This window comes from Meriones unguiculatus, chromosome 21, assembly GCF_030254825.1.
Source record: "Meriones unguiculatus strain TT.TT164.6M chromosome 21, Bangor_MerUng_6.1, whole genome shotgun sequence".
Classification (NCBI taxonomy): domain Eukaryota; kingdom Metazoa; phylum Chordata; class Mammalia; order Rodentia; family Muridae; genus Meriones; species Meriones unguiculatus.
In genome coordinates, this window is record NC_083368.1 from 42,634,503 (window position 1) to 42,778,681 (window position 144,179).

The window sequence follows — 144,179 nt, forward strand, 5'->3', positions numbered from 1 at the left end:
AATAGTATAATAGAAACCAAGCATAAGAGGAAAAAGCAGTTCATGAATAGTATGGAGATCAAGAGAAATGTCCACTCACTTGACAATAGGGAGATAATTGTGAGTTACTAGTATTGTCAGCGGGGTGCTATGTGTGGGACTCAGGGTATATTACATAGTGAAAGTCAAAAGGTTGAAGAAAACATGAGATTCTATATTGAGACAACATGTGTGTGTACACACTGTATTTACATACATTTATAATGACTACAATGGAGTGCTACGGAGTTCACTATTGAAGTCTCAAGAATGCTCATATCATAGTGAGAAGAAAATGAAAGTAGAGACACTAAAGATACACATTTGATTACAAAGTAGTAGTTAAGTGTTTTGAACCAAAGCTGAGTCTGGAGCACGATTTAGGTCTCAAATTGGCTTCAGAGCAGTTTATTAGATGCAACTTCTTTTGTTTTGTATGAGTACACTGCCTTAGTTTCATCATTTACTAACATAATATATATATATTTATATATATATATATATAAAGTTATTAAAAGTGTTTGGGAAGATGTAATTAAATCAGATAAATTCTTAGAGACAGAATAAACAATATCCATGGTCACTTATAAAGTTGTTTCATATAGAAAAAAAGAAAGGAACTGAAGGATTTAAGCTGGAAAGCTCAATGTCTTTCCACTTAGGTAGGAGAGAATAGCTATCGATGTATATAGATGTGCACAGTGAATTAGCATCTCAGCACTCTTTTCCTTAGCAATATTTAGTTGTATAAATCGGAAAATCACTGCAAGAACTTGAAGGAGCCTAGAAATTGTACACAATTGATCTGAAATGGCCCCCCTCTGAAATTTCACAGAATCATATAAATGAATCATTTGTTGTTCAGTGAAGTTTAGTATCTGTAGTTCAAGCTATAAAACAAGACCCCCTTAAAATATATATATATATCCTGTGTAGGATGTCACTAACTTCCAATATTGTATTCTGTATTCTGGGATAAGGAAATATTTCCAAATCAACCTGCCACCAAATATAAACTCTAAACCATAAGCATTTTGTGTAACTTCCACTTTTAATATACAAAGTATTCAGGAACTTTTAATTCACATTAAATGAAAAATTAATTTTTAACAAAATTTTTATTCAAAGTATTAGGAATACAATATTCAAAACATAGAAATAGGCTGTAGCAATGCTGCATAGATAGTGGTATACAAGTTCCCTGACTTCTTCCTAAATAAAACTTCAATTTTCAAGTCATCAGTAGAAAATGGTAAGTGTGTTACCTCTTCTCTCTGGGGATGGAAAAAATGGCTTCAATGGTAAGAAGTCACCACTTTCACAAACACTAATCTCCAATTTAATTATACCTCCCTCTTTCAAAGATGAAAATTTAGAATGTAAGAATTATTGGAAGGGAATAAGAAGTGAATTACCTCTTAAGGAGATATCCTGATCAGTGCCTACTTTACTCCAACAAAACACTGAATTAAAGTTTTAAAATTACAACCACACCATTATACTTACCCAAAATTACCAACATGAATACTTTTTTACATAATACAATACAGGTATACAACAAAAACAAAAAAAAAAAAAAAATGATCTGTTCCCCATCCTTTGACCTTCAGCAGAAAAGTTATTACAACAGGATCTGAAAAATAATCTTCCATGGCAGAGCACTAACTCCACAGAAATACTTAAAGAGAATGACTTGAGAAACTGCAAAATTTATTTTATAAGAGTGCTTTTTGAAAAGAATGGCAATTTACTTGAAAGGCATTTACAGCTGGAAATATTACTCATTAAGAAAACATAAAGTTACCCTGAGAAAGATTCTTAAAATTACCAGTACTTTCAAAGTCCCTCACTAACCATGAAAGAACACTTTGTAACATCTGAGCTCTTATTGTTACTTACATTAACAACCTTTTCATCTCCAAGGCAGTTGGAGCTTCACTACTGTACTGGTAAAGGTCATAGCCAAGACATTTGGGTGTGGTGGAAAGGGCATTTTACAGTCATTATGAGCACAGGTCTCTTCCTGCTCTACAAGTTTATACTTCTGCAAACAGTCTTGGGGTCAAACTTGTGATTCACAGATGAAAGAATCTTCTATTAAGTAAATTGGTAGTTTTCTTAAAACACATTTGTCTGGTCTACATTCTCTAATGTATGCCTAGAAAATAAGGCATTAAAAATTCTTCATTGGCCACTGCAGAGGATAAACAAGTGTTTTCTTTTCATTAGAGACAAATGGAAACATACTTGAAAGTGCACTGTTATTTTTAAGATCTTATACAGCTACATTCTGCATTTTATGACCCTCTGTATACTTTTGTATAAAAATCATGCATATTCCCAATATCTTACATATCCCATAATTACTTAAGAAAAGACAAAGTGAGAGCAGCTACAACAGTAGCAAGATACTTTCCACAAATAAAAATACAGTATACAAAAAATGGCAAGTTATTGATGAATGGTAACATGAACTCTCAATAATATCCTTCCTTGGTGTCCAAATTAAGATTTGACAAGTTTAAAGCCTTGTCCTGTGTCCAGCACTGTAGGAAGAAACCAACTCATTTTTAATCTTTTCAAGCATCTAAAGCAAGTTTTGCAGATCCAAAAAAGGTTCAGACCACATAGCCAGTTGGCCAAATGCACTAATGGGTATGTAATACGAGGGAAGTGTAACATCCAGTGCTTGGCCACATCACTTCCTGTTGGCAGGTGCAAAGTGTAGTCACTCCAGCGCTTGGACACACCGTATACGGCTTTCACTGTGCGTCCCTTCTCAGTCCAGCAGATGTTGTTGGTGGAGTTGCAGTTGTACTCTACCCAGTCTTTCGTGAAGTCACCCAGCTGTGGAGGATCAGCTTCTTCGATATCTACCGTCTTTGCCAGCTCAGCTCCCTGAACTGCAATATACTGGTCATTAATCTTTCTCACTTCTTTCACCCATGGGGTTGAATTCTCGCTGTCTAATATGATGATAAGCCGGGAGCAGAAGGAACCATTCTTTTCCCTCCACCATTCTAAAAGCGTATCAAGGCGAAGTATGTCTCCACCTGTGGACAAGAAACAATTCAGAGCACTGGTGATTTTTGAAGTTTGTTTCTTTAAACTTTTAGAATACTTAACAAAAAAATAACTTTTTAAAAAGTATCTTTTCAGAAGATACCTACAAAAACATACTGTTGGCACTATAAGTTATATAAAAGTACAGCATGATAACTGAAGAAAATTGATTTATATACATATATTCCTTGGTTTACAAAAGGATTTCAAATAGATATAAATTATTCTAAATTGAAAACACTGTAAGTTAAAATTGTATTCAATATACTTCACGTACTAAATGCAAACACCAAAGCCCAATGACAGTACATTCAAGCATTAGCTGTGTACCACTGTGACTCTGGCTGGCTAGTCTGAAGCTGGTGGAGACTCCCCAGCATCCCAACATTATCACAGTGCTGGTTTACATTAAAGTAAGCCTAAAATATGCTTTGCAGGGGCTGCATCTAGCTTTTGCACCACTGTAAAGTCATTAAGCTGAACCTCTGCAACTTGGAGACTGTAGGTAAATGTCTAGCAAACATTCTAAACTTGGGTAGCAAATGGTGGCTCATAATCCCAAATGCAAGTGTCACCTGGCATTTATGACCCACGACTTGATAATATATTTTTTACACAGGAAAAAAAAATCAAAAGGCTTTATGAAATGTTAAATGTATAGAAAATTCAATTTCCATAATTATTTCCACAAATAACATTTTAACAGAACAGAACCACACCTTTTCAGTTTTATTTCTGGTTTCTGTAATAGCTACTGAGCAATATATAGAAGTCTTAAAATAACTGGCTCTATAAAAAAAATAGTTTAGTAAACCCTATTCTACACCAAGAAATCAACCCTTCTTTGTCTTCATAAGCTAGCTCCTAGTGAGTGAGGGCAGGGGTCATTCCTCAGAAATCCTTACCACTTTTCCTAAGCCTGGAGAAGAGTTTATGGGTATATTCACATTTAAATCAGAGCTATGCCTGAAAGTCTGCAAGGAACACAGAAAAACTCCAGGTCCAAAGCTCTGAAGTAAACACATTTCTATGTGGCTCACTGTTTTTTCTTTCTTTCTTTCTTTCTTTCTTTCTTTCTTTCTTTCTTTCTTTCTTTCTTTCTATACAATATTAAAACATTGTTATTTATTTTTATGAATGAATTAAGTTTTTCAGTATTTACAAAAAACTTCATTAGTTTCTATGATCTCACCGACACAGAAAAAACCTTGAATATTTAATATACGATACAACCCTTGTACAAACTGGGAAAAAAAAGTTAAATTTAAACTAACTAATGTAGCTGTTAATTTCTAAACAATGCCAACTCGACATAGTAAACTGGCCCTCTATAGATATAGTCTGTTGTACTTCACTGAAAAAAACAAACTGTTTTTCTTTACCTTCATAAGTAGGCACCTACTAAATGGAAGCAACTTTCCCAAAAAATTGACAGCACAGCTTAATAATTCCAAGATTCAACATAACTTCTGGATTCTGTAGTCCCCTGAACAAAAAGTACAGAGGCATCCAGAATATTCCACTAAGAGAAAGGAGTGGATAAATGGAAAGAAAAAAAAAGAGAAAAAAAAAAAAACAACCAAAGAAAGAAAACAAAGGAAGGGAGGATGGGGAGGGAAGAAAGGAGAGGGGTAGGAAATAGAGACACCGGGAGGGAGGGAATGAGGGATCGGGACACGGCTGGGATACAGTTAATAAAATGTAACTGATAAAAAAAAAAAAAAAAAAAGAAAAAAACAGAACAAGTAAGTTCTGCTAAGTGCCTTGTGCTGGTCTTCTCAATCACTGGAAGGAAGTACTACTACACACACAGAGCAGATGGATATTATACTGCCAGCGCCTAAACTACAACTAGAGGCATTTCACTTTTTGCTCATTCTGCTCGAATACTCAAAGTATTTGTGTTTTCATATGAATTTTGTTAGGTCCAAAACAGGCCCCAAGGATGGCAGTGCTGCAGACAATGAATGTCCTGGATGACAGTCTGGGCTTATCTCAGGCTGGACTCTGACCCAGTAAACAGAACAATTGCTAGCAGACAAACAAAACTCAGCATTACTGGACACCTGTAAGAGGGGTTTCTGTTTGTCAGGAAAAGTCATTATTTCCCTTATCCTTTGCTCCACCCCACCCCCACCCCCAGCCAACTACCTCCAGTCAGGGCATCTAATTCCTGACTAACTCAAACAAGCCCTTAACAGACCAAAGTCCCCACGCTGGCTCCGAGGCTGTTGGGGCCCTCATGCCAGTTCAAGCCACTCAAACTCCCTGACTGTTCTGACCCACATGCACCATCCCACTGCTACCTGCTCCCCATAAAACTGTCAAGGTTCTTTCTGCCATTTGTTGTTCTCTTGGCATCCGCCAATAGCCCTAGCAGTTTAAATTCCTCAATAGACCCACAAAATGGTCTAGAGTTTGGTGGTTTCACTGAGTCCTCACAAATTTCAGGATTTAGATTTTTTTCTTATTCATAAAGACTTTTGTGAGTATTTTAATGGGAATTGCATTAATCTATAGACTGCTTTTGCAGTATGCCTATTGAACAATAATCTCTCAATCTATGAACATGGGAGAATTTTCCATCTTCTACTATTTTCTTCAATTGCTTTCTTAGTTGTTATAATTTTCACTATTGTGGTCTTTGTCAACCTTGGGTAGAATTATTCCTACACTTTTGTTTTGTTTTGTTTTTTCCTTTTTAGTCTACTGTGAATGATAATACTTTCCTGACTGAGCTCACTACTGACATTTTTGTATGTTGGTTTGTATCCTGCTACTAAGCTGTTTTTGTCAGTTCTATGAATCTTTCAGTCTTTGTAAGTATAGAATATGAAGGAAATGTATACTTCCCCCTTCAGTTTTGTGCCTGAGGCAACTGTCCTCGCCTCATCACCTTGGCTCTGTGCCAGTGACAGAAGGACACAATCATTTTAATTCTAGGAATTATCTCAAGAAAAGAACAGTAGAGGCAAGTTTACAAACATTCCTTACCACTGATGTTTGAAGTAATACAAAATCTAACACAGGGGAACAGAAACTATAGAATAATCAAGAGAATTTTATAATAAAACTTAAACAATATTATGAGGAAATGTTTATATTATGAGGACAGGGCATAACATTGAAGTTTATGTATAGAAATTACAGCAGTAGATACTAATGGGTATTTGGAAACCTATGGCCTTTCCCAATAGAAAAACACCTTTTTCTCCTTTACAAAATTTTTAGATGAAGTAACTCTAGAGGGCAAAAAATGCTTGTACACACATATAAGCACTGGAGAAGCGAGGAAAGGTACCCTCACAGGCATCCTTCAAAGGAAAAGATCTTTAACCCATCCTCCTCCTGGAACACTGGGAATGGATGGGTTCACAACCGGTGAACCTCTGCCGTCTGATGAGGCAAGCTCTACCAGCACCGTCTAAAATTGACGTTTTACTTATCCCACTACAACCTTGGCCTGTGCTTCTAGGCCGTAAAAGTCATCCCTGTGAGAGATGTCACTTGTACTTACAGCAGCCTCGTGACTTCTAGTTCTCTCAGGCCCTGGCATTGTGTGTACTCAGCCACGCTCCCCAACCCTTCTTTGAAACATTGTTTCTAAGTCAACAGAACCCATGGTATGGACAAACCATACGCACTTTGTAGCTTCACAGTAACATGACTTGAGCTTTGCTGTACTCCTGGGGCTGAGTTGTTATCTGAAAACCTCTTTCCCGACCTGTGCTATGCATAAATATGACTCTAGAAGTGTCTACAAGGGCGAGACTATAGAAGTTCTGGCCTAGCACAGAACCCAATTTCATTCTTGTCTTTTCACAGATCTTTTCCCTGACTGCTATAAGGCCTGCAGGGGCCCTCTACAGAGCAACTCATACTTTCACAATTAGAAAGAGCTTTCATATGCTAGAATTACTAGCAAAAATCCAACAAACTAATTTCAGAATACAGAAACACCCTCTTTGCTAAACTATGAAACTACTAAGAGTATTTTTTTTCTTATTTTTTTTTTTCTAATTTGCAACTCTGCTGGTAATAGAAGAAGTTTTACTTATCCCAGACCCTTTTCCCCTAAAACTTTGAGTCATGCTTCTAGGCCATAAAACTTGTCCTTGTGAGAGATGTCATTTATACTTTACAGCAGCCTAATTGACTTCTAGTTATCTCAGAAGCCAGGCTATTCACTCATTTATCCACTAATTTATTCAGCTTGTTATGAGAAGGTCGGCGCATATACCCTACACGATCATTGCTCTAACGCCCATGCACAGTGTATTAGAGGCGATACTTCAGTAAATGGTTTCCATGCACTACTAGTGTTCTTCTGCTTTTTCAAAAATGTCCAAAACGTTAACTCTTCATAATTTCCAGATCTATAAAACTATCTAGACATCAGACTACATAGACTACAGCAATGACACAAAGTCCACCCTGCACAGAGCCTAGCGTGACACTCACAACTCTTAACACTCTTCAGCATCTTCTATCCCGATTCTTTTTTAACATCAACAAGGCGCTCAGAGCAGCAGTGAAGCCTTGTGACTTACTTCTCTACCCTGTTTTGTAGTGTTCTACTTTCTTGTAGGTTCTGTGCTTTACTTGGCTTCGGGCCCAGATACAAAGCGCTTAACATTTATCTCAGTAACAGCCATTCAATGCGTTTCAAGTAATTGAGACAGCTTTTTAAAGGTGCTATGTATCCACCACGGAAAACTGCTTGATAAAGTATCTTATTCTTCTTTTATTTCTTTCTATCTCTCTGATAATTATCCTAATTGATTTTTACCCTCAAGCAAGGAGGCAAAATTATCAGGTTTAATATTAAAACTCCATGAATCTAAAAAGACTACACATTCTAAGTAGTGTATGTTAAAGTATAAAGGAACAGTGACACGTTGAGATTCTTGTTCCCAAAGAAATTCTGTTTTGGACTTGTTAATTTGTTAACCCAAGTAAAATGTAGTGCTAATGGTCATACTTCAAGGCTGCCAGAGATAGTTATTAATAAATTATTAGAGTTTAAAGTTCTTGGTCACTTGACTTGGAACAAATTAGAACACTTTACACAGAGCAGGGGTGTTCTATTTGATTTCAAGGCCAAATGAGTGTTAGAAGGCTTATGTCAAGCAGGCCAGGTAGCAACATCTGAAGAGCCTTTATGGCCCTGGGTCAACCTGACTATCTGCAAATAAGGCAGGTGCCACAGGCCACACCCCATGACAGTATGCATCTCTGAATTACAAGATAAGGCAAGACAGTGTCATACTATGTATGCTCTATGATACCCACCACTTTGTCCACTGAAATTGACTTTCCTACTTCACATAATAAACTCTAGAACAGCTGCATAACCACAAAATTTTCTGGATATCAAAGGAACTGCATAAGAGCTAATTTATTGGTAGTATATTTCAAAGACTATAAAGAGATTACTTTAGAATGTTACACCCAGAGAGTTATCAAAATTATAATTTTACTTCTAAATTAATTTTTCATAAATTGTTCCTAACTCTTCATAAAACTCAACAATAACAAATGTAGATGCTATCTACTATGGTATCTTTTTTTCTTCCATAAAATGAAAGGTAATATAAGTATTAGTAAGCTGAATATGTAGGATTTCTTTTTAAAGAAGGAGTTGAAATAAAGATTAAAATCTTTAAGAGGAAAATGTAACCTTTCTGAAAAACATTTATATTAAGTATAAATCCTTAACGGAAGTACACACAAAAAAGCTTATACCAAAAATTATTTTCTTAGCTAGTGGAATGTAAAGAGGCACACCTCTAGTGGCAGCTCACCTCAGGAGGCAAAGTCAGGAGGATCACCTGAGTTCACAGGTTCAAGACCTGAACAACACAGAAAGATCCCATTTCCTAACACTGACTGTCTTACAATACAATATTTAAAAATATAGGGATATGTGAATATCCAATAAAATTTGTTTTCAATATTTATTATAAATATTTCATTTACAAAAATCAGTTCCCTCCTTTCGTCTGAATTTTTATTCTGTAAAGAGTTTTTAATAGACTAGAGTTTTTCTATGGTGCTCTGAGTTAGAATATACCATTCTTTTCCTAAATTTAAAGTAGTCATGATGGCTCCTTTCTGGACTGTCATTCAAAAGCTATATGTAAAGGAAATTAATTTGTAAACTGCATTCAAGGAGTTTGTATTGAGTTCCTTCTGTATATCCTACTCTTGTTTAAAACGGGTGGTCCATGTGAACAAATTCTCTTAATCCGAGCATGCCACTTCTTTAGAATCATGGTGACTGCCAATGTTGGTAACATGAAACAGTACGGGGAAACAGTTGCTGGGCAGGACTGGGATTGATCACAGTGAGTTACATATTGCCTTCAGCTTTCATTTTGTCCTTTGAAATCTGTAAGGCAACAGTGGTGATCAGAAGACTTCTCAGTGAAGCCAAGCCTAATGTTGTTTACCAAGTACTAAGCATAGTAGCTGATACTTAAAATGTGTGACAGCAGAAGTTGGAGAAGACAGGGAACAGGACAGGAGCCTACCACAGACAGCCTCTGAAAGACTCTGTGATCGAGGTATCAAAGCAGAGGCTGAGACTCATAGCCAAACTTTGAGCAGAGTGCAGGGAATGAAGGAAGGGGGAAATAGAAAGACCTGGAAGGGACAGGAGCTCCAAAAGGAGACCAACAGAGCCAAAAAACCTGAGCCCTGCAGGGTTCATACGCCAATCAAGGACAATGCATGGAGAGTACCTAAAACCCCTGCTCAGATGTAGCTCATAGACTCAGTCTCCAAGTGGGTTCTCTAATAAGGGAAGCAGGAGCTTTCTCTGGCAACAACTCAGTGAGTGACAGGCTTTCTGATCACCTTCCCCTGCCAGGCAATTGATAAAGACAATGCAACCAGTCCTGATGAGACCTCATAGGCTAGGGTCAGAGAGAAGGGGAGGAGGACCTATCAGTGGACTAGGGGAGAGGCATAGGGGGAGAAGAGGGAGGAAGGGTGGGATTGGGAGGAGATGAGGGAGGGGGACACAGACAGGATACAAATTGAATAAATTGTAATAAATGATAATAATAAAAAATTTTTTAAATGTGTCCAATGTTTGCCTTTACTCCTAGAACAACCATTGCATTATTTAATATTGGGTTACAAAATAATACATTTTATAAAAAGCTGATTTTATTTATGATAAAACTCTGTTACAAGTCAGGCATGAAATCATGTGGGCTCAAGCTGGCTTAACCCCATCTGCTTTTTGAACTTGTTTCCTTTTGGAGTCCTCACACTGCAGCTCTATCTCTGCCTGGCATAGTTTCTCCAACCAGAGTGAGGGGATGATGACTTTCATGTAAGTAACAGGGCCTCTGACAGAAACAACTAGAAGTCAGGGTTTACTGGCCCATGGTTTGGAGGGTTCAGTGGGCATGTAGATGGGCACAACAGTGCTGAGCGGGCTCATACATGGCAGCAGAGAAGAACAGAAAAGTGTACCAGGGCTGGCTGGTTTCCTTTTCCCCCCTTTTCACTTCACTCAGCCCTCCAGACCATTGAACTGCAGCACCTGCATTCAGGAAAGTTCTCCCCAAGCCTAGGGATACTTCTCTCTGGAAATGCACAACCAGAGGTATGCTTTAACAGTCTCCTGTTTACTACTAAACCAAAACAGTTGGCAAAGAAGATCAATCATCACAACACTTATACTTTATGACTATTATTGTTTTGATCTCAATTTAAAACTAGGCTGGATATAACTAAATCTAAATGAACTATTTTCAATTGAAAAGAAAATTATCTTAATTTTTCATGATATATTCCATGAATTTTCCTAGCTAGGCATTACTTAAAGAATATGGTTCCCCTACCATGTTCCATATTCTCTTAGATTCTGGGCATGTAATAAGCTACAGAACAAAGCCTATAATTAATGAAATCTTTATTATACTCAGGAAGATGGGCAAATTTTGTAATAGAGTAAATCTCATGTTTCTGAAACTTCTCTTGGGGAAAAAAAAAAGTGTTTTCTTTTTCTGTACACAGGTAAACCAAACTCTTTTCCTCTCTAAAAAATATAAATGCATCAAAAAATATAAAATAATCCTGAAGAATTTTATAGCGTCCAATGAAACAGCACTCATCCCCTGTCCTCTCTCAGTTAATGGACGTGGAAAATGTACCTGAAACAGTGCTGCTGCAGCAGAGGAGCAGAGAGGGCTCTGACCTGTTCCAGCACGTGGCCTCACGCCTAAAGTCTGGGTGAGATTTTAATACTGCACTGCTGCAGCACGGCTGAAATCTGTACTTACAACATTTAGAGACTAAGAAGAACTAGTCAACAGTTCATCAGCGTCTGAGGGATACGACTATGTGGAATGATTCTGAAAACACTTTTTTTTTTATTATACCTGATGTGTTTTTATTATAGGTTGTAAAGTTTACAAAAGTGTAAGCCCGGTGTTCTCTTTTTCACCGAGTAGCCTGCATAGTACTTTCCAACTGTCTGAAAAATCATTCATATAGTTTATCACTCTTATTTTTTGTGACTGCCTTTAACACTAAGATGTATCTTTTTTTTTCTTTATTAACTACACTTTATTCACTTTGTATCCCCCCTGTGGTTCCCTTCCTCCTCCTGTCACAATCCCTCCCTTCCTCCCCCCTCTGCACACATGCTCCTCCCCAAGTCCACTGATAAGGGAGGTCTTCTTTTCCTTCCTTCTGATCCTAGTCAATTAGGTTCTCATCAGGAGTGGCTGCTTTGTCTTCTTCTGTGGCCTAGTAAGGCTGCTCCCCACTCAGGGAGAGGTGATCAAAGAGCAGGCCAATCAGTTAATGTCAGAGGCAGTCCCTGTTCCTATTACTATGGAACCCACTTGGATACTGAACTGCCATGGGCTACATCTGTGCAGGGGTCTTAGGTTATCTCCATGCATGGTCCTTGGTTGGAGTATCAGTCTCAGGGAAGACCCCTGTGCTCAAACTTTTTGGTTCTGTTGCTCTCCTTGTAGAGTTCCTGTCCTCTCCAGATCTTACTGTTTCCCACTTCCTGAAAACACTTTTAAAGGCAGACTGATTGTAAGTCTCAAATCAAACACGTTTTCCTCTCTAAATACTATAAAGGAAATAGTCGTAAATGCTTGTTACAGCTTACTAAAATAAAATAGGTATTCTTGAAATTAAAGGTAATCATATAACTTTGGTCATTTACTAAGCAGGGAGCTGAGAACTTTACTGTCTCTATGTGGATACATGTATTTCACAGCTGACAAAGGTGAACTTACCTGCTAGAGCCCACTCTCCTGAGCCATGGGTGTGCCCACTGTAATACAACACATAGGTATCGTGTCTAGGTCCGTCCACCGTCCGAAGTTCAAGGAAAGCTTTCAGTTTGGAATGCAGGGTATCAAAAGACAGTCCACTTGTGGAATAGTCACATCCATAGGTCTCAATCATATGATATGCAAAAAATCTTTGGATGGCATTGAGCATGGCAGTAGATCTCAAATTTAACTCCTGTACATGTTCTGGTGGAAGCAGTGTTGGCTGACCATCAGGACTGCAAAAAGAGAAAGAAAGAAAAAAAAAGTATTCTGGTTTTTATAAGGTATTATTTTGGGGCTAGAGAGATGGCTCAGTGTTAAGAGCACTCCTCTTCTGAAGGTCCTAAGTTCAATTCCCAACACCCACATGGCATCTCACAACTGTCCGATGCTATCTTCTGATGTACAGATGTACATGCTGACAAAGTACCCACATATATAAAATATATTAATAAATCTTAAAAAGGGATCTATATTACATTCTCATCTGTCATCTAAAATGATTTTCCAAGAACCATAATCAACTATGCTAACTAAATGGCAGGTTTCTCTTCCATAGCTCCTTTCATGTTAACAATTAAGTTTAGAAAAATCAAAACAGGGTTTATAAAACTTGTATTTCTTCTCATTAGTAGCTGGAACAATATTTCATGAAATTCAAAGCACTATTCTTTGCCTCCTATTCTTATTCCCTTACTGAATGCAAGATTGTATTGAATATTTCAAGAATAAAGGAAAGGACATTGTCTTCCTGAAAAAAACTAAATTCACACATAAAACATGGGAAGCAAGAGTGTGTAAAACTGTAAAAACAGGATCTTTGTAAGGTGCTCAAACTTTACTAACTTAAGATATAGTCTAAAACAAAAGACATTAAATATCAACAGGGTAACTTTAAAATAGTTATTAACACTTAGGTCCACATATTTAAAACTAACTGAAGACTTCGACCTGGCCCTGGAGCAAATGGTTCCCTGGGAAACATATAGAAATCAAGAGCTTTTAGTGCAGAGGGAGAAAAGCATCGCTGTTCTCCTCTCCACAGCAAAATTTCTATCAGAAATTTTGAAAAGCTAAATTTTACTTCATGTCCTATCAATCCCATCCCAGTAATGCTTCAGTTTTATTAAAATAAAAAATTCCACATATTTCTGACATTTAATGGTAACCAAAAAATTATCAGTCATATGAACTAAAATTATAATGGGGCAAAATTAATTGTGCATATTACTATTTCCACAAATTCCTGCCGGCTGAATTAGCATGTCCAATTTTATAAGACCCTTCCTAATCTTCTTCATTTCTCATGAGAATTTCCACTTCTACCAAACCTTCAAAACAGAACTATTACAAATTTACTTGGGGGTTCCTTTCAAATATTGGGAACCAAATTTAAAAAACAATTATTTCAAAATATCCTCCCAAAACCAAATGAACTATAACTCATTTATGGCAGAAACTATTCTTTCTATAGTATAGTTAGCTATTAAAAGGTTTAAAAGTTGTAATGTTTGTAGTTTCAAATTCCCCCTAAAAAATTATATGCAATGAAACTACAATAAAATTAATTTTTAATAAACTTCATTGCTAATCTTTCATGTTTGTGCAGAATTTTTCATAGTGTAGATTATTTCTACATCCTAAATCTTATAAGCTTTTCAGAATGCCCTTTTTTCAGAATGCTATTTCCAAGAAGGGTGATAGTACCATAATTATCTTAGATAAGGACCCTGAGATTCAGAGAGATTACAATTGGTTACAGAACAGAGGACTGGAATTGCAGGTTCTTAGGTCCAGCAGACATTGCATTATTGCATCGTTTCACAGGAACGTTCATGATACTTCCTTTAAGGATGGGCCTTTTCCTTCAAAAGGTCATCCAGATTTTCTGAGGCTTAGCTAAAATATAAGCTAAACTTATTTATCAAAATATTTATATTTAATCCTGAAAATTACAATATCACTTAAGAGTTAAGTTTTACACAAGGATGAAGTGCAAGGACACTATAAGTTGGAAATAAAGTTGTGAAAAATAAGCTATAATAATCATTTTAAGAGACGCTAACAATCAAGTAGCTTCTCTCAGGTCCAACAAAGCACACTACCTGCAGAAGTTGGTAGGGATCACAATAGCATATCCAACAGAGGTTCCTCCTAAACAGTTACCAAGTTCGTGGAAGAGCCCATGAGCCATGGACTCCAGTGGCAAAACAATAAGAAACATGCTCAAGAAGATTCCATTTGTGGGCTAAAAGAAATAACAAACAACAAGTTTATATGGTTTGTGGATATTTAGATACATGTGTATTGACTCACAGTTTTTACTTCTATGTTCAAGAATTGAAAAAAACAACTGCTAATCTAAAAACAATCATAAGTAAAAGCACACATTTGTAGACACGGATGAATTGGAGCAATGAACCTTAAACAGATTTCTAAGTTTTCTGGAAGCTGTAGCAAAACACAGCACATATTTTTTTTAAATTTTGTTGAAGAACCTTCCATCCAAACTGAAAACAAAAATGTGGAACACTGAATTTGTTATGTGGATGCTGGTAATCAGAAGTCTGGTTTTCATGGTAGCATAGTAACCATTTTTAATAGCTAAACCATACCTCTCCAGCCCCCAACAAAACTCAGAAGTTATTAAAGGAAAAGAATATAAATCTGAAGAACTACGTTTTTATCTAAATGTCTAATTATTACTTAGGAAATCTTGGTGGACACCTGTCAAAGTTCTAACAGAAGCATGAGAAATCGATTCTGTGACTGAGTACTCTCAAAAGAGACCAAACCACAAAAATCTTAAAGCCACAACCTTTATAAGAGTGAAAACACAAGTACAGAAATAAACTCAGGCAAATCTACTTACTAATGCTTCCTTAAAACAAACAAAAGAGGTTAGATTATGTAATTATATGGTCTTGTCAACTCCATAAGCATATGAAATTACAATGATCAACTATAAAGGCTGTGAGTGGAGGCTTCCTAGATTCAAACCAGCTACAAAGGCCAAGCTTTCTAATCTCGCAAAAACATTTCTGACCTACAAAGGAGAACAGTAATGATAGCTACCTCAAACAATTGTAAGGATTCAATACATGTATGCATTCACAGTACATACATTTATACATACACAGAATGGAGGTTAGCACACAGAGAACAATGTAGAAGTGGTAGGTCTGAATGGAATAGAATAGAATAGAATTTAGTAGTCTTGTTGATTGGTGGGTTTGTTTTTTGTATTTTTGAAACAGGGTCTCAAGATGTAGTTTTAGCTAGATCGTAATTTGTCATTTAGAAAGGCTAGCCTTGAACTCAGAGAGATTCTCCTGCCTCTGCCTCCTGAGTTTGATTAACAGCATGCACCAGCACACATGGCCCTCATTTAAAGGATGGAAAAGCAGGTGAAGAGGAAAAGACAGTTAGCAAAAATATTTCGGTCGGCTATGGACCATATGCACCAGTTTTGTGTACGAAAACAAGTTATCCATTCAGGGTCCCATAGACTGAAAATTTCCTACTGTCTAGTAGCACTGTTGCATTGCTCTGCCAGATGTGGATAAGCCCGCACTGTCAGTCATATAATTATGTACTGCACATAGCCAACAATAAACGACTGTTAGTGGTTCACATATGTACCACCTGTGCTTCCTACCTACTGCATAGTTTAATGCAAAGCAACAGCCCCACATTTTCTGTTTGCTGACTGCAAAAGGCCTGATGGAGTGACTGACAAACAACCTAAATTTGTGATAGCATACACTAGAATGCTCAGAAGTTACCTGTTAGGAACTGTACCCCACTCATCCTCCATGAAAAACAAAACAAAACACTATTCTGGACCGTTGCTTTCAGGGGACGGGGGTTAGAAGATCTACTCTTCTAAGTGGTTTCACTATGTTCCCCCAAAGCATGCTCTGTAAACTTAATTCTCAATACAACAATCTTAGAACATGGGGTCTAATTGGAAGTCATAAGGGCATAAAACTTACAAATGCTCTTCACAAATGAATTAATTATCATTATATAAGGATTCACTCAAAGCTGTGAATGCTTCTTAACAATTCCCATCAATCCATCCATCAATCCATCCATCTATCCCCACCCACCCACCTGCCTACCTATCAATCTATCAACTTCTATGTCCTCAACTTCCTCTATTAAAAATGGGCTTCCCAATTTTCTCACTGTGAAAAATCAATGTCATTTCTTTATAAATTACCTACTCTGTGTTTCTGTCACAGCAACACACAACACAGGGAACATCCTATTTTATAGTTACGGAAAAAGTGATAAAATTTTAGCTTCAAACTAATGTTCCCTTTATAACCTATACTAAATGGTTCTAAACTGGGCAAACAAATGAAATAAAACAAAAAATCTGAATACTATGCACTTCTAATTCAGCAGCATGTTGGAAAGCTTCCTGTTCCCCATGTCAAGTGAAGGACAGGCTGGCTCTCCCACCTTGCTAGGAGTGAAGTCATATTTCATTAACAGATTTCAGCTCTTCTTTGGATGTGAAGCTTATACTAACACTCTACCATACCCAGGAATTGTCCCTCTATCCTAAAGTGAAATTAACTGTTTTATGGCTTTTCTAGTTTGGGTGAAAAGGGCTTCTACAAAAAGCTGTATCAAATCCCCATGGAATCTTCAAATGGCAATGCTTAACAAGGAAAGACATGTGAGAGCTCAAGTGAAAGATTTCAGAGAGCATGTCTAAATATAGAAGGTGCCATGGGGTATGTTTCTAAGTGGGATGCAGTCTCCCTTTTAGCCTTCTGTGAATTATCAATTACCATAAATGCAACACTATCTATGCTAAGATACTGTGCCTTTCTAATAAACTTATTTAAGGGAAAAGTTTAAAAGACAGAAGCAAACGGCAGGCAGTGAACATAAAACAAACTTTGGGAAAATGCAGCTGTACTGGTGCATTTTAAAGTCAGAATGAGATTATGAACCACAACAGAAGCTAATGTGACCTTCCAACTCTTTAAGGAAAGTAACCTGGAATGAAACTCATTCTGACACGATTACAGTTGAAAACCTAACAAAAAGCAAACCTACTTAAATGAGTTTCGTGATGATTTCTTAGCTATAAGATAAAAATACTTCATAAAAGAAAAGTAACTGATGAGATAGTTATGCCATCTCTATTTTCATGTATCCTGACCAAAGCTGACAAACTGATCTACTTAAAAGTTTCTTTAACTTCTTGTTTTTCTTTGTTGTATTAGGTCTGTTACCACCCAAGCAGTGGAAAAGCTTTCCAGTAGAAATCATAAATTAATGAGACATAAGAAAAGCTTAACATTTCAATATTATTCTTACAGAAATGCCATGTCATGTCATATGTGTGTGTGCAAGAGAGAGAGAAAGAGAGAGGAGAGAGGGAGAGAGCGCTGGCAACAATATTTAGAAATGTTAAGTAAAAATAGTTCCAATTTAAAAATCTGCTAAAATCTAATTTAAATAATTCGGGATAGCTGAAAATGTATTTGGATTAGCAACGTCATTCTTTCCAAAATAGTTTTACTCCAACAAGACCTCAATTGTTTCCCTTTCACTGTATAATTTTCTGATTCTAAATCATTTGAAATCACTGGAACGTGTGTGGGCCCAGTGGGTGCTTTCCTAAGTTGGTTTCATATGAATGTTACATTTGATCTTCAGCAAAAGTCCAAAGACAGATCATACATAGAGGCTAAAGAGTGTGTGAGCTGGGGAGGAGGGTAGTCGCATTAATGCGGTTTAGAGACAGAGGTTTCATAGACAGATGAGTGTAGAAATGACGCACTTTCATACTTATTTACAGTTCACAGGACACTGAGCAGAGTAGAGGTTTTGAAATTTTTCTATAATCAATTAAGTAAAAATTAAGTTTAAGAGTCGAGTTTCCTGTGAGGCCCAATGCCAATATAACACTCAACAGATATCAAGGAGCAGCCAGCTGGGGAGGGTAAATACACCCAGGTGTCTTACGTCAGTTTGGGCCAATAAATCACCTAACAGGTGGATGGCTGACCAGGACTGCCACGCTATCTATCCCTTTAGGCTTTTAGCAAAGCATAATCTTTCTTTCTTTTTTTTTTTTTTTTTTTAAGCTAAGCATAGGCTTAGCTTCTTTCCCAAATCACTGAATTATAGACTTCAGAACTTTAACAAATTTCACGTGACTCAAATGCACAGATGTCAAGAGCAAGGCTTGGCAAGCTTTTTCTATAGTTAATATTTTACACTTTTGAGGCAGGTAATAGTTTTCACCGATACAACTAAACTATGCCACGTATCATGATAAAAACCAAGCGCTAACGAGTTCTAAAACCTATTCCTACATTTAGGAACAGGTCTTGAATATGTAAGTCCAAAAACAAACAAAAGACTGAGGGGCCAAGATGGGTCAGCAGTAAAGAGTGCTCACTGCCCTTGCAGAGAATCAGAGTATCAGAGTTCAGTTCACAGCACCTGCATCAGGTGGTACACATACCAGCTCCAGGCAACCTGGCACACCTCTGACCTCTGTGGCGCTTACACACACACACACACACACACACACACACACGATTTCTTAAATGAGAAAACACATTTTAATATCTTTCAATATTGACAGAATTAGACAGAACATCAAGGATACTGATACAAGAACAACATCTCTACCCAACCTGACCTGGCTGATATTTATACTCTGTCCAATAGCACTGCAATCTTTTTCAGATCATAACAAATCCTCACTAAAAGACTAAAATCATACAAATTTTGTCCCCCATGCATAAAGATAAGTCAAAAATCATCAACAACACAAAGACTGCTGTTGGAAAATCCACAAATATTAGGATTTCACACAATAAAAATATAAATAACCCACAAGTCAAAGAAATTACAAAGGAAATTAGAAAATGCCTTGAAAGACAGTATAACACCATACAAGACACAGACATATTGATCAATATTAAAAAATATCTCAGGTGTGAAATCTCACACATTTAATCATGGTAGACACAAGCAAAGGCAATTCAGTTGGGTGAATGTTGGTCTCTAGTCCTTTCAAGTAAAGGTGCTGAAGCAATTAGATACTTGTATACTAAACAAAATTAAGGTCCTTATACTATAAAAAGAAACTAAAATGGATCATAGATTTAAATGTAAAGGCTAAAGTGGAAAAGCTTCTGGAAGAAATACTGCAGGAAAAAAACTGATATCCTAGTGTTGAACAGATGCTTGTATAAAACACTAAATTCACAATCCATAAAAGTGGGAACTGATAAACTCCATTTTATAAAGTTAAAAGTGTTTCTTCAAAAAAAATATCAGTAACAAACTTAAAGAAAAGCCAGAGTAAAAGGAACATTTCTGTATCTTTTTTCTGATAAAATATTTTTATCTGATAAAAATAAAATCCCCAAATTCACAAATTTGGGAATTGTCTTAAAACATAAGACAAATAATCCAACTGAAAAGGGGGCAAAAAAAAAAAAAGTAAGTTATTGAACTGACACAGAGTTTCATTAGGGACCTATAAACTAAAAGCCAAATGGGACAGTACTTGAAGGTCAACTTTAAGAACACTACCATTGACGGTTACAAGCTGGAGATGGAGTCTAATACTGTCTCTGCTGGGAGAGTCCTTAGAAAGCTTTTGTGAACTGCCATCAGTCCATACCCTTTACTAGAAGACCACTGATGTATGCAAAACAGAAAAATCTAGTGACCAACCAAGTATTTGGTTAACAGAATATTGTGACCTGGAAAGGCACCCTACATAAATGAGGCTGACTTGGCAAAGAGAAAGCAGCTAAGACTGGGGAAGTGGCCAACCCAGAAAGGAGAGGAAGGGGGGAAGTTCTTGCTAGAGTCCTGACATCTAATTCTCTGAGTCCCTAGCTCAGGCTTGTAAGTAAAATGAGGAGGCTGCCCTGAGGTAGCAAAGATGTTCTCACCACTTGCTTGACTCCCACACAGGCTCCTCCAGGCAACCTACACTGCCTAGGAGCACCATGCCTAGGCAAGTCTTCATACACTCACTCTAAATCTCATGCTGCAGAACAAATTGGTACAAAGCAAAGAACTGCACCAAGTGCAGTTGCTCTCTATGCCCACCTTCCAGCCTGAGGCGCTCAAATGACACAGGTTGCCATACTACAAACAGTTATGATCAGACTTTTCCTGCCAGCCTCTTCCTCTCATTACCAAGACAACTAACTGTTTTTAATGGCAAAGCCATTCCGAGATCTTCAGCATTCAGCACCTCCAGCTGAATGTCAACACTACATAGTCAGTTAATACTCAGAAGAAAGGAAGCCTAGGTTCTTGAGTAATGTCGACATGATGCTGAAGAGATGGCTTAGTCAGCCAAGCGTTTGATATGAAACATGAGATTCTGGTTTGGAAGCCCAGAAGTCATGTAAAAAGCTACGTGTGGTGGCATAGGTCTATTTCCCAATTCTATGGAGATGCAACAGACAGGAGAATACCTGCAGACTGTGGGCCAGCTAGGACAGTCACGTTGGTGAGAGACTCTTCCTCAAGTTAAAAAACAAGAAAGGAAGAAAGGAAAACATAAAAGGAAAAGAACAAGCAAACTACAGAAAGCGACTGAGAAAGACAAGTACTTGCCAACCTCTGGCCTTCATACGCACGCACATAAACACACACACACACACACATATAAATCTACACAATAATAGACATGCATAAATCATACACAAACAATTTAAAAATTACTATAAACACAAACTTTTAACTGCACAGTTTGAATGTCCATAGCATATTTTTAAAAAAACGTTCTGGGCAGGAAATATACAATGAAAGCCATTTTTCTCACATCTATAATTCAGACTCTCTAATCTTTAATTTAGAAGCTGAATTAATTTAGATAGTATTACACATCTAATTTCTTTTCAAATAAAATCTCAAGAAAAAGGCTACACTATAAATGTGCTATACATAAGCCACAGAAGGTGGGTATGGGTTTAGACTCTCAAACATCTGTAAGGATAATCTTAGCTATGTCTTTAAGGTATAATCTAAGTATATCTTTCAGTGTAATCTCCACAAATTCTAAGTTTACCTCCTAATGCTAGGATCTTATCCAGTATCATTGGCATTAACATAAGAAAATAAACAAACAAAAACCATGATCTTACCTGCCAGGAGACTGCTCCCAGAATTGCTGTTGCAAGAAGACTAAAAAAAACTAACTGCTCTGAAATTAAACAGAAATGACGCATCCCTTTGGATGCCATGATTCTATCAAGGCTATTGTTATCTGCCCTGTGGTTGATATATACTTTATGGCAGTCGTTTAATTTGGTATGAAATCCCCAAAGAGTTAAAAGAAAAATAATATGGCAAATCATCCAGAAAATTCCAAAAATGGAAAACCCTGGTATCACGAAATACCAGAGATGAGTGTCTCTAAGTTTAAACGCTGAAAGAATGAAGAACGTAAGCTCAATCATTCCAGTGAAAACCACTGAAAGTCTCCTGCAAATTCTTCCACGGTACAGAAAAGGTTTCCACCTTTCAGTGACTGAAAGTCCACTAAAATAAATGTCAAGGAAAGGATCGGTTATCAGGCAAATAAAAAAACATGCAAAAGCAACTGGATTTTGGGGAGTTTCCAATGAAGAGAAAAATAACAATACTGAAAAGATGATTAGGTTTGGAATGGCTAGAAAGGACTTCATTCTCAGGTCTATAATGAGCATGGCCAAAGCTATGACAAGCAAAATAACACTTAGAGACTTCTCCACCAACATAGTTGTGCTGGCGATGGCAAACCCAACAAGTTCCAGAAACTCTACTGTGGTTAGCAAAGTGGGCCGATGTCGGACATAACCAGAAATCCTCTCCACCAAAGCACACAATATCCTTAATACTATAGATGTCAGAAGCAGGTACTTGGTTGATTCTTCTTTCACATCAGTTTTAAAGGATGAATTATCAAGGAAACATAGAAGGCCGAGCAGGAATCCAAACCAGAGATTGGAGAGACTTAAACTTGCTGCTTCCATTGAAAAGTAATAGTAGAGTATGCTGGCGATCCCGAGGACAAAGAGGCCGAGAATAAAAATCACCAAAATTAAAGAATTTGCTGTTTTTTCCCATCTTACATAAAGCCCTAAACATATAGCCACCAGTAAGTTGATTCTGGCTAAGTAGCCAAGGTAGCGCACTGAGGAATGCATGTTCACTTCTCTATTGACTTCTTCCAGCCTCGTCATTGCCAGATAGAGACAGTGACTAACGCAGTAACGCAGTGATTTACACATGTAATCTGGCAACGCAGGTGATCCCACACGTTACAAAAATGAACTTCTTTATGTCATTCAACAAAGCCAAGGTAGGTGATGGTAACTCCTATTCCAACATTTTCTCAGTTTTCTTTATAGTGATCTAAAGAGAAGAAAAAATATTTCACAGTTAATTTTATATAATATATTGTGCCATCTTCTTTATACTAAATAAGTAAGAGAAAAATAGAAGTTCTTCTGAAATCCAGTTCAAAGACTAACTGCATATATCTTGTTTTCGGGCTTACAAATTCTGCAGGTTACACAAAGAAAAATGTTCACAATTTCTATTCATATTGATAAAATTGCATCGCAAAGTATCAGTGGAGTCTTTCAGTGTTAATGCTAAACATGCCTAATCTATTCCCATCTGAATATTCAGTTTGGCTCAGATCACAAGCACTTGGCTTTGACACAATGAAATACCACTCAACTTTTAAGCAGAACGAAGGCCTTCATTATTACTTCTAGTACATAAAGATGGTAGCCACTGTTAATGCCCTAATCCCCTACATCTTTTTTACAAGACAGTTTTTAAATGCTATAAATTTTCAGCCTTTACATTGTTTAGCTAATAAACATAACTAGAAGTAAAATTTAACACTATTAAGGTTACTCAGTATTTAAAGTTGAGCCGTAATTCTTGTACTTTCACTCCTACCAAAATAAACTAGTTGGACCATAGCTTACTTTTCAAATATAAATACTATCTATTTAGTAGACCAATTGCTGAACTTCTTACTCAAAAACCCCAAACTGGAATACTTACCAGGCCTTGGCAAAGTAAAGAAGAACTCCAAGTCTACCTTTTCAAAAGTCACTACAGCAATTATTTGCTAGGACCTAAATAAGTATTTCAACCTTAAGTGATCCCATAGGTTTCACCTAAAATACCATAATGTATATACGATAACATATAATCCCACTATATATGTAGTGGGATCAATGAGATAGCTCAACTGTGAAACAGGACTATACAAGTCCAAACCCTGAGACTCATATGGTAGAAGGAGAGAACCAACTCTTATAATTTGTCCTCTGACCTCTACAAGCATGTCATGTCACGTGCACACACACACAGATAAAAAGGATTACTGATCCATCCACTAGGTAGTTCTTTCATCGTTTCCATGTACTGTAAGAACTGGTCTATTGCAATAGCTTATGGCTATACAATACTCAAAGACTCATATATTCAGAAAACAAATAAATACTTTGTGGTCTGGGGCTGGGTATCAGTGCTGAAGTGCTTCCCTAAAATGCACAAGGTATTAGGCTTGAACCACAGCAACAAACAGGTTCTCAGTTTACTTAAACTCTCCTAATGGAGGAACACTAAAAGACACACTTGACAAAACATGAGATAACGGAGAATTAATCCCTAACTAGTGTTTGGCTAGAGAAGAATGTTTCTAGAACAATCTTAGGATCATTAGCATATTTGAGGAGTTATTATTATTTCTACTTTCTTAGGTCAAAGCATATTTTCATTTCTAAATCTATTCATTGTATATTCAAACTAACTTTCCTCTACTATGTTTTTATGCAAGCATTTCTTACCGTGGAGAGCTAAAGCAAATGTCTGGGGTTTGTTTGTTTATAGTGGATTTTTTACGTAAGTATAAGAAGTTGGTAAAATCTAGACTACAAAGAGTTTTATAAAATATTACTCCTATGTGATATACTGCCCAGGAGGAAAGGGAAAGAGCCTCAAAATACTGACAGTATAACATAGGCTCAGAAGCATTGCTAGAGGGAGAAACAACTCACACGCTACGCTAAAAGGCACCCCTCCACATTCAGGGGATACCTGTGTTTCCTGGTCAGCACTCTCCCTACTCTGTCCAGTCAAACCACTCTTTATTTCTCAAAACTCTCGACACCCACCTCTTACTGCATTTGTACCAATGACTTTCCTACTGAGTCAACAAAAAGGAACTTACTTAAGTTTCCAATCGCACAAATCCACCTCTATCTGCATCTCTGAATGGCAGTCAAAAAGAGTCCCCTTGCCTGTATAAAGCTTTCCTGTTCCAGAATGCCATTCTCCTCTCCAAACTCCCACTTACGCTCTATTCATCACTACTCCAGCATTTGTAGGTCAGCTTTTTAAAAACTACCAAACAAAAGGATAAAGAAACAAACCAATCTTTGTTCTCCCCATCTCTCCTACCACATTCAATTTTCTTCCCTCTTGACGGCTAATGTTTGCTTAAATTCTCATATATTCACCTCAAAACACTGAACAGTGTGAGTCCCTCAGAGAAATCCTCTGCTAACTTCTGAACCGAACTACAGGTTCCTGAATATGATGGAACGCTTGCAGGATCCTGCACGTTTTCTTTAAGAGCATTCACGATGTTGAGTACCGCCTTCTGAAACCTTCCCTGCCCTTGCTTCCTGAAGTATAAGAATCCATATTTTCCTCCCAACTCAGTAGATTGTCTTCAAAGTTCTTCACTTGCAACCCATCCTTTGGACACTGAATCCCAACCCATCCTTTGGACACCTAATGCCCAACCTTAGAACAATCTTAATTTACTTCTGTGTCTTTATTATATAACTAAATAAAAGACCATACATCTGTATCGTGGAATATTATGCAGCCACATTCTTACCGGTCTTAAGTCTTTACCCACTCTGACTTTGTTTTAAAAATAGCCTGAAGTGTGTGTGTGTGTGTGTGTGTGTGTGTGTGTGTTGGGGGGGATGGTAGCCTGAACCAGAAATGAAAACAAATTTTAAAAATAGCTGCCTTCCCTAATGATTTGCTGGAAAGCTCCTAAGGTAAACAAAAACAGAGCACAAGGGGGTCAATCAGCAAATCACTGTTTGAGTCTAAAAAAAATCTCAGGCTGGAGATCTGACTCAGGAAACATGCTTAGTATTTGGGAGGACTTGGTTTGGCCACAGTAGTACTCCCGAACCATCAATCCTGTGTACTACTTTAACCTTCTGCCACACTTACTCACTCACTATTTAATCCTCACCAGTTCTTGATATTTCTTTTTTCTAAGCTTCTCTTTCACATTCCCTCACCTTCTTATCCCCGAAAACACCACCTAAATTTTGGTCACCATGATCTCATTCTTGAATGTCTTTTTATTTTCTTCTACTCCTGTCATTCTTATTAAAAGTGCTTTTAAGATCAAATGTTACCATGTTACTCTGCTATGCAAAATTCTCTAATGGCTTTCCACCCCACACAGCATTAGTCTACACTCTTCGAAGTGCCTTTACCATTGGATAAATTCCTGTACACTGCATAGGAATTACTGCCCTTGTACTGCTCTTCCTCTCACTCTTTATTCCAAGAACACTGGCATTTCCATTATGAACTACATAAATACCATGCCCTCTCTGGACACATGCCTTTTCCTCCTCCTAGTCCAATCTGCCCTTTATCTGTCAAACTCTATAGGTTCTTAGAGTTTGTTCTTAGAAGAATCACCTCTCACTCATCAGATGATCCTGACACTCCCACTGAAACAGAAAAATAAAACTACTCCTTTCTTCACCATTTGTTTAATGTCTGCATCCCTCACTAGGCCACAAGGTCTCTGGTGAGATCTTCTACATGCATGCATAGTATCTAGCCAAGTCTGCAACCAAAACAGCATTCAGTTTATTAAAAAATAATAATAATACAGAACTAATTTGGTAATGCAAATATAAAATACACAAATATATTTTATAATTAAAATAAAATAATTAAATAAAAACTTTTTAATAGGCCCACAGCTAGTAGCAGTAGTTAAGTGAGTTCCCAGTAATTTGGGGCTTACTTGCTTTTGGCTTTACCCTGGCTTTCACTTAATTCACCACATTTCTTGCAAAACGAAAAATGTATCTCTTTCATAACCTGTCAGGGGAAATCTATTTCTGTTCCATCTAGGGGGAAGTATCAAAACGTGGAAGAACAACACTGAGAACTCAGAGTTGGAGAATTACAGTCTTTTCTGAATCCCCGCTAATAAATCTTTCTTTCGGGCCGCCCCTTAACCACAAGAACGGCAACTCAAACTCGAAAATTCCTCCCTTTTTATGCAGCAATAATAACTTGTCTCCCATTAGGCCTCGTTCTGGCGAGGGATGGAGAGGTGGGGCCGGGACCCTGGCTGTTCGCCACCCCTGAGCTCCGGGACGTGACCCTTTGCGAGCCCTGGTGGAGGTGACCGCGGACACCAGGGGTCCCCGGCTGGCGTCGCTGCCCCCCCGGAGGCCGAAGGGGCGGGGCCTGGCCGGCCCGGCCAGGCCCTCGGCGGCTCTGCCCCAGCCCCTTACCTGACTCGGCAGTCGCCACCGACCCTCGCTCCGTACGTGGCGAAGCTCGCAAAGCAAAAGGGCATGGGTCTCCCGAGCCTCCTCGTCAGAACCTGGAGGTGGTGAGCCGTGGGGGCGAGAGCTCGAGACGGCCAGCACTTAGCACCGCCGGGCCTCGGTACAAACTTTCTCTTTTACCGACACGGCCGCCATGTTTCCGCCGCCGAGACTGGGCGCTACGGATCGCCGCGAGGGTCAAGCCGCGCCGCGCGCTTTCCTCCTTCCGTGGCCCGGCCTCCCAGCAGCCCTTTAAGCCCGGCGGGGAGCTTTAAGAAGGCAGGTGTGAGCTGTGCTGCAGCTCCACCCTCGGTCCTGTTTAACTCCCACCCGGGATTAGCTGCAAAAGCAGGGAACCTCGAAAGACCGCCGAGGATTAGGCTCCGAAAGCAGCGAGGTCACAGCTTAGGGGTGGACGGAAATTGGGCCAGCTAAGGTGGAATAATTACAAGCGAGTTGTAAAGACGTGTCGAAGGCGTTGCTGCTCTCTCATACAGATGATATAATATGTGGCTTTGCATATGCAAACAAGCCTTCAAAGCCCTTCTCTCCTTGCCCCAGCCTGCTTTTCTAATTAAGTCCGCCATTAACCCCATCCCGAACATCTTTATGCTGCGGCCCTAACTCCCCCTGGCCCAGAGTGACCTTCAAACTCCGGTGACAAGTTTCATTTGCATTCTGATGGTGCTTGTATTAACAGGGTCATACTGTTGGGAGCCTCATTTCACAGCTGCTGTGGAGCCCAATAGTCTTAGGGATTGGAATCTGTTTGCAATCTTGGTTTTTCCATCTATAAAATTGTAACAAAACCTTCCTCACAAGATTGTGACTCTACAGGGAAACAGTGTGTCCCTCCGTGCATAAAATGAATTTTAAGAATATTCAATACCTGTAAGAACACGCTGTTGCGGGGTATGAGGCTTTAGTTGGCATAAATACAAGAACCGGTGTAATTTCATTTTGAAATGGAGGGGTTTCCACTCAAAATAGAGCTTGTTGAAGTAGAAATTGAAAGATGAGCAAGGGGTAGGTATGCATGAGTGGATGGAGAATCACCAAGAGGGAACATTAGCGTTAAGGAGAGCAATGACTTAAGAGACATAACAGCATTCTTGCTAAGAGAGCAAGGGTGACTACCTATTACTTAGAAAATAGAGAAGAAAGAACGTTCTAGCTAAACTGAGTTCATAGCATTGTTGGTTAAAAACTAGATTTTATAAGGAATTACACAATTAGGCCTGAAAAGCAGGTCCTGAATAAAGTGTGACCAGGCAAAAGGCATGAAGACCCCTTTCCTTCCCGAAAAGGTTCTGCCTTCCTTCTGTTTCCTGCTGCTTGCAGCTCCCACAGAAGTCAAACCATTTCAAAGCCCTGGTCTTCTCATATGTAAACAAATACTGATACCATCTAGCCTATAAGGTTCCTCTATGGATTTAGGGAGAATGTATGTTTAAAAAATACCTTACAACCTTTAGACCACTTATCCTTTCAGATAAAGCTCAAAAGCTTTAAAACAGGGCATGTAAGTATTATCTAGGTGCTAGCTTGCCTGATGTTGCCTGGCTTGGAGCAAGCACTGCCAGGAGGAGGATGAGCAGGAGGAGGAGGAAGAAGTGGAAAAAGAGGAGGAGGAGATCCTTAAATAAATACAGGCAAATTGTGTACTTTTCACCTTCAGCTTAACCTCCCCCACATTCCCCATTTCTGCACTGCAGCCTGTTTTCATTTCCTCAAATGAAGGGCCACGTCCAATTTTGCTCAGCATTACATCAGCTTAGTTCCTGATACAGAGTTAGGATTTGTAGACTAGGCTGCCCTTGAACTTACAGAGTTCAAGGCACTGCCTCTTCACTGCTTATTGCTGGAATGCCACCACACTGTGTTTTTCCATGTCTTTTAATGATACAGTTGCCTTGGAGACCACTGAGGACATCAGGGCTCTGTGGATGCCAATTAAAGGAAAGCTATTTCCTTCTGGTCAAAAGAATGGAATCTGCATCTGGCCCTGATTGTAGACCTGCTTCAAAGGTTGGAACATTCCATATCACTGTCTCCTCCCTTGGGAGTCAGTGGAGCTGGGCTTGTCTATTATCTGGTCAAAAGACCATCCCTCAAGAGAGCTGCCTTGCTAAGGAGATGGGAGGAATAATTATCCTCTTAGTGTGTGCAGAGCCTCTGCCATGTGGTTTACTTGCTTTTCTGAGTTAAGAGTTTTTCTCTTTCTTCTTTTATTTTCAGATGCTGGCAAAAGCCTAGGCATATTTTCTTTGACATTCGGGATTGTTCTTTTTCTCTGAAGCTCTCCTCTTTTTGCCACATAGCTGTGTAGTGTCATGGGCCGCTTGCTGACCCCCATTCCAGAACGTGCCCCCCTAACTCAAATGGCATGGCTTTGTCTCATCTACTTCTCCATATCCTTCCTCCTAGGGGCTACCAAGATTTACAGCCTACCTGCACTGTTGTTGTTGTTTTTTTCTCTTACTCCAATAAAATTGCCCTTGAGCTTCTGAATTCACTTTTAAACCACTTTATTGACAAGAGAAAGAACGCAAAGAAGGAATCCCAATTTCCCTGCTAACAAATGGTACCGTGCATAAAGTGAATTCTACATGCAGTTCTGCAAATTTTCTGGTAACACTAATAAAGTTGAATTTCACCATTTTCATTTCATAAATGCAGGAGGTTTCGACAGTGATAGGTTGAACCAATCTCTCTGATTCAGATTTGGAGATAAAAGACTGGCTTAGATTCCCCGTAGACTTTAATTCTGCTTCCTAACCAGACTACCAAATCTGTAATTTTTGCCCTGCTTATCTCAAAGATACTGTATTCACTTCCAATTCAACATGGCTTTTGTGGACACTTGAAATGTTTTTCATTCATGCCACCAACTGAAACCTCTTTGGAGAAACTCCTATTGTAGGAGATTTCAGTGACTGAAGCTGAAATGACAAAATTCTGACCTTCAGCCTTCATGGCTTTCAGACTTGACCTGATAGGGGTGATGAGGGAATGAAGAAGGGACAGGCACATAGACACACTATAGAAAAGCTGGGATCAGTGGGGCATACACTCTGATGGAAATACCCAGCAGCCTGGAAACTGGGTCATTTATTATCTACCTCTGAACAAGGGGATAGATTTATTGTATACTTATATATTCTGGAGGAGTTCGGTTACCTAATCTAGGTAGGTGGTCTTTGTAAGTGCACAGTTTCAGAGTTATAGTCATCCAACAGTAAGAAAGCTGTGGGGGATGATTTTTGTATCCACTGGTTTTAGTTAAAGGTCAGCAGTTCTTAACCATCTGTTCTAGAACCAGAGCACTGCTTTGCCGTTCCTGTGAGCCACACTTGCTGAAGGCCTAGCCATTTTCATGGGTCTGAAGCACTGGGGGCCCTAGGCATGGCCATGGCCATTTTAACAGTACGCATTCACTCGGGACTTCATTGGTTCTCCACAGATTTGTTCATGTAATCACGAGTCCCACCAGAGAGAAGCTGATGACTTTAAAAAGCTTCAGCTACAGGAGTGGAGTGGATAGAGCTAAGTTCTTAGGACCATTGTGAGGACTATGGGCACGTTGCAGCATCTGGCGTTCATTATTAATGTTAAGATGTGAGATGTCCATGCTCGACAACTATAACCCTGCCACTCTCTTTCAGTCAGTTTTATAGGCTATTATATAGTCTGTGAAGAGCTTCACAGCCAGTTATAAACTTGCTGTAGTAATTATCCAATTGTAGTTTCTAGCTATGGATTTTCAGAGTTTGATCCACAGGAGTCCTTTGAGCTACCAAATATCCTCTACCAGATTTATTTTCTACTTAAGTGAACTATTTCTCCTTAAATAGCAATAGCTGTTTTGTGTTGCTCAGTACTGACTGTCTTTGACACAGACCTCCTCTTCTTCCTCAAAAATGACCCTCTGCCTTGTGACTTGACCTCATTCTTGATGTTAATCATCATTTCTTTACACTGTAGAATATTTTGTGTTTGAAGGTATATAAAGCTTTAGTCTGTACCATCCAGGGTGGATAATTTGCCTAGTTGGATGCACAAGAACTCTTTCTATGTTACTATGTAAATTCTGACTATAGGTATATTAATTAACACGATTTTTTTCCCTGTGCAAATGCCTAACTATAACATCACACAGGCAATTCTTCCATCTCAAAAATCAAACCACCCCCCTCAGAGCATTGGGGATCTATGAGGAAGAGGAGGTGGAAAGATTATAAGGTAGAAGTGAGGAATGACATCAAGGAAACAAGTGTCTTCCAGACACCGCGTTACTGATGTACTAGATCAGCCACATTCCAAGGTAAACCTCATGCCCAGTGGTAGGCCAAACTCAGTGTTATTTCATCTCCTCTCCCCTCCTCTCCTCTTTCCTTCCCCTTCCTCTTCTCTCCTTTCTTTTCCTTTTCTTCCTTTTTTATGTCTTATTGATCTTTTACCCATTTGCTTTGATTCTGAAGAGAAAGTATTTTATGGGGGGGAGTGTTCTTTGGTTTCCTTGTTTTGTTGAGAGGGGAGAGGAAAGAGGGAACCAACATGGGGTTGGATGTATAGGAGAAATCTAGGATGAGTTGGGAGAGGGAAAAAAGTGATTAGAATATATTGAATGAAAAAAGTTAATAACAAACTGAAAATAAACATTTATATAAAAAGTGAGTTGTGTTTCAAAAACATTTTTAAAAATCTTCTGCTAGTGGCGTGACACCATTCAGAATGATTCCTTGCATCTAGATAACGTTTTTAGTACTCACACAATGTCCTGTTTGAGCACTGTTTCGTGTCTCATTTCTGATGAATGTTTGTATAATAGCATTCTGTCTGAGGCTTGCTTTCATTATGTGCACCACAGAGTAGTGAGGGAGGTGACAGTGTCCACTGATTTTTTTATAGTTTTTTTTTTAAGTTAGCATAAAAAACATTGGGTTTCATATGGCTCTCTTTGTAATTGTTAATTGTCTCTCTAACCTCCCTTTGAAGATCACCTGTATTAACCTTATTGAAAGCTACTGCACAGACCAAATAATCATGAAAGACTAAATGAAATTTATTTTATAAAAGTGGGGGGGGGGCAGTGAGGTGCTTCAGGCAGTAAAGGTGTTTGTCTCTAAGCCTGGTGACCTGAGTTCCAGCCCAAAAACCACGTTACGGAAGGACAGGACTGAATCTGCAAATAGTCCTCTGACCTCCAAGCACATGCCAGCACCCAACTCCTGACATCTGGTACATCAACACCCAAACACCTGGACATAAGGTGGTCACCTGGGAATCACTTCACTGTCATGAGACTTCAAGCTATGGTTATTGATGCCAGTATAATGATCCTAACAGCTGGAACAGATGCTCTGACACATGCTTTTTTGCAGGCAAAGTCTCTGCACCCCATGCCAAGAAGTTCACCCACAGCAGTTAATTCAGACGAGCAACACCTGTTAAAAATAGAACCATGCTAATAGAAAAGCAAGAAAGGGCAGAGGCATCTGTGTTAGAGAAAGAATGGCTGTTTCCATCATATATTCCAATCCTGTGTGGCAGGGGGCCAGCAGAGTCCTAAATAATTTCTTCCCTACATTCTCTGTTATATTCCTTCCTTTTAATTCTTCAGTCTGGACCTGAGGCTAAAGTCCAGGTTCCCAAGGAACAGTAGCAACGTGGCATTTTGTTTGCAAAGTGCTTTCATCTATTTTATATAATCTTTATAAAAATCCAGTGCTATAAATAGCTTCAGCAGTTTGCAGATAAGATCCAAGATCCATGGAGACTACATGGCTTCAGGTCCTTATAATTAAGCATCATAGAGTAGGGGCTTAAACCTGTTTTATGGTTTCCATTTTGGGTTTCCACTGGGAATCAAGTTCATTAATGGTGACCATAGTAAATGGGAATAGGGCCATTGTGCTACTCTTGAAAACACCTTAGAACCATGTGGAGGAGTTTAAACTACATATCCATATCATGTCTACTCTCTGTAATAACTTGTAGGTATTAAGTGATTCTAGTAAGCAAAATCTCAGAACCTATAAATTTAAGGATTAAATTCAGGTGCATATTGTTCATATCACATGATATTTTTAACTCAGAATTTTACTTTTATCTCACTGTTCTCCATGTTTAAAAAGTCCATCTCCTAAGGCTTTATCTGTCTGTAAAATGAAAATACTAACAGTATTTACTCACAGGCTAGTGAGAATAAAAATGAAGTGCTATCAGGAGACAACTTCCTGAACAGAACACCAACAGCACAGGCTCTAAGAGCAACAATCAATAAATGGGACTTCATGAAACTGAAAAGCTTCTATAAAGCAAAGGACACTGTCGTCAGAACAAAATGACAGCCTACAAACTGGGAAAGGATCTTCATCAACCCTATATCTGACAGAGGGCTGATATCCAGAATATATAAAGAAATCAAGAAGTTAAACAGAAAAAAATCCAATTAAAAATGGGGTACAGAGCTAAACAGAGAATTCTCAATAGAGGAACATCGAATGTCAGAGAAACACTTAAAGAAATGCTCAACCTCATTAGCCATCAGGGAAATGCAAATTAAAATGACCCAAAGATTTCACCTTACACCCATTAGAATGGCTAAGATCAAAAACCCAAATGACAACACATGCTAGAGAGGTTGTGGAGAAAGGGGAACCTTCCTCCATTGCTGGTGGGAATGTAAACTTGTAAAACCGCTTTGGAATCAATCTGGCAGTTTCTCAGACAATTAGGAATACTGCTACCTCAAGATCCAGCTATACCACTCCTAGGCATATATCCAAAAGATGCTCAAGTACACAACAAGGACATTTGTTCAACCATGTTCATAGCAGCTTTATTTGTAATAGCCAGAACCTGGAAACAACCCAGATGTTCCTCAGTGGAGGAATGGATACAGAAATTGTGGTACATTTACACAATGGAATACTACTCAGCAATTAAAAACAAGGAAATCATGAAATTTGCAGGCAAATGGTTGGATCTAAAAAAAGATCATACTGAGTGAGGTATCTCAGAAAGAGAAAGACACACATGGTATATACTCACTTATAAGTGGATACTTGACATATAATATAGGATAAACCTACAAAAATCTGTATACCTAAAAAAGCTGAGCTAGAAGGAAGATCCTGGGTAAGATGATCAATCCTCACTCAGAAAGGCAAATGGGTCAGATATCAGAAGAGGGAGAAAACAAGAAACAGGACAGCAGCCTACCATGGAGGGTTCTAAAAGACTGCCCAGCATTGTATCAAAGCAGATACTGCCCAAACTTTAGGCAAAATGCAAGGACTCTTAGGAAAGAAGGAGGAGAGAGTTAGACCTGGAGAGGACAAGAGCTCCACAAGGAGAGCAACAAAACTAAAATATGTGGACACAGGGGTCTTGGCTGAGACTGATCCTCCAACCAAGGACCATTCATAGATATAACCTAGAACCCCTGCTCAGATGTAGCCCATGGTATCTCAGTATCAAAGTGGGTTCCCTAGTAATGGGAACAGGGACTGTCTCTGATATGAACTCAGTGGCTGGCTCTTTGACAGCTCCCTGATGGAGGAAGTGCCTTGCCAGGCCACAGAGGAGAACAATGCAGCCAGTTCTGTTGAGACCAGATTATCTAGGGTCATATGGACTTGGACTTGGAGAGGGGCATAGGGAAGGTAGCATTATGAAGGGAGGAGGAAGGGGCCTACAGCTGGGAAAGAAAGTGAACAAACTGTAATTAATATAAAAAAATAAAAGTTTAATTAAAAAAATGAAGTGCTATATGTACAGACCCTAGAACAGTCCCGGAAGTTCCCAAAAAGTTCATCACTTTTTGTTGTGTGGTTTAATGAAGCAAATGAAGTTAGACTTTATCAAGTAAGGCATGGACATTTGTTAAGAAAAAGTTATTTTGTGTGTCCATCTAAGTATTACACAGTGGGAGAGATAGGGAGGTGAGGGAGAAGAACAGGTGTTTTGAAAAATGGGCGGTTGTAGTTGTTCTTGGTTTGTTTGGTCTTTTGAGACAGGGTCTAATGTACATCAAGCTGGGCTCAAACTCTGTCTGCAGCTAAGGATGACATTGAACTTCTGATCCTGCTGCCTCTATCCTCAGTGCTAGGATTACAGGCAAGTGCCACTACACTGAGTTTATGCAGGAAGAAGGATCAAACCCAAGGCTTTTATGCATGCTAAGCAAACATTCTACCAATAGCTAACTCAGCCTCTCATTTTTGTTTTCAAAAGAGAACAACTGAGCAGTTTTATCTTCTATCAGTTTTCCCTTCTCATATTTGCAGACTGGCAACTTAATGCCCTTAACGGAGCAAAGGAAGAGGATATGACCTTAGATATTAACAATATCCTGGCTTGTAGGTTTTCTGCAGAGAAATATTGTTAGTTTAACAGTGATTCCCTTAGCTGTGTCTTACTACTTTTCCCCACTGCTGACTCTAAGGTTCTCTATGACTCTCATACATTTGATGCGTTGGCTGTAATACACTATGGTGAAGATTTCTTTTTCTGGTCAAAATGTTCATGTCTGGCCACTGCGTGTGGTTATCTATATCTTTCCAAGGATTAGGAAAGTTTTCTACCATTACTTTTATTGAAAAGACTTCTTTGCTCTTTTCTTACCCTTAGGGGTTCAAAAGGCAAATGCTTTCTCATTGGTGTCCGTAAAATTTTGAATGTTCTCTGACTCTTTCTTAGTCTCTCTCTGTGTCTGTTTCATTAGACTACTTCAAAAGAACTATTTCATTAAGTTCAGATATCCTTTGTTCTTGTAGTATGTTGTTTCAGATCTTAACTATATTTTATTTGACTTTTTAAATTCTTCATTTCTATGATTTTTATTGAGTTTTCCCCCCTAAAGTGTCACTCCATTCATTCATACCCTAATTTTATTTCTTTTAAGTGTATAGTGTTTTGCTTGCATGTATGTTATGGTTAATTTAATCTATGGTGTAGTAATTTTTATTATTAGCCCTATACTTATTATGGTGGTATATCTAACTCACTAGTACATTCAATAAAAGAGACAGACACATGATAGATTTTACAATAGCCTTATCTTACCTGGAGATGGCAGACATTAACTCTCTAAACTATCTTTATCACTTCTAAGGCTCCATCTCAGGTTGTCTGCTTTAACCATTCCTGCCTGGGTTACCTCTCATCCATAATTCCAAAATAATTGCTAATGTCTTCATTTGGGCCAATTTCCTCCATGCATGCTGATCTGCCATGTGCCCCTCTACACTAACTCATTATGGCCTGCTCCTTCCTTCTCCACTTGCTGTTTCTCTCTCCCATGATCCTTCTGTCCCTAAAGCCCTCAAACCTTAGCCACGCCTACCGCCTTTTGCCCTGCCCAGGAATAGGTCTTTTAATCAGCCAATCAGGGATAACCGGGGAACATTCCTTCTCACATAGTTACAGGAGATAGTCACATTATAACAACACCCATGGCAGGGTGGTAACCCAATCTCAAGGCACTGAAATCAACATTTGAAAACACAATTGGACTTTCCTCTAGCACATGTATGTCTGTGCACCACTTTAGTGTCTGTTGGCTGTGGAGGGCAGAGCAGAACAATGGATATCATGAAACTGGAGTTACAGAACACCATCCTTTACTGAGAATCGAACTGGGGTCCTCTGGAAGAGTGGACAGTTTTCTTAACCACTGAACCATCCCTCCAGCCCCTGTTTTTAATGTTTTGTTTTTGTTGGTTTTTGTTTGTTTCTATAACTGCTTATTTATATCCTTTAAGATCTCACTGAGATCTCAGTTGGTTTCTTTATTTGGTCATTCTTGGTTTACTTGTGTCCTTATAGTGTGAATGCAGGTATGTGGGTGTCAGAGGACAGCTCGTGGAGTTGCTGTTCTCTTTTCACCATGTGCAGGGTTGGTGGCAAGTCCCCTTGAGCCCCAATTTATTTACTTAAAAAAGATCTTGCTTTCACACCAAGGTTGGCTTCAAAATTGCTTTGTATCACAGTCTGGCTTTGCAAGCCTGTCTCTGCAGCCTGCTAAAATGACAGGTGTGCCCCATCTCATCGAGTGGATCCATTCTTCACCAGTCATTTCATCTACTTCAATTTCTTTGTAATTTATTGCTAGAGAGTTACATTATTTTTTAAGGCATTTTTTTTATGTTTCTTGTGTGGCATGATGAAATTTGTGCAATACCTTACCTTATGGTGTGGCCTTTGTCTTGAAGATGCGTCTTGAGGTGTTAATGTGTCATGCAATGCTGGTTTTAATTTGATCTGGACACTCCAGTGTAGTCTTTTAATAGTGTCTATGGCTCTTACCTTGGCAGGGTTGGTGTCTTTAGCAGTTTCAACAGATGTGCAGACAGCAATGGATGATCTGGGTTTGTAGAAGATCCGATCGTACAGAGGCTAGAAGTTTCCAGCCCCAGGCCTAGGGATAATGAGAACAGAGATAGAACTGTTCTGTGCTCAGCCCAAGCTATGTATTAGTAAAGCTTGGGTATGCCTCTTATCTCATGCTATCATCAGAGGAAATAAAAACAGTTACAAAGTACTAAGGGAAAAGTACTGACATCAGGATAGGAACAAATGATGTGTTTGGTTGTGACCATCTTCGGTAGATACCTGCAATGTATGCAACACAAAGATGCAAGTATATTTTCATGGCTTTTCTCCATAGAGTTGAAGACAAGCATGAATTTAGGAAATACAGTTGCTCATATACTTTCCTGTTTTGAGCAATGGTCTATTGCTGTTATAGTTTATGCAGGCATTTCATTCTAATATCAATAAACTTGTTTAATAGTTTTATAATTAACATAAATAGAAAAAAAACAATTCTGTAGTCAATGCCTATTGCTCAAAGATTTGTACTTTCTTTTAGCTTAAAACATGTAAAGAAAACCCTCAGTTTATTAACCTCAATATCAGAATACCCTATAATTGAGGTAGTCCCCAATGCAGAGGGTATTCACTTCTCCCATCTCATCATGCTTCACACAATAAGTACAACCAGACCTTTTAGTTCATTTTTGATTCGTCTCTCGTCTGTAGCTTTATTTTGGCACCATTTCAATAACTACGTCTGTGTCTAGGCTGGGTGTCTACACAATTCTCATTTGTGAACTATCAGTAGAGTCTGTTTCTCAAAAGAACCAGAGGGGTGAGTCAGACAGCAGCTCCCTCCAATCAATCCCAGTCCTCCCACAAAGGCAGAGGCAACTAAAGAGTGGTTGGGAGTATGCAGTATTTCTTTATTTTAAATTGGCTGTGTCATGTGACAGGAGTCTGGGTAGATATGAAGATTCCTGGTCGTCAAAGGGCTTGGTTTTGATTGGGCAGTCTTTATTTTTGCTCCCTTGTATTCCCTCATCTCTTTTATGTCAGGTTCTCAGCTTTCTCGTCCTTTGTTTTGTTTCAAGGTAAGTCCCTTCAGAATTTTTTTATAAGTGCAAATGGCTGAGGAGTAAAAGTTCCTATATTTTCATCATGTCTCCCAATGTTCCAAAAATGGTCCCCAAACTGTATAATTTCCAGTTTTCTGTCTTTCTTTTGTATGTTTTCTTTTCTTTTCGAGACAGGGTTTCTCAGTGTAGCCCTGTCTCTCTTGGAACTCTGTCTGTACAGATCAGGCTGGGCACAAACTCATTTGTCCTTTCCCTCCCAAAGGCTGGGATTAAAAGTGTACACCATCATGCTCAGGTGCAATTTTCTGCTCCTTAAAATTCTACTCCTTTTTCTTTTTTCTCACTTTTCTTTACATTAAACATTTTAAATATGTTTTTTTATATTTTAAATCAACATACAATATATTAATATTATGGCACTTAAAAAAAAAAAGCAAAGTGAGCCAGGCAGTAGTAGCACATGACTTTAAACCCAGCACTTGGGAGGCAGAGGCAGGCAGATCTCTGAGTTTGAGGCCAGCTTCTTTTACAGGGTGAATTCCAGGACAGCCGGGCCTGCACAGAGAAACCCTGTCTCCAACCTTTGCCTCCCACCACCCCTGCACCAGCAAAGTGTATTTTACCAGCTTCTCCTCCCTGCTCATCTCTCCCATCCCATTCCTGCCCTTAATCTCCCCATATAAAACATTCCCTAGTCTCTTTTTCAGTTTTGTGTCCCATGTGTTCTTTTGCCATGCCCCTGCATTCTTTCAGAGCATTTATTTGAACACCAAAATACTAGCAAGCAAACTGTCTTAGTTAGGGTTTCTATTGGCATGAAGAGACACCGTAACCACAGCAACTCCTATAAAGGAAAACATTGAATTGGGGCTGGCCTACAGACAGTTTCAGATGTTTAGTCCATTATCTTCATAGTGGGATTCACGGCAGTGTGCAGCCACCTGGTTCCAGAGAAATAGTTGGAGTTTACGTCTTGATCTTCAAGCAGCAGAAAGTATTGAGATACACTAGGTCTGGCTTGAACTTCTGGGACCGCAAGCCCCACCCCTAATGACACACTTCCTCCAGAGATGCCACACCACCCAATAGTGTCAGTCCCTAGGAACCTATGGGACCATTTTCATTTAAACTACCACAGAGACAAAGAGAAGATTGTAATAGATGGGGGAGGAGAAGTGTTGTAAAAATATATATATATTATTATTTACTATTGCCCCACATTGGGCGCCATTTGTTGTAATGTTCATTACTATTTACTCTTGATATATCTTTTAATAATGCTGCTGTTAATCCTAAACAACTGTATACCCAAATCACCACACAGAGACTATGAGTTATTTAGTTAACCTAGAACACCATGCTGGGCAATAGTTACTCCATCCTAAACCTCCAAGCCCTCATAGTTTCCAAACATTTAGATTCATCCATTGTAATTGCTTTTTGTGAAATCTTAGATCCGGTTCACTTCTCGAAGTTGTTCCAAGACCTCTCCTCCTGCCTCTTCTCTCCCAGCCTCTCTCCTGTCCTCTTGCTCCTCCCCTCTCCCTCTTATTCCTTCTTCTCCTTTACTCAACATGGTGGCTGGTTGTTTTATTTTGGCATGTTTACACAAAGTTGAGACAGGTGATGCTTAGAATAAGTATCACAATGCAAATGTCCAGATTGAAACCACAGAGTGGGGGAGAGAAATCAGCATTTGAGTGAACAAGGGTAAGGTGTATACATTCCAAAAGAACATTATACCAACAGAGAAGCTACCAAAACAAGAGTCTTTACTGTACCTCAGACTCCTGTTAGGTTTCTGAGTCATCCCCAACCCCTTCCACTTCTCTGTCTGTGAGCTCATTGTTTGTATATAATATACATAAGCTATCGATTTTTGTATATTGTACTTATTCCACAATTTTGCTGAAAGGGTTAATAGGATCTAAGAGATTTTATGGTAGGGACTACACGACATTTCAAGCACCGAATCCTGTCTGCAAATAAGGGTAGTCTTGTTTGTAACAAAATTCCAAGTGCAATGTTGAGGAAGAGAGGAGAGTGGGCATCCTTGTCTTTTCCTGATATGAAAGAAAATGCTATGTTCTCCGTTTAATGTATCATTGGCTATGTGTGTCATATATAATATTATCGATGAGGTATGCATTATCTATTCCTAATATGTTCAGCATGTATCATGAAGTTGTGCTGGACTTTATCAAATGCCTTTTGTGAATGTACTGAGATATTTACATACTCTATACCCTTAAGTTTACTTACAGCATGTATTATAGTTATTGATTTACATATACTGATGTGATGTTTTATTGCTGTGACGAAGCCCACTTAGTTGATGTGTGATCTTCCTAATGTGTTCCTGAATTTTATTTGCAAGTAGTTTTGATTTTTCATTTTAATAAATGTGTGTGCTGTGCACACGCACCGACACCTGGGGATTCCAGAGAAGGGTATTGAGTGCCCTGTAGCTGGAGTTACAGGTGGTCTCTGGGAACCAAATTTATGTCCCCTGGAAGAGCAGGAAGCACTTCCAGCCACCACCAAATCATCCGTCCACCTCCTTAACGGGAATTTTTGCAACAATATTCATCAAGAAAATTGGTTGGTAGTTTTCTTATGTGTAGTATATTTATCTAGCTGTGGAATCAGGATAATAATGGTTTGTAGAAAGAGTTTGGTAGTTTCTCTCCATTAAATTTTATGGAGCAAATTGATTAGTGTATTAAAACTTGCTTAAAAGTCTGATAGACTCCATGTGTGGGGCAAATACTTTTAGTCCTAATACTCAGGAGACAGAGGCAGGTGGATCTGTGTTTGAGGCCAGCCTGGTCTACATAGACCAGCAAGTTCTAGGCCAGCCAGGGCTATATAGTAATATCCTGTCTCAAAAAAAGAAACAAAACAAAACAATAAACAAATGAAATTTGATAGAATTCAAGAGTGAATTCAACTGGTTCTTTGCACAGAGACTTAATTACAGCCTTCATCTCATTGTTATAAAGACCAACTTATTTATATAATCTGATTTTAATTGTGGTCATCCTAATGTATTTAGAAATTCATATACTTTTCAGAGGTTTCCTAGCTTTTTGATTTGTTAGTTTTCAAACAATTCCCTTACGATGTCCTCGATTTCAGTGGTGTCTGTTAAAACAACACTCTTTTCACATATAGTTTCCATTCATCTTCTCTCTCTTTCTTTTTGCCAGTTTGGCTAAGGCTTTTTCAACTTTCTCAACGTTTTCAAATAACTGACACTTTGGTTGACCTTATATATTGATAGTTGTCTATCTCAATAATTTCTTCCTATCTATGCATTATTGTTGTTGTTGTTATCTTGCCATCTGCTGGGTTTGGGATTGGCTTCTTACTGTTCTTCCAGAGTTTTTATGTGCATCATTAGGGTGTTTGAGATGCCTTTTCTGATATGCTTATAGCCACAAATTGTCCTCTTATGACTGCCTTGGGCATGTCCTAGGGGTTCTGTTCTCCTTGTTTGATACCAGGAATCTTCAGATTTCTTTAATGACACTGTTGATTAAAAAATATTCATTAAAACTTCATTTATGGCCCATGATATGACCAATTTTGGAGAGGGTACTATGTGCCACTGAGAAGAATATGTATATTGTCTGTTGGATAGAATACTTGTATGTATCTGTTAAGTTCAGGTGATTGATGGTGAACCTTAGCCTTTTTTAAAATAACCTTTAGAGATTATAATAAAATTTACATCATCTCCTTTTCTTTCCTCCTATCAAACCTTCCCAGGTAACCCCTCTCACAAACACACCCCTTGCTCTCTTTCAAATACATGGCCTCTTTTTAATTCATTGTTGTCACATACACATATGTGTGCCCTGGAGAACCTACAACTGCCTCTTTATTAAACCAGAATAATCCCTAACTACATTCTAAATGTTTGTCCTTGTAGTCACAGGTATACTACAGATAATCCTCAGCTCTGCATCAAGGAACCATCTCTGCAATAGATGAGAGTATTACAGAAGGTAGGCCTGAACATGACATGTCTGCTCTGGCAGGCCATGCCCTTTTCCCATTTCCTCTGCCTTTCTAAATCAGAGATTACATTCCTAAACCTGGCCACCAAAGTATTTTCTGTTCCTGGCCACTTCTTCTTCCTGAAGCTGACTACCAAGGTCAAGCTATCAAAGTATTGAGGTCCAGTAATCAAAAGCTCCCTTCTGGCTACCCCAATTAACACATCCAATAAAAATCAACCACCTAATCCTAACACAAGGTTTCCCCTTTCCCTTTATAAGCCCCCATTTGCCTATGGGCCACGTCTGTCTCCTCTCCATCCAGAAGCACTCATGTGTCCCTTTGGGGCAAATTACCCTTCCCTTTTCCCTAGCTCCTTTTCTCTTCTCCCTTGTTCTCTTTCTCTCCTGTCTTTCTCCTCTTATTCACTGCCCTTTGTCTCCTTGGGGCAATTAAATATCCTTTGTGCTGAAAACTTGGTTTTAATATATCTTGTACTGATTCTTGTCCTTTTAGTTAAAACCAATCAGAGCCTAGTTCCCAGATAACATGTCTACCAAACAGTTCTGTACCTAAGATGTGGCAATCATTGTGGGAGAGTGAATGGAAAGATTTTAAAAGCCAGAGGAACAAGTAGTCTGCTGTGAGATTGCGTTTCCTTGAAATGTCAGCAACTACTCCCTGAAAGTCTCAGCAACATGAGACCTACCATATCCTGAACAGTGACACAACCAACAGACATGCTTTAGCTTAAGGAATAAGTAAATTAATAAATAGATAGATAGATAGATAAATAAATAAATAAATAAATAAATAAATAAATAAATAAAATGTCACAGTGGGAGTTCCCTCCATGTATGGGCATGTGTAGCACATGGATGCAATACTTAGAGAGGCCCAAGGAGAGGCCTTTAGAAAGAGTGTCAAATCCTTGGGACTTGAGTTACAAATGGTTGAGAGCTGCCATGTGGGTGCTGAAGATGAGAACTGAACAAGGGTCTTCTTGAACCAGTGGTTACTGGCCCAAAACACCCTTTTATACTAACTTGTAATTTTACGTTAGCTTTGAAGTTTTAGTTTTGAAAACCTATCAAAATATCCAAGTGGGGAAATGAAGTCTCCTAACATTGCTGTGGCAGTATCTATGTGGCCTTTTATGCTTTTCGATGTTTATTTCATAAAACTTGTGCATGAATATTTACAAATGTTATATATATTTTTTTCAAATGTTATATTTTCTTGGACTATTTTCCTTTATAAATAGGAAGTGCCTCTCCTTATCTCTATTGATTAGTTTTGGTTTGAAGTCTCCTGTTAGATAGGGGATAGCTTTGTCTGCTTGTTTACAGTTTGTTTGCTTTGCAATTTGATTCCACCCTTTGATACTTTTTTTTTATGTCTTTGCTAGTGTGTTTAATCAAGATAACAAATAGCTGGTTCTTGAATTTTAACCCAGGCAATTTTGCATCTTTTTCATTGGCCAGTAGGTGCCACTTATGTTAAAGATTATTATTGAAAGGAGCCTGATAACATCCAAGAATTTGTTAGGTGATGTTCTGTTTTACTCTAGTATTGGTATTTCTTTTCTTTCTTCCCTTGGTTTTGAGGGTTTACTGATTTGCTGTGTTAGACATAATTGATTCATTCCTGGCTTTTTCATTTGTTCATTCCTTTCCCATAGTGTATGTACCCTAGAGACTGTGTTTTTCCTCCTCCCAGCAGAGAATTCCTTTCTGAATTTTCTGCAACATTGGTTCGGTTGTTATGTATTGTCTGACTTAGTGTTTGTCTTGAAATAAACTTATCTGTACATCTGTTTTGAAAGATAACATTGCTGGGCATAACTTGCTTCATACTTTCAGAGCTTGAAATATTACTGTTTTACATCTGGCTTTTATGATTGCTGATGAAAGGCCTGAAGTTATTACTGATTCCTAGCTTTGTATATTAGTTGTTTTTTTTTCTATTACACATATTAGTATTATTTCATTTTTTGACATCTTGACTATGTTGTCCTGGAGAGTTACTTCTCTTCTAATATTTATTTGGGATGCAAATGCCTCTTGTCATTGGATGCCTACTTCATTTTCTAGGTTTAAGGATGTTTCTGCTATAATTTCATTTAAAGTGTATTCCTTTTGATTTCAATTTCTACTCTTTCTTCTGTGACATAAACTTTTTTGTATGTAGACTCTTGAATGTGTCCTAAACTTCTTGGAAATGTTTATCATGTTCTTAAACTGTTCCCCTATGCATTCCTGATTATATGATTGTTTCCCATGCCTAAAATTCATTCTTCTGCATGGTATTGTCTGTTGATACTTTCTGATGCTTTTATTTATTGACCATTTCTTTCCATTATTTGTTTGGTTCTTGTTGAAATATTTCTTTATTAATTTTACCCTCCATGTTTTAGACTTTCTTCTTCAATTACTGTTTAAAATTCACTTTGAAGATTATCCTGTCATGGTCTTGTATAGATTTTCCTAGTTTGTACAACTGTTGATTCTTCAGTATGCCATTACTTCTTTTACAAAGTCAGACTCTGAATTCTGCCTCAGACATTTCAGCCACCTCTTGTGATTTGGATTCCATTATAGGGGAGTTAGGAGTTTTGGGATGGATTGCAGCTAGCAGTTGTATATAATTTTGTTGTTGTTGTGCTTTATGAACCTGTTAGAGTGGATTGATTTGTCATCCAGTTTTAATATACCCTTCTTCCAAATCTATTTGCTTGTGTTCTGGGCATCTTACTGAGACAGTCATGTGCATGAAGTTCAGAGATGGAGCCTGGTGAAGAGTGGAGCTGATTCCCTGGTAGGCTAGCTGAGATGATCTGGTATTGGCTGGTTGATGGCAGGGCAATTCCTAGGGCTACATGTTGATCACTAGGAAATGTAGATGTCAAAACTCTAGCCAACATATTTTTCTCTTACGGGGTGGGGGTCGGGGAAGAATGCTTACTCCCATCCAAGTACTAACCGGGCCCAACCCTGCTTAGCCTCTGGGATCAGAGACCACTTGGCTTGCTTGGCATGGTGATAAGGACGCAGAAGTGCAGCTCTTCACAATTGATGGCTTCTGGCCAAGAAGCGGGTGGGTCACTGGGAGTTTGACCATGTTCCAGTGAATATATGGGCAGCATAAATTAGAATCATGTTTTCTTTTTCATTTATTTTTTGGGGGAGGACACAAGGGTGGTACCAGACCTGGGAGGACTGGGAATTGAGTGTGATCAGGCTGTATGATGTAAACTTTCCAAATACTCAATAAAAATACTATGTTGGAAGCAAACAAATTAACAAAAGCCAAAAACCAAAACTCTAGCCCAACCATGGATTCTTGTATTTCTAGAGTGAAAACCCTGCTGTGAACTCTAAGCACCACTGGAAATAAAGCTCTGGTCCCTCTAATGAACTATGGGACCGACACTGAAATTGATGTTATAATGATCCCTAGATTCACACACATAAAAACAAACCCTTTAAAAAGTAAAGATAAGTTAGACACTATTTCTAATAAATGCAAATTGTTATTCAATAGTTACAACTAAAACAAGCCAGGTGTTGTGGCTCATGGCTGCAATTCCAAGAGTTAGGAGGCTGAGGACAGAGAATTCCTGTGAGTTTGAGAACATCTTACACTACACACTAAGACTATCTCAACAAAACAAAATAAATACAACAGACAAAACCCTCCACAAGAGAAACCTCAGAACACAGTGTTAGCACAAAGCATTCAATTTTAGGATACCACATCCAAATCAAAGTTAAAGGTAAGTAAAATACTTTCCAAATTGTTAAATTTACATTTCTGTACTGTTTAGGAAACCCAGCACTTCTCTCCTTTATCACATTTACAGGAACTAAAAGTTACGGCAATTGTTGGCTGTGGTAAAATGCTTATACCCTGGGCCTTGCACAAATGCACACTACTAAGGGGAGCTATGTTCACTGCGGGACGTGTACTTTTTTCCACTGATTATTACAGATGATACTTTAAGAGTGAAAAATTGTGAAACATAAATTACAATTTCCACCCGTTATCTAACAAGCTGACACACTGAGGAGAGGTGGCTTTTGATGTTTTAACACAGTGCAGATTGACGCTAAGGCCCTACCCGCGATAAGCATGTTCTCTGTTCCAAGCCTCCTCCCCCACCCAAACCTCAAATCCATGCTCCACTGACTGCCTACTGAGGGGCATTCCCGTTGCACTGAACTCACACGAGTGTGGGAGACGGACAGGAGCTCTAGAGCACTGGTACTTCTCCTACAATCTGAAAATTTCTACTTACCTTGTGCTTTTCTGGAGTTGGGAGCAATGCAACTTGCTCAATAGGTTGTGTGTGTGTGTGTGTGTGTGTGTGTCAGCGTTTAAAACCTTCTGTCCCACACTCTGTTCCAGCCTAGGAAATAAATGAAGGATTCTAAGCAGAAGCAGAAAATGTCTATGATTGGTAAGCCATCCTTTCCTAGACACGAAGATGCTCAAGGGAAGCTTGACTTCACATACACACACACACACACACAAACTCCAAGAAAGCCTGGGACTATGATCACTTCTATGCCTGTTGTTTCCCAGCATATGTTACATAGTAAAATAAAATTGTTCGAGTGAAAGACTTTCATGAGAAAGCTAACACTACCCTGAAGGGACAGATACACTTCACTATAAACTATTATCACATTTCCCTCTCTGGGTCTCTAAGAATGGATTTATGAAACGAAGAGACATGGCCAGACGAGATGGAAATTCTGAAAGTCAAATTCTAGATTGCTTCCAAGATTTCAAAGTTTTAGTGAAAAGACTTTCAATTTACAAACGACACACAAAGAATATTAGAAAATTTAAATTTTTTAATAAATGTGCTTTGTTCACAAAATGTGAAAAAATACAACAAACACAAACGTACATTTTCAGGTACGCTAACTCCAACCACTTTGCACCTATGGTAACAAGCATGATCTGCTCACAATCCCCACGAACCCAACCAACCACATGATTATCATCTGGCTTTTACTTATTTATTTACCTATCTATTTATTTATTTAAAATTTTTGAGACAGGGTTTCTCTGTGTAGCCATGGCTGTCCTGGAACTCATTCTGTAGACCACGCTGACCTCCAACTCAGAGATCAGCCTGATTTTGCCTCCCAAGTGCTGGGATTAAAGGTGTGTGCCACCACCGCAGGCAACAGCCACCACTACTACCTGGCTTGATTATCATGTTTTTGAAATACCAAGTTTTGGAGAAATTGTGTGAAGTGACAGGATGTCCCTGAATCTACTTATATCCAGAAGACGTAACATTTAGCGTACCCATGCAATACTGGAAGGACCTGTTAGCGTCACTGGCCATTACTTGTATAGTCTGACCCCATGCCACATGGCCGCTTCTATGTCAACACTTACACTCTGAACTGGCCTGTGGAATATGTATTGTTTAAGTTCTAATTTGAGAAAGCTGAGTTTACAGTAACAAATGACATAAAATCAAACAAATTTATACTAAGTGGCAGTAGTTCTCATGAAGAGCTCTCTTTAAGTACTACTGAAAACACATCATGCACACCTCGGAGCAAAAGCACGCTCAGCATCAGTAAACAATCAGAAGAATGGATAGCACCAACGTTTTTGCTGTAGCACAAAAACTACCTCAAAGGTCATACCTAGATCAACCTCCCAAATTTACTTTCAAAGTGATTTCATTTGGTGTATTGTTTTCTTTGCTCTTAAGATTGTAAATAGTAAACAAAACAAACAAGAAAACAGCATGGTAAGAGGAAGGTTTGTTTTATCCTGAACACAGTGCCATTTCAACCTTGGTCTTCTTTTCTTTTGTGGGAGTTGTGAAACGTTATCCTGTAGTGCCTAAATTAAAAGAAGTATCAACTCTAATAATTATGCAACTGTACGCTATTGCAAGTAAATGAAAAATTTCAAGTTACTTATGGCAAATTTGAACAACTAACGTTTATTGCATTTAAACAACTGACTTTTCTAAAGTTGTTATAATCATGTTACTTTCATTAATTTAGCATGTAAAACTGAACTTGAAATATTGGATACATACAATGAGCAGATATCTTGAAAGGTAAGTTTATGTATTTCTAAATAAAAATTGACATTCAAAGTTAACTATAACAATTCACAATAAGCACAAAAACATCAGTTTTACCAGAGTAAAGAAGTGCAGTTTATGAAATTTAGGATCAACTATTGAAAATGCAAGTTTCTTTTAAAAATACACACACACACACACACACACACACACACACTCTGACACTCACACACACTCACATAACATTAACCATGAAATCTGAAACTGTGATATTTCAGTGCAAAAACCTCAGTATGAGGTAATTTTAATGTAATAACCACTTGAAAAAAATCCACACAGTGGCACTCTTAAAAATGATAGTTCACATGACACATGACAATTGCTGACTGACAAGACAATGTGGACTGAATGTTCTTAACGGTTTAAGCTCGTCTTGTTTGGACATATATTCCTATTTAATCATCTGCTTCTGATTCAGAAACACAGAAAGGCATTTATCAACGTGGAAAGGGAAATTTCCCACAGCCAACTAATTGTTTATACAGTCAAAGAAAATTTTCTGCTAGGGCTTAGAAAAGGATTAGGATACCAAAAGGTCAAGACCATCTTATGAGATTATCAGTAGGTTAATTTCCAAACTGTTAATGTAATTCCAAACTTGTAGTGCAGTACTGCCTTTATGGACAGGTGAGGACCCTACCAGAGTTGGTCACAGCAAAATATAAACTCTTACAAGTGCAAACCCTTTCACAAAGGTGTCCCAGGTCAGTATTGGCTATTATACATTGCTCCTTGCTTAAACACAACATTTTATAAATGAAGTCTAAGTTTTAAAAAAATGAAAATGAGCTTTCGTGTATAACTATACTGAACACCAAAGCCCAAATCAGTAAAAACGTCATGGAAATACTGCTTTGGCAATGGTGTTTGCTGTACTGTGTTAAGGAAATTAGAATACATAGTTTGGGAAATCTGTCTTCCAATGTCTAATGTCTCCAAATGAGCTTAATATGAAAAGAGTTGTCACCAATTTCAAAAAGTACAGGAATACTAGACAGTTAGATGAAACTGAGAGGAAAATGTTTTCTGTAATTGTTAACAATCTAAAGAAAAAGGTAAGTGCACCACAAACAACTAATCCAACCTAGGTGTCAAATGTTTAGCTTGTGAATCATCAAAGTGCAATCTACGGCTTTCTACATATCTTAAGGTTCCCATGACAACGGTGTAAAGTCAACACTAAACTGAAAGGGAAAATATTTAGTAAATTAGGCTTCACAACAGCACTAAAGAGAAAAAAGGTACCTTTTTAGTCTTAATGCAAAATGCTAACAGTGGTTTCTGCTAAGACAGAAGTCACTTTGCATAAAACTTTAAGCTTCCTATATAAGAATAAATTTTGAAATCCAGAAGTAGAGAAAAATAGCAAACTCTGTAAACGTTTGCATCTCTTCTATGCAAACCACGCTTTAAATACTGAGTTCATGTTAGTATTCTGATTAGTGTAAGCAATTAGTTTAGGAGTCTGGAATAAAAGGGCATTTTGCTTTTACATTAGCTTAAAAGTAAGATGGGATCCTCTAGCTCATAGAAGGGAATAGAGCTGGCTTGACTTTCTCCAGAATCTGAGTCATAGGGAGCGTCAGGGAGCTCTGTGAAACCGTAGGCTAGCTGTTCGTCTTCTAGATCTGATCGGACATAGCAGGAGGGGCTAGAATGCTCCTCATCTTCTACACTGTTGAAATCTTGAGGGATATATAACATCCCCGGATAGTTCCTACTAACCAAGTCACTTGTGGTTTTAAGGGAGGTCTTCCTAAAAGCCATGAGATGCATGTGAGAAAATTTTGAATACTTGAAGCGCTTAAAGCCCAGGGATTCTATAGCAATCTTCCAGCTCTTCATCATCATAGCGTGCCGGTTCTGGTGGGAGGAATCGGGGGTGATGATGAGCAATAAGCCATTTAGCACTAACAGCTCATGGGCTTTCTTGCAGCATATCCATCGCTGGTAGGGTGACGGAAAATAGGAAAGAAGGAGAGAGAAAACAACCACATGGAAAAGTTCTCCAGGAAGAGAATCAATAGGATTTTTCAGCTGCTTCAGAAAAGCATCTATGGCGTCTTGCGCAAGCTGGAGTGGCTGCTGAAGCTGCAAGTTCAGGAAGTCACACTTATACACACTCTGTAGAAATAAAAACAAAAAGGTGTATTAAGAACTTCACAGCGTGTGGCATGTGTGCCTGTAATCTTGGTTCTCAGGAGCCTGAGCTAAGACTGTATGTTGGAAGCCAGCCTGGGTGACATAGTTAGACCGTGTCTCAGAAAAGAAAAAAAAACAAAAGCAATTTCAAGAATATGTTTACCTTAATACATACGCTTCACACTGCAGGAATCACCATCTCACTGCTTTTCCATAGAATTCAGCATTAATTACCTTTTCCTTCTAACAACACGGATTTTCTTTCTTTCTTTTTATTGTTTGAGAGGATCTCCTGTGGTTCAGTAGCTTCAAACTTTGAAGTCAAGGCTCATACTGGGCTCCTGAACCTGCCTTCTCTCAAGTGCTGGGACTGCACATCTGTCCCACAATGCCCTGCTCTAAACTAAACTTAGAAACCTTGAGTAATTAAGTCTCCAAACTTCTAATCATCACTCTATATGTGCAGACAAATACACACAAGCTCTCGCACACCCTAGATCAAGAATAATTTAAACCATCTATTTAAATATATACTTACTTTGAATTTAATTTGGATAAGAACATACAGATTCATTTCTAATGTTTTTCACATTTATATTCAGTTTACTATCAATAGTTAACCAAATTACACACACAGAAACACACAAAGCTTTTAAGACGATTATCAGAGTCATTAAATGTTACACAGTTTGTAACAGAAGTGTCCACCAGGGACTGTGTGCTAACATCTTGCAAACCAAACACTGGAACTCACATCCTGGATGTCAGGAGTGAGGGAGGTGACTAGCCACATTAGTGGATTGATCTGCTGATGGATTCACAGTGAATGGACTACTGAGAGGTGACAGAAAATATAGACAGTGAAGCCTAATAAAGGCATTGGATACTGTCTCTCTGTCTCCATATCCAACTGTCTGTATCTGAGGATAGTCTGCCTTGCCTCAGGCTTAAATTGAATGAGCTAGCTGGCTGCAACCATTGACGTCCTGAGACAAAAATACCATATACATCCTAAGCCTAATTTTGTCAAGCGAATTGTCACAGTGACAGAAAGGTAACTGACAATGCAGGAAGATTTATAAACTTTGTATATGCAGAATGATGCTAACACTCTATACAAGGTCAGTAGAATGCTTTTTACTGTATTAACTCCAAACATTTAAAAATGATAACGACACTACTTTTATTCTATTAAAAAGCTAATTCCTGCCTTGAAGCAAATTATGCATTAAATTTAATTAATGACATCCAATGACTAAGAAAAACACAACAAAGAAACAAATATTTTATATTTTGCTGGATACTAAAACTCTATAGAAATATGGAATAGAAAGCACTGTAAGGTTTCAGGTATGGCCCCCGGGCAAAAGCTCTTGCCATGAAAGCCTGAAGAGTTTCATCCCTGGAGCTCACATAAGAAGCCAATGTTCAGAACCTAGAATCTCTGCACTCCTCAAGTCGGATGGAAAGCTGAGACAGGAGGATCTTGCACATGGTGTACAAAGCCAGACGCCTACGAATCCTATGCAATACAGCTACACAGATATCTTTGTAACCTACACATTTGAAAATCACAATGATTTTTCCTAGAGCATACTTCCAAATCCTGGCTTTCTAGATATAAAGAAGGTACAAAACAAAGAAAATAAAATGTTCATACTGGTTAGCTAAATGCTAAAATTTTTCAGAATATATAGTTTTGAATAGAAACAATTTACTAGTTGGTAAAAAAGAAGTCAATGTTTACTATTTTAAGAATGTAAAGAGAATGCTTTTTCTTTTTAAAGACACATGTAAAAAATCAAGTCTATAAATAAAACTACATACCTCTACAGCAGGTACAATATCTATGCCAACAGTCAGAAATTCTTCAAACTTCAAAAATGGATTAAAGCAGCTGCCAACATCAAGTAATCTGATCTTTCCTGAGGCTTGAAGCAACCTAAAAACAAATACACATTTTAAAAAGCAAACTGAAAATAACACATGCAAAAATTCCCATATAAGAATAAAGATTATTGTGTAGATTACTAGCTCTTTAAACCTTGTGGTAGGAGGAGGGCTTGAAGGAATGTTGATGATATATCTGTGCATTCCACGTCAAAAGAGAAACACAGGGGACTTTAATATGCCACTATATATTCCCTGTTTAAATAAAAACAGTAGTTTTGAAAATGGCTGTTTTTTATTTCTTGACCTATCTTGAATGCCTGGCATACACAGTGGATTCCAACAGCTGTTTTAACATTTAAGCTTCTGTAGGGGATAAAGTAAAAATAAAACAAATAAAAACACAAATAGCAACTTCTTATCGTGAAAATAATTTTTTTTCCTAGCCAAGACTCCAAAAGGGTCTTAAACCCACATATTACATTTTGAGAATGAATTCAAAGAAAGGAAAGAATGAACTCAAATTAATTCTCAATAGTCAATACAATTGGGATTTTACTTTAATTTGTCACAATGACTTAAATGAATGAAAGGAAAATAATTAATAAAATAGAATTCTTTAAATAAGGAATTTTTTTGTAGGCAAGTATTCTTCATTTCCAAAAACAGCAGAAAACGAGGTAGCAAATTTATTCATAATTAAATTCAGTCTGGATCTATGCAGTAGACAGTGGCCTTTGTTGTTCCCAAACCTACAGTCTAAATAAAAAAATAATAATTAAAATAGTATTACTGTTTCAACTTCCAACTACTCTAACCAATGTTATAATAATTTTCTCTACAAAATTTATGAGTACACATTGGGAAAATAAAGGAAAGAGGCTAAAGGACAGAATGTTGTTATTTTTAAAGGCTAAAATGTAGACTTGTACAGCTGTGTTCTGTGCCGCGGCTAGCATTTACTTTACAGGGGTTTTCAGCTGTAGATCTCAAAGTGATTCTTTTTTTAAGGAAGAAATGTAACAAGGAGGTTATTATTAATACACTCAGCTAATAGCTTAATTTCATAGAAATAAACAGTCATCTGTTGCATTACAAGTCATCTATAATGACGTCTCTACGAGAGCGCACAACACCAGACAGTACCTAAAATGTGAGTCAATTAAAAATTTATCAATAAAATGTAATTTTAAGAACTTATCTAAACAAGGTTATAGGAGTATAGAGGATTAGTAACTTCTCCAAGTGGACTTTATTTTTTGATCTATAATATAACTTGTTCTAATTGGAAAATCCAGATAAATGTCAGCTTCTGTAACAAATTGCCAGTTCTCAGTGACAAGAACTGCTCTGGAAACCTGAGGGGTGACCTTCTGTTCCATGGCCAATCTAGGTAAACACTGTCATATGTAATCTGGATGCTGTCTATAGCAAATAACCACTTGTAAACTGAATTACATTTGGCAGTCTTTGAAATATGACAATATACTAGTTGAAGGAAGATAGAAGCTAGCAAATTCTTAGGGGAAAAAGTTTAAAAAATGCTCAATCAGAGCAAACATTCTGGCCAATAGCCAGAGAAATGCCTAGCATATACTTGTATAAATTTGAATATCCAGATGATAGGCAGTCAGAATACACGAGTATCTATAATACATATGATTATATAATATTCCATATACTACTCTATCACCATCCTAAACCTTATTTGAGGATGTAGTTAGAATATAGGTTCTGAAATTAGATTAAAAAAAAAAAACAAACTTCCTCTGTCTCTTACTATGTACTGTGGAGATGGACAAAATGAGACAATCTATTCAATGCTTGATCAATGTCTGGTACACATCTTTTTTAAAAAAAGGCAGGGTCTGGCTATATAGCCCAAGAAGACTTAGAACTTGTTCAGCAGTCCAGCTGACCACACCCTAGGATGTGATGACCTTCAACTCATGATCCTCCTGTCTCATCTCCAAGTGTGGCAAGTATGTGCTCATATGCTAATATTTTGGACATTCAAAATTACTAAGATCAAGAAATAGCAATGCCATTTATACAAAAGGAAGGAGCACTGAATTTACTAAGCGTGAGTTATTCTATGTTAATATTGAGATAACAAAAATATTTGGAAAATTAGCTCTAAAAATGCAGTAACAGGTGAAGAGGTGGATGGATTAAGGAACAATGACCACACATTATCTGTATAACTTCAATACTGTTAGACTACTTTCTATTTTCAGTATATTTGCTGATTCTTTTGTTGAGTTGTTGGTGATCACAATTTTCAAAACAATAACATTTTACTATACATCAATAAGTTACTCATGAAAGCTGAACACTTAATGAAACACACATAAGGCTTTTCAATGTTAACAATAAGACTGTTATAAAAATCATTCAAAAAAAAATCCCTCTTTCCCAATACTAGAAATAACTGTGGGAAAGCAGTATCAGAACTTCAACTCATCTGTGGTATTTGGTAAACACAAGTCTAGGTATCATGCAGGTATGTTTTAAATATAAGATTAATATTTATATCAGAAGTCTGAATAAAACTGATTCCCCTCTACAACACGAGCAGGTACCATACAATCAATTGAAAGCTAAGAGAAAAAGATCACGGTTGCCTAAAGAAAAATAAATTTTGCCTCCTGATTGAGTCCAGAACTAGCCCTGAATTACAGATTACAAACTTGACAAACCCTATAATCATGAAGGCTAATTTCTTCAAATCATGCTTCTCATTTTGTGCATTTATATATATATATATATATATATATATATATATATATATATATATATACATATACATACACACATACATACATCTGCACATGTAAACATGAGTACATGTATTTCTTCAAATAATTCATATATATATATATATCTCATCTGGATATTCAAGTTTGCACAAATCTATGATATTATTGATATGGTCCATTGATCTTTTGGGGAAAACCTTGCCTAATACGCATTCCCCACATATTCTGTACAGAGGAGAAAGGGAATTCGATCCACAGAGGAACGACAGCAGAAGTCCTACTGTTACTTTCTTCCAGCATACTGTAAAGTATTGCTTCCTTGTCCCCAAAGTAAGTCTTAGCAAAGACTTAATGAACGTAATTTCTTAATGGGAGGCAAAATCATCATGACTACTAGTAATTTTTATGGACACACAGATCTGTCGTTAGCACTAACATGCCTATACTTTTAAAACTGATTGCTTTTCTCTTAACAGGGTTGATCTCTTTTCATACTGCACTATTTTAAAATTAATGTATCTGATCTTCTGTTTTAAGGTTTATAATATAAAGGTTTTTTTTTTGTTTTGTTTTGTTTTTTTGGTCTGAATGTACCTCACTTGTCTAGCATACCCAGTGAATAGGGTTTGGTTCCAGGCAAAAGTAGCTAAATAATACATATTGGTATCAGAACGTCAATTTTTAAAAACTACAGTCTTTTTTTTTTTTAAGGAGAGCATTTTGAGCAGTTTATTCTCAACATTTTAATCTTTCATCTCTTTGGTAACACTTGCAATGTTTTTGTAACTCCATCCTATTCCAGTATTAATTTTCTCTGTTTCTAGCTTCAATTCCTCTCCACGTTATTAAGTCAGTTAACTCAATCACAAGACTGACACATCTTGGAATTGGGGATATATTTTATTTCAAAATCTAAAAGAGAATCCATTTATTGAATTACAGAGTTCCTGTATACATAATGTTAGGCTTTGCTCTGCACAGCAGAATACCATACCACTTCTCTGCTGGTAAGTCTTTACACTCTAACGTAAAGAGAAATGGCTCTGAGTTAGGCACTAAGTTATTTAATCCTTCCTCACCTTTGCAACTCCTATTAAGTTCTATGAAAATTTGGCATTATATTCTAGTTCTCTTGTAATTTGGAGAGAATGGCTAAATTTAGAATACTATGAATTCTTTTAAAAAGACTTCCCCACAATTTCAAAACTGATATTATCTTTGTATGAACTGAACCTATATCTAACCCGTAACAGAACAGAAAATTTTTGGAGACAGGTTTTTCCTCTTGAGTACTTTTAAGGCAACAGACATTAGTTAAAAGTTTGAGATTAAGGAAGACAATTAATCCTCAAAAACTCAACTCCTTGATACTTACATTTATAGCTTAACAGTTCTGTGCTGTGTCCACCATCATCAATGGCTTAAGGAAAAACAAATCTATATTAAGTAACATTTTTTTTTTGCTAAAATCCAAAAATCACTTCTCTAGAGAACTGACAGTAGAATACAGAGCTCTTTAAATTTTGTGTATTTCCACAAATAGCTTTACCTAAGGGCTCACACTTAAATTTGGTTAAGTTCTTAAGAACATTCTTAAGTTTAAAACATGGCATTTTTCAAAAACAAAACAACTATCTTATTCAGTTATGTCCATGTTTATTCTCCCATATATTTAAAGACAAGCTGGGTATTCATATGCCAGGCATTCTGTAGGGGTCAAAGATACAGTGATAAGATAGTCACTATCCTTCCATTTACAAAGCAGAAATATACCTTAGGGAATTGCTATACAAATACACTGATTTCTGAATTATAAAAGAGCCAAACTGAGTGCAGAGGGAATTATAAATAATAAATACACAGTAATACAGAAGGACTATCATCACCCAAATAATAAAGGATAGTCTTGAAATAAAATATGTATATATTCTTCAATAAATACATACATATATTCTTCCATATAGTTAATTTCTAAATCCTGAGAAATTGGACATCATTTTCATGGGAATAAATTGAACATAGAATGTATTTATAAAACTTGGTGCAGGGAAATACTTCACAATTCTGTGAAACACTATGGCTGAAGATGTCTGCTTTGACTTTGGCAAACTCACAATTAGGTAGGGAATCTTCACCAGCTAAATGATGCACAGGGGAGCAACTAGGGAGGGAAAGGAATTCTAGCTCTGAATTCTAGACCTCATAAGAGTTTAAACATTAACATACTCAAGTGACCTCTCTCTTCAACACACACACACACACACACACACACACACACACATTTTACCTACATACCACTATATACTATATTTTTTGCAGGGTCTTGAAAATTAGGATAACACCAAAGTTAATAGCTTATTTGCCATCTTAATAGGAACAATTAAATTTATTTATTTTTTATTATTTTTTATTTTTTAATATTAATCACAGGAACAGTAAAATTTATGAGTACTATTCAAAGCAATATATTGCTTAACTCTCGGTATCACTGAATCCAGTGTGCAGAAGTTAAAGTCAATTATATCATGAATTTTACGGATTACAAAATATGTATAATCTTTTAGAAATATAATTATCTATAAAGCATGACATATAATTAAGTTTTTTTTCTATTGAAAAACGTTCTTATAGCCATCCAATTTTCCTGACTCTTATAAAAATCATTTTTTCAGGATATTTTTGAGCTGGCTCTTACTGCACACCGCATGAACTGAACTCATCACTTTAGAGTGCTAGAATCACAGCACATATCTCTCTGCTTGGCTCGGGTTAAACAGAACCACTTGTAATAGAGGCGGCTAGTCCCTTGTCTAAGGGAAAACAATCTGTCCATGTTTCCCCCTCATTAGGGAACATGAACAATATCTTCAGTCCAAAACAGAACTTAAAATGCTCTAAGAGCTGAGACTTATTACACCTGGATAAGACGCCTTAAGGTGGAAAATTCCACACCAAACCTCACGCGGTGAGTCACAGTCCAAAGCATAATCTTGTTACACACATGGTAACAATTAACTTCTAGTCTATGTGTTAAATGAAACAATGAATTTGATGTCCTGGGTTCCATTCCTAAACTACCTCTTTGTATATGTATATAATCTCTCCAAAAACAAACAAACAAAACCCAGGAATCTACAGCACAGCTGTTCCTAATCATTTAGATATCCACCCTGTAATTTTGCATTACACATTTTGAAAATAACATTTCAGAATGGGTAGCTGGTAAATCAGGTAATAATACTTTGAAACTTTCATTTTTCTCTTTATTCAGCAGAAAAGAACTGCACTTAAATAAAGTTAAAATAAAAACAAATTAGTTTTTCTACCAAACTGCCATTTTTACTATGTAGAATAAATCATGGACATTGTTTTGTGAATAGGCCCTTGTTTTCTGTTGCTTGACTGGGTGAACTCAGGGCCTCATGCTTGCTAACCAGGTGTTCTACCACTGTACTCTCTACCCCTGTTGACCCCTTATACTTGCAAACTATGTATATTATTAAGCAACCAAAATAGTAATGCAAAAATATATAGTTGAAAAATTAAACATAGCCAGGCTCAGTGGTGCATGTCTATAATTCTAGCACTTCAGGAAAGGCAGAGGCAAGCCGATCTCTGTGAGCTCAAGGCCAGCCTGGTCTACAAAGTGAGTACAGGACAACAAGGCTACACAGAGAAACCTTATCTCAAAAACAAAACAAAACAAAACAAAACAAAACAAAAAAATAAGACAACAACAACAAAACAACAAAAAAGAAAGAAAAATTAAACATAAACTAAGATATCTGTAACTCCATATACATGTCTCTCCTTTATAAAAATCTTAACAATTGTTCTTTCCTGATTTTCCTCTTACCTAGCATGGAACAAGGGAACAGAAATAATTAGCAAATACTGCTCTTTTGAATGGCTGCAAATTTTTCAATCTCACATGTCTTGGTTGCTAAGGCCACTTGATATTTCACTCAAAAATTTTTTGCTTTCAACTGTAAGTTTTTCAGACTGAATGTCTCTTCAAATGGTTTCTCTTATTTTTGTGCCTGCTTGCTTCCTCTACACACACACACAGACACACACACACACTATATGCATGTACATGTAGCCATGTATACACATGTCCATGCATATGTACACACACACATCAGTTTTACTGACTTAGAAACAGTAAACCCAACTCATCAGTCACAATGTCCATCTGCCTACGTCCTTCTGTCTGTTTACTAAAACTCATGCTTTATACCTGAGTTAGGCTATAGTTTTTTGTATTTTATAGCTATGGTTATCATAATGTGTATATATACAGTCAAATCTGGGACACTTCTGAAAATAAAAGAAAGCCAGCAATTATAAAACAAGAGTGCACAAACATAAAGTACATAATTATTACAATTTTAGGCAGAGTAGCAAACGAAATTATAGCACCAATTAATGGTTAAGCGCTCACCCAGCTTAATGTCTTAATTGAATTTCCCTCTTAATATCTGAATATGATTTTTTCACTGCTTTCTACATTAGGAACATGCAACTATGTTCAGTATACTCTAGCATGAAATGGACTTTTCTGTATGAATTGTCTGAATATCAGTGTTAGGTATATGGCATAAAATTTAATGTTCTATACAGTACTATAAACCAAAGTAGTTTTCCAACAATTTTCTTAGGACTTTAATCTCAAAATCCTTTGATGAAAAATGAGTTGTATTTATCAAAATACAAATGATTTAATAACAAATAAGATATAAGTATGTTCTGAAGCAGTCTATATAAGAGTATACTGAGATTCAATACTGCAGTACTATGAGCAAGATGGCATTCCCTATAGAAAATTCATCCATGAGCAATTTTAAAGGTTTTCTAAATAATCAGCCAGAAAGACATCTTTTAAGGGAGAGAAACCTTTAAGTAAAACACTTATTCGATCACTTCACTGTAATGACCTTGCAAGCAGCATCACTGAGCTAGATTAACACTCAAGCAAACACGTCTCCAGTCCCAGTGAATGTCTGCACAGTTCAAGTGACTTTTCTGAAGCCACAGAGCTCCGCTTAGCTGTGTTTTCACTGTCAATTACATTTTTATGGAGTAGTTCAGCAACCACTCCCCACCCCAAAACCAACCAACCAACAAAACACAGTTGAGACCAGAAAAACAGTTAGCTTTGTACTTTGTATCCTCTTTCACAACTCCTGTCTTTTTGCCTGAATTTCATCCTTCCTTGTTGCCTAAAATTACCCTTTCTTGGCTTCTTTTCTAAATGTTAGTCTACACCTACACTGAACAGCTGTTTACATACAGGCTAGGATAAATATATGAGAGAAAATGTGGAATTTTGTTTTCCTTTTGACTTTGGCTGACCTAGCTTAATGTAATACATTCTTAGTCCATCTACATTTCTGCGAATTTCATTTCTCTTTATAGCTAAACAGTGTTCCATTTTGTATGCATACAACATTTTCATTATTGGGTCTTCTATTAAGGGACATGCAGATTGTTCGATTTCCTTGCTACAGTAAACACAGATGGGCAAATATCTCATCTAGTAGTAGGATATGGAGTGATCTGGGTATATGTCTAGGAGTAGACAAGCTGGGCTATGTGGCAGTAAATGATTTTTTTAAATGAGGAACTTCTATAATGGCTAAACTAATTTGTCCTCCCAGTAGATGAGGGTTCTTCTCTTCCCGTGTTGTGTTCTCTCTAACGTTGGTCAGATTATCTGAGGATAGTTTTTGTGTCTGGGATGAGGCAAAACCTTAAAGTCCTTGAATTATATTCCCTGGTTTCTACGGAGTAGTTCTGAACGGATAAAATTCAGTTGTGCATGCAGCGTTGAACCCACCTCTCAGGGGACCCCAGTCAACCCCAAAAGGACACAAAGAAAACAAAAAGACAGGAGAGACACGAATGTGGGGAAGAGTTCTAAGAAGGGGCAGGGTAAACAGGAAGGAGGAAAAAAAAGAGAGTGCGGTGAGAGCTATCAGAATGTGTCATAAATGTGTAAAATTATCAGAGAACAAATTTAATTTATCAAAAATTAACAAATGAAAGCGGTCTTCATGGGGAAATAAGCAGGCAATGATTAAAGCTGTAATGCTCTATTTAATATTCCATCAACTCAATTCTGTAAGCTACACATACATCTGGACAAGAGCCTGAGAGCTCCACTCTGTTTTATTATTTTGTTAACGTGATTATGTTAACATTATTTAGATGGTTCAGGATAATAATAAAATAAGTCAGTACACATAGAGGCACATAATTAATAGTGCTTAGCCAGCTGGATAAACTCCTAATCTGCACTTCAGGGATTTCTCTTAACCTTTCCACTTACCATCACACTTGTAAGACTGCCATTAGCCCACTCTAACCCCTCCACCCCAAGTGAACTTGAAATCACTGAAATTTCGCAGTCACCCTTAACACTGTACAAATACCTCAAGGTCAATGACCTCTTAATTAATTAATTAAGCCAATTAATTAGTTTGTATCTCACTGGTCAAAACAGCAATTTGTTATTTCAAAAGAAAACACTGAAGAATCCATTTCTTAAATTATCTTTTTATGGTTTTGTGTAAAGTGTCTCTAGCTTTTCCTACATTAGATCAAGTTAAACTGAATTCCACTTAACAAAGTAATAATTTGTTTTAGACAGCAAATCTAAATGGTGATGGGGACATAGTTCACAGAATTATATATTAAACATTTTATAACCTGAGATTAAAAGGTGTTTCAATGATTTAAAACTCTTACTAAGAAGGCACATTTATTTTATACATCCCTACAAATAGTGTTTATTTCAGGGGAAAATACTTTGTGGTCACAATTTTCCTTTAGATATGGTATATTACAAAAGTTTGGATCATGGTTCTGGTCTCATGATAATTTCCCAATGTGCTGTTACCCAAGCAGTATCTGAATCTGTATCATCATTACATTTATTCTTGACAACCAATACTTTAAGTCATTATTAGAAATGTCAGAACTTTGGGATTGTTTTTAAGTAGCTTTAAGAGTTTCCAGTATTATTCTATTAAATTATTTATTCCTTGATTTTCATACATTCAAGCAGTATATTTTGATCATCTCCTTCCTTCCACATTCTCTCAGTCCTTTCCATTTGCCTTGCAACTTCATATGTTCTTTCTTTCTTTTAGTTTCTAGCCTGCTGAGTTCAGTTATTGTTGCCAGTATGTGCACAGACTTAGGACCATGTAGCAGGACATGGATAAACTAAGACAGGCCATGCCTCGGGCATGCCTCAGAAGAAAACTGACTCTCCCTCTACAGGATCAATGGCTCTCAGGGAGGAGCGGGGCCTTGTGAGTCCCTCTCCCCACCCATGCTGGAATGTTGACTAGCTTGGTTTTTGTACAGATCTAATACAGGTAGCCCCAGATGCTAGGAGTTCATGAGTATGAGGATCCTGTTGCATCCAAAAATCATTCACAACAGTCCTTGACCTCTGGTTTTTATAATCTGCTATGGTGTTCCCCCAAGCCTTATGGGTAGGAAATGATCTAACCAAAGTCTCATTTGGGGCTCAGCTCTCTACAGACACTTACTATCTGTATTTTGCCAAGCTGAGAATCTGTCAATCACCACCCACTTTACTAAGAAGTTTCTCTGATGATGGGTGTGATGGCTTGTGACTGGCAACGCAAGCTATCGTCATGTGGGAAAAATCTCAGTTGAGAAAACCCCTCCTTCAAATTTGTAAGAAAGTTTGGGGGTGGGGCATTTGTATGTAACAGTCTTAAGATTTAAAAGCTCACACACACTGGTCAGCACTTAAAATCCTAATATTTAAGTGGGCAAATGAAGCAAACATGTAATTCTCAAAGATTAAAATGAGACATAAAGATATGATTCTACACAATGCTATGCTTTAGTTGTAATTCTCAAAGATTAAAATGAGACATAAAGATATGATTCTACACAATGCTGTGCTTTAGTTGTTGACAAGTTTCGAAGTCAAAACAATATTTTTTTTTCTCTCTCTCTCTTTTTGGGGTGGAGGGTGGGGTTTGAGACAGGGTTCTCTGTGCAGCCAGGGCAGTCCTGGAACTTGCACTAGAGACCTGCCTGTATCCGCCTCCCTAGGGCAAGGATTAAAGGCAGGCACTCTCACCATCTGGCTGCAAAATAGTATGCTTGTTCAGCAAGCTTCATGAATACATTGGTAATGAGTTTCTTCTCTTATACTAAGAATTAATTAATAATTGCTTTTTTGGAAAGAATTCTAAGACCAAACCCAAGCTCTTGGGAACAGTCTTATGACCAGTTAGCTGTTTTTATCATATATTTTGGAAAGTAAAATAGTATCACACATGCCATCTTTCTGCCATAACAGGCATGTAAAACTCCACAGAACATACCTCACAGCCCTAATTTTACATCATGTCCCTTGTTCTTTATGTGATAAATTTACATATACCTACATATTAATACAAGTAGTTGTCAATTTATACCAGTGTCAATAAATAAAAAAAAAAAGCCAAAAAAAAAAAAAAAACAAAAACAGTCAATGCTGTTAAGTTTAGGTAAATAGGCACTTACTAACCTTAATTCAGTAGTATGGGCAAGAGCCTAGAGCCATTTACAGTGATCCTATGTAGACAATCATACCCTGTCTTTTCTTAGATACTCTATTTAGTAATATATAACTGTACAAAAACATGTGTTTTCCTAATATATAACAGTTTTGGATCATTATAGTAAGGTAAACACAGTGGTGAAAAATTAAGAATACTATGAGAAATGGGTGTTTTATGTGTACAGAAAGAGTTTATAAAATTCTTTGCGGGACACAGTTCTTACTGCATAAAAACTAATGCCTGCAGGAAGTCTAGAAATAAATGTGCTTAAAATGTAACCAGGGTTGAGGGACCATTTCCCTTTTAGTTGTAATCCTTATATTCAACATCTTCATTATCTTCATTTTATTAGTAGTCAGGAATATCTAGAATAATGATTTTTAATATGATACAAGTTCTACAATAAGGATATAAGAGGTTAAATACTGGGTGTGTAGTTTGAATGAGGATGGCCCCCACAGGCTCATCTATTTGACTGTTTGGTACCAGTTCATACAGTTTTTAGATGAAAATGTTCCTAGAAAGAGTCATCTTAGGCAAAGTCACTCTAAATGCTTATCATTCTATAACTTACATTTGACCTTTAACAATCACATTTAGATACCTTCCTCTAAATCAGAAGACATCTGACTATGGCAGAGGCTGACTGTGATGATTAGTGTTGCCTGCCAAATGACAGGGTCTAGAACTTCCTAGGGAAGCAGCTCCTCTGTGAGTCTAAAGGGGATTATGGGAATTAGGTTAGGCTCTGGGATGACTGGGAGATCATCTAAGTTAGATAAACTAAGGTGGGAAGGCCCAGTCTAACTGTGGGCTGCATCAGTACCAAGCTGTGATCCGGACTAAATACAACCAAGAGAACCAGTGGAGCGCACCACATCCGTCCCTCTCTGCTTCCAGATGTGGATGTCTCATGCCCCGATTGCCATGTCTTTCCTAATCAAGATGAATTGCTCCCTGAATTGGGAGCCAAAAAAATCCTTCCTTAAGCTATTTCTGTCAGGTATTTTATCACAGCCACGAGACAAGTAACTAAATATATCAACAAAGCTGTTTTTCAGGATATAAGGTTGGAGAAAGTCATGAAAAATAACCATTCCAGGAGGCTTAAAGGAGAGGCGAGTAGGTTAAAGGATGTCTGTCATGCGAACAAGTTGAATGTAGGCTACGAGCACTGAGGATCTGTGTTATGCTTCCTAGAGCGGTTCTCTTCTCTGCCATACCTGCTTCATCAAGGGAAGACCTAAGGGTCTTCCAGGTCAGAGCTGGCTTTCAAACAGAAACAATTTCGCTGCTTGAGGTATCTGAATTGGTTTGGGGTATGGTGTGAAAAAATTTAGGGAGTATTCTCAGTAAACAAAGTAAACTTGCTTGGAACAAACAGGGACAGGCAGCAGGCATGCCAGGCTCAGGTTGCTAGGCTAGTCTTGGTCAGGCTGAGCTTCAGACTAGAAGATAAACCAGAAATTTAACAGCAAGATCCTGAAAATGAAATAGATATAAAGGAACTAGATAAGCCCTCAATAAGATCATGGCCAAAGAGGGACTGGCAAAAAGCAAAGGGTGAGGCTGGCTGGCATACTGTTTACATTTCAAATGCCCTCCTCAATCACTTCATACACGGATAAGGAGAAGACGGCAATTATCCTGGCCCAACTTCTAATCTATCAGTGTTTAATCATTCAGCTAGGCAGACGCAAATACAAACTGGCTTAAAACAAGCTAAGAAAGAGGCAACACAGACATCAGCATAAACCATAGAACACAAAGATCAATTATATCGAGGAGAAAGGAAAAAGAGACGGAAAGGAAGAAAGATCCTATTCCTTGACGGTCATAGATAAAACACGAAATGACAAGATTTGTACTACATTACGAACAACATCCAGCTGTCAAGAGAACATTATAACACATACAAAGAAAAACACAAGTGTGGTCCACACTCAACCAAAGAGCAGTGAACAGAAGGTTAATGAGTGAGTGCAAATGCTAGATTTTGCAGGAAAAAATTTCAAAGTAATGATTGTGAAAGGGACAAATGGGCATGCAGTATGCATTTGTAGTCTGAGCTACTTGAGAGGATGAGGCAAGGAATTCAAAGCCAATGCAGCAACATAATGGGATCCTATCCTAAGAACAAAATTTCAAAAAGCATTTGAGAATTAAAAGAAATCATGTCTAAAGAATCAACGAAAATTATGACAGCAAATATCTATATATAAGGGATATCATAAACTACAGCAAAAGAAAATGTAGAGTTAATGTTTTTTTCTTTTTATTAATTACAGTTTATTCACTTTGTACCCCAGCTATAGCCCCCTCCCCCTCCCCTCCCAATCCTACCCTCCCTCCCTCTTCTTCTGCTATGCCCCTCCCCCAGTCCAATGATACGGTAAGTCCTCTTCCCCTTCTATTTGACCCTATTCTATCAGGTCTCAGCAGGACTGGCTTATTTGTCTTCCTCTGTGGACTGGTAAGGCTGTTCCCCCCTCAGAAGGAGATGATCAAAGAGCTAGCCCATGAGTTTATGTCAGAGACAGTCCCTGTTCCTATTATTGGGGCACCCACTTGGATACTGAGCTGCTATGGGCTACTTCTGTGCAGGGGTTCTAAGTTATCTCCATGCATGGTCCTTGTTTGGAGTATCAGTCTCAGAAAAGACCCCTGTGCCTAGATTTTTTGGTTCTATTTCTCTCCATGTGGAGCTCCTGTTTCCTCTAGGTCTTTCTATCTCCCTCTTCTTTCATACGCTTCCCTGCACTTGGCAAAAAGTTTGGCAATAAGTCTCAGCATCTGCCTTGATACCCTGCTGGGTAGAGTCTTTCAGAGGCCCTCTATGGTAGGCTCCTATCCTGTTCCCTGTTTTCTCCCTCTTCTTATGTCCATCATCTTTGTCTTACTGAGGATTGAGCATCTTACTCAGAGTCCTCATTCTTACTTAGCTTCTTTAGGTATACAGATCTTAGTATGTTTATCCTATATTATATCTCTAATATCCACCTATAAGTGAGTATATACCATGTGTGTCTTTCTGCTTCTGGCATACCTCACTCAGTTAAATAGCAACAAATGAAAGTAATCTAATTAAAAAATGGGGTACAAAGCTAAACAGAGAATTCCCAATAGAGGAACATCAAATGGCAGAGAAACAGTTAAAGAAATGCTCAATGTCCTTAGTCATAGGGAAATGCAAATCAAAACAATGCTGAGATTTCACCTTACACCCATGAGAAGGGCTAAGATCAAAAACTCAAGTGACAACACATGCTGGAGATGATGTGGAGAAATGGGAACCCTCCTCCACTGCTGGTGGGAATGTAAACTTGTACAACCACTTTGGAAATCAATCTACCTCAAGATCCGGCTATACCACTCCTAGGCATATATCCAAAAGATGCCTAAGTATACTACAAGGACATATACTACCATGTTCATAGTAGCTTTATTTGTAGTTGCCAGAAGCTGGAAACAATCCAGATGTCCCTCAATGGAGGAATGGATAGAGAAATTGTGGTATTTTTACACAATGGAATACTACTCAGCAATTAAAAACAAGGAAATCATGAAATTTGCAGGCAAATGGTAGGATCTAGAAAGGAGTTAATGCTTTTCTCAGATACCTGCTTTGATGTAAATAGCTATATGAGTGCTGATTCCTATCACCATTGTCATTTGACAGTACTGGGAACTGAACTATAACAGGGTCTCAGACCTTAGCAGGTCTCAAGACCTTAGTCCAGCTGACTCCATGATGGAAGTAACATCCACAACATAAGACTTAGCATGAAGACAGCACCACTTGCCAAAACTAAAACATACATCTAATCCATCAAAGCCCATAGTTATGGAAAAGTCTCTAAATGCATTACCCTTGGTTTTGATTTCTGTAGTTCTGCTTCTGGCTAACTGTTCTTGTTAACCAAAGTATGTCAACCCAGAACATGGTTTTTGTGCTTAAACACTTACCTTGAGAAATGCTTGGTGCTACACTGGGATCCCGAGCACACAGTGTAGTTGCTGGCTGGCTAATACAGACTTTCTATTAACTTAAACTCTTGTCTGAGCAGTCTTCTCTGGTATTGACCCACAACAGAACCTAGGGCCTCTCAGATGCTAGTCAAGTGCTCTATCACTAAGTCACCAACTTAAACATAGTTAAGATATTTCATGACATCTGAGGCACAAGATGCTTAATAACTCATAAGCTTTGCGATAATATTAAGGTAAAGATGACTTTTTCTTTCCTAGGGAACTTGACTAGTGCTAATTTTATTTAGGTGAAATAACTCATAACTACATAATACTTTTAATACAGTATAATGTCAGAGTAACCAAAGATAATGCTATGCTGGCATCACTTCTGAAGTTACTTAAGAGTTTAACTTTGCTGTTTTCAGGATTTATCAAAAATGTTTTTATAACTTTCAAACAGTTAATATTATATGACACCAAAATTTATTCTGATACTATGATGTGTACATAATTTTAATACTAACGATTAACTGGATTATAAAACTAATGAACTTGCAAGGTTATATCTATATGCATAAAAAGTATATATATATCATGCACATTTTCAATTCAACAATGACATGATGATGATTGGTTAGTATTAATATTTTTCTTATTTATAATTTCTTAGTGGCTAACTACCTTAAGCAGTTTAATTGGCTTTCATTGTTTTGATTCTGTTTATTTTTGAAATAATTATAACATTTAGTAAACCATCCTTTTAAAAATTTTTATTAAGGATAACATATGCTGAGGAACCACTTAAGTTTTCATATATTTCTTAGAGTTATATGATAGTTTTACACTTAACAATATTGTAACTTTGTATTCCTGAAACTTACATATACAGGAAGAGAAAGTAAATGTAAGTATTAGCCGTTATGCTATTTCACGATGTGTAAGCCATTCTACTATACTATTCACATTAACACAGCTCCTGAGGGAAATGTTCCGAAAAGATACAGTGTACTTACTCAGTTATAAATTCAGGGCTCGTAAAGCTGAGGTTTGTTAAACGACCTTCAAGTTTAGAAGACTCATGCACAGTTAAGGCTGGAGTGGTCTTAGTGGCGAGTACAGCTCGTTTTTCATCTTTTTCAAGTGCTTTTCTCTTGCCACCATTTTGGAAATACTCTCTGCATACACTAAAAATCAAAATATTTTAAAACATTAGATGTAATGAAGTAAAATGAATTAAACAACAACAAAAAAGAAATCACCCTTCATTATTCAAAGTGTGAAACTTTTCAAATTAAAAGGTCACATTTTAAAAGGTCAAATATTACAGTGATAGCTAATTTTGGTTGTTAACTTGACTACATCTGGAATTAACAAAAAGCCAAGTGGCTGGGTACACCTGTGAGGGATTTCTCACGACTGATCATCTGAGGTGGGAAGAACCACCTTAAATCTGGGAGCAGCCTATCCAAAGAACATGGAGAAGCAAGCACTTGTTCTTTGCTTACTTGCCCCTGCTCTCACTCGCACATTCCTTCACTGGTACTATAGCTTGCTTCTTTGGGATTCTGACATACACTGAAGAGTATCTGAGACATCCAGCCTCACAGACCAAACAACAACTGCATTCTTGGACTTTTCCTGGTAGACTGCTACTGTGGGACTAGCTGGACCACAGCCTGTAAGCCACTCTAATAGATCCCAATTAATTTGTTCGTTTGTTTATTGGAAGATGATAGAGAGACTGATTGATTCAGTCTATCAGTTCTGCTTCTCTAGAGAACCCTAACTAATATAATCATATTATAATAAAAAATTATTATAAAAATGTTAAATAGGTTTGTTCATGAGCCACCCTTGCTGGATAAGTTGTTTTTCCCTTTGTCATCCCTTCCCCCATCCATTTGCCACCTGTTTACCCACAATGCCTAGTTCCAGACCTGCATTCTATGACCCCTGACCCCTTTTGTTCAAGGGCTACCTCTGCTGGCTAGTTTCTTGCTTATCTCGTTATTCACTCTACCTGCTGACATTTCCATACTTACAGCCCTAGCTCTAGATCCACACACTCTGGATCTGCTTTGGTCATGAGCCATCTCTGATTGATAATATGTTCTCCAGCCCTCTCGTCCTTCTTTCTACCCACTGCCATCTCTATATCCTCTGCTGTAGCTCCAAACCCGCAATTTAGGGGTAATCTTTGCCTGGTCCATTTAAACAGTTCATCAACAGCTCTACCTTGCCTAATTCTAGTCACACCACTCCAGCAATAGCAGTCTAAGGCAGGGCCAATTCTCATGTTAGACACAAACCAAGAAAAAGTTCATATACTCAGGTCAACTCGGGAAACAAACAAAAAACAAACAAAAAATGGTCAAGGTAGTATGATTCATATCAAACTCACCAGTCCTATAGAAGTGTTTTCTAATGAGAACTACCTACATGAACCCTAAAACATAATTTAGAAGAACAATTATAAATTTTATCAAAATATTCAAGTAATTTAAAGAATGAGTAAATACTTCATTGACCTCTAAGAGGATCACAATAAAGACCTGAGTGGTGTCCAAGAAAACAGAAATACAGGTCTAAATGATGAAATGATAAAGATAATTTAGAATTTGAAAATAGAATTCAATAAAGAGATAGAAATGTTGAAGTGAACACAAGGCAATGAAGACGAATGGGAAAAACTCAATAATCTAATTAGAAAACTCAGGGGAAAGCCTTAAAAGTAGAAAGAATCAAGCAGAAGACAGAATGTCAAAACACAAAGATAAAGTAGGTGATCTAGGTCAAATAAGCAAAGAATATATATATTTTAAAAAGTACAGGAAAGGAACATGCAAGGAACGACCCCGTGAAAAGACTACATTTCTTCAGTTATAAGACAGAGAAACAGCCTGGGTTAATGGTATAGACCAGATCAACAACAAGACCATAGAAGACAACATCCCCAATCTAAGGAAATACGTACCCATACAGATACAAGAAGCACATAGAACAACAAATAGATAAGATCAGAAAAGAAACAATCCATAGCATATCATAGTTACAAAAAACCACTAAACATACAGAACCAAAAAAAAAAAAATGAAAGTTAAACAAACAAACAAAAAAAGTCACATATAAATGATAAAAAAAAAAAATCAGAGTAACAACTGGGTTCTCAATGGGAACTCTGAAAGCCTTCTGGAGCAATGCACTCCAAGTTCTAAAAGACTATGGCTATCAATCCTGATTACTATAAGGCGCAAAAGTATTTGCCACAGTTGAACAAAAGGAAAACTTTCCATGATCTAAACAGTCCAAAAATAGTCATAACCAACTACAACAATAAAAACATTAAGCAGAATACTGGAAGCAAGACTTTGAGTGGAAGAAAGAATAAACACAGCCAAGAGACTCTAGAAAGAAAATGAAGCTATAATGAAATTAAAAATACAACTAACACAAACCAGCAAACAACAACAACAAAAATGATTGCAATCTACACAAACCTTTTAATAATAACTCTGTAGCTGGCCTATTCAAAACAGAGTCTACGCTTGTCTTTTGTGAGCTTCTTATTTTATTTTTGTTATTGTTGTTATTTTCTGGTCTTAGTAGTTTTTTGTTTCTTTTGATTTTTTGATTTATTGTTTGTTGGTTTGTTTTAAAAGAGATAAAATGAAGTTGGGAGGGTAGGAAAGTGAGAGGAGTTGGGGGAGGGGAAATAATATGATCAAAATTTAAAAAATGTTTTGAAAGATAACAGTTTATTGAATTCATTTTTAATTATAGCTGAAACCACAGACCACATTTATGTACTATTTGGGGAGGTGAAAGAATATGATCAAAATATACTGTATGAAAATAAACCTTAAGTGAAAAGCAAAGATCATCTACCAAGATCAAGTTGGCTTCATCCTGGCAATGTAGGATAGTTCAACATATTTAAGCCAATAAGAATAATAAATGGTAAAATGGACTTAAAGGTTAAAAAAAAAGACACACGATCATCTCAATAAATGCAGGAAAGGCCTTTGACAAAACAAAAAATATTTTCATGATAAAAGTCCTATAACGTGGGAATGGAAGGAACACAACTCAACAATAACAAGGGTTCTATATGAGAAACCTGTAGCCATTTTCCTAAATGGATAAAAACTGAAAGCAATACCGTTAAAATCGGAAATGAGACAAGGCTATAATCAACCCCCTTCTTTTCTAATGATGCTGGAAGCATCAATCAGAGCAGAAAGAAATTTAAAAAAATATTAATGGAGAAAAAAGAAGCCAATATCCCTATTTAGATATATTGTACCTAAGTGTGATAGCTATTCTCAGTTGTCAGCTTGACTAAATCAGGAACCAAGGAAAATCCAAGTGGGTGGGTACATCAGTGAGGGAGTTTTGAAGTGACATCTTGTATTCATGAATTGGTAGAATTAATGTTGTGAAAATGGCCATCCTACCAAAGGCAAATTATAGATTTAACGTAATCCCAAACTACCCACAACATTCTTCATTGAAAGAGAAAAACAAACAAACAAACCTAAAATTCCTGTAAAACTAGAAGAGGCTCCAGGCAGCCAAAGCAATCCTAGAACAATACGGGAGGAATCATCATTCTAGATTACAGAGGCCGAGAAATGAAACAGTATAGTACTGGCAAAAAACCCAAATGAAACAGAAATTCCAAACATGAGTGCACATAACTACAACCATCTGGTAGCTGACTAAAGAGTCCAAAAACCATATACTAGAAAAAAAGACAGTATCTTCAACAAATGGTAGGTGCTGGGAAAACTGGATAACCACATATGAAGAGTAAAATTAGAACTCTATCTATCAACCTGAACAAAAATTAGCTTCAAATGGATCAAAGGCTTCAATTTGAAATGAACTGGCAAAATTGCTGGGGGAGTGGGGGAGGAAGACAGTACCTTAAGAGACACAGTTGCAGGAGAAGCCTTTCTGAATAGAATTCTAGGTGCTCAGGAATTAAGGTCAACAATAGACAATTGAGAACTCATGAGAGTAAAAAGCTTCTGTAGAGCTAAGCAATCAATTGAAGAAGAAATCCACAAAATTATAGAGACTCTTTGAAAATTTTGTCTGAAAGAGGATTTATATTATAATACACAAAGAACTCAAAAAAAGTTGAGAAAAAATGATTCAATTAAAAAAATGGGCTAGTGTTCTGAAGAAAGTACTCAATAGAACAATGACTGTATCAATAGACATGCTAACACAGAAGAGAATTTAAGGGAGTCCAACTAGACAAAGAACTACAGGCAAGTAATTACTAAAGAATAAAAATTACCCCCCCAAGTGATTATTCAAAATGAAGTGGTCAGCCCTGACAGCTGACACAATAAAGATTCAGCAGGTTGTAGTTACAGATTTGTGTGCATATAAATATGTATGTTTATATATGTAAGTATATATTTGTTTATATAAAGGGTTGACATATGTTTACATACACACATATATAACACACATATAATAACATATAAAACTATAAATTGATTATAATAATAAAAGAACAGGATATCAACTTGAGAGTAGGCGGCACGGCAGGAGCTGGAGGAAGGGACTAGTAATGGAAGTTCTGGTTTCTTTAAAAACTCAGTTATGTAAATATGTTGTTTTAATTCTGAGTGTGGGATTTTGGTTTGGGCTTTAGTTTGTCCACAGCTGATTAGCTGCCTCCTGCCTGTTGGATGTGGTCTTTGCCAACTAGTAATGGCCTGCCTCCTGCAACATGGAGAGGGGTGTGTTTTACGACTCTGTGGAAGACAAATCAGGAGCCTGGAGAGAGAAAGGCATGGCGTTTGGTATGGCAGTTTGGAGAGACTCCTGGCTCAGTGACTTGAAGAGAGAGATGGAGACAGACAGAGGAGACTGCTTGCTTCATTTGCTGTTGACAGAGATTGGTATAGCCCCACAAGAACCCATCGACCTAAACAGCCTGGAGAAGTAAAGGGATCTGTGACTCATCTTCCTACTAACCTTCTCTCTCCTACGTAGAATTGGAGGGTTGGAACCGAGAGGCTTTAAGGAACCACAAATAAAACTGTGCTTAAAAAACAAGTGCATCAGAGATAGGAGGGGCTGAAGGGAGGAAAGGGAAGTGATATAATTACATTTAGTTGACCTGATAGAAGGTCAGATAATAGGGGAGGAGGACCTCCCCTATCAGTGGACTAGGGGAAGGACACGGGTTGGGGGATGGGACCTAGAGGAGATGAGGGAGGGGGCTATAGCCGGGATACAAAGTGAATAAATTTTACTAAATAATAATAAAGAAAAAATTTACAAAGAAAAAATTGAATAAAAATAAAACAAAAATGCTAAATAGAGGTAAGTTTGAGAACTTTTTATAAATGATAAAATATAAAATACTAATAGATTATGTTTAATACACGAACATGCTTTTCAGTATAGAAGCATGAGGTACATATGTTTATGTGTATTTACATCTACAAATACAAACACAAGTATATATATTTATATGTATTAATGAGTTTTAACTAAGACATACACTCCTCCCATAAAGCTTCGGTACCTGCTATTCAGTGACAGCATACTGAAATAATAGTGTGAGAATTTAGTTTAAGCCTGCTTCACTGCCTGCACATAGATAACCCAAGAGGGCCCTCTTGGTTTATGACAACAAAGTCAGGTAGGCTTTCAGCATATTACAATCATTTTACTTCTTATTTACTAAAAGAAAGAATAAAAATTTAGTTCAGGAAAAAGGGTTCTGGAAAACTAAGCTCTTTTCTTATTCTTTCACAGCACAATTAATACAGAACAGTTTTGTGGTCTCAAAAGGCATGAGTATTTCTCCCTATAAGTAAGCAATTACTTCTGCAGCAGATAACAGTTGGGTTCCTCTGATCCAGTTCAATTTCAACCCTTTTTGAACTGGAGAGTGTCAGATCCCACAGACTGGAGGTTCATTCTCCAATTCTCTAAATCTCACAGCATGAGGACTCATTCCCTTTGTCCACTTAGATGTCAGTCACATGATCCACATTACATTACCCATGCGTCTGAATGAGCACTTATGAACTCCCTCCTCTGGTTGAATTAACATGCTTGAGTGGCTCAAATACTCAGGGAGACACCAATTTTACCAATTTCTCTAAAAGGTATTGTTGGGAACACACAGGAAGATGTGTGTGGAAAGTATCAAAAGGCTTCCTGTCTTCTTCAAGAAACCCACATATTAAGCTCTGTATAAACTCTCTGTAACCAGTCCTTTGGGTTTTTATAAAGATTTCCTTGCAAAGCCATGATTAAACCCTATAAAAATGTGGTTAGACAAAACGGGCATGATCTAATGCTAACACTGTGTTGAAACAGAGCAAGGCATGCATTCTTCTTGGTCTCATTATCAAACATTCTTCCCTCTAGAGCAAAGGGCAGGACCCTTCCAGAGTAAGGAGGGTCTTCCTGCCTACTATAAGACGGTAACAAGAAATTTCCTCATGGGCAACTTGAAGACAGAGGGTGGAGAAAGCAAGTTTCCAGGACCTGCGCTAAGAGTTTCTGGTTGTTAATGAGTTGCACTGGAGAAGAAGTTATGAGCCAGGAACCTCTGTTGAAAACAGATAGTCACAATATCACACACTATAGAAGTGTAAGTTTAAAGATATAAAAGCAGAACAGTTCAATACACATGACCATTATTTATACGTGAGTTTTTACATTATTCCTATTAGACAAACATTTCTACTTGTTTCAAATTATTTAGTATCAAAGTTTAGGGTTGTAAAGGTGAAATCATATTAAATTCACATAATTAAGTTCATTTCAGTTTGTTATTCGGTATCTAAACTGATGACTAGCACAGACTGGTCAGTGAGTTTCTTACGGTGTTCCTATATAGTAATGAATATGTACAGGAGGACACCATACCTAGGTATGTAAAGGGACTATGAAAAGACCAGAGAATCAACTCAAATACCTATTAACTAGTCAAGCTAATGGTAAGTATGTGTGTGTGTAAATATATGAAGTGACTAGTACAAAATTTGACACGTACCTCAAAAATTCATATTTACTAGTTATTTAAAGTAGATGAAATATGAACAACTTTTCCATTTTAGATTCTTAAACCACTTATTATTATTATATTTCCTACCATAAAATGAAAATTAACTAAGTTTGCCCACAGACTGCTTGATGGTATTCAAAACAAACCTGGTAAAATAAAAATTAAGAAATAATCAGTTTATAACTGATATTATTCCTGGTTTAAGGAGGGTGATGGTTAATGATAAATGTCAGCCTGAAAGATTTTGGAATCATTTGCAAGATAGCCCCTCTGGGTATTATGTAAAAGTAACTTTTATTTTCAATTATTGTCTTGGAGGCTTATTGCTTCTGTCTGCTTAGAACCTAGGCCTAGTCCTGGAAGCTTCTATAATCTATAGGCCCAGAACGTTTTCAGTCTCTGGGACTTACTACTGAATAAGCTTACCCTTTCTAGATCTTTCTGAATTCTGGCTGGCTGGTTCAACTCAACTGTTCTAGTTCAAACTCCTCTCCTAGCTGACTGATTGAATGTGGCTTCTCTCTTGGTTTCTTATATTGAATTGTTCTGCTTGGCCTCACACTAACTCTTAGCATTCTGTTTTAATCTTCTGGATCCTTTTTATTCTCTGGCTCATTCTGTCTTTATCTGTGTATAGCTTGTTCTCTCTTCAGCCTCTCTGTATAACACTCTCCTGGTAAAAACTGCCTGTGAATTCCACAAACTAAAGTGCTAGGAATTCAACCCCACCACACTGTTTTCAACTCTCTGACTCAACTGAACTCCCTCAACAGCACTCAGAGATCTGCATGCCTGACTCGTAAGTGCTGGGGTTAAAGGTCTGTACCATCCGGATTGGACCTAAACTTTTCTTTACCTGAAATCTGCTCTATACCAGGCTGGCTTTGAACTCAGAGATTTGTTTGCCTCTGGCTCCTGGGATCAAAGGCATGTCTGTATTCCAGCCAGACTAAACAGACCTAGAAGTTCTTTGAATATGATCTCTTGCCAGAGCTGCTATGTTCTGAATTAAAATTCCTCTACAGCATTATTTTAATGGTCATGATTGAGGCAGGAAGACACATCTTGAGAGTAGGCAGGACTATTCCCCCAGTCAGTAGTTCTTGCATAATATAAGTAGGGAAACCAAGCTAAACACTAGAGGAAGCATTCAATGCTCATCCTCTTCTGACAGTGGATGAAATACAACCTTTTCCGGTTGCTGCTGCACTGACTTCCACATTATGATGGACTGAACCTGGAACTACAAGCCAAAAGAAACCCTTTCTCCCTTAAGTTGCTTTAGTCAGAGTATTTTACCAAAGTAACCAGAAGAGAAACTAAGACAGGAATTGGTACTGCAGTGGGACTGTGGCTATCAATAACCTATTTTGCCCATAGACCACTGAACTGTTTTGTAGCTAGAATGTGGAAGAGTTTGCATTCTAGATTAGAAAAGCCAAAACATCTTCTATATACCTCCTTACAAGATAGGCACTTAATAAATATGCAACTAATCAGGAATGAAATGAGTTTCAGCTTCTAAACAGAATTAGAATTAAAGCCAAAGCTCCTAATGGGTCCATAAGATGACTCAGCTATGATCTTCTGATCTTCCCTCTCTACAGATATAAATAAAATAAAAAGTTATGGCTGAGTAAAGCAACCCAGAACAGTTAATGAAATCTTGCATAACAGAAACCGAGAAAAACTGAAGCTAAACCGAGAGGTGAGCCCTGTTCCTTGTCTTCATCTCTTTTCCGGTTGCTGTGATAAAATACTCTTGACAAAGGCAATTTAAGGAAGAAAGGGTTGATTCTGTGTCACAGTTCATCGTAGTTGTGAAGTCAGGCAGCAGGAGCCTGACACAGCTGTTCATACTGCATTCATACTCAAGAAACAGACAACAGAGCTGGCAAGACAGCTCAGGGAAGAAAGAGAAGTAGACCAAATAAACTATAGAGGAAGAAATAAACCTTAATGTATTCAGATGATACTCTGAGTATCTGGACAACCTGAGAGATCAATGGTAAAATAACACAAATAGTAATAAAATTATGTTAAATGGTGATATACATGTAAAACTCAAAAATGAAAAGTAGAGAAAAATATGTTCATACAAATACGTGTACTAGCCTGTTAGAGTATAATGAAAGTCTATATTTATAATAACAACAAAATGATAAAATACCCAGAAATAAAACAAGAGATACGTGTAACCACTATATAGAAATCCTAGAAATACTGACTAAAAAGTAGAACAAATCAAATAAACTACTTTTTCTCATGGGCATGATGATTCAATATTGGTAAAGGCATAAGTTTTTACAATTCATAAGTTCATCTTAAGCAGTTAGAAAATAAGCAAACCAATTGATATGAAAGTATATATGGAAAAAGAAATCATCAAGAAAATTCTGAGAAGGTTTTAAAAGGGTGGGTAGGACAGATGACAAAGGACAACACTATGGAAGTCTATGACTGAAACACAGGCATTAGTCAGCTCAAAATATACAAACTAAGTGAACATAATTACACAATAAAGCCAACTACGAGGCAAACAGTGAGACAAAATTAATAAGCTGATAAACAATCAAACATGTAAGTCTCAAGTTATAACACTGTGATCAATTTTCTCACATAACCCCATTTCGGGGAAGTGGAAATCACAGGGGAAAGTTATTTATGGGGAAAACCAAGAGTGATACTTCAAAACAAACACAAATACCAGCTAAACTTTAAACAGATGAAATACATAAATACAAAAAATGAAATTAAAAAGTACTAGAAGAAAATGAATGAACAATGAATAGGAATTCCTCTAGTCTGCAATTCATGAAATCTTTTCTAAATATACTTTAACTGGTAGAGTAAGAAAGAGCATTTATAGTGTATAGTATGACATTTCAATACGCTGATCCTCTGTACAATAGACTTACAGTTCTACTTTAAGATATTTAAGAATGACTCAAGGAATTACTGATTATGTAGACCTACCTAAAAAGCCAATAATCTCAAAACCCAGGAAAAGTCAGTTTAATCTGATCCTGAAGGCAGGAAAAAGCTGACGCTCTTTGAAGATAAGCAGAAGAAATTTACTAGTTATTTAAGGGAATTTAGTCTGTTCAGACTTTGAACTGGCTGTTTGAACTGGCAATCTGTTGAACTCATCTAAAAGTTAAAACAAAGATCTTAGGCTACAGCAGATTTCATAATTGTAAGAGTCAGTTCTTTATAATCAATCTATTACTATATATTCATACATAAGTGTATATATATATATATATCGTGTGTGCACATGGACATATTGCTTCTATCTCTCTGGGAACATCTAATATAATATGGCAGGATCTCCATAATTAAGTTTAAAAAAAGGCAGGAAACAATATATTAACCTGTTATCACCTACAGTTCAGAAAAGAGTAGATGTTGGAGGGCAAACCAGTGTGGTCATTTATCAAAAGATTAATAGATCTACTACCATATGTAAGGACTATATCTCCTACACGCTCATTGCTCGATCACGATAACTAGGATGTGGAAACACCTACATGTCCAACAACTAATGACTAAAAAATGTGCTACCTATATACAATGAAATTTTATACAGCTCTAAAGAAAATGAAATGAGTAAAATTTTAGGCAAATAGATGGAGCTGAAAAAACATTTCACTAAATACAACAGCCCAGGTACAGAGAGACAATGTTCTATTTTCTCACTCATAGGTGGATATTTGGTCAATAGTTTAGGTTTGTATCTTTAACTTGGAGGACCTGTAGAATCCAGAAAACAAGAATCCTGTTACTGGGGAGGAGAAAGAACGATCTTAAGGAAAAGGTAGAATACTGGTATTACGAATGGAAAAGGGAATGGGAAGGGAAGTTCAAGTGGGGAGAGTAATGGGAGGGGAGGGGTGGGAGGGAAGAGCTGAGGAGTGAGTGGGGGAAGAAATAACTAACATTAAGGATGTTTGAAAAAAACCATATAAATCCTACTATTTTATAAGCATTATATACGTATATATTTATATATACACACACTTTATACATATGTATGTATACATATATGTACATGTATGTATACATATACATATATACATATGTATAAAGTGTGTGTGTGTATATGTGTATATACATATATATGTATAAAGTGTGTGTGTGTTTAATGGAGTTACCCTTCACAGGGTATGCCTCCCAAAAACCAGAGTGCCAAATAAAAAGCCTAGTGACATGTTTGAGATAATTCCATGGAAATATTGAATGGTGGTGTCCCAGACAACCTATTAACAACAGAGGCCATTGCCACTGCTCTTGACGCCCACTAGACTTTCAGGGTAAGATCCTATTGTTGAAGACACCATAGACTCTGGTCACAAGACAGGTAAATAAAATTGTGCTGACCAAGAAGATTCCTTCACTCTAAGTGATGTTCACAGCACTGGAAGCTGCTATGGAGACTGCTGTAAGCTGAAAGTCATCTAAATGGTTTGGCAAAATATGGCCATGGGTGCAACAGTGGCATTGTGAGGATAACCAACTACTTTCTGATTAAAGATTTAAGACTGATCTTCATGAGGAAATAAATACCTGAAACTGTAAATCTGACCAAGAATGCATTCTTGGGAAGCACAAAAGCCACAATTGTTAACTTACTATTATAATTCTGCTGAACAGACATAGTATCAAACTACTGAGAATTACTACATAGTTTGTTATCTATTGCTATGTTAAACACCACGACCCAAAGTAACTTGGGGAGGAATGGCTTACTTCAGCTTACGTATCCCAATCAATCAATTATGAAGGAAGTCAAGGCAGGAACTGAAGCAGAGGGTACTGAGGCATGGTGCCTATTGTAGGCTTGTTCTCCATGGCTTACTCAGTCTGCTTTCTTTTATAACCCAGAACCATGCCAATGGGTGGTACTGCCCAGTGGTCTGGGCCTTCCCACATCAGCCCCTAGACAGGAAAATGCCCCCATAGGCTTACCTACAGCCCAAGTTGATGGAGGCATTTTCTCAATTGATGCTCCCTCTTTCCAGATGAACTTGGCTTGTGTTAAGCTAACAAAAAAAACTAACCGGCATATTTATTTATGTTGTAATTTTATACAGTCCTTTAATTTTAAACTTAAAGTAGCTGCTGAACTACTGCTAGGCATAGGACCTGCCCTGGACCACAGCTGATATAGCCAGGTAAGACACCAAGACACCACTGGAATAAACTCATTTACCTTTCCCCTCAGCTATCACATGCAAAGAGGTTCTTGGCTAGGGGTGGGGCCCTATGTCTACTTCCCTCTCTCAGTGTTAGGACCCTGTCTGGCCTGGACCTGTGCAAGTCGTGTGCATCCTGCCACAGTCTCGGTTATTTGCTAGATAACATTTCGTGCTGGCGTATTGTATCTGTGTGTCGTCCCCCCCCCCCCAATTATAGGTTAATTCCTTTAAAATTCTTTTTTCTTAAATATTGGGTACATATTATAGAACATTTCTACAAGCTTTCCAGATGGCTTTCCAGATGGTTTTCAGTGTTGGTTTTCTCTCCCCTCTTCCCCTTTTCACCCTGCCCTCTTATTCCTCACTTCATCTAAACCTTCCCAGTCCATTTCTCAACCTTCCCACTCAATAATGCTATGTTTCTATTACCTTTCCTTGGAAGATTCCCCTCCCTCCCAATGGCTCTTCCTAGTTACCTAACTTCTGTGGGTATTCCAAATGAGACATAACAGGGCAAGTTCAAAAGCTTTCATCCACGAGAGGAAACCCGCAATGTTTGTCCTCCTTGATGAACCTGAAGGGTTACCTTGTTTATCATGGTTGCTCCAGTTCCCTCCTTTTACCTGAAAATTTCCTTTTCCCTTAACGACGGAATAATGTTCCAGGATGCATGTGTGCCACATTTCTATTATCCATTCCTGTGTTGATAGACATCTGGGCTGTTTCTATTTCCTGACTATCATGAACAGAAAAGCAATGATCCTGGATGAGCATGTATCATCTGTGCAGTAGATGCAGTCCTTTTTCAGATGCTACAGTGACGTAGCTAGGCCTTGGAGTAGACCTAGTCTACTTCCTGAGGAACCTGCACACTGATTTCCATAGTGGCTTTTCCAGTTTGCACCCCCACCGTCAGTACGTAAGTCAAACCTTTCTCTGCAGCCTCTAAGTCATCTATCGAATCTGGATTGTTCTTTGCGTTGTTTTCTTTTTTGTCTTCGCCATTCTGACTAGGGTAAGACCTCAACAAATCTAGGTCTGACTAGGATAATACGTCAAATAATCCAATTTAAAAATGGCCCATGAAACTGGGTGCCCTGGCACATGCCTTTAATCCCAGAACTCAGGGAGGCAGAGGCAGGCGGTTCACTATGAAAAATTCCCAAACAAAAATGGCTGAGAGACACTTCAAGGATTTTCACATCCATATTATGGGTTCCACCATCAGGGAAATGCAAAGGAATACTTTTGCAATTCCATCTATTACTTTTTGAGACCATTATACCTGAGCACTACACTTACATCACATCTACCTGTGCTCTCCCCACACCAGCTCCTCCCATTTCCTGCCCCTCCGTCTCTAATTTCATCATCTTTAATTAAATAGTGTTGTGTGTGCATGTGCATGTAATCCAGAACAAAATGTGTAAAGGAGGTTGCAGTGTCTTTATAGTTTTATTTTAAATTATGTATCATTTATTTCCCTGTTAATTTTAAGTGAGCCATATATTTCACACACACACACACACACGAGCTAGATGAGACTAATAAAAGAAACAAGAACATGGAAAGAACATGGATCCACCGGTTTTTCTTAAGTGGACTTCCATGTGCGGCATTTTCACAGGGGCATTTGAACCTTCCACCTGGATAATGTCTGCCTCACATTTACTCTCCTTTCTTTTTTCTTAAATTTATTATTTTTTTCCAAGAGGCACTGTATCTTCATGTGTTCAGAAAGAGATCAGTTTTAGGTCAAACTGCTAAAAGAAAGAGGTTGATGTGAATTTAACTCCAGCTCCTGAGAACAATAGTCAAGAACAAGTGGTGGATTTAAAAAGAAAACAAAAGTACTGAGCCTACCATGATGACACATGCTTATAAAGACTGCACCAGGAGGCAGGAGCAAGAGGGTTGTGAGTTTAAGACATGCCTGGGATATGTGCTGAGATCTTGAGCCAGAACAAAACATTTGTATAAAAGAGGTCTTTATTTAAACGCAAAGCCTTCAAAAACGTTACATTTTCAGTTATATATAATTTATTTTTTTATTAATTACCATTTATTCACTTTATATCTCAGCTATAGCCCTCTCCCTCATCCCCTCCCAACCCCTCCCTCTTTTCCTTCTATGCCCCTCCCCAAGTCCACTGATAGGGGAGGTCCTCCTCCCTTTCCATCTGACCCTAGCCTATCAGGTCTCATCAGGACTAGCTGCATTGCCTTCCTCTATGGCCTGGTAAGGCTGCTCCCCTCCCAGGGGGAGGTGATCAAAGAGCCAGCCACTGAGTTCATGTCAGAGACAGTCCCTCTTCCCATTACTAGGGAACCCACTTGGACAATGAGCTGCCATGGGCTACATCTGTGCAGGGGTTCTAGGTTATCTCCATGCACAGTCCTTGGTTGAAGTATCAGTTTCAAAAAAGACCCCAGGGCCCAGATATTTTGGTTCTGTTGCTCTCCTTGCAGAACCCCTGTCCCCTCCAGGTCTTACTATCTCCCCCTTCTTTCATAAGACTCCCTGAACTCTGCCCAAAGTTTGGCTATGAGACTCAGCATCTGCCTTGATATCCTTCTGGGTAGAGTCTTTCAGAGGCCCTCTGTGGTAGGCTCCTGTCCTGTTCCCTGTTTTCTCCCTCTTCAGATGTCACTCCCGTTTGCCTTTCTAAGTGAGGATTGATCATCTTACCCAGGGTCCTCCTCCTTGCTTTATTTATTTCTTACAAACTGAAAGCTAGGTCTGATGATTGTTGCAATTCAAATATTTCCACACATAAAAAATATCTTAGTAAATGAAAGCACATCTGCATCTGATGAGTAGGCTCTTGAACCTTCATGGTAAATGCTATCAACTGGCTGAGGTAGTGCCCCTAGAGCCTTCAAATATGGACTAACATTTTCTCTTTGTTGGTAGAGAATAATGTATGGAATGACACTTGGCTTGACAATTAATTCAATCTTTAATAAGCTTCTGAGATATTTACTTCTGTTTATCAAACATCACATTTGCAGTTGTAAAGTTAAGATTTTTTACGGTGTAAGTTTTTAATACTTATTCCCTGTCATCATTTTATAATTGTTTTCCATTATAAACAGAGCATAATTATATATTCTCCAAAATCACTGTGGTATGTTTATTCATAACTCTTTCTGTTGATCAAATTTCACAATAAATAATTTGTATGCAGTAGAGAATGATAATTGTGACACCAGGTTTTGAAAATGTTTTTCTAGTATTGCTGTACTCTCATGTTTTCACTAATTCCATTCCTTAGTCATTTTGTTGTTGTTGTTAGCTTTTTTTTCCTTATTGGGTGCTTATATTATTCCATCTAGCCAATGGGAATCAGTCAGAGTTTGCTTTTATTGTCTCACATTGCTTTTGAGCAATTTACTTCTATCCAGTACAGAAATAAGTCTTTATTTTCCTTGTCTAATAGACCTGCTATCAAACTTTCCAGAATCGAACTTTTATTTTAATGAAAGGCAGAATTTGAAAGTAACATACTATGGGCAGCTGCATGTCTTTTATGTTACATCCTTTTTTTGAGAGAATTAGAAACACAGGAAGAAGGAAGAGGGAAAGAGAGACTGAACATCCTTAATCTCAAATGCTCCAAAGTCCAATACTTTTTAAGCACTGGTAAAAGCACAAATAGAAATTCTCCACATTCATGATCAAAATATTAAATAATCTATATGCTGAAGACAAGCAGGGGAATAATAGGTTTGATAAATTGTGTTTTACCAATGGGTAAATCAGCACAAAAACATTTAAAAACATATATTAAAAACAAAACTAAACTAAAGTAAGAATGGAATTGTCACATGAACCAGCTGCACCACTCTTTGGTATATGCCTGAAGTCATAGAATACAGAAACTTGTGAATCCACACTTGCGGCTGTACTGCTCACAGTAGTCAAGAAGAAATAAAGTTTATTGGGATATCCACCAATAGGTGAAGGAAAAAAGAAAATATGGTATACATACACAAGGAAAAATCATGGTATTTGCAGGAAAATGGATGGGACTGGAAAACTGTTTTGTTAAGTAAAGTAAGCCAGATCAGAAAGACAAATATCAAATGTTTTCTCCCAAATGTACAACCTAGATTTAAAAACAAGTCAGTATATGTGTGACTGTGTGTATGTGTGTGTGTAAAACTCCATGGTTTTTTGTTGTTGTTTGTGGGGGACGTCTTTTTATTTTCATTGTGTGTTTTGGCATGTTTTGTGTCCTACTGGTTTTGTTTACTACCTTCATTGTGTCTTTGAGACAGAGACATACAGAATGTAATATCCAGAGGATATGGAGGTGGGAAAGATCAGGGAGTATCTGGGGAAAGAGAAAAACAGGATCAAAATATTATTATATAAAAATTTTTAATAAAAGCAGAGAGCCAACCAGAGAGCACGCCTGTAATCCCAGGACTCAGGGAGGCAGAAGCAAGCAGATCTCAGTGAGCTCTAGGCCAGCCTAGTCTACAAAGCAAGCAGTACAGCCAAGGTTATAGAGGAATCCTGTCTCAAAGACAGAGAGAAAGACAGAGACAGAGACAGACAGAGAGACAAAATAACAAGATGATATAATAGAAAATAAATAATGCACCACCATTAACTTTCAACATAGGAAAGATTAAACAGAGCAGAATTCATATACTTGTGGTTAAGTTGATTAAACTGTTTGTTCATTAGAATGAATTACATTGTTCCTAATAAAAATAAATGTTTTAAAAGAACAAAGAATATGATTTCCAAAATATTATTGAAGCAATCTTTAAATTAATTGGGCTGGATGTGGGTGGGTGAGAAGGTGCTCAGAATATAGAACAGTTGTTGGGGGGAACACTGTAATCAGAATGTATTGTATCAAACAACCTATTTTCAACAAAACAAAAAAATTTAAAGATGTAGGGTCTAGAGAGATGGCTGCAGTTCGGCCCTCTGCAGATTCTTCTAGAGGTCATAAGTTCAGTTTCCAGTACCCACGTATTTCAGTGTACTCACAATCACCTATAACTTTAGCTTCCAGTCACCCAACACCCTTTTCTGGGTTCTTCAGGCCTACACACAGTTGGCAAACACACATACGCAATGAATCTTTAAGAAAACTGAATACACGAAGGGAAAATTAAATGAAAAAGGAAGTGTAAGATGGAACCTACCATAAACGTACGGTTTATACAAATAAAACAGTGCTTTCCTTCTGGGAACTCTTTTTAAAATTCAAACAACATAAAAGAGGCTCTAATTGTATCACATTGATAGCATTCATAGCAACGGTATTTCATTTTCTGACTTCAACATTAGAAACTGTACTATGAGAGTACATGATGACATACCCCAAAATCACACATCAAAAATTCAGCATTTTGAAACTGCTACCATGCTTTTTAGTTTAATGTACTCACTTTTTACTTGAATCCAAATGTATTATCTGAAGAAGTATTTCTATTATGGGTGAGTCAATTACCCTTGTATTTTGAAATATATTAATATTTAAAGTATTTAAAGGAGAATTTTATAAACAGTTTGGAAAAAATTAAGCATGTTAAAGAAAAAAAAAAGCATTTCCAGGAAGAAAAGGAAACTGTCTCAGCACTCAGGAAGGCAGAGGCAGATGGATCTCTGTGACTTCCAGGCCAGCCTGGTCTACAAAGGGAATCTAGGTCAGCCAAGGCTACCCAGAGAAACCCTTCTCAAAAATAATAAAACAAATTTTTTTAAAAAAAAGGGGAAAAAGAAAAGAGAAAGGTAAGTGAAATAAAGCTAGTGAGATCATGAGACACAAAGAAAAGGAGGATGTTAAAGTGATGTAAACATGATTTGGAATATGTACACTTCCCCACTGTGGCATAAAAATCACACTTTGTTTGCCATTTGAGTTTAAGACTATATTGGAAACCGGCAGCGCCAGTCTGAGAAACTCACCTACAACACCACTCAATGCGGCCTTCGCCTTCACAGGTGTTTGCCCAGTGGCCACCCGCCAGACTTTTCATTGCCACAGCGTACTCACAAAGTGTTTCCGCATCTTCACAGTGTTCCCGCCAGATCTTGTCAAAATCGCCCACTACATGCAAAGAAAAGATGAACTAAGTTAACGTTACTTAAAAACGTGTGAGCTAATTTTAGGAAGATAGAAAACAGTGTATAATGGCTTTACAAAAGTCATGAATTAAAACTTAACAAAGTTTTAAGCATTGCTTTACAACTGATGATCTGACAATCAAAATTTACCCATTTAAACAGACTTGTAAGATTGCACACACACAGAGATATACATATATGGGCCATCAATTCATAAAGCAAATCCATACGGGTAAGGCACAGCCACAGCTGGAAGTTCAAGCGTTAGTTTTCATGTTATCTTTGCTTTATACAACTTGGGAAAAGAAAGAACACAAACACCTGTGCTTTGAACCTGGTCTAGATATATTGTCTCTTTAAAAACTCTAACCCCCTAACTCACCCCATCCCTGTGCTTGGAACAAAGGATGCTACAAGCCTCTTCAATGTTTTGAGCTTTTGATAATGTTCTGAATTAAAAGTAAAAGCAAGTGATAAAAGGGGCGCGCTTCATTTGGTAAGATGTTTGCTCTGCAAAAACAAGGACCTGAGGTTCCATTGGAGGAAGCCACTGAAACAACCCTGCTGTGCTAGTGAAAGCTTTCAATCCATGAGCTGCAGGGAGAGAGAGAGGTGGGTCTTCTCTGGCTTACCAACCCTGGTTAGTCACCCAACCAGGTCCAGCTGGTCAGTACCAGAGCAGGGATAGACCTTGACTACAAAACCAGAAGGATCAGGTGGATGGTACCCGATGGATGTACCACAGTTGTCCTCTGTGGGCCACATAAACACAGGCAAGAGTACACACACACACACACACACACGTTACTATCCAGCTATTACTATCTTAGTTTTTAAATCATTCATCATTACGTTGAAGGTAAAGTTTCAAACATCACTATGAAGACTGATAATGGTCAAGAAATTATTTGGCCAAATGATGTTCATTAGCACAACAGGGTAAAGAATTAAAATTATCTGAGCACCTTCCGTTACTGTCTTTAAACAAAGGAATGAGTTATCTTCTACCATGACTAACTAGGCATTTATGTAGTAACAGAATAAACATATACAAGGAATAGCCAACTGTGGAACTAATTATATTAAAACTCTTTTTCCAGGCAAGATTAAGTCTCTCTTTTTTCTTTTAACAGAAAAGGGATGAAAATAGTTCAAATTTAACAATCAACACATTTATTCAAGTTTGAAAAACAGCCACGTAATTTCATTTACTGGCTATTTTAGTTCCACAGACTTGCAAGGACTGAGTTGGAAACCTACTTATTACCCCTATGGTTTTGACTGTGTCTTGAAAACAAGGGCACAAACACATCCATACACACATTGTTCCATTAAAATGCTATGGTATCAACCATTCTTAGACTGAATACTGATTTTAATTTCAAAGTAAATTAAAGCTTGACTAAGTGTAAGAGAGTGTCATGCCCTTAATATACTAATATTTTCAGGAGTCACTAATATTTGTGAAGGGACTGTGCTCTTAATTTGTTATACATCAACTTAGTGTTATTGCCTCCTAAAAAGCAAACAAAAATTTTCTAAATTCTCAGCAAGTCCTTTCCTAGCAACATCTATCAGGTGCAGTGACTGATAAGACTATAAACAGAAATAAGGATCTACAAATTAGTGCTCTGATTAGTGATCCCTTCATACACCTATAGGTACTCATAACACTACTGTTCTTGAATCTACCCATCAGACTGGACACTAAATAACTCAATAAGCTATAGTATAGTTTTAAAGGAGCTTTATTATTTGAGTTCTATATCTTAAGCTTTAGAAAACTCTTTGAACTTGTTTCGCTATCTTATAAAACACATATATTATGCAGAAATACTTGAATTATATATGTGTGTAAACATGAGTCATTTAAATAAAATTTCTATTATTAAATGTATTTCAAAGAACTTGTATGTATTGAAAATGGATTTCATTTGTGCAAGACTTGATTTAGATTCTAGAAAGTAGGTAAATCATGAAGACTTGAATACTTGTACTTTATTTTGAAGAAAGTCCTAAAATCACAGCAGTAAGCGTATGGGAAAGGAAAAATACAAAACAAAACAACAACAAAAGACAAAGTATGAGAAAAAGCTAAAACACAGAACAGGAGTCATCGGTGACCCTGTTTGTGAGGACACCACATCCCCAATGCTCCTGGATCGAAGGGGCACCTGAAGCGCAGGCAGCTTGAGCACTGACGATCCTATTTCCCACTACCTGGGGGTTAAGAACCTTGGATTCCTGTATGCACTTACTGAGTAAGGACAAAGTCACCGAGGGTCCAAAGTGCTGTAGAAAGGTAACAGAAAAATAGTACACACTTAAAGTTGACTACTTGTCCCCGATGGTGACTCTGAGCTCAGAGTTTGTCCACTACAGCTGAGAACTAAGGGTGGTTATGTGAGACCCCACTGCCCTCTGTTAAAACTTCTGAGTGTCCTTACCATGTCATTTTAGACTCTGAAACTCGGCTTACTCTATAATTACCTATGTGCTAGAAGATGCAAAGACAATTATAACTACACAGAAACCCACTTCCCTATAGCTTTTTAGAAGGCCTCGGTATTTCTTCATTCAACAAAACTGTCTTTAAATATTCCTTTTCATGTAGTTTTGAGGTTCATTATCCGCTTACCTGACATTTTAAAGAAATCAGTTCTTTTTGTCTCTAATTAACATGAATGGCAAACAGCTTAATGTTTTAACATTTCACTAACAGTCAAGCTTACAGATTCTCAAGTGTGCTCACACTGGAAGCTAATATGTGACTGGTAAACACAGTGCACTTAACTACACAATTGAGAAAAAAGTGAATTTCTTTGCATTTTTATTCTTATAACATATTTGCTAAAAATGTTTTTTTTTTAAGTATTTTAAAGTATGTGTGGGTAAATGTACACACACACATAGCACATGTGTGCAGGTGCCCATAGATGCCAAAAGAAGGAGGTGTTAGAGCAACTGAGCTGGAGTTTACAGGCAGTTGTGAGCTATCTTACATAAGGGCCAAGGACTGAATAAAGATTTTCTGAAAAGCAGCAGTATCTTTTTATTGCTGAGCCATCTTTCCAGCCCCAGGGGAAGAATTCTGTTAAATGCTACATGAAATAATAGACTTAAGAAACAGAAAGTAAGACAGAGGAGAATACAAAACATACAAATAAAGTGGGAGTGAGGCTACAACAAAACCGACTTTAACCTAAAATATTCCTTATGTCCCTTATAAGGTATCCTCAACCACAACTTTTTTTTTTTTAGTTTTTATTTTTTAATATTCATCACAGGTTATTTACTTTGTATTCCAGCCATAGCCCCCTCCTTCCCTCATCTCCTCCCTGTCCCTTTCCAAGTCCACTGCTAGGAGAGGTCCTTCTCCCCTTCCATCTGACTGACCCTAGCTTATCAGGTGTCTTCAGTACTGGCTGCAATGTCCTCCTCTGTGGCCTAGCAAGGCTGTTCCTCCCTTGGGGGCAGGAGGAAGTAAAGGAGCCAGTCCTTGAGTTCATGTCAGACATAGTTCCTGTTCCTCTTACTAGGGAAACCCACTTAGATACTGAGCTACCATGGGCTACATCCAAGCAGGGGTTCTAAGTTATATCCAAACATCAACCACAACTTTAAATGCAAGCCCTTATCCCACAAATGCTTATCAAGCCTATTAAATATACATTACAGTAAATGCTTAATAGTTAAAAAAAAATTGAAAAAACAGTTTGCATTTACTTATGAGAAAATTTCACTTTGGGATAATTCTCTGAAAACCTATTAAGAATGCTATTTTAGATAAATTAGAGAAAAAGCTAAGAAAAGATAATTTTTTCATAGTATTCTGCTTTTATAGTATTCAAAATACTGAATTTAACTAATTCTGAAGCATATTACAATGTGGGTTCTGAAAGCAATCCCCCTTTAAGAAAGTTATTATATGCCCAGTTTATATATTCAAATTTCTTCTGCGCACTCCAACTGTACCCATAACACACATGTTAAAAGTTGACTCTGAGGATTGTTGACTGTCACTTGTTAATTCAGTCAACCACAACTGTGACTATTCCTTCTTTTAAAAGGACAGAACAGTCTGCTTCCCACAACTGTGACTACTGCTTTAAAAGGACAGAACACTCTGCCTCCACTGAGACATAAGCACGCTCCTGCATGTTCCCGTCACCATGGACTCGGCAAGGCTTTCCCTGCATGAAACCGTGAGCTAAAATATAAACCTACTCTCAAAAAGTACAACTTGGGGGCTAGGGAATGGGTCAGTGGGTACCGGGCTTGCTCGATGCCCATTCAAAGAAAGGCTCATGTCTGGCTACCTATACCCCACACCAGTGGTAGGCAATGAGAAAGGTTCAGAGCGCTCACTGGCCAGCTCACTAGAACAGCTAGTCTAGACAATCGGTGAGCTTGAGGTTCAGTCAGAGAGCTCATATTTTAAAGTACGTACATATCATGCACACGATAAAGCCAACCAAGAAAGGGCAAATAGTGTATTAATTTTAAAAAACAGCCGCATTTTTAGTAATTCTGACATTAATTTGCTATTACCTTACAATTTTCTTCATAAAAATCAACTACAGCTAAATAAGTTATGGAATTATCCATTTTTGCCCCCACTTACCTCTCTCATGAACAATTCCATTCTAAACCCAAGTGATGATGCCATCTTTCTTTTGCAAATTAACTCTTCTCTTACTGTCAGGCAGAGCACATTTCTTTCCTTTGGAACATAATGGAATTTATATTTTTGAGAGGGTTCATCTGCCACTCATTTGATTATTTCATAATGATCCTCCACTCTTTTGCCTCTGCCTCCTTAGAGTGCTTTGTCATTCACTCACATGTTACCTATTGAAAACAGTTGTGATCCTCCCTCCCCCCCCCAAAAAAAAAAACCTGTAAGGTGAAAAGAAAAAAACACCTTTGATTCATAACTTAGGTAAGTTTACAGAAGTTAACCATGGTGCTCACGTGAGAGAGGCAAAATAATTACGTGTTCTCTGTATTCAAAAACAGAGTAAACATCAGTTATAAAATGACAAGCAACTAGCTGGTCTTATTAACAGTCATGAAGCTCTGTACATTAAATGGAAGGGCTCTACTCTGTATGAACTACATACATTTCACTAACTTAAGCTTTAAAGGCCAAATTATTGCAAACAAACACTTTGGGGCCTAATACATAAGGCTTAAACTTTTAGGAATTCAGAATGATTTTCTGGTTGTGACTTAAGCATACTGGCAAATGTGGCCATAGGTGCTTTATCTCCAGAAGACCAGATTTCCAAAGTCATATTCAAGAACTTTTAAATGCTGTTTCTTAGAACTTAAAGAAACGAAGCTGATGAAACATTATGTTCTAATCACTGCATCACCTTGTATTTCTTCATGAGTTTTAAGTTTATGAACATTCACTGACATGAACAAAAGGCCAAACCAGACAAACTACAATGGCTACATTAACTACAAACAAATGGGCTTTTGTCAGTCAGATGCTGTTATTTAATCTCTGTAACTGTATTATCTGTTAATTTTCTGGCAGTTGTTCTCATCTCTGGTGGCCAATTCTCAATGTACATTGTAACTACCCAGACATTTCATTTAATGTATCTAGAGTATGAACTGGTCACTTACCCTAATGGTTTACAACTAAATCCAATATACTATGGCTCAAACACAAGAGCTTACATATATAGTAAGGCTGCAGAGTCAAACCCCACGAAACAGTACAGAAAGTCATGGTTGGGGCAAAGTGAAGTCAAGTTATACTTAAACAGGAAAATAACACATGACTTAACCTTAACATCTACAGGCACACGTTTGATCATAAACTTTATGAGCATTTATGATTAAGAAACTTCATTCAAAACATAACAGTCTTTGACTACTTGCAGTAAGGGAGACAGTGTTAAAAATGTCAGGATCATATTATTTGTTTCTCCTTTATGAATATGACTACAAAGATGATACCAAACTTGCACATAAAAGTACTTATGAGGAACTTCCCAGAATGTAATTTATGTAAGCAGGAAATTGCTTCACAAGTGGGAACCTGTGATGCTCAGGCACATTTACAGGTATGAGGCTGACAATTTATTCCAAGTAGCCCCTGTGATGAACATGAGTAAAGCAGCACTTGAAGCCCCGGAAAGCAGGGCACCAGTGCTCCTCAAATATTACACTTTCAGATGGCATTAAGCCAGCCTCCACAATTTAGGAGAACAAATTAGGGCCGTAAGATTTATCTGTGAACTCAGGGCATACAAATAAAAACATATATATCAAAATAAACAAACTATTACCATACTTTAATGTAAATATAACTATTAAATCCATTAAAATATCTCCAATGTTTATGCATTAAATTTTGTCAAAATATTGGGCCGAGTGATATGAGGGGATCAATGGGTAAGCAGGGCAGAGTAGCAGGAAGAGGAGAGTTCACTACATGGAGGAAAGCAAGGCTGGTTCAACAGTTTCTCAACTGCCACAGTACCCATGTTCTCCAATACTTGAAATTTCTAAGTATATGAAAAAGGGATTTTCAGAATAACCTGGGTCACTAAAAAGGAGATAGTCATATTAGCTTCTTTTGCATATACATCTTCAATCTGTGTGAGGAACAGTGTCAGGCAGAGTTAGGCAAAAGGGAGAGTTTTACTGAAAGAACTAAGCTTAGTGGGAAAGAGATGAGTAATCCACATGCCAATTGTGGTAAGCACAAAGACAGGGACTTATTTAGACAGATTTTGTGTTAAACTGTTGGGGTAATCTTTTTGCGTGCTGTGTGAAGGTGCCTCTGCATATTCATAGTTAACTCTGCACTGACAGATAGCTGAGTACTGTCCAGACTTTGGTATTATTCCTATGACTCATCACCTACATCATATTTTGTAAATGTGTTCTTCCTTCTTTTGAAGAGCTTAATAAAGAGCTGATGGCCAATATCTAGGCAGGAGAGGAAAGATAGAACTTCCAAGCTGAGAGAGGGTCTCTGGGAGAAGAATGAGACTGGCTGGGGTGAGGAGTGTGTGTGTGTGGGGGGGTATTTGCCCGCGTGACATGGTACCAGGTCACCATGTGAGTGGTAACAGGCCATATGTCAGGACGCAGGCCAGGAATGCCAAGGCTAATTTGTATGACCTAGCTGAGGGTTTGCCCAGCTATACTGTCTAAACTTTTAGTAATAATAATGTCTCTCTGTCATTATTAGGGAGCTGGCGGGTCCAAGAAAGTCTGGCTACAATAAACATCCTAAGAAATTAGTCTAAATGAATACCTGCAGTATTTTACGAGGTCCAAAGATTTCTAATTTTAAAGCATAGTATTTGATAAAGTGAGGCTGGTTGCCGAACTTATTTATTTAGGATTCTTTTTCACTACTATTATTTTCTCTAGAGTCATGTTATATAATCCAAGTTGGCCTCTGGCTGCTCAACTGCATGCTTCAAACTCTTAAATCCTAGTATTAAAGGCATGTTCCACAATGTTTGACTAATAACTTCATTTTTAAATTGTGAAGAAAACAGTATCTGGTTAAACTTCCTGATTATCACTACTCCTAGTTTCAAGACCAATACTCTAAGAATGATACATGAGCGGGAGGAAATGGGATGCAGTAATGGATAATATCCAGGGGCGAACCAGTTCTTCATGCCACCTTGCAGGTGTTCAGCTCGGACAGCTTCAGCTACAAACACCACCTCTGTGGTACCTATGCAATTTGAAGACAATTGGGATACCACTCATTTTAAAAATTAACAAGAACTAATAAAAATGGAAGCTCCAAAAATGTTTCATAATAAAACAGTAACTTCTTTTTTAATTTTAATTTTTATTAATTACAGTTCATTCACTTTGTATCCCCCCTGTAGCTCCCTCCCTCCTTCCCTCCCAATCCCACCCTCCCTCCCTCTTCTTCACCCATACCCCTCCCCAAGTCCACTGATAGGGAGGTCTTCCTCCCCTTCCACCTGATCCTAGTCTGTTAGGTCTCATCAGGAGTGTTTACACTGTCTTCCTCTGTGGCCTGGTAAGGCTGCTTCCCCCTCAGGGGGGAGGTGATCAAAGAGCAGGCCAATCAGTTCATGTCAGAGACAGTCCCTGTTCCCATTACTGTGGAACCCACTTGGACACTGAACTGCCACGGGCTACATCTGTGCAGGGGTTCTAGGTTATCTCCAAGAATGGTCCTTGGCTGGAGTATCAGTCTCAGAAAAGACCCCTGTGCCCAGATTTTTTGGTTCTGTTGCTCTCCTTGTGGAACTAAAACAGGAACTTCTTAATTCCGCTGTTAGTTATTAAAATTCACAGTATAAGATTGTTCTTTCAATAGCACAGAAGGATTTTAGGTTAATGTGTTATATGTGACAAACAGTTATCATTCTATGACAGAAAAGATATTTCAGCACTGGAAATTAATATTAATTAATATAAATTAATATGAATGTTTCAAGAGATGGACATAACAGGAGCTATGTGAAGCATGTGCCTGTGTTATTGAGATATAATATAGGTGTGCTTATTTTTATTGCAGAAATACCAAGCAGCAAGCAACCAAAAAAATAGGAAGAGACAATCTAATATATGAAATTAATTTATACATTAAACTACTAAAGGAGAAATTTAAAGACTACTGGTATGGATATTGTACCTTAAAAATGACTCTATATAGCAGTATAGCAAAAGCACTGTGTGGAAAAATCACTAACTTAATTAGCTGCCTTATTGTCACTTCCCTCCTATATCCTACAATTTTATTATAGAAACGAAGTATCATATAGGCAGACAAGGGATGAGTTTGAAAACACAATTAGAGCTCTCATCACAGGTTCATTCTTTGGCATCAAACTATCTAGTTTTACAACAAAATAACCTTAGCTCAGTGTTCCGCCCCACCAAGTGGTCCAATAGTCACCTCCATCAGAGGCAAACAAGAGTTAAAAAAGTCTTCTATCTACAAGTGGCTGGACATAAAAATATCCGCTTCGTCACCAACGCTGGGAACTGTCCTCACAGTTTCTTTTAGTAACGTATTCAGAGAGATTGTACCATCTCAAACACTGACCATTATCGCCAATTCGTTTCATTTATACAAATTGGCAGAAGATCTCTGAGTGGTGATGGGGCAGGCAGTAAAATAGAGCGGAGTGAAAAGGTGGTTAAGAGTGCATTACATACACCTACTTACCTTTGTAACACTGTTCACTTTCCCAGCCCTAGCCTGCTCATGGCTGTCAACACTTCACAGTTGGACAGATTAGAGCAGAGGAGGAAAAACGCCTTTTCCCATCACAATAAGAAGGTCCCATTCTCATTTCTCTTTCTGTTGCATTTCCAATATACTAACAGAGATAAAGCAAGGAAAACTTTACTCCTTTTTTTTTTTTTTGGTGTTTCAAGACAAGGTTTATAGAACTCACTTTCTAGACCAGGCTGGCCTCCAACTCACAGAGATCCACCTGCCTCTGCCTCGGAGTGCTGGAACTAAAGGTGTGTGCCACTGCTGCCTGGCCCAATCCTATAATCTTTACCCTTACTTTTCAGTAACTGCCTTGTTTCCTCTGTCATTCTACTCAACCTGTTTTGCTTATTACCAGTATATCCCTGAAAACTATATACTTCACTCAATTCAACTCATGTATCTCTCATAGATAGCCCCTATCCATCAGTTTATATTCTTTTACCTTGCCCAGCTTTTAATGTTACTTCCCAGTCTCCGCTTTCTCTTATATTCTAACATTTATGTCACCAACATTAGGATAAGAGGTGGGCGGAAAACTCTGTAATCGCCCATTAAAAGGACAGCATAGTCAGGAACTATGTCAGCTTTGTGAAAGTTACTTTGATCTTTTTAGGACTGAGTCCACTCATCTACAAAAATGAAAGAATTAATTTAGGATATACATTAAATCTAGCCAACACGTTTCCTATCCCTAACGATGGGAAAGATCTGAGACAGATTAAGATGCAAACAGTTTAAGATCAGCCATGCTTGAGAATCATTAATAAAAATGATGGCTTCTTAGAGTCTTACATTCCAGATTTTAAGTGAGAATTTTCATTGCATTTCCCGGTGAGGAAACTGTTAGGAGCTTATAAAATGCATTTATGACTGGAGACCACCAGTCCTTCAGTACTGTGTCCTCAAAATAAAACACCAAAAATAATTGTTTGATGCACAGACATTTTCAGAAGGCAACTGAGACTAGGCCCACTTCAAGCGTGAGCACTGGAAGGGCACACTCATTCAGATCATCTACACTTGGAGTTCAGTGATGGGGTATCATGTATCAGTAGAGCAGAGCCTAGAGAAGCCTCGATTGTTGATGGAATGCAGGGCATTAAAATGCTGAAAGAACAGCTTCATTCAAATGCTTACCTGGCCAGCATCACATCAGACTATTCACTTCTCAAGTACATGCATTGCTTTCAGTTCTGGTAGCTTCTAACTACCAGTAATCATTATGGACCAAGTGTTCCCCTAGTTGGAATTTGGGCTTAAAGACATGTTTAAACATGTGAGACTAAGCCTGCATAACTGACAGCTTAAAGAGAAAATGACACATTAGCTGTGTGTTAATTTAAGTAGAACCTATTCGTTTATGAATAAATGAATAATGAATAACAATGAAATTATTACAAAAAGGCTAAGAATAGAAACATACTAGTCATTTTCTTCTAAAAGATGTGCCTTAAATTTGTACAAGATGGCATGATAAATTAAAGATAAGTGGGTCTACTTATTTCCTCATTTCCCCAAACATAAAAACCAACAGAGAATGCCATTATGTAAGCGCATTTTGTGACTATCAAGAATGATGCAGTTGTTGCTATGGTAACCACTCATTTTATTGAATTGCGGTGGGGAATTAAAGCCTTTTAATAAAAAAAAATCCAATACCTTAATATGCTTGCCAAGGATCTTCTACTGGCACCTATCAAACAATAGCTATAAACCATCTTTGGGGATATCAAATGGCCTCTACTAAAAGCCAGGACTAACTTGTCAAGGAAAGAAACTTTGAATAGCGTTAAAATAAAATGAATCAACGACACTCCAAGAAAGAAAGACTTCAACTGAACTTTCGGGGTAATTGAAAAGTGTGTGTAACTGAAAAGTGACATGATCTCTCACAAGCCTTTGTTCCTTCACTGTCATAATTTCTCTTTTAACCTAAGCTATTAGCCTGTTAAAGGACTAACACACTAGAACGCTGCTGCCGAGTTTTCGTTTTGCAATTAAGCTAAAGCAAAAAAACCCGCTGAAAGCATCTCATTTTAACACGAGAAGAGGAATTTTTTGTCCTCGAGTATATGAAGAATAATGCAAACATCACCTTCCGAACCTTACAAAGTTGCTTTGTTAGAGACCTTCCATTTACAAAATGCCAGGGTAACTCGTAAAATTCAACAATAGACAGTGCTCCGGCGTAAGCACAAGCCAGTAAAGCGGCTTCCACGTAGGGGGCTGCACCTAGGGCTGGCTTCAATGGCATCCGTGTCTTTCTGAGTCTCTGTGCTTAGAGACTATTCAAAACTGCCCACTATCCTAAGAACCTGCCCCAGATCTCTCTTCTTTGACTGTTTCCACAAACTTGGAGATTGAGCTGCGGTGAAGGAGTGTTGCCTGCCACCCCCTTTCCCCGGTAAAACAAGGTGAAGCACCTTGAGATCCTCTGCTTGGCCTGCTGACTTCGCAGCCCTGGGAGCCCAGGCGGGGGAGGCCTCGGCACGGCCTTGCCAAGGAGCGAAGAGGAAAAGGGTCTGTTGCCAAGCGGGCAGAACAACAGGCTGGTCCACTGCAGGAGAGTGAGGGCCGGCTTCCCTTCTGACAGTCTCCTCGCTTGGCGAACGCTTCCCCGGTCTGGAGATCCTACCTGAAAGCCCCTCCCTCCCTCCCTCCGAGTGTGTGCTCGGTGACAGTGGTCTCAGCACACCGCTGGGGACAGGGCCTAGGCGGGTGGCGACTGCCCACTGGGGCTCCGGGCGCCGGTAGCAGGCGGCCGGCTGCCGGCGGCCAGGGCAGACGTGCCGCCCCCGTGTGTGTCAATGGTGGCCCGTGGGGCTGAAAAGAGCTGACCCAGCCGGGGGATGCACCTCCCCTCCCCCGCCGCCTGTTTACCTTCGCGGTACTTCTTGCGGAGCCGCCGGTGGACGCTCTTTACCACCCCGGACAGCTTCTCCTGCTCCAGCTTCCGCTCCTGCTCTCGGGGCTGCGCGGCGCTCGGGGGCCGCTGTCCGCGCGCTGCGCCTCGGCCGCCCGGCCCCGGCTCCTCCATCGCGCTGCCGCCGCCGCAGCCGCCCCTCCGGCCCCGCGGTCTCTCCCCGGACGGAGGAGGGAAGGAGGAGGCAGCAGCGGAGGCAGCAGCCGGAGGCGGCCGAGGAGCACCACCGAAGGCCTCGGAGGCGGTGTCTCCCCAATAGCGCAAGGTGATTGGTGGACTTCGGAGGGCTGGGTGGAAATGGAAAGGGCCAAGGGCCAATGGGCGGAGGGCAGCGGCGGAGAGCCGGGTTGTTTGGAAAGAAGCAGCTGAAGGGGGCGGAGCGAGCACTCGGTCCCTAGCCAGGCCACGCCCCGGATGCTGTGCGAAGGAGCCGTGACGGTGGGGCGGGGGAGGGGGGCGGGGGCCTTTGGTGCGGGGGTGCGCTTGCGTCTCAGAGTTTGCTCAGTTTGAGCTTCATTGTACGGTCCGGGCTTGGCACGTCTCCCAACTTTCCAGGCCAACGTGAGTTGTATGCCACCGGACACGATCCTCCACCTCAGCACCCACTGCACCCTGTTGCACCTTTGCCTGCTCCCTTCAACTAGATGCCCTTTGAAGACTTGACTGTGCAGGCTTTTACACTTCAAAGAGGAGCCCAAACTTGCATGCCTTCTTTGGGGTCAAGGAGAGGTCAAGCTACCAAATCCGGATTTAATTCTCTAGCTAACCGTGGCATGTGCCTGGCATGCAGCTGCTGGATGAAAAGACAATGAAATGGGGCAAAGAAAGATGATAGAAAAACAATAGGAGATGTGGGACAACCAAGTTCTAAACACAGAAAGGCCATAACGTCTTCCTGTGGTACTTTTGTAGTGACCATACCAATGGAGTTACTGGAAAACCGACGTTGATTGTAGGTCATCTCAGAACCCAAGAAAACTCTGATCAAAATATGTTCTCTCATTATTTTGGAGCTTAGGCCACCGGTGCTTGCACAGTTCAGTAACTGGCTCCCCCTTGCCTACCTCCTTTTTACTGATGTACAAAACTATTAAGGGGATATGTGACCGCTGACTTGTTTATGAAAGATGGAAGCCTGTTCTCCAAACAGAGACTGCATTAGCTCTGAACTGGTATCTAGGCTATTGGAGAAGCAGCAGGAGGAGCTGGGAATGAATTGTATCTAATTGCGCACTACCTCCACATTGCAGCTCTTGATTATAATACATTGTATAGACATTGTTGCATTGAAAGTTTCAGATCAATGATTTTGTAATATTAGTAACATTCTCCTTATGTAACGATCGGGTCCAAAGGAAACAAGTCTTATTTCCCCCAATTCCAGTGGTTAGACAAATGCCACATTTCTCAAGAACTGGTAAAGCTTATTCCTCTCTACAAATGTCTTTTACCATCAGCAGAAGGATAAATATGGTTATCCCTTTGGTTAATAGACAGTGCATGCTGGCTTCCAGGCACTCTGAGCATCACAAAAAGCTGTTATACATTTTAGTGTCCCTGGCTGTTCTCAGCTCCTCTCGCCCAACCACGGAACTTCCTCCCAGCCTCGGGAGTTTCCCTCCCCTCCCCCAGCTTCTCATTCTCCTCAAAATCATGCTATTTCAGCTGTGTGTGCCCCTGGGTTCCATCTTTTACCTTCCTTTGGTTTTCCTCTCACCCCCATCCCCCACCCCAACCTGTTTCTCCTTCTCTTACTCTCTACTCTGCTCCTGCTTCTCTCTTGGTCAGATCCAGTTCTGTTGACCATTCTCAATCTACCATTCTCTCTCTGCTCTGAACTCTTCCAAATGTCTCTGCCTGTTCTCTCATTTATATCTACAATACAAACCTTCCCCTCAACCATGTAGAGTTTATACAGTAACAATTTCATGTTACCTTTTGAGCTAAGATGATCCTGAAGAACAAAGCATCATACATACTTTCCAGATCACAGGAGGAAGGATATCACAGTGAAGAAGTAGATCAGACACAAACAGAGATAATCAAACTTCAGAGAACTAATCGCAGTTATGAAGTGAAATTACAAAAAAAAATAGGGAGGAAACGGAGAGTGATGTAGCCTTACATGAGGAAATTTCATTTGCGAAGAAAAGAGAGCTTGGATACCTAGCTATTTTTCTTTCACTAAACACAAAAGGCAAATAGTAGTAAAGATAGGCACATATGTCATTTGCCCAGAGTATTAGGTGTTTGTTGCTTTTTTAATATTAACTTTTCCCACTTCAATCTAGGAAGGTAGGCCTAATGATGTATTTTTATTTAAATATTTTATTTTTATTTTTAATTATGTGTGCATGTGTGGGTTTGTGTGTGTGTAAACACCATGCCTTCTGAGTCCAGAAGAAGGCATTGGGTCAGCTGGAGTTATACTTAGGTATAGGTAGTTGTGAACCTAATTTGGGTTCTCTGCAAGAGCAGTAAACACTGTTAACTGCTGAGCCATCTCTTCAACCAGGGGTTTGTTTCTTTGTTTTTGCCTTTTCAAACTTTTTTTCATACTGCCAGCAGATGAATTTATAAGACCTTTGAAAAGAGTGGCTTTCAACCATCCCAGTGCTGGGCTCCTTTCATACAGTTCCTCATGTTGTGGTGACCCCCTACCATAGTATTATTTTTGTTACTACTTAATAAGTGTAATTGAGCTATTGTTATAAACCATAATGTAAGTGTAAATGTCTGCGTTCTCCAGTGGTCTTAGGTGACCCCTGCCAGAGCTTCATTAGGCCCCAAAGCGTCTTGACTCACGAGAGAACCACCGTTTTAAAAGGTTAAAAGTGTTGAAGGGAATTCGATAAACAGAGGAAGGATTAAAGAAGACAACAGTTAATCAAAGTTTTACCAGTGAGGTGAAACATTTTTCCTTTGCCTGTATGTACTCATTTCAAATGGGATGTTTCTCAAATGGGTAGGTGGTAATCTATTGTATGAATAATCTATTTTTTATTAGTCAATCTCCAGTAACTTCATATTTAAGTTGTCTCCACTTTTCCCCATTACAAGTCACATTGTACATAATTAGTACCTTTGTATGTTTTCGATTATGCATACATTATTATTATTAAAGAAACCCCATTAAAGTTATTTTTTTAATTCAAAGGGTCATACCTATTAAACCTTTTGGTACATTGTTGCCCTTGTGTCATGGAGATCCTGATGCTTTGGATCAGCAGAACTGGCCATGTCGCGTACCCAGCAGTTCACAGATGAGGTGGATGCTGGGGTGGCCAACACAAAACCCTGAGTCTCGGCCTGAGCGGCAGCTGAGTTAGACAGCCTGCCAGCTCTCCTGTACCCACACCACCAGGGCAAGGCTCTCCAGCTTTGCTCCAACTAGCTCACCCAATGCTGCAGCTGGCAGAGGGCCGGGTCAGCTCTCCTGCTCTCATGACCTTGCTGACGCTCCCTCACTCACCAAAGCCAGCTCAACTGTGCTGCCCGGTTGAGGTTCAGGGCCCACATTCTAAAGTGCCGCACCCTGTGAGAGGCTGGGCCAGCTGCCTGCTCTCACATCCTTGGGGCAGCCTCACCTTCACCATCAGGACCAGCTCTACCGTGTAGCCCAGGCGGGGTGCGGGGCCTGCTTAGCCAAGTGAGAAACAGGGAATCTTTAAATGACCTAAACCATTTATATTTTATTTTCATTTGTTTTTATGGTGCTTTCCAGTTCACTTTGGCCTTCTTTATAGAGAAATTCTAAAAAAAAAAAAAAAATTGTGTTATATAAGAAAAATCCCTAGTTTAAATCTATGTTTATAGCTCATATAACAGTATGCATCAGCCTGCTTTCCTATAGACTCCAGGACCACCAGTGGCATCACCCACAATGGAATGGGCTGGGTCCTTCCTTCATCAATCGCTAATTAAAAATGCCTTACAGGCTTGCCTACAACCCTGCCTGTGGAGGCATGTTCTTAATTGAGGTTCCTTTCTCTCAAATGACTCTAGCCATCACACTCAGTCTATGATCAGTCCCCTATTTGGGGTGTGTCACATGTGTGTCTTATCACCCCAGAAAAAGGCTGTCACACAACACTTGAAAAGTGAAATTTGTATTGTTCTGGAAATAAATGCCTATTGTTTGGAAAGTTATTAAACATTCAAGAAACACTATGAATAAGTATAAATATGTTGTTTAATTTTAAGTTGTAGAAGCATCATTAGTAGAAAATATTATAGAAAAAATGAAAAAAATTGTTTTTTTTGTATTTTGTTTCAACTTATATTTCTTTGTAAATATAATACATATTTTTTTCTTAATACTTTGCTAAAAACAAACAGAATGAAAACACACCCAGGCAAGGAAACATTCAGTCAGGCAGAGTACAATGTTAAAGATAGATTTAGTTAGTGTGAGACAGGGCTTCTCTGTGTAGCCTTGGCTGTTCTGGACTCACTTTGTAGACCTGGCTGGCCTCAGGCTCACAGAGATCCACCTGCCTCTGCCTTTTTGAGTGCTGGGGTTATTAGTGTTCACTGATGTGCCTACCTGAAAAGCCCATTTATATTTTATTTTCATTTGTTTGAAATTGATGGTTTCATTTATTGAAATTGATGGTTTCCTCTAAATATGACCTATGAAAGTAAACTATGAAGTTTACTCAGGCGCCTCTTTTGCTATTCATTTTGTAAAGAACTTGTTGCTATTATCTTGAATTTTGGTACGCGTATGGATGTGGAAATGAGTGAGGTGTCCAAAGAGGACAATGGGCCTTCCATCCCATCTGGCTGCTAAGAACTGACCTGCGGTCCTCTCGGAGAGCAGTGCACACTCTTAGCCACCGAGCCACCTCTCCAGACTCCCAGCTTCAAAATAACACAGACTACCTGTTTCTCTAGCGTTCACACACCGAAGACCAGCTTTAAGAACAATGCGTGACAGCTATTACTTAACTACCTAACTTCAACTGCTATTAAGTTTATAAATGTTTTTGTGACATATCAACTAAGTGGAGTCAATAATCAGAAATGGGCTAATATAGAAATAGGTCTGAATAAAAAAATGCAAGAGCTTATGCCCATAAGATGGTATAAGGCTGAGCATTGATGCTAGGCCTGGTGGTAAAGGGTGCGTAAGAAAGTGAAGCCAAAGGAACACGAGTTTAAGGCCCGCCTGAGCTAGTGAGTTCACGTACATCCTAAAAAGAACTTAGCCAAAGTTTACCTCAAACTAGAAAGGTGAAATGTTAAAAGGGGAAAATATATTTTAGCAATAGACCATTTGTCTAATGTGAGAAAACAAACAAACAAACAAACATAGTTTCATACAATCCACAACACCCAGGGTTTGGATGTGCCGTTTGTGTGTGTTATAGATTCATTGTCTTCTGACCCTTTCCCATTATTCACAGCTAAGGACTTACTTTATTATTTTTCCTCTCTTATATGTAAAGTGAAGAGTCTGTGTTTGATTACTATTTCAGTTTACGTGTCTATCATTATTTTCATCATAGTTCAGGAAATAAATGCATTTTACTTTGGGACTTAGCATATTTAAAAACATGTTACATATACACACAATCTCCCTGCATCTGTAATGAAGACATATTTTCCACTAAATAATCCTTAAGTTGGCTAAGTGAAAGGCATCAATGACTTTTCAATGCAGCCTTTATTTTTAATGCTGTAGAGAAGACTATATTAATTTTATGTCCTTCTAATGATTCATGATTTAAAATTTAGAAGATGTTGGCAATATGAAAGATCTCTTTCATCTCCCATTCTACAATGATTCTGTGGCTGACACTGACCTTGACAGTTCCTTGACAGATGGTCGTGTCCAGGCTGCTCAGTTCTTTCTGAGCCACATCTTTATTCTTGAGGAATTTCCAACATAAGGAACATAGTGACAAAGCTCCACTCTTCTAACCAAATTGTCTTGAAAGAGGAGTCTGTTTAGAGGAGTGGAATACAACCAAGCAGAAGGTGGAGGGGAGAGTTTGATCCGTTGAGGAAGACTGTGAAAATGTGGGTCCTTTGGGTTGCAGTGATGGAGTGCTGTCTCTCACTGTTTAACGTTTCATCTGCAGGCCAAGTAAAGAGGCAGCCAGGTCTTCCCAGAGTAGTTGCTGTGGCTTCCTTGGGGCTGGGGAGACACTCCAAATCTGCATCTTTACTTCTTCTAGATATGTGGAGCTGCTTAACATACTGTAATAAATGGCATTTTAAAATTTGAGATAGCTATAAGGAGTTCTACATTTTGTACAGAGGGGTCCAGTGAAGACAATCGAGTGAGCTTTAAGAAGCTTTTCCCATAACTCCAGGTGAATTGTCATCTGCTGTGTTTTATCAGCTGATGTATTATCATTCATACATTGCAAAGATGCATAGTTAAAAAGTAACTGTTGTCTTTAATTGCTTTGCAAATGAAATATAATACTTAATAACACAAGTAACCACAAATATTTCAAAGAGCCTGAGAAATTAAAATTTCCTGGATGCAGAAAAGTTGATTTATATTTCCCCTTAAGCTAGGATACAAAGTGAATTAATTGTAATAAATTAAAAAAATAAATTAAAAAACAAAATAAATAAAAGAATACATCAATCTACTTTTAAAGTTTAATGGTTGTAACTAAATCATTTTTGTCTTTTCTTAAGAGTAAAAGATGTTCCAAAAATTTTAGACTACCATAGAAATATAAAGTTGTCTATATCAAACTATAATCACCATGTTTTTCATAAACTTAACTGCTATTGTCAAAAGATGTTCTTGTAAAATAATTAGAATTTATTTATTTACTTTTTAGAAAGTCAAGAAACATGGCATTTACTATGCCAAGAAACATGAGATTTCCTGTTTACTTAGTGGTTCCATAAAATTCTTCATACACAAGCCAAACTCTCAATACATTTATTATATTAAATAAAAAATTATTTTAGCCAGGCATGGTTGCTCTTGCTGTAATCCCAGCACTCAGGGATGCAGAGGCCAGCAGATCTTCGTGAGTCCAAGGTTAGTCTGATCTATAAATCAAACCCAGGACAGCCAAGGCTACACAGAGAAAAACTGTCTTGAAAAACCAACACATGTATTTAACTATTGTCAAAACAACCAATGTTAATGATTTTAGTTCTCTACAACTTATCTAGAAATTCAGGGAATCTTATTGTTAAAACAAAACAAAACACTACCAATGTTGGGCTCTATAGTTGGTTTAGCAGTTAAGAGTACTTGTTACTCTTGCAGAAGATCCAGGACCTACATGGTGGCTCACTGTAACTATGATTCCAGAGGATTCAGCAGCTCCTTCTGTCCTCCAAGGGCACTGCACACCTGTGATAACGTATAAAATATATAATAAAAATAAAGAAATAAAAACAAAGATCTACTGTTTTGTTATTATTGTAGAAATTGACAAGCTTATTCAACAGCTCAATATAAAAGTTAAAAATAAAATAAAAATGAAATTTCAAATCAATTTTGACAAAGCAGAAAGAAGTAGGACACTTGAATATTAAGTACACAAACATGCTAATCAAGGTGGCAAAATGTAAACAAATAGATCAGAAAAAGGAGATAAGGAGTAATGAGTAGGTAAATATAAATTTCAGAATTTCCCACAGAAATTGAAGGACAATTTTAGGGGTGAAAGGATGGTCTAAGTTTTTAAAAGCTAAGGTAAGCTAATTACACAGCCATTTGAGAAAATCCTTCATATCCATGCCTCATGCCATGAAAGAGAAAAGATTAAAAACAAAGGACAAGTTTGAGTATAAAACCTAAAGTTACAAAGTCTCAAAAAGAAAATCTTGATAGTTTACTGTCATGTGAATAGTATTTCTAGACATAATACAAGCACAATTCATAAAAGAGAAAATTATATCTTAGACACCATCAAAATTTAAGACTTCTGCTATTTGAACAACAGGCTAATGGAGTAATTTGGTGAGGTCCTGAGGGAAAGACAATGATTGGTGTCATATACCTGGCAAGTGTTTGTATCTGGCTATAAAAAATACAATCAGAACAAGACAAGCAATTTACATTATCCAGTGAAGTTGGTTGTACATTTGGACATTTTGGCTTTGTTTGTTTATTTAATTTATAAATTTATTTACATTTGTTTGTTGTTTGCGGTACAAGACTTTGTTATGTATGCTGGCTGATTTGTAACTTGCTATGTGGAATAGACTGGCCTTGAACTTGCAGTAATCCTCCTGCCTTTGCCCCTGAATGCTGAGATTGCAAGCATTTGCGACCATGCCCCCCTTTAGATCTTTTTAGATGCTTTCCACTTGAAGTGATATACATCTTGAAATTAATAAAAAAAATCTATTAGAGAAAGTGTTTATCTGGGTTACCAACGAAGAGTTTAAATTAATCATTAAGCGTAATGGGTTCATATCACTTCTTTTACTACATCTTTAATTTTTTTCCTCAAAACTTTAAGGCTCTTGGACTTTTTCACTTAAGAAATGAAAACTTTTAAGAACATTTAAAATCAGTGAGATCAGCCTATAAAATAGAAAGATAAAGAGAGTTAGCATGGATAATGAGTAGAAATGTTTATTAAGCTAATTGTGTTCTCCTAGAAAGAGAACTCTAAGGCACTTTAATAGTATTACTTTCTAAAGTGCATTATCACAGTAGAGCTGTGACCAGTACATTCACTGATTTTGTCCTCAATAAAACCTGTGCTTACCAGCTGCTGTTATGACTTGGGGAGTAGGAAATGTTCCCTTGCAGTGAGAGAGAAAAGGGGTTGCAAAAATAAACTAGATTGGCATACATTGGATTTGTACATCAGCAAATCCAATTCAAAAAATTCGTAGTTTACAGACATACTGGTATCTTCAAAAATGGTTTCCTTTCAAGATACTGCAGTGATTTCAGTTTGAAAAAGTTTCTGAACTTTTAACTCAAGGTAATGAGCTAGTTAATGGAAGACTGAGTTTCGTGTAGGAAGCAATTACCTCGATTGATAGGAAACTTGAGAAAATGAGCACAAGCTTTAATGAGATTGGCAAAAAGGTCGTGTGTCGGAGGGCTGAGATGGAGTAAAAAGGGATAACTGTGGGAGAAATTGTCAGAGGCAATGCCACAAAAAAACAGTAGACATAAAGTTGAGATATAATACCATTGCATCTGCTTTTATAAAAGGCCACAGAATTAATTTGCCTAAATGTAAGGTGACCCCTGGAAATTTGTGAGTCAAAGGTCCATGGTTTAATTGGAGCTTTGCCAATGATCTCATTGGCATCGCTGCTAGCACTGTGGTAGAAATGAATTTAGGAAGAATAAACCATTATAAACCAACTGTCAGGTATACTTCTACCTCATGCACTACTTTTGATTCTTTGCAAAGAGCATGACGCTGCTCTTTTAGGCACTGCTTTTACTTCTTCTCCAACTTACTTCTCAACTCTCCATGTGATCTGACTTCCAACCCCAGCACCCCACTTACATTGTTCTGAGAAAGGTCGGCAAGGACGTGCTTTTCAAGTTCTTCAGCCTCTTTGCAGCTTATATCCTATTTTCCTTCCCAGAAGAATTAAGCACTTTTCACTCCTTTCTCTCTCATAAACTGTTTCCTCCCCAGGCACAGCTATCTCCATTTATCCCCTTGTCCATTCATCTCTATCTCCTTTTTATCTTTCTCGTAGTTTTATCTCTTCTGCTAGGATTTTGCTAGAGAGCTATTATCCTTTTTTCCTTTTCATGATACTCCTGAGTGATCTCATGCGAGCATGAAGCTCCAACTATGTTCTATGTGGCTTAAATACAGATTTAAGCTTTCCTTGAATTTCATACCTGGAGCTGAGTGCACCCTCACCCAGGACACATGAGAGTGTTTCCCTCAGACTTGCTATTTTATTTTCTTATTCTCCGTGCCCCAATTATCAGCAACCCTGTGTGTCCTGTTGATAAATTAGGCATCTCAAGCTGTCATTTCTTATCTACCTTCTCTTGTCTTGTATTCCCAGGCACTGTCTAGTCAGTCTTTTCAGGGGGTTTGCTAGCTCTCCATGCCTTTCCACCAGTGTCCACTACTGTCAGTGGACAGTAGTATGAAATCTTCTTGTTTTTGCTTGGAATTTTACTTCATGGCTTCTAAATTGGACTTAACTCCTCAAAAATCTGGTAAATCTCTTTTCAAATTTCTGTATTGCTGCTGGGAGTTATCTTTTTTAATTGATAGATTTGATCATGCTACTTCCTTGAATATGAAGTTTATGTCTATATGAGGGTTTTCTGCTTAGGCTTACAGTATGATCTTGTACATCTTCAGGTGCTAATTGACGAGAATTGGCCCACAGAAGTCTCATGTTTTCTAAATTATTTTCTACTCTGTAGAGGCAACATGGCTGCTCTGGCATCCAAAGATCTCTGACAGAATGAGTCAGAGATAGGATATGCCAACTCTCATGAGAATGGCACAGGATAAAAGAGGCTACTTAACATTAGAGAGACGAAGAGAGAGGGGTGATGTGGTGTATGTGTGGCAGTTTTAGCCGGTCAGTTTTACAGACAGATTACAGAGAACACAAGCTATATACAGGTGAAGACAGAACAAGCCAGAGAACGAGGAGGAACCAAAAGATTAGAACATATTGCCAAAGTTGTTATGAAGCCAGGCAGAGAAATTCAGTCAGAAGCTGAGAGAAGTCAGATTGAATCAGTCATCTTGGAAGATGAGATTGTATGCAGGCTGGAAGCTTCAAGGCCTAGGCCTAGGGGTAGAACAGAGAAGAGAACGCTCTGGGCCCAGCTCAAGCCGTGTTATTTCCACAGCTTGTGTATGGTGCTCATCTCATGACTTCACCTGAGGGAATAAAAGCGACCCTACACCACTCCCCAGCCATAGCTAACTGAAATAAGAATGGAAATCTGAACCAAGGCAGTCATTCTCCTTCTTACAACCTCTACACCAATGACTTGTGGGGTTATCATGTTTTGCTAACATAGGCTAAGAAGAAGCATACGGACTGGATAAAAAGGAAAGATAAGTGAAAAGCTGTGGACAATATTCTAGTCCTTTTCCAAGCTACTGATTCATTCATATTGTTGAATTTTACAAAACCTCTGTATCTTCTTACTAAACAACAACCTCGTTTAATTATTTATTTTATTGTTAGCTTTACCTCGTGGATTTCTGACTTTTGCAATCAAGGAACTCTTAATGATTATGACTATCAACAAACTGAGTTTAAAAAAAACAACATTTAAATTTGTTTCATTGCTTTTTTTTCTGCCTCTACTATCCACTATAGCTCCTAAAGACAAGAAAACATTTCCTTTTTTGAAGTATTATTATTATTACTAGTATTAGTTACAATTTATTCACTTTGTATCTCAGTTGTAGCTCCCTCCCTCATCTCCTCCCTCTCCCCCTCCCTTCCTCTTCCTCCCCTATCATTCTACCCTAGTCCGCTGATAGAGAAGTCCTCCTCCCCTCCTCCCCTAGCTATCGGGTCCCATCAGGATTGTCTGGATCCTCTTCCTCTGTGGGCTGACTTGGTCACCCCACCAGGCAGAAGTGATCCAGGAGCAGGCAACTGAGTTCATGTCAGAGACTGTCTCTTCTCCCACATGGAGACTGAGTTGTTTAGGGTTGTCTCTTCTCCCACATGGAGACTGAGTTGTCTCTGTTTTAGTCCTTTTTATATGGTTTTAATAGAGTATTATGGACTGTATACTGTACAATAAAGATTTATTTGTTAGAGTTTTGGAAGCTGAGAACTCCATAGTCACCAGGCTGGTGTTGACACCAAAACACAGCTCTCACCTCAAGGAAACAATAATTTGTTCTATAGCTAAATATGAGTGACAATGCCCCAGGAAGATAGATTCAGGTTCCCCCAAAGCCATATAACAGTTAACGAAGTTTTAGAGTGATAGAAAAAAGAATAACCCAAGATAATTTGGCTATGGTCTTCAATATTTTAACTCTTCATAATAACAAAGTTTAGTCATTTAGCCTCGTAGAATATTTCATGTAAATTGTTCCCCCAGCCACCACAGTTTTTACTTCCTCTGGGTACTTCATTTCACACTAGCAATCTGTCAAAAACCTCTTTACTGTTTCACCTCATGGCTGAAGGCTGAGAGTCTGGAAAGGGATGGAGCAGAGGACAGGAAAGAAGAAGGACAGAGGAAAGGGAGAAGTACAAAAGACTAAAAATTTCCCTTACTTTAAAATACCACTCCCAAGACAACATACTCATTTCTACACTGTAGCATCAACTTATTCATGATACCTGATTGTTCATGAGTCATGACCTGATCATTACTTTGATTGCTGTCATGGCCTCTCAACGTTGTACAAAGGCCTCTAACACATGTTCTTTTGGGAACACTAGAAAATAGCAGTTGCCTCATGATTTTTGCCATTCTTTTCTAAGTATGCTTGTTTCTCAGAAAATGAGTCATAACATTTCATAGACTCTTTGGTTGTTGCTTCATATCCTGACATTACATTCTCAGCCTTGCTCTATTCTCCTCTCCCCTCCTTCTTCAGCTTGCACTACCTTGGCTGTCAATCTTTTGAGAATCTGAGCACAGGGGTCTTTCTGAGACTGATACTCCAACCAAGGACCATGCATGGAGATAACCTAAGACCTCTGCACAGATGTAGCCCATGGCAGTTCAGTATCCAAGTGGGTTCCATTGTAATAGGAACAGGGACTGTCTCTGACATGAACTGATTGGCCTGCTCTTTAATTACCTCCCCCTGAGGGTGAAGCAGCATTACCAGGCTACAGAGGAAGACAATGCAGCCACTCCTGATGAGACCTGATAGACTAGGATCAGAAGGAAGGAAAAGAAGACCTCCCCTATGGGTGGACTTGGGGAGGGGCATGCATGCAGAGGGTAGAGGAAGGGAAGGATTGGGATGGGAGGAGGAAGGGAACCACAGGAGGGTCGGTCTACAAAGTGAATAAAGTGTAATTAATAAAGAATTAAAAAAAAACTTTAGAAACCTGGAGCATGACTTACTGTTGAAAAAAAAAGAATATCCCCATTCACCATGCTGCTTTCTGACTCCTTTGATGTTATACCGTAAACACCTGAATTAACACTCTTTGTTTACATCAGAGCACCTCCACCCGTGTACAGGAATGCTTTGGACTGTCCTCCCAGCCCAGACTCTCCTTCATATTTTAATCCACTCTCTGCTTTTCTTCAAAACCTACAAGATTTGTTTACTATGGCTTCCTCTGCAGCATCATTTCCCCTTCAGTGATCAGGCTTTTCAGTCTGAATTTTGTTCCCCAAACTCTACCACAAGTGCTTAGTCAAAATTACTAACCATCTTTAATTTGCTGTGCCCTGTGGTTTGCTACTTGTGGGTCTCTCTTTTAGCCATTTGGTACCTTGGACACATTAGATCATTTCTTCTTTCTTGAAACATATTATCTCTTAGAAGACTTTTAGATTCTTACATTCCCTATACTCTAGCATTTTCTCACCTCTCTTTCTTTCTTGAATCATTTTGTATTCAACTATAAATATTAAAACTAGAGACTCATACTCCAACCAAGGACTATTCATGGAGATATCCTAGAACCCCTGCACAGATGTAGCCCATGGCAGTTCAGTGTCAAAATGGGTTACAAAGTAATGGGAAGAAGGACTGCCTCTGACATAATCTGATTGGCCTGCTCTTTGATCACCTCCCCCTGAGGGGGGAGCAGCCTTACTAGGCCACAGAAGATGACAATGCAGCCACTTCTGATGAGAACTGATAGTCTAAGAAAGAAGGAGAGGAAGACCTCCCCTATCAGTGGACTTGGGGAGGGGCATGCATGCAGAAAGGGGAGGAAGGGTGGGATCGGGAGGGGAGGAGGAAGGGGCTTATGGGGGGATACAAAATGAATAAAGTGTAATTAATAATAATAATAAAATGAAAATAATAAATATAAGCCATTTTGGAACATTTAAAAAAAACTGACCCATTTTTCCCATCCATGCAGCTATTTTCTCACTCCTTTTGTCTTGTATAGTGGGAAACTTCAATCACTTGATTTCCTTTTTCTGCATACACATATGACCCCTCACAAAGGCCTATTGATTCTTTCAAAATGTAGTGTAAGCTGCTCACTATGCAGTATGCACCGCCACTGCTTCAGAACACTGCTCCTGTTATCACTGACTCTCTCTTAAACGAAAAAGGCATCCTTACTAGACACCTCTGGTAGGTTCACTATCTAGTCTATGCTATACTGGGGAAATAGGATAACCTTCTAAATATACAAAATGTACCATGCCATCTTCTTGCTTAAAAAACTTCAAATACAATGAAATTTCATTTCAAATATTCTAAACCCTATTATTTCTAATCATGAGTATGTATGTATGTATGTATGTATTTATAAAGTCGTGTAATCTCTTGCAATGCTTTCCAACCTATGGATTTTATTATCCTACCTATTATTCTACCTTTAACTTTTTCCTATTTGTGATCCATTCATTGGCCTTTTTCCCTCAGGTCCTTAAACAGGTAAAGTTATTTTCCACTTAAGTATTTTGAATACATGATTTCTTCTTCTCCTAAGAGCTCTCCATGATTAGCACTTTGTATCTTAGGTTCCTTTAATTGTTAATATCTCAGCAAAAATCTTTCCTCCCTGCAGGGGTATTTATATAAAACAGTAGCCTCCAGCAAACTGAAAATCCCCATCACATGACAATCATTTCCTCATAGCAGTTGTTACAGATGGCATCTTTCCTTCTCTTGTTATCTTTCTCTTTCACTAGAGACTAAAGACTTAAGGATATTTTGTTCATTTGTTTTTGCAACAATGTATTCTGGTATGTATTTTCATGATACATAACAATTTTTTATTAAATGTTAATAATAGAAAAAAATATTTGTCTTTTAATAACCAAACACCATATACTTGTGTCTGTGTTGTAGTCTAATACCCTAGAACACAACAATGTTTCAAATTCAGGGCCATTAGGGAATCATATCTGCATGCTATCTTCTGAGTACAAGATCATAGGAAACTTCTGTAAAGATGGAAAGGCAAGTTTCTGTTCAATTGAGTGCAAATTATCAAATAATTTTATAAAAATAACTGTTTAGTACTGTTGTTTTCCACATGTAAAACAGCTTTGTGGGGTTGGCAACGTAGCTCAAGGGGTAGAGACATTTACTGACAATCCTGATGACCCAAATTTGATCCCCAGAACCCACATAGTGAAAAGAGAAAACAAACTTCTAAAAGTAGTTCTCCAGCCTGAACACATATGATGTGGTGTAGATACACACGCATACACACAATAAATACAATACAATAGAAAAATTATGTCATTAAGTATAAACTCAAAATATTTCATTATTTTATAACAATTTATCCATAATTATCCATTGATTTATCAAAATTTTACTCATAATCTAGTATATGTCAGGCATGAAGCTCTAAAGATATAACAATGAACAAAATAGAAAAAATAAAATCATTTGCTTTCAATGAATTCATGGTTCAGAGAGATTAATGCTTCTCCAGAATTCTGATTTAATTAGTAATGCTTAAACTTTGGTATATAATTTTCTAAAATCACTTTTGGTGATTCTAATATGTTGTTAGACCTGAGAATATCTTCTTATTTTTTAACTGTGAAAATCTTATGGCTACACTTTTTTTTCTCTAAATGTGAGCTATCTTTCGACAGCTACAACTTTTTTAAAATTCACATTGCAGTAGGTAGAACTGAAAGTGAGATGTGAAATCTTATTTTATAATGATCTATTTTTCTTTGTGAGAATCTACTCCAACTGAATCCATTTGAAGAAGTAGACCAGTTAGAATTCTCATCCACTTAAAACACAAACGTGTAAATTGAAGGCAAAAAGAAAATTAAAAAAGAACAGAAAGTATCTTTGTAGTTTTCCCTTTTCAAGTAACCACTATACTGTAAGATTGGAAAATTCCTTCTTCCTCTTTGTGTTCTCTTTGCTTTGTATATTTAGCATTTGGTATTTATAGCATCTGATTGCATGGAGAACTATTCATAGTGATGACTTTCATAAATAGATAGTTTATATTTTTAATTTATTTATTACCTTTTAAAAAAATGTGCATTGATATTTTGCCTGCATGTATATATGTGTGAGGGTTTCGATCCCCTGGTATTGGAGTTACAAACAATTGTGAGCTGCCATGTGGATGCTGGAAATTGAACTGGGGTCTATCTGAAAAAGCAATCAGTGCTCTTAACCACTGAGCCATCTCTCCAGCCCCCAACTTTGCATTCTTTAATGGTGTTCAAGAACTTAAATCCTACATGAGTACAATCTATATTCACTCTTACAACACATTTTTTGCATACTGTGGTAAAATATAAATAGAACATTTTTAACATCAATGGAGGAATATAGACATTTGAGCATTACTTTAGATAAGAAAGGGAAATTTTCATCACTTCAGAAAGTTACACTGTCCTCTTTTTGTCATACTTTTTACATAGTAAATACTCTGAGCCCACACAGGAATAACTTGCCTATTCCTGAGCTTGTTTTTAAGAAGCACTGTACGTGTGTGCTGTGTCTGATTCCTTTCCAACATGCTCTCTTTAGTTATTCATGTTGTGTAACATGGCATCCTCTTTTTCTACTGCTGAGTAGTATTTCATTGTATAAGTAGGACATTGATTAATGTCACATCAATGGATATCTGACTTATTTTTGTTGTTAACATTTGTGTGCAGGTACAAATACGGACTTCCATTTTCACTTTATGAAGAAATCCTCGGAGCAGAAAACTTAGCCTTAGGACTGGGACATATTTTACTTGATAAGAACAGGCTTAAGCCTTTTATTCAAACTGCCTTTGCTTTGCCATTTTGCACACGTCCTGGCAGCTTAGGAAACTTCCTGTTGGGCTGCATCTGTTCTAATATTCAGTGTTATAACTTTGAACCTTAAGGTATTCTAAGAACTGTGATGTTTTTCCACTGTGTCTCCATGTTGCATTTCCCCACTAACTACTAAGCTAGAAATACTCTTTCATAATGTCCATAGTACTTTTCACTTCTACAATTTCCACTTGGTTCTTTTATGTAATGTCACTTTTCTTTTGATGCTTGCACATTTATTCACTCATTTAGATCATCTTTGATCATGAACATCTGTATAATCATCTCTTTTAAAGTTCTTGGTTGATAATTTTAACATCTAGCTTGGGATCTGTCATTGACACCTTTATCTTCTGTCTACGGGTTATATATTTTGGTTTCTTAGCATTTCTACTATTTTAAAATTGCATAGTAGATTAGTAGATATTTTGAATGATACATTGTGAAGAATTTAAATTTTTAAATAATTTTCTATACCTTTATCTTCTGTCTACGGGTTATATATTTTGGTTTCTTAGCATTTCTACTATTTTAAAATTGCATAGTAGATTAGTAGATATTTTGAATGATACATTGTGAAGAATTTAAATTTTTAAATAATTTTCTGGGAAGTGTTGATTTTTAGGTTATCCAGATAGTTAAATAGCCAGAGATTTTCTCAGATTAGTGAAGGCTGAACTTATATATTGTTTCAACTTACACATTGTTATGAAAATTTTTGCCCACATTTTTAAGCTTAGTTTTGACCTTTATCTTAGACTACTAATGTATTCAAGAAACTTAGTCTAATGTTAACTAGTTTGTTGTCATTACTAAAAGAAAAGCTTTCTCTTTACATGGTTTCTTATTATAATTTTTCAAAAACACATCACAGGGGTCTTCCCAGAGACTCACACTCCAACAATTACCATGCATGGAAATAACCTAGAACCCCCTTGGATACTATGGCAGTTTAGTATCCAAGTAGGTTACATAGTACAGGGAAGAGGGACTGCCTCTGACATAATCTGATTGGCCTGCTCTTTGATCACCTCCCCATGAGGAAGGAGCAGCCTTACCAGGCCACAGAGGAAGACAATGCAGCCACTCCTGATGAGATCCGATAGACTAAGATCAGAAGGAAGGAGAAAGGGACCTCCCTTATCAGTGGACTTGGGGAAGGGCATGTGTGAAGAAGGGGGTGGGAGGGTGTGATCAGGAGGGAAGAAGGGATGGTCTTTTGGGGGATACAAAGTGAATAAAGTGTAATTAATAAAAAAATCAAGGTTAACCAAAAATAAATAAATAAATAAATAAATAAATAATGGTTTCATTTTACAGAAAAAAAACCCCACATCAAACATTTATAAAATGGCAGTGTTACAATGGATAGAAATTCTTTAAAAGTGAGAATAGTGAGATTTTGTTCTTTTTTTTTTCTGTTTTGTTTTTTGGTGATTTTTTGGAGACAGGGTTTCTCTGTGTGGCCTTGGCTGTCATGGACTCACTTTTGTAGACCAGGCTGGCCTCAAACTCACAGAGATGCAAATGCCTCTGCCTCCCTGAGTGCTGTGATTACAGGAGTGTGCCATTGTGCCCGCCTTCTTTCTTTACTTTTTAACCAACTGTATTCACAAACTTAGACAAAGCGAGTAGCTTTAGGATACTGTCTGGAGGACCCAGGTCTCTAGATTTCTCGGTTGATTCTCAAATTCATGAAGTGCCTAACAATGAATTGAAAGATCTCCAAGGTTAACTTTCAAAGCATGGCATCACCTCACTCAGGGGCAGATAATATCAGATATCTCAGTCAAGCTTATCTTTTGGGGAGGGAGACACCAGTGACATCACTCAAGCCTATCTCTTGGGAAGGGAAGATGCTGGTGACATCACTCAAGTTTGCATCCTGGGGAGGGAAGACACCCTGTGACAGTGACATTTCTACCTTAGGCAGACACAGCAGGACTCTTTCATCATTGTTAAAGTTATTTATGTAAAACTGTGTTTGTTTCTTAGTTTCTCTCTTACCCTGGCTCTTACAAAAATAATGAGACTCTAATATATTATTTCAACAAGCTTCACAGCACAAGAACCGAGCAGTTATTAATCTATTCTTAACCTTATAAGCTAATTTGGCTTCCTTCCAATGTGTATCCCAGAGATACTTGTACTTTGTAGCTTTCTTTGCTGAGTTCTATCTCCCAACACCTCCTGGACATCTGCCCATGACTGAATCCTCTACTTCCTTTTCTAATTTCTCCTCTCTTGGATGGCAGGCAGTCTAGCCCTATTCTCTTTCCTGCTCCATTGGCTACAAGCTGCTTTATTGGCGTATCGGGGGAGAGTTGGGGACAGAAGATTCTTGCAACAAGGATTGTAACCAGATATATGGGGTACAGAAATCAGCATTTGAATCACACAATAACCTTAGGCCTACAGGTCATCACGGGCTGCTATTAGCTTTTGTGAAGTGGGGGAGGAGGAGTTTCAGTTTCATTCAGTTTCTAGAACCAGAAAATGATGTAGATAAGTAAAAGAAATGTTATCACACAAATCTATAACCTAATTCTAAAATAAATTTTATCTACAGTTTTTCTTTTACTTTTGAGATTATAATTACACCACTTTTGCCCTCCCATTTCTCCTTCCAAACCCTTTTGTTTACCCATCCTTAATCAATTTCAAGGCCTCTTTTTAAAAATTAATTGCTATTACAGGACTCTTTCCTGAGGCTGATACTCCAACCAAGGACCATGCATGGAGATAACCTAGGACCCCTGCACAGATGTAGGCCATGGTAGTTCAGTGTCCAAGTGGGTTCCATACTAATGGGAAGAGGGACTGCCTCTGACATGAACTGATTGATCTGCTCTTTAATTACCTCCCCCTGAAGGGGAAGCAGCATTACCAGGCCACAGAAGAAGACAATGCAGCCACTCCTGATGAGACCTAATTGACTAGGATCAAAAGGAAGGAGAGGTGGACCTCCCCTATCAATGGACTTGGGGAGGGGCATGCATGCAGAGGGGGGAGGAAGGGAAGGATTGGGATGGGAGGAGGGAGGGAACCACAGGGGGGATACAAAGTGAATAAAGTGTAATTAATAAAGAATTTTAAAAAATTAATTGCTATTGCATGCATATATGTTATATATATTAATGTTGGTGTGTGATAGTCTGCTTATTCAGTATTCAGTTGCATGGCTGTAGCACAATACTGATTTAATGTTGTTTATTCTGGGTTAGCAGTTTTCTTAAAAAGTGTAATGGGAAAAGGGGGCCATTTTAGTATAATAGACAGCAGTAACTTCAAAAAACGTCTCCATTCTTTTTATCTTTCAAATCCTGAAAACTCACAGAAAGCCGATTGAAAATGCCATAGTGATTGTCATATTGTTTGCAGTGATTTTAGAATTAGGGGGACTTTGACAGCCTGAATCTTCTGTGGATCTACCATCAGTAGGAAAATTTTATTCTTAAACCATAATGGGCCTTTTTGAAATGTGTGCTCGGTCAAAACATGAAGGTGGAAGTGCTTAATAGAGGGAAGATGCATTTTCAGGTGAAGTATTGCAGGATTATATTAATACACTGTTATATAGTCCTATTATTTGATCTTAGGTTATTTATGTATTTTAGAATTTTTCTTTTCTTTTCTTTTTTTTTTTTTAGAATTTTTATTTTCATAGATTAGAAAGGAAGGTTCATAGAAGCTGACCACAGCGGTAAATCCTCAAAAAAAATTAGAAAGCTTTTTAAAATTGCATCTTTCATTGCTCCCATGTAGAGTTCAGTTTTAATCATATCTCATGTGTGTAGAAAAATAAGTAGACCTCCCTATTAGGAAATGTTACATTTCACCGAGACTTGGGGAAAGAAAAAGGAACTAGCCTATGAAAGTAAAAAGTGAGATGTGCAGAAAGAGAAATGAGACTGCATTTATGAGATGCCAAAATAACCTTGAGGTTGTTTTTCAGAGACAGGACTAAAATGCTTCATATAAAGCCAACAAGAAAATGTCAACGTAAAGTTTTAAAATTCAACCAGGAATATTTAACAATAGTGAGACATTTCTAAGAATCCCATGTCTTCATGGACTAAGCTGAGTTTTAACAAAGTCTTCTAAGCCCTGGTTTTAATGGTTCTAACAGGGAATAGGCTTTGTACATATTTGCTAGATGTAAAATCCCTGCATTTTTTGGGTAGCATGAGAGTCCCCAGATTTTTAAGACTGTACTGTGGAGTCACCCATTTATTTGGTTGCAGTCCCATGTAAGTTCATTGCCAATTGCCAGAAAGCATCAGGCATATATAACTGAAACACACAGTAGCAGCATCTCGAATATGATTTGGGATAAAAATAATCAATAATGTAGAAACACAGATTTTGTGTGGTTTGCTAGTGTTTTAAATTGAAAAATTAATTCATACAATATATTTTGGTCCCGTTGTGATGCCTGATTAGCATTACTCAGATTTAGGGCATTTACACAATATTAAAGGAAACATTAAGAATAGGTGCCAAAGGCCAATAGGCAAAGGACACAGGTGATCCATAAATATATTAAATGAAAATTTTCTGAGAACCTGTGGAGGTTTCAGTAGTAATCAAAAAGCTGAAAATTAAAAACATCTATCTGATTGTTAACATAAGTTAATAAATAATTGCATGATTAAAAATAACATTCAATATCTTTCAGTTGAAAAGAAATAAGTATTCTTATCCTTAATGTAATGTCTTTCAGACCAAAAAATGTTAACTAAGCATCAGTAGACTTAAAAAAAATATGTGTGCTCTTTCAAGTGTTTAGGAGGCTTTAATCAAGACCTAATCCAAAAGATACCCATTTTTAAAACGTCATATAATTAAGAGACTTTCATAGATACCTAGGATTAGGGAAATTAATCTGGCATCAATATGTAGCGAAATACGACACCTTTGAAATTATAGAAACAAAAATGTTTATAATGCTAAAACATGTCTAGAACAAATATGCTGGGAAATATATGGAATTGATTTTTAATAATATTAGCATCACAGAAAATTCATTTGCATTATTTGCGATTGTAATTGTGTGTGTGTGTGTGTGTGCACACGCACGTATGCACCACAAAAGTGCAGTTGCAGCAGGCCAGAGGAGTGGGAATCTCCTAAAATTGGTAGTGTGAGTTGTCAATGACAGGTTCCAGCCAATTTTACTGTAGCCCTCAGCAAGAGCAGTAAGCTCTCTTGACTCTTGAGCCCATGGAAAACAGTTTTTTTAATACTCCCGGTGCTTTACAAACTATACAAACTGTCTTTTTTGTTGTTGTTGTTTCTGTTTTGTTTTGTTTTCCGAGATAGCTGTAGACCAGGCTGAGCAAACTCACAAAGAGAGCCTCTGCCTCTCCAAGCTCTGGGCTTATAGGCATATGCACCACGCCGCTGTGCCCAGCACAAACTATCTTTTATAATGCAAAAAAGGAGATAACATGTGCATATATGCATACATGTCTGTAAATCATATATTTCCATAATATATATGCAATTTATTATAATAATGTACAAACACATATATAGTCAATGTGATGTTTGTACATATATAAATAATATACACAAACGTCTAAATGGGGATGATGACGTCAATTTGGGTTTCAGTGCATTGATTTTGCTGTAGTAAAATCCATTTAACACTGAGCTAGAGACGTGATCATAAGTGGATGTACTAGTAGAAGGCCCTAAGAATTTCACACGAGAAATTTGAAGAGAAAAAGGCTTGAAAGCAAAAGAGAATTTGCATAGGAAATAAAAGACTGTCAACGCATTTACTGAATGCAGAAGAACTGTAACTTTTCCACTAAACAAATGGAAGACATTTTTTTGGTATTCTTGGAACATAAAATGTCCTCCAAATATGGTTGGAGGCAGGAATTGTGAGTTTCACAATGGCAGGAAAGTACCCATAAAACTATTCTACTTTTCATTTTCAGTATAGTTTTCAATAAGGTACACAGGACAATCACGGTTTTTAAGAAATAAAATAGGCTTCTGCTAGAAGCCTGTACTTTGCCAAACTGTACTTTATGTAATTATTTAGAGCATTCTGAAGACAGGCTGAGCTAAACTGTGTTCAGCAAGTTAAGTATATTACATGCATTTTTACTTAATGAAAATTTTAAGTTACAACGAACTTTTAGAATCTCATCAAAGATCACCCTTCTCTCTCTGTATATGAAGTTATACTTCTGTTTTTTTTTTTTTTTTTAGATAGACATCTTTCAGGAATAAAATAAAAAGTTTAAATTAAAGAAATTTAAGAAATGAATGCAGGAAAACTACTTGTTTTCCAGAAACTCTGAATTAAGAAAACATTGTAGGCTAGTGAGCATGCTCAGCAATCTCACTTGTACCTGATCTCACTCTGCGGATCCCACTGTGAAAGGAGAGAGCTGACTCCCGAGAGTTGTTCTTTAATTCACATACACGCATGCGCTCACACACACACTCACGCACATTCATGCGCATGTACGCACGAGACCAGGGGCGGATGCTAACTGACCAGTTCTATTATTCTTTGCCTTGCTCCTTTGAGACCGAGTGTGTTGGGCTGGCAGCAAAGCCTTGGTGATGCTCTTGCATGTCCTCTCCACATGGCACCCGTGCCCATGCTCAGTTTTATTTTTTTTGTTTTTAATCAGCGACTGGGAAATGCAAATACTCTCTGTGATATCTTCATACTTTTCAAACAACTTGAAATTTACATTTCAAGCTATTATCATTATCAGTGCCGTTAATATTTGCAGTAAATCTTTAAAGTGAAATTCATTCTTCAAGTGAAACTTTGTAACTCATTCTGCACACTGCTAAAATTTCAGGCCAAACCGGTATAAAAGCTGTGGGTCAGCAATGATACTTTATACTTGCATTGTATCAGATTTATTCTTCTGCTTAAATAATATTTAAATCGGTCATGCTTCAAGGTGGAATTTCGAATTTTAAATGTTAAAGAGACAGTCCCCGTGAGACATTTTAGAGAGCCCCCGAGGCATCCTCTCTGCTTTCCTCGTAAGATCCAGCCTAGGTTTTTGAAGCCGTTGTTCCTCTCACCTATCATCCCATAGGAGAGCAGCCTGTGGCAGATGTGTTTCTCAAGTGTTAGGAAACACTGAGTCCAGGATTGCTTTCCAACGTGTATAGACGGAACCGTAACCTTGTGAAATGTGAGCCTGACTCCTAGCAGAGAAAAATCTGGATTCCAGGGCGTTCGGACTCAGGAGGAGGATTCATTTGGGATGCTATGGCTGTCACTTGTTTGGCTCTGACATCTGGAAGACAGAAGGGTGCATGTTTGGTTGTGTGAGTTGGCACAGAATCTGCCCTTATTTTGACCTTTCTGTCGTTAGCATCCAGATTGAAGACATGTTTCTTCCCTTTGGCCGAAGCTCAACAAGTGAGGTTTAAAGGGTAGGTTGGCTTGAGATTCACAACGTATATAACAATATTAATAGTTTCAGTGTTGCAGTGAACGGCTGTGCCTGCCTTGGCTGTAGACACTCTTATTTTAAAGAATAAGTTGTCAGGAGTTGATTACAATTTTGTCATCCACAACTCTCCCTTCCCTCTCCGTTAAGCCTCCTTATTTGGGCTAGCGAGGTTCCTGATTCAAAAAAGGGAAAACTGTGGTTTCTCACAGAAACATGATACCTGTTCCACGCCTCCCAAAGAGTTCAGGCTCAGGGATAATTTCTTTCCATCTGTAATGTCAATAAACTGAAAACATCTACCTTTCTCCTTTACGTTACCTAATAAATTAATGTCACAAAATAAAAAATCCTTACACTTAGCCCATGTAGGAACTGTTGGTTTCTTAGTGAGTAAAAACTTATGATGATAAACATTCAGATTCTGAGCGCAATGTTTTTTTATATATTCCTACAATATATACGCTCCATTCCTTAGAACAAGTTTTCTAGCATTTTTTAAATTATTACTTTTAGTTTTTGAGATTGTAATTACATCACGTCTCCAATCCCTCTCCTCACTTCCTACTTACCCATATACCTTCCTTGCACTCTTTCAAATTCATGGCCTTTTCCTTATTAATTGTTATTTTATGCATATGTGTATATACCTATATTTCTATATATAACCTTTTTGACCTGTATAATCTTAACTTATATGTGTGTTTTCAGGGCTGACCATTTGGTCTTGAATAGTCAATCGATGTGCTCCTCCTAGAAGACTATTTTTTCTGCTCTCAGCATTCCTTAGTTGCTATAGTTCTTTGTGTATGGTTGCAGCCTTGTTCCTTTCCCTGTCCTCTTTGACATGTCCATTAGTGTCATTCTTGTTCTGCTCATGTTTAGGCAGTCTGTAAGAACCTGTTTCTCTGGTTCCTGCAGACCTTTTGGCCCTCTTCCACAATTTTTGTTTGTTTGTTCATTTGGTTTTTTGTTTTGTTTTGTTGTTTTTCTTTTTTCCTTTTCTTTTTCTTTTCTTTCTTTCTTTCTTTCTTTCTTTCTTTCTTTCTTTCTTTCTTTCTTTCTTTCTTTCTTTCTTTTTTGAGAGAGGGTTTCTCTACATAGTCCTGGCTGTCTTAGAACTCATTTTGTAGATCAGGCTGGCCTCAAACTCAGAGATCAGCTTGTCTCTGCTGGGATTGAAGGCATTGGCCACTAGGCCCAGCTTGTTCCACAGTTTTAAAAATGGGATAATTCTCTGCTTCATTTACTTTTTTTTTAAATTAAGAAGAAGGCCTTGCTATGTATCCTCTGTTGTCCTGGAACTTGTTATCTCAGTCTAGCCTGAAACTTTAGATTTTCCCTTCTCAGTATCATTTTATCTTGAGATAAAATGTTTTGTAAACCTAACCTTTACATCTGTAGCAGGCTATTAGGACAAATGAAGAACTGAAATATATTCAAAAAATGATTGTTATGTTAGTAACTGAGTTGGGGAAACTGCTATTTTGTGCAAGGAGGCAGAAGGAGATTTTAAAAACAAATACTAACTTTATGCCTCATGAGTAAGTGCACCTGCTTCTTTCCTATAATGGGTTACCAGGGGAACCTTGTTTGCATCATGCAAAACATTGACCCAGAGCATAACAATAACCTGAAATATACCTACCTGTCTAACACCGGAGTGTCACAGCTCTTAAGTACTCTGTAGGTAGCAGAATATTGCATTAACAATTTGAAACACTGTTTTGTTCATGGAAACCACTGATGTTGGTTGAAATAACAATGCTGTGCAACCTAGACAGAAAACTGGTTGAACGAGATGATTTTATTGAAATGAATACCAGAGTTAGAAGAAAGAATGCTAAATATTGTGAACATTTTCTGTGTATCCAGGGGGGACTTTTCTTGAAATAGGTTGCTAAGGGATCCTGAAAACAGCTTATGAAATTAATGTCAAATATCTTTATGCTGATGCTTATCTCTGTGAGGTGTGTGTGTATGTTTGTGTGTACCTAAGATGATTTCCATTTCAGGCCTTTAAAGGCTGTCTCCATAGTGATGACCAACGAAAAGCAGGCATTTCACAGGTTTCTTTCTCAGAATATGCGGCACAGTCTTCTCCTTTCACGTCCTTCTGTTTTTTCCCCCATATGCCGTCATTGCCAGCCTCCATGGCAACAGCCGATGGGCTCCAGAGCATACCACCCTGCCCCTCTGTGTGTGCTCCTCTCCATGTGCCCTCGTGCACTCTGTGGTGTAATGAAACATCTGAGATCCTACATACCCAGGCAGTTGGCTTGATGCCTCAGACAACCTCCTTATCCTTCATGTCCTGTTAGCACTAACTGAAATTGTCCTACAGAAGAATTTACCTACCTAGGCCATCCATCCCCATCAAATATGCACGAGTGTTCTCTGATATGAGTTCCATAGGTATATTTTAAAACAGAAGCTTCCTGGTGGCATAGCCATTTATTAGCCAAGAGCCCTATCTATTAAACTGTACTTCTGAATACAGATTAGCTCTTTACAGCTCACAGAATGTTTTCATTAGAAAGATGGAATTTCATCCATGCATTTTGATATTTTATGCTATTTCTTACTAGGATTTGAAAAACTTTAGTTTTGGATTTTACTGCTTTAGAAACAATACTTAAATGATTTCTCTGTGTGTGGTGTTTAATTTCACCCCAGAGGATAAAGGAAAGCATTAAACATGAAATCTGTTCTCACAAAACTTGATTATTTTCTCAAACAATCATTTGCCGCACGCACCTTGATGAGATAATTGCTAAATGAAAAGAAATGAAAGGCAATCTAAAAAATACATGTACCCAGCAATTAACAGGCTATTTTTAAACATGCTAGCTTTCAGGGCATGGGACTGAGAATACATATTGATTTTTAAAAAATTTTTGCTTAGGAAAAAAGTAAAAATGAATAACACTTGTATCTAGCATATTTATGCAAGTATAAAGCAATGTTATCAGAATATTGGATAATTACCTCAATCCCTTAACAAACATATTCAGGGTACGTTTACTTTGGATGTACTTTATTTTTGTACTGGCCTGACATATTTGTGTTTAAGGTTTAATTACAAAAAAAAATTATATTGCTATCTTAATTTGAATTGATTGATTTGCCTAAGGTAAAGTGACATCAGTCATAAAATTTTCTAAATTCAAATGTTTGACTCAGAATAAACGTATGAATCAGTGAACAAGGAGGTCACACTGTCATATTCTTTAAATTCAGTTTAACTAGTCTTAGGAAAAACAGTTCTCCACTCTCTCTAACCCCCATAATGATCAGAAGAGAATGAAAGCTTAAGGTACTTACAGCCTTGAATTATTATAAATGTAATTCTATGTAAAGCTATTCCTTGTGAGTAAAGTCAGTAAAAAAAAAAAAGTGATTTTTTTAAAAAATAAATCCAAGCATAGATTAAAGGAAAGTAGAAAATTTGAAGTGAAATCAATATATTTAATGCTTTTATTTGAGGTTAAAAGAGACAAAACTTTTTTTTTAAGGGAAATTTAGGTGAGTAGATCAGAAATATAAAGGTATCAACATAACGTACATTTAATGATAACTGTGAGAATGAAGTAAGATCAAGACTATCCTGGTATTTAGGTGTTTATTTTATTTTGGTTGTTTTTGACTCCTTGGGACTTTAGTAATATTATTTGCTAGCATACATTGACATGCATATATCAATTATGTACATAGTGTTTAATATGGCATTTTCATACTTGTATATAATATGTTCTGATACTTTGATTATTTCTGAACTTTGGAGTTTCTCATAAGAAAATTTTAACTAAAAATCCATACTATTTTAATGCTGCATTAAAAATTCCTGGTTTAAACCCTGAAAGTCTCATGTAATCCAGTTCAACTTGATGTTTGGAACATGGTTCAGAGAGGTAATTTGAACTTGTCTATATTCACTTATTGTCATAATGTTGTGTTTTTATCGACGAATTCTGCAATTGTATATATGTTCCTTTCAATCTGGGGATCAAATGACGATGGAACTCTCCTGAGGGAAGGACTGAAGGAAAGCGTTGTCCTGAAAAGTTAATCAACCTGTGCCACCTTTGAGCTCAATCTCACTCATTGTGAAGAAAAACAAACATTGGTCTTCATCAATTTTACTACTTTTAAAATTTATTTTTAAAACAATTTATTTTATTTGGTTGAGGTTGTAATATGATTACACCATTTCCTCCTTCTCTTTCCTCCTTCCAAACCCTTGCACATAGCACCCTCCTTGCTCGCTTTCTGAATCACGGCTTCTTTTTTAGATGCTGGGCTGTCATGCTCCATTCTGTACAGGATGGAGTTTTACTAAGGAATTGAGCAACATCAATGCCGTCTTGAGGCATTCTCTTTATTGTACTTTACATAATAAGTCAGCGCAGGTAGATTTTAACATCCTATGAAGAACACTAAAAACGACCCTGTTCGTCTACCAGTTGTTTTTAGCACTTCCAGATCCAGATTGTTTGGGAAATTTCTGATTTTCAAAAACTAACTTCAAAATTCTATTCCACAGCTTTTGGTTTTCTTTACATGTCTACATTTTTTAAAATGTAATTTTTTTTTATTGCAGTATCAAGTTACTAGCTACAGCACATCTGCATTAACTCTGGTTTTCTGTTTGCCAAGTGCCATTTACATGTAACTGTCCAATATCAATTTCTCTTGATCCCTGTCTTAGGAGCAGGTGCTAGGTCTATTGCATTTTATGTAGGATATTAAGCTCTCACATAAAATGAGTGGTTTTTCTAGTGCCAGAATTGTGCTTTTCTCACAGAACTGTTTGAATCATGTCACTGTTGTTTTTCATGTTTCAAATCTGCAATAACCCTGGTTCAGCTTCAGATTGCACAAACAGCAGATCTTTTTTCGTTTTAGGTTGTTTTGCTGCAGTTCCAGTAACACGTGTGCAGTCATATTTTTTTAATTAACGTCCATGGGTCATCTGCTCTGTGTCCTTATTGTGGCTTTCACATCCTGACCCTGAGCCCTTAGCAGCCAGACTTTGCTCCTGCAAGTCTATAGTGCTCATTCTGATTCTGCCACCATGTTTGAGGAATGCCAGCCTGGTCCAGGGCTCCATTCTTAGGAAAGTGCAGGTGGTGCTCAAGGACTTCATCAATGAGGCCAGCTGGGACGTCAGCCCTGCGGTGTTAACCTGCGGAGAATGGAAATGTCTTACATCTCCTTGGCCCAGCTCACCCTGCGCTCTGAAGGCTTCATTGTGTACTGCCGGGACCACAGCCTGACCATGCGTGTGAACCTTGTCAACATATCCAAAAAAACAAAATGTGCTGAGAGTGCAGACATCGTTACATTAAAGGCTGAAGGTAATGAGGGTACCTTAGCACTAGGATTTGAAGCACCAACATCTAGAGGAACTTTCAGGCTGTGAAATGAAATTAATGGACTTATACACTGAACAACTTGGTATCCCAGAACAGGTGCACAGCTGTAACATGTCTTCTGGCGAATTTGCACCTATATGCCAAAACCTCAGTCATATTAGAGTTTTGTTGAAATATTCTGGGCAAAGGACAGGGTGACGTTTTCTGCAGGTGGAAAGCTTGGAAACATTAAATGGTCACAAACAAGTCATGTTGACCAAGAATAGGAAGCTGTGGCCATAGAGATAAATGAGCAAGTTCAGGTAACTTTTGCACTGAGGTACCTGAATTTTTTCACAAAAGCCACTATTTTGTCTCGGTATGCTTCAGCTGCACCTCGTGTTGTAGAGTGTAAAACTGCTGACAGGGGACACTGCAAGTGTCATTTGGCTCCCAAGATGAAAGATGAAGGGTCTTAGGCATTGATAAAGTCTGCAAAAACAAAGCCTTCGAGGACTGTTTCTGAGATGCCAGAATGTCTTTCTGGTCACCAAGTTTGTACTTCTTAAAAGGTCTACAGCCCTCTTTCTTTACAACCTTCTGTCTCCCCTACTTCTGCTCAGTGGGTTGAAAGGGAGATAGAAGTCTTTAAGAGCCCTAAAGAAAGTAGATTTGTTAAAAAAAAATCTCAGCCTACAGTACCCCCTTTGAATGGTTTAAGCTATAAGCACATTACAACAAATTGCAAACACAAACAAAGGAACAAACAAACAAACAAGTACCAAATCCAAACTAAACAAACAAAGGGGCCTATGAAAGAAATGACTGTTTTTCTAAGAATTTTGTAAGGAGAAGGGTACTCTGCTTTTGCTATTTCCTATTAGTCATGTCCACATTTTTTACTTTCTTCAGTGCTCCTCATCCTCAGCCAACCCTTTACTCTTCTTTCTCGCTTCTCAGTCACCTTCTTCAATGTTCAGCCACAAGTCCCAGAAATTCATGTCTGCCCAACCCCATTTTCCCAGCTTACATTTTCCTCTTGTCTAAAGAATCAGCCAGCTGATATTTGTCAGGCGTGGCTCTGTGGCTTGTAATTTCATCCTTTTCGGTATACGTTTGACAACTGACAAAATACATTTCTGATTTACATGCTTCGGTGGCTGTTTCTCCCAACTTGCTTTGGGTAGGACTAATGGGTTTTATGTGTAGGCTACTAGAGATGGTGAGGAGCCTTAAGGGGAAGAAACTAGATTTCAGAAAAGAACACGTCACCCGTGTTTACTTAGGTCATTATATATAACTGACATAGAGTGCAGTAATGCCCCGTTCACCATGGAGGACACATGCGAACATCCTCGCAGAGGCTGAACGTGTGTCTGTTACTGAGCCCTGACTGTACTGTGTTTATTCCCAGCAGACCACCATGATAAGGTGGACAGCAATGCTTCACCTTAGGCAAGACGAAGAAGACTGGTGTGAGATTTCATCACATCCTTCACAATGATGGGAAATTTCCGAATATTTTATTTCTAGAATGTTTCACTTAGTAATTTGAGAAGGTGGTTGACTGTGGGTGATTTAAACATGAGAGAGCAAAGAATGCAGACTAGTTTTTCAGAATTTGAAGAAAAGGAGAAGTAAGGGAAGAAGAAAGAGAAGAAATGGGCGTATTTTTCTCACTGGGTACTTCTTACACAGATCACAGAACTCTGTATCTAAAACCTCTCTTTATGGCCTTCTGTTACTCAAACAATCTTTTAAGGTAGGCCCTAGGTTCACAGCTGGAGCTCAGAATCAAAAGCACAGTTAATTTAAGTTGGATGTAATCGGGACACTAAAAAACTAACACATAAGTGTAATGGATAATACGTTACTCATTCAATAATACATTCTAAACTGCAAGATTTGGGTGTATATGTGGAATCTTGAGGCAGATAACAACTGAAGTGCAAAATATGAAATAAAATAAAATCAGGGGATTGATTCGTTTAAACCAGAGCCCAGTCTGAGAGTTGGAGTCACATTTGTGGTTTGTTCATCCTTCCCACCTCTCTCCTTATTCTCTCATTTAAATGCATAGATTGTTTAAAAATTATCCTATCTACTGGAATTCGTCCTTTTTTTTTTCTACCTTATATAGCCCAGTCAGGCCACAAATCTGAGACTTTTCCATGGATATGAAGGTGTGTCCACTTACATGGACAGGTACAGAGAGGAGCGGGGAAATTTCAGCTATGAATTACCAGTCTGTTTTTTTCTCTAAGTCAAAAATTGCCTGAAGAAGCAGCATTGATTTGTCAACCTCATCAGAAGTTTCAACAATTTTTTTTTTTTCAGTTATGGAAGCTCACGCTGCCCTGGCAACTTATTTAAATGAAACCTAATTGATTCGTTTTAATTAATTAATTTGTATTATACAATCTTACTGTGTCACCCGATCTGGCCTTGAACTCATGATCTTCCTATCTCAGCCATGGAACCCTTCTGTTATGGTAAAGCAGACAAGCCACAGAACCTTTCTGTTATGGTAAAGCAGAGAAGCCACAGAACCCTTCTGTTATGGTAAAGCAGACAAGCCACAGAACCTTTCTGTTATGGTAAAGCAGACAAGCCACAGAACCCTTCTGTTATGGTAAAGCAGACCAGCCACAGAACCTTTCTGTTATGGTAAAGCACACCAGTCACAGAACCTTTCTGTTGTGATAAAGAAGACAAGCCACGGAACCTTACTGTTTTATCTATTTGAACGAACATGCTAGTTTACCATCTACACAATGTCTTATTTGAAAAGATAACTCTGATTAATTAGTCATCTCTATTTCCTTTGTTCATTTGCATTTTATTTTAAGTTTGAGGTCTCTATCATGTCAATTTCCTTGCATTCGGTTTAAATGCAGAGAAAATGGAAAGGCAAAAAAAAAAAAAAAAAAAAAAAAAGTATAATAACACTGAAAGCCCAAGGCTCAAATCAAACAAAAAAACTTCAAAAGTTAGAAACATTTCTATCCTTCTGTGTTTATCAATGGACAACTAACATCTTACTCTCCTCATCTATGTCAGGGATAAATTTTGGTGAGGGTTTTATCTTTAGGAATATAGTTTATATCAATCCCACATATCTTGAAACTATTACTGTTTTCCCCCCAGTTTTCTTTTTCCCCAATTGGAATAATTCAAATATTTTTCATGTCAGTTTACTACTATTCCAATAACAGTTGAGATATTTCAAATATATCCAGGTAAAGATTTTTGTAATGTAGAATTTTCTTCTGGGCAGATATTAGGTTTTGTTTTTTATTTATGTCACAGTTTTGAGTTGCTGTATTTTCTCACAAATTGTATTGATTATATAATTGCTCAACACCTCAGATGGCATTTTAAAAGTCAAGGAGTGAGAAAAATACAATGAAAGCCAGTAACTAGAATAGAATATTCAGTGGTCATATTGGGAAAAACTTTTGTACACATTCTGGGAGTGTTTGAGGACGATGACATAACTTAGACACAGAGTAGTGCCATCTAAAAAAGAAAAATGCCTAAACTCTGTAGTTAAGCAACTTTGGAAATGCTATGTCAAGTGTGTCATTACTTTATTTTAAAGGGTTAAAGATGTGGCATAATTTTACAGTGGAGAATGAAAGTCTCTCTCTTCAGTGACAGTCCTGTGTGTTAATCTTGGAGGTTTGTGAACTGTGTAGCAACTTGAAGAAAACACCCCTTGGAGAAAAATATAAAAAAGTCAGAAAAAAGAAAACAAACTTTGCCCCATGAGTCCTGCTCCTTATTTAAATCTTGCATGTCACGCTGTGAGTTCTGTAGTGTGACTCCTCAGCCACCTTGTTGCCGTTGGTATTCCTTTCAGGGCCTCTCTTCTTTTTGGTAGCTTGAAGGTGAAAAATGTTCTGATTATCTCAGACTTGTGTCTCTTTCTCTCTCTTTCTGTGTGTGTTTTAGAATAGCCATTAATTTTCCCAGTAGGGCTGGTTGCTCTCTACCTCCGTGGTGTTACAATGCATCGCTTCTCTCTTTCTGCAATTTATTACTGCTTTCAGGAGAAGTGAGGATACGGAAGGGATACTGAAGAAATAAGCATGGCACCAGCGACAGTATCCTGTGCAATGTGGGTTTAGCAGGTAGTATTTGGTTACTTAATTAATTTTGTTATCAGGGACTGACCCACGGGGCCTTGTCCACTGCGCACGCTGGGCAAGCTGTTTACCAGGGGGCTTCTTGCACGTTCTTCCCTTGGGCGTACTCTGGATTCAGACTTTGGCTATGACGTTCTCCTGACTCACATCCCTCAGAAGTGAGCCTTGGCTATTAAGCTGAGAATTGGAAACTGCATGAATAAGATTAAAGAGCAAAACTAGCTTCACCCACTGCCGAGTGGGCAGCTGGTTATTGGGGACGACTGAAAAATACTGAGGAAACTGCTTAACTAAGTTCTTTATTGCCACAGAAAGAAGCGCTTAGGATTCTTGCCATTGGTTTATGCTTATCTGGTGTCCGAGTTTTAAACACTATTTTAAAATAGAAATCATTCAGAGAATACATAATTTTCAGCCATTAGTCTACAATGTAAACCACAAGAGAAGAGGAGAAGAAAAGCCAGCAAAATCATCACTTCCAAATAGCTTTCCGCTGAACTTCGCAGAGAATAGATGATCACGGCTGCTCCTGGGGTTTGAGAAGAAATGATGGTGCTTTGTCTTGGTTTTTGCATTTATTGTTATTATTTTAAACCTAAGGTTCCTGGGGCAAGCAAAGGAAAGAAAGAGTATGGGACGGCAGAAGATGCCCTCATGTATCCTCACCACTGTTCTCAGCACTGTTGTGAATGCTATGCTAGCGAGCACAGAAAGCCCTTCTCCCTTACTCTTCGAATATTTTCTCTTCACAGGAGTGCGCTATTTGCTCTAAGTTCACTATGAATTCTCTTTTCCATTCACCCTTGTCTCCAGTGCAGGATTTAAGGTCAATTTATTTGGAAACATGTTTGTAACCTTTCTATAACTTTACTGTGTTGTTTGAATATGAGAACCAGACCGAGGTATGTAATAGATCTATCCCTTTATTATGTCTTAAAATATTATAGTTAGAGGATAGTTGTGTCTTTACATATTTTTACATATAATGTTACATATATATAGCTGTGGTGTTACTTAATAGATTCAGGATCCTATGTTTTAAGTGTGTTATTGCATGTGTAAATTAGTTTTATTTTCATGGTTGTGGAACACATAGCATTAACTCTCATAATAGTCCTTAAAGAGACATTTCACTCTGTTTTTTGCCTTTACATTATCTCAAGAACATTTCTGCCTTTTCAGTCTAAAATTCTGTAGGCATTGAATAGAATTCTATTGTTTCAATTTCCATTTTCTCTAGTTCCTAACATTCCAATTTTTACTTTCCATTTAGCTTATTAATGGAAAATTATAGTTAGAGGATAGATATTTCGTTACATATAATGTTATATACATTAAATAGCTGTGGTGTTACCGAATGTATTCATCTTTCAGTTGTTGTTGTTGTTTTGTTGTTGTTTCAAGCAGTGATACTGTGTGATTTTTTGATTACTTTTGCTGCTTCAGATAAGTGAAATCACAGATTTGTGTTTTTGTGACTTGCTTGTCTCACAGGGAATAACTGACATTCTGAAGGTCCATTGATTTATTATGTGTCAAAAATTTCTTCCTTTTAGTTGCTGAGTAATATCCCATGGTATGCATATACCACATTGATTTATTTATCCATGGGCAGTTGGATTGCTTCCAACTATTGACCATTGCAAATAATGCTGCAATGAATGCAGGTGTCTATGTGTCATTTTGAGAAAGAAAATTGGGTATAGCTTGAAATTGATGAATAATGTACTAACTCCATTAATTCTCTGAGTAACTGCCATACTGTTTTCTATGGTGGCTGTACCATTCTACATTCCTATCAACAGTGTAGAAAGGTTTCAGGTTCCCTAGATCTTGATGATAACTATTTTTCTCTCTTCCTTTCTGACTTGTATTGAACTTTTGACAGACCACATTGAAGAAGGGGCCATCTTTCTTTTACACGCGTGGAAACTATGGTTCAAAAGAAAAGTGATTCCTTCCCTACAGGTTTTTAGAGCCCAAAACAAGACACTGTCTACCGTCACAGATTATTTACAGCACTTAAGAAAAACTACTACCAGGCGTGATGGCACATGCCTGTAATCCCAGCACTCGGGTGGCAGACAGGCGGATCTCTTTAAGTTCAAGGCCAGCTTGGTCTACAAAGTGAGTCCAGGACAGCCAAGGCTACACAGAGAAACCCTGTCTCAAAACAACCAATAAGAAAAGAAAAGAAAGACAATAGAAAGAAAAACTATTAGAAACAGCAATGAAGAGGATCCTAAAATAAGATCCATCAAGTTTTAGAAGCATTGATAGAGGATGTTTCTATTCCTTAGTATTGTCTGGATGCATAAGAATAAGACTCTGTTAATAACAATATTGTCTAGAGCAGGAAATGAGTTTTTTTCTTTAGATGACCTGTGGGAACAGTAAAACTTGACCTTCATTAATATGCGCATATTAGCATTATCTGATTTACATAGGTGTTAGCCTAGGTGTTTGGAAAAGCAGTCAGGAGAATAACCTGAGATCATTACAAAACTGGAGCTGTATCTTCTCTTTCTCTCTGAGGATCTTCAGATGAACATTAATTATAACAGCACCAATTTAGACATGGCTGATTACATAATTTTGGCAAACCTGTCATTATCCATGAATATTTCATGAAAAATAGAAATGTATATAGTGTTTTTCATAGCTCAGTTATTAAATGTGAAACATAGGCTATATTTCTCATTTAATTCTCAGGTCAAACAATTTATTCTTGGGACATTATACCTATGGTTTCAGAAACCAGAATATTTTTGCTTTTATAATTTGGTCATGATGTGGTAGATCTGCTTGAACTAAAGGCACATTTGATAGTCAACTTCTTTTTTTTCCTTTTGATTATCATTTATTATTATTTATTTAATTTGTATTCCAGCTGTGGCCCCCTCCCTCGTCTCCTTCCAATCTCACCCTCCCTCCCTCTTCTCCCCCTATGCTTCTCCCCTAGTCCACTGATAGGGAGGGTCCTCCTCCCCTTCTATCTGACCCTAACCAATAAGGTCTTATCAGGACTGGTTGTATTGTCTTCCTTGTGAACTGGCAAGGCTGCATCCCCCAGGGGAAGGTGATCAGAGAGCCAGCCACTGAGTCCATGCCAAAGACAGCCCCTGTTCCCCTTACTAGGGAGCCCATTTGGAGACTGAGTCTATGGGCTAAATCTGAGCCAAGATTGTAGGTTCTCTCCTTGATTGGGATATTATTCTCTTCAGGGCCCCCAGCCTCAGTTTTTATGGCTCTGTTGGTCCTTTTGGAGCTCCTGTCCCCTCCAGGTCTTTCTATCTCCCCCTTCTTTCATAAGATTTCCTGTACTCTGCCCAAAGTTTGGCTATGAATCTCAGCCTCTGCTTTAATAACTCAATCAGTAAAGTCTTTCAGAGGCAGTCTGTGGTAGGCTCCTGTCCTGTTCCCTGTTTTTCTCTTGCTTCCAATGTCTAAAGATAGTCAACTTTTTACCTCATATTGATGAGGGAAACAAGATGCTCTGATAACATTGCCTGAGGCAAAGCTCTGCAGAGCTGGATGCCCTGCGGTTTCTTTGTGTTCTGCTTGTTTGCTCTGTGAGTTACTTATGAGCATCCTGAGAAACCACTCATCATGGAGAATTGGGCACTGTGAGACTATCCTGCTGAGAAGAGAGTGACACAGCCCCTTAAGGGTTGCATTTGTCCATATTTAGTGTTTCATCACAGTACCATCTTAATTTTATAGACAAGTACACACATCAGGAGAAAATTATGCCAAGCTAATGTTAGAAATAACTCATCATTGGATCCACACCTATTAGGTACGTCATGGGAGTCATGCAAAGCGTCTCTCAGGGATGCTAAAATATCTCTATGACACAGTGGTACTTAAATGTCGATGGACACCAGGACTGTGTGGAAGTACACGCTGCTGCTTGGGTCTGCTCCTACACCCTCTGCTTCAGCAGCTATAGGGAACAGAAAGTTGACTAAAGCATCCCCAAAGACACCCTCCTGGGCACAAACTCTGAAAATGCCTTACCGAGCTGATCCGGTGACAATTCTGTTATTCCAGCTCCTCACAAGGTTGACACAAGAGGATTGGAAGCTCAAGGTTGATCTAGGCTACAGAATGTGTTCCAGATCAACCTGAGCAACTTAGTGAAGTTGTGTTGGAAATATAAATCAAAGGAAGTCTGGAGATATACTTCAGCAATAGAATGCTTGCCTCAAATTCACAGTACTCTAGGTTTAATCCCTAGTAAAACAGACAGACAGACAGACACATGCAAACACACACAGAGAGAGAACAGAAAATCGCTTTTAGTGACATTTGACATCCTTACAGCAGCCAAAGGAAAACATAAATATTAGACTCAACTTGAAAAAGCCTTGTTTTCTTATACCCAATAATAGAAAAACTTAAAAATTTAGCCATTCATGTGCTGCTGTCCTGTTACCATAGTTCAAAAGAATAGCTCATGCTTTGCAGCTCACACAGACACATACACACATACATGAGGGGGCAGGGGAGACAGACAGACAGAGAGGTGGGAAGGGGTTGGGGGGAGTGGCTAAGTGAAACCATTTTTGAGAGTACAAAGGCTATTTCATGTTCTGTTACAAAAAAACTTGGTAAGGAAAACGTAACAGAAATATAAAAATTAAGTAAATTAAAACACATCTAAAATATCCAGAGAACAAGAATGTTATATATGACTTTTTGGTGACATTTAAAACAATACAATAAAGGAAAAACAATTGATATAGTTTTATATAAAATAATAGTTTGATTTTTTTTAAAAAAACAGTAGTTTTCCACTTTTTGATGGAATTTTTCTCAATTGTTTGACTGTAAAGGGGTTTAATGTAAGAACTGATGGCCGTGCTTTCTTATGTGGCTGTGCATGACCCCAGGGAAAAGGACAAGCAGTGACTTAGAGTATTCGAGTAACATGATCAGGAGCCAACACAAATGAGCCCCCGGTAGAGCAGGAATGGCTAAAAGGAATTAGAAGGCGGGCCAGGCTTGTTCATTGGTTTTTCTGGTTTACTGAGACATTTACATTACGTTTTACTGGCACAGGTGTTATCATTAAAAGAGAGTGGCCGCGCACCATTATCTTTATTGCTCATGGTTCATGGACATGCAGAAAGGCAAGGATTCCAGGTCTCTCACAGTGTGAGTCCTAGTGGAAGAGCTTGGCCGAGCACAAATCAGTAGAGTAGGGGCGTTAGCTTGCTTGTCTGAAATTTTGTTTAGTTTTCAATGTTGAGCCACCTTTCTGACACGGCATCTTGCTATTCAGCTCAGGCTGACCTCAAACTCGTGCTCTTCTTGCCTCAGCTTCCCCTGTGCTGAGATGACAGACGTGTGCTACCACATTACTTTCCTTAAATAAGATTCAATCTCTTTGGATTCAAGGGAGTCTTTTGATCTTATTAATTAATGCAGTACTTATTAGCAACTACAAGTTTGTAACTGTGAACAAACCTACATAAGGGTGATAAAACACTATTACAAATAATTTCAAATATGTCTTACTGGACAGTATGATCCTCACTTGTACATAATCAACATCGTAGTTCATTTTTTTTCATATTTAATCAGTTTCCCTAAATTGTCACAATGAGGTCTTTTATAAATTATAGTTAAATTACTACAAAAAAGAAAATCAATGTGAAATAAATGCATTCAGTTTTTTACAAAATAAAGGAGTTTCAAAAAATTTAAATTTGTTCATCTTGCATCGGTAAGTTTTTTCCTGATGAATTGTTCTGGCATGATTCAATTTTATCAAGCAATTGTCATTGTTCAGTTTCCCTCTTGGTGTGCTAGAATATTGGTGTCATTCCTGTTCCTACTGAATATGCCTCTATCTATAGTGTCAGGAGAGCAGAATGATGACTTTGATGGGCTCTGAAATCAAGTTTTTGTGGTTCAAATCTCAGCTCTTTCAGTAATTAGATTTTGGCCTTGAGGCATACTTATTCTTTCTCAGCCTACGTTCACTAATCTGTAGAAGATAGATTCCCTGTAGCTGGACCTGGATTGATGGAAAGAAGGTCGGAACCCCAGAATAAACTGGTTATGTATCCAGATCAATCTATAAAGTTCCAGGGAGGATAACTCTGCTCTGGAAAAACATAGGAGTTTAAATAACAGAAGGGTGGTTCAAATATAGACCAAGTTTGAGTTAGTTAAAGCCTGAGCACACATTGTTGGAAAGTCAGCTTCAAATTCTTTTGCCACTTTGAAATTTCTTTGAATTGAGCATGCCACTACTGACAGCCCATTCATCCATTTAGGTAGCAAGTTTTCAAGTTTTTCAAACAGGCTTGGGTTCTCACCTGGGCTAACTGGAATTCCTGGAGGAGTTTTTAATTTATTGAGGAATTTTTAAGTCAACTGAGTGTTTTTTGCTCAATGAAGCTTTAGAAATGAATGACCCAGCTGATATTTAATCCCCAAACAAACAAACAAACAAACAAGCTGTTCTAGTTTGGGTGTCTTTTGAGTGTTAGAACCTTAAAAAGTCATGGAGGGTAAGTATAACTTTGAGAAAAGGACTGGACTTGTATGAAAGTTACTTGTAGTAACTAGACAGTGTCAAGTTACAAGGATATTTAACAGAAAATTTTGTTGGTTTATTTACTTTTAAAGCATATATTTATATTGAATTCATATGCTTATTTTGCTTACATGTATGCTCACTCTATGTGGACAAGATGCCAGGAGAGGCCAAAAGAAGGTGTTGGATGCTTTGGGTCTAGGGTTACAAAAAGTTATCAGTCATCATTTGGGTGCTGAGAACTAAATCCAGCTTTTCTACCAGAGCAATGCATGCTCTTAATTACTGAGCATCTTTCCAACTCCCTTCTTAATTTTTATATTGAAGAATAAAAGCTAAAATGCCAGTCTAAATTATCAGAGGAAGCTTAATTTATGTCCTAATTAAAAACATCTAGGTTAGAGTTTGCATATGATTATGCTAATTTTGGGGATTTAGGATGAACAGAGAAATAAACCAAAGCTGTTGAAGGATTAACTTTACTAGCAAAATTATTAGAAGAGAACAATAGGGATTCCATAACTTTTCTCATTTGACTTTTGTGTTATGCTCATAAGGAGGGATAACTTGACAAAACAATCGAGTGCCTCCAAAAATTTTATTTTTAAGGATATTTGGAATGGCTTTAGTTGTTTTTTACTTTTAGTTACATGACTATCATGAAAACCTGCAGCTTTAAAAGATTTATAGCTTAACTGATATTCATAGCATGTCATACCTTCTTCTAAGACAATGGCAAACACATTAAAATAATGTACAGGAGAAAAGCTAATGCCAAACAAAAAGGAGCTTTTTTAGTTTTTTTTTTTTAGTGGCTTTAGATCATCTACGTTCCACTTGAAACTTTTATAGGGACTCAATAATTGTTCTGCTCAATTTCTCTGTTGCTATGATAAAAGACTGATCAAAACCAACTTAGGGTGGAAAGAGTTTATTCCAGATTATAAGGGGAAACAAGGCAGGAACTCAAGGCAGGGACTAGGAGGCAGGAACTGAAGTAGAGGCTAAAGAGGAATGCTGCTTGCTGTCTTGCTCTCCATGGCTTTCTCAGCTTGCTTATTTATGCAAGACAACCTGCCCATGGCACCACCACAGAACCCTGGGCTCTCCCACACCAAATGTTAATCAAGAAAATTCCCCAGCAGACTTGTCTGTAAGCCTATCTGATGAAGAAAGTTCCCAATTAAAGTTCATTCTTCTAAGGTGACTCTAGTTTGTGTCAAGTTGACAAAAACTAACTGGCACAATCATAAATGTATGAATAACAAGCAGGACCTGTATGATTTCATTGCATATTCAGATGTGACAGAAGTCCTGTGCCTTTGACCTACTTAGTGTGATATTGAAAATAAAAGTACCCACATTCCTTGTGGACTGCTCTCACCCTTGTAGTTCTATCGTCTACAATTATATTTTCTGATCACTTTCTCAGACCAAATGCTTCTACAGTAGAAGGATGCCTACCTAGGTAGGGTTTCTAGTTGCAGTTACTTGGCATATATCCAGAGTTTGATTAATTTTCTGGGAGTGAGACCCTGGAAGTTCTTGATTGGCCCACTCTAAATCAATTCCATAAAATTGCAAGTATGTCTTAAATTCCCCTGCTATGACAAACAATAGAATTTCTACTTTCCTTCTTATTTTCTCTTGTATTGTTCTCATAGACAAGAGAACCAGAAGTAATTTTCACAATATAGTATTCAGTGGCTGCTAAAGGGGATAGACATCTGTTTTCTAAGCCAAAGGCTTTACTTTAGTTGCCAGAATCCAGAATCCTTCTGGATTCGTTAGTAGGTAAAACCAGCTATAAACAGATTTATTCATTAGTCCTTGAGTAGGTATCCATCTAAATTAAGCATTGAGTCTACAGCAAGATGGATTTTGCTAGCTTTTCTTTTTCTGTAACCATTTGGATAATAGTTTCAACACAGTGTCACAATTTTCATAGTGGGATCTTTTATAAGTTATAGGCAGAAACTCACAGGATGATGCTCATACGGTATCATGAATATAATTTTCAACCTCTTAATGGCTGAAAATTTAAGGAGATTGCCCTGTGCAATGTAAGAAGCTGGGTAGCAGTCCTTGTCTTAATCTGCTATACCAATAGCCTACTTCTATGTGAAGAGTTTAAGTTAGCCTGGGTGACTCCATTTTGAAATGAGGAGCCATCTTGACCAGGAGCTGAACTCAGGTACCAGGAAATATCTCGGAATGTGCACTTGGCAGAAAACAAAGTTAACTCTCTTAGCAATAGCCTCCAGGAAATATCACAGAATAAATACTTGATAGAAAATAGAGACAATCTCCCTGGCAATAATCAATGAGAATCGGTTGGGAAAAATTCTCCCCAATGTTCCATATGTAGTTTAGAAGAATGGCAATTGTGATTATGTAGAAGGGCACCTCACTTCTATGGCTATCCTGTAACATCAAGGCACGAACCCTTGTTCTTGCTGTCATGGAAACCCCCTGCTCGCCCAGGGTCCCACTTCTCTACTGCTGTGTCAGTGAGACTTGGGTCCTGAGTTCGATCACTCTCATAATAAAGCTCTCTTGCTCTTGCATCAAGTTGTCTCCTGGTAGTCTCTAAGGGTCTCGTGATCCTGGCATAACATATGGCTACCCTGAATGTCTCCAGATACATTCCAATAACCTAGTGAGGCAAAATGGTCCTTTGTTGCGATCAAGACTGAGAGTTCCTATTGTCTGTAACATCAAAATAGGTTCACATTCCATTCTCCATTCACTTTTTAAACATTCCCATTTTCTTTCTTCAGCCCTTTCCACTTCTTACCTGTAGTCCATGACAAATTCCTAACTCAACTTTTGATATCTGCCTACCTTCTACTTTTATCTTTTAAGGCTTTTTCCCACTCTAGCATCCAGGATGATTCATGTCATTTATGTCATCTGTTGAGAACCTACCTAAGACTCCTCATTTCCTTTGAAATAAACCCTGAGTGCACAATAGCATAGCAGAACCCTTGCCATATATATCCACCTCTGTCTGAAATGAGGATCAGTGAAGGAGGCACAATCATGTGAACCTACAAATTGCCTCTGAGAAAGCTCGGAACCTTCTGGAAGTTATTGTCTATGTTTTTTTTTTTTTTTTCAGAACCAATTTAGGCATACAAATAAATTGCATTGATTATCTATAGTCAAGTTTTCCAAAATGGTCTTCCAGCCAGGTTGTCAAACTGCTCATTAGATCAGACATAACTGTAAATTTAAGTCCTAAATTGAAAGGATGAGGGTTTACTACAAGTTAATTTAAAACAAAACAGCAGGTTCTAGATCAAATCCACATACCCTAAAAATTGTTTTTCAACAGTTGTTAGCAATCTGGACCCTCCACGGACAGCTCCAGGGATTCAGCAATACCAGGATACATTATCATTAGCCATCAAGATTAGACACCTTCCCACTGTCACCATGAACTATGTGTGTTGTGTCTCCTCTTCCACCCCCGACCCCCAACCCCATGCATGTGCTGCAGCCCCTTATAAAAGGACCTGTTCACTTCTCCTCACCCTCTTTCCCTCCACCCTCACCCAGAAGCCACCTCTGTATCCCCTCTCTCAATAAACCTCCCATGTGAGATCTGTCACATGGTGTGACGTTTTGGCTTCCAACACGAAGTCCTGCCACATAGATCTTAACCATAATCTCAGTAAAAGTAGAAACTTCAGAGAAAGTTATGCTAAAATAGTCTTTATTTGATTTGTGTGGCGTATGGAACCATTTCATAGAAGCTTTTCCGTAGCAGTCAAGATTATGTTCTAAAGTACCTCAGCAACTTGGCACTTTAAAATTACACAATTTCATAACTTAAGAACACACTTTGGGAATATTAGAAACAGGTTTTTAGAAGATTAAGTGATGGGGAAATTATTAGTAGAACTGAGAAATTTCCTTCCCCAAGATCACTAGGTTATAAAAATCCTGTGAATATAAAAAGCATAAAGGACAGCTAAAGGTGGCAAAGATACAGAAAGTTGTCACTTTCATAAACAACAAAAAAAATGTTAGCAATCTGTTAGAATACAGAAATGGCGGTGGCCTCTCTCACAACTTGAAAGATCACACATAGCTCTGCTAGTCTGCTTCTGTCTCTCCATATGGGAAAAATATAAGTGACTGGATACTTTTCAATCAGAAGAAAGCATACATCCTAAAAGAATAAGGCGTTGGAAGACATAAAGATGCATGATCTGCTCTAAATGGAAATGCAGATATGAAAATACATAGTCAATTTCTTTTTTAGCTCTGTGTAATAGGGTGAAATTAAGCAAAAGCAAACTGGAAAGCAGCGTATCCCACAGAACATTTTGATGACAAATGGAAATATCTTATTGCATAGCAAAGGCCCTGGAACGGAACAGAATATGAAAGTAAACTACGACTATCCAGAAAAGCT

The 144,179-nt window shown here is 37.9% G+C and overlaps 2 protein-coding genes and 1 pseudogene across 2 annotated transcripts; 1 reads left to right on the plus strand and 2 right to left on the minus strand.

The window, feature by feature from the left end:
* Nucleotides 1-1,050: 1,050 nt before the first annotated feature.
* Nucleotides 1,051-27,263, minus strand: Tmem168 (transmembrane protein 168). The gene is made up of 5 exons (XM_021662450.2): nt 26,978-27,263; nt 21,545-22,796; nt 14,498-14,640; nt 12,354-12,628; nt 1,051-3,071 (listed from the first exon to the last, which is right to left on the minus strand). The coding sequence occupies exons 2-5, from the start codon at nt 22,670-22,672 to the stop codon at nt 2,524-2,526; spliced, it is 2,094 nt and encodes a 697-aa protein (XP_021518125.1). The 5' UTR covers nt 22,673-22,796; nt 26,978-27,263; the 3' UTR covers nt 1,051-2,523.
* A 19,995-nt stretch (nt 27,264-47,258) lies between these two features.
* Bmt2 (base methyltransferase of 25S rRNA 2 homolog) lies at nt 47,259-99,743 on the minus strand. Its single transcript, XM_060374263.1, has 5 exons — nt 99,362-99,743; nt 87,076-87,217; nt 68,912-69,082; nt 52,511-52,625; nt 47,259-50,665 (listed from the first exon to the last, which is right to left on the minus strand). Exons 1-5 carry the CDS (start codon nt 99,516-99,518, stop codon nt 50,036-50,038), a joined length of 1,215 nt encoding a protein of 404 aa, XP_060230246.1. The 5' UTR covers nt 99,519-99,743; the 3' UTR covers nt 47,259-50,035.
* Nucleotides 99,744-127,602: 27,859 nt separating this feature from the next.
* Nucleotides 127,603-129,537, plus strand: LOC110540016 (proliferating cell nuclear antigen-like; annotated as a pseudogene).
* The last annotated feature ends 14,642 nt before the right edge of the window (nt 129,538-144,179 follow it).

What these genes read in the sequence shown, in the direction of transcription:
- Tmem168 (XM_021662450.2), bottom strand. Translation starts at nt 22,672, where the DNA reads ATGTGTAAATCACTGCGTTACTGCGTTAGTCACTGTCTCTATCTGGCA. An exon ending in TGGGAGCAGTCTCCTGGCAG is followed by an intron (nt 14,641 to 21,544) that starts GTAAGATCATGG and finishes TATTTCTTTTAG; the next exon opens with CCCACAAATGGAATCTTCTT. An exon ending in ATCCCTACCAACTTCTGCAG is followed by an intron (nt 12,629 to 14,497) that starts GTAGTGTGCTTT and finishes CTCTTTTTGCAG; the next exon opens with TCCTGATGGTCAGCCAACAC.
- Bmt2 (XM_060374263.1), bottom strand. Translation starts at nt 99,518, where the DNA reads ATGGAGGAGCCGGGGCCGGGCGGCCGAGGCGCAGCGCGCGGACAGCGG. An exon ending in CCGCAAGAAGTACCGCGAAG is followed by an intron (nt 87,218 to 99,361) that starts GTAAACAGGCGG and finishes CTTTGCATGTAG; the next exon opens with TGGGCGATTTTGACAAGATC. An exon ending in AGCCCTGAATTTATAACTGA is followed by an intron (nt 52,626 to 68,911) that starts GTAAGTACACTG and finishes ATTTGTTTTTAG; the next exon opens with GTTGCTTCAAGCCTCAGGAA.